This window comes from Platichthys flesus, chromosome 1 (genome assembly GCF_949316205.1).
Source record: "Platichthys flesus chromosome 1, fPlaFle2.1, whole genome shotgun sequence".
NCBI lineage: Eukaryota > Metazoa > Chordata > Actinopteri > Pleuronectiformes > Pleuronectidae > Platichthys > Platichthys flesus.
Genome location: NC_084945.1, coordinates 28,577,938 through 28,722,116, shown reverse-complemented (window position 1 = coordinate 28,722,116; position 144,179 = coordinate 28,577,938). Strand labels below are relative to the sequence as shown.

Sequence of the window (144,179 nt, the reverse complement as noted above, 5' to 3'; positions counted from 1 at the left end):
CTGGTGTTTTGAAGGCAAACACAAAAACAATACACAGCACAGTACAAAGCAGGCCTGCTACCGCACGCTGTCATATTTACAAGAGTCTCCTGCACCTCCGACTGAGAGGAACAGGGGAACAGCCACCACAAAGCTAGGTGGGCAAAATGTGATGTGCTGCAGCTGAAGTGTAAAGCAGAGCCATTTATCATCGTTGCTGCTTCTTCGTACTCGGTTTCCCACAGACAACACTTGAGCATTTGTAAGTTGACCCTGACTCTTTTGATTTTGAAGGGACTGCTTGTAGCTCCACAGTTTGTTCACTTCCTTTCTATTATCCCCACTTGGCCTTCAGCCACTTTGCACCGCTGTGGGCTGAATGTAGAGATCAGGTTGACATACTGTATTATAATACACTGTTATGCATATAAAAACCTTGGCGTGTGTGGGTGTGAGCTTATTTAATGAAGTCTTTCACAAGGATTTCATTTCCAGTCAATTTCTTTAAATAAATGTTCTCATGCTCATGTTTTTTTCATGTCTATACACCCATCATACCAAGTACTTTATTTGTACTTGGTATGATTGTTAATGTTCAACTCTGCTCATGTATACTTTGACAGCCTAGGTTTGTCATAAAGAAACTCGGTGGAGTAGATTTTAATTTACTTTTTATCCAACAACAAATCCAATAACAAGAAAAGGGAAGCGCACTCTCTGGAAAAAAAATCTGTATTTGTATAAAATTTTCTTGAAATATGGTTGCATCTTCATTAAAGATACAATAATGGACCAATCCAATCAAACTGAAGCAATAACTCACAAACTACTACTCCATATTGAGTCACTAATACCAGACTGAAGTTGTGCATTAGAGCTACTTTGAATAATACAAAACACATTTTTGTTCACACAAAGAAACTGGTGCTCTGACCCATGTCTTGCAACAAAAGATAAGCGGATGGCGAATTATAATCTGGATCTTTACCGCCTCAGATCCTGGACAAGCAAGCGTCTTTGAGGGGAGCATTTATTGTGATTAAGTCTATCGGTGTATTTTACAGGATAATTACATGGTGTCTGCAGCTGAACATCAGGAGCTGTGGTGATGCAGCATATATATATCAAAATAAATCTAAGATGGACCTCAACCAAACAGAGATGGTGTGAAATGAAGTCAAAAGAGACTTCACACCAGACACTATTAGAATGTGTGCTTTCTGAAAAGTTGTTAAAATTTCTCTTCAACATTGTGAAGCAATGATCAACAACTCCCAAAACAGTTATTGGAGGTTTTCCTGCCAAAGGAGTTTCAATATTAACAAAGGCTAGTAATAAAGACAGAAATTGTTTGTGTGTTATTAGCTTAAGCACATCATATTTGTCTTCTCATCTGAGTTACATAAAGATCAAAGCTATGAATTATATACAGAATAGTCACCAGGGGATTTAAATGGGTTTTCTTGCCACAACATATTTTTAAATGTTGTAGAGACATAGAGAGGTATGCGTTGGAAACATATATGAACACATATGGAAATTCATTGTTTAATACCACAGGAGATTTTCCCAATCATCTGGATTAAGAATATCAAAGACTTTTAAACTCCAGCCCTGACAGATGATGAGCTGTGACTGTGTTAGAACAGTGTCTGTGGATTTGTCTTGGTTTCTATTTTGTTTTATTACATGTCATTTACATCCAAGGGTACAATTAGTGACTCTATAAGAAACAAGTCCAACCTTCAATTCAATTCAATTGTATTTGTATAGTGTGTAATCATAACTCCAGTAATTCATAGAGTAGTATACTTCTGAGAAAAAGAGCAGAGTGGTCATTAGAATATAAATCTTTACTGTTCAATGAAGCTAGTTTTAAATTGAGAAAAAACAATTGTGCAAGATTGGAGGAGCTGCACGGGTACAATAAAGTCACATTCTTTATGTGTCTCTGTAGTTATCTGAGAAGAAAGCCTCACCTGTCTTCATTGTAGCAGGGAAACTACAAGAGGACACATGTCTGATCAGGAAGACAGTGAAGGTGAAAGCACAGAAACTCAGTTGGATCTCCTCATTCCTTCAGAGCCGTCTTTCCTTGTGAGATACTACAGATGTATTTGTATCACGCCCACTCTACTCCTCTCTCTTCTTTTATAGTTTAATATGAGGTGAGAGAATGAATGAGGCTTGGCTTAAGTTTGAAAATGACATGTATTCAACTGCACTTATCGCATTGCTGTAGGCAAGTGTTTAAGAGTCTGGGGACCTGAGGTCAACACTCCACCAAAGCTCCTTTTCTTCGTTAAGAGGCCCCTGCAGGGCTGGAGCTCACTTTAATTGGATGTGTTCTTCTTTTCCTCCAGGTTTGGAAATGATTGTCCATTAGTATAACTGTAAATCTTGCTCCGCTGCTGAGGGAGTTCAGAGAGCTCAGAGAGCCCCAGACAGGGGACGCAGGATTTCACTGCTGATGTGATCTCTGGCCTGTGGTGTTGCCCCAGAGTCCATTTAGGAGCAAGCGGCTAACAGTAGCTTAGGATGGCTGGCAGCCAGCGGCCTCAGCCTGAAGCCTGAATGACATGACTGCTTTCCATAAGCAATGTATCAGCTGATTACACATTATTTAATAATACCTACACACTGATTCTTATGAACACATGCCGGCTGGGAGTAAATGGAATACATAAAACCCATTATAGATATATAAATATCATATATTATAGTTAAGAAAAAAATATTAATATTTGTACTTGCTACTTTTGGTCCTGTTCAGATTTACTGACTTATTACAAACTCATTGTTGGTTTGGGTCTGCATGTGAGATTTTGCACATAATAATGTGGATCTAATTGATTTAATGGCTCCATACATATAATTGCTGTCCATGTCATTGTGTAGCAGGCTTGATGAACTACTGGTTAATTTACACCAGGTAGTTCACATACTATTCATCAGCTATACATTACACTGTGAACACTGCCCCGTCCACTGGTTCACGTAATCACTCAATATGTGTTGGCTCTGATTGGACAAAACAAAGGTGTTGTTATTTGAATGCAAATAATAGGCAACAGTCAAAATGCAGTTGCAGTTACTTACAATTGCAAAACACAGTATCAATACATCCATCCCTGTCCAAGAGCATAATGCTTGATGGCAGCCAGTTACTTTTGCAGGGAGGAAGCACCAGAATTTTTAAGCCACTTTCCTTCACTGCTCTTGCATATTCTTCTTTCTCGTGTACACCACAGTCAGGGTGAACACGTGTCTAAAGGCTACTTTTGCATAATAGCTAGCGTGGGAGTCTGAGAAGACTGCATGCAGTCCTGGAACAACCATGATTGATGACTTCTGCTGTACATTGTACAGAGTAGCCACTTCAGACAACTTGGATTGTATGTTCTTGTTCTGAAGTGTGGTAGCTTTGCCTGTGTCTGTATTGAGCTCACATTCATTTCTAAAAACACCATGCCGAAATGCTTCATAGCGTGAGCCCATTGCACATTGTAGTTGAGAATGCAGAAACACAGTCAGTTGAAAAAAACTGTCTTGATTCACATCTGAAGGACTAATTTACTTCACATCACTTTTGAAATTAATAGAAAATTTAAAACTTAGACAAAAATGTTTTCTTAAATGAACAACACAGTGTGGTTTGTAGACTCAAAACTTACCAATCAAACAATACACCACCAAGGTTCTAAAATGCTGCAGAAACAAATAACGTATGTGAATCAATCCTACAAACAACAACAACAAAAATAACGTGGCTTTTGATGACATGACTGTGCTGATCATTTTCCCATAAATGTTCTGACTGGCATTTTAGGTTGAGCAGAGCCGAATGACCAGCTGCTCTGGACAACAAAGAGATGGACGATGTGACAGTTTCCCAAAGTGAAGCCAGAGCATAACAATTGTTCCCTGGTGGCTGGCTGCATGTTAGCCGATGGGACATGGAACAAACTAAAATTAGGTGGTCATGCTTCAGCTTGTTTTTAATTAGTTATTTGATGCGATAAAAGTATAGGCTGAGACATCGTGGTTGACACCTGAAACTGTAATGTGATTGGTCATGTGGGGATCTCTATATCGTGGCTCCACTCAACAATCATTCTGCAGATGTCACCATCACAACATAACAGCACTTGAAATGTTGGCTTCATTTCCATGGGACAAGATGTGTCATCTGTTTTTACATACAGTAGTTGGAACAAGAGGAGGACAGGATTCTGTCTGGCTGTCAGAAAGAGATGATGGAGGACTTAATTTTGTTTGGATCAGTTTTCAGATTTAAATATTTGATTGGCATGTTGTGTCAAAAACTGATCTGACCATGCATCCATCTGCTAAAACTGTGTAGCTTCGAAAACTCCTGTTATAACAGAATCAACCTTGGTGGAACCACAGGCTTTCTGAAACGAAAGAAATAGTATGGCCTTGTAAACACTTTAGTCCTACGCATGTTCATGTAGAGTGCAACTTAGTTTCTGCAACACAAGTTTAAGTTCCTTTAAATGTGGTCGTAACTCAAAAGACAACATAATACTTAACACAAGTGCAATAAAAGACCCCAGTCGTCCCATTGGCTACCCAACACAGAAATTAGAATCAACAGAAGGTCCTGGATCTTTTCTACAGCAGGTAGACACAAAGGGATGATTTCTGAACATGTAAATGACAAGCTATTTTTATTAGACTGAGACTTGCAATTCTCAATTGGCCTATTGAGCTTCGATAAATAATTGATTGTGTGGTTTGTTTAGAAAAGCTTGTAAATGATGGTGATTGTTTCAGAAGAATCAAATTAAGGGAGAATGGCGCTCAAGTGCAACCAAAGAAGCCGGAGGTGGATCTTTACACACATCTTAATGATCACAGACAAACTAAAAACTGAGCGACCTTCAACTGTTTGGTGTGGCTCGTATTTAAATTTTTTGAAACTCTGCACGTTGCCAGAAAATGTTAGTTCTGTTGATGGTTACTGATAGCAGCTCCTACGACTTTCATTTATACAATTTACAATGTAATGGAAAAGTATTGCGAGGAAATCATTGCTGCCGTACTTAAAAAGTCAAGTGATAATATTGCTTTTGGCAGTGTAGTTAGCCACACTGCCAAAACACTCCAGGTCATTGTCAATGGAGGTTGGCATATTTCAAAGGTAATCACGGCCAATTTATTATCATCTTTCTCATCAGTTTTATGTTGATCCTCTGAGGCACGAATCTGGAAGTATAAGGAACCAACAGAACAGTGTGATTGTTGGCAGAGTATTCAGCACAGTGTATTCTGTTCTAATTCATGTGAAGATCACCTTGCCTCCAGCTGAAGACAACCTATGTGTCTCAACCTGTGGTAAGAAGCAGACAGCAAGAGAAATTGGAGAACAGATAGACGATGAGATCATGGCAATATATAACTGGAAAACGTCCAACCTCTGATTCTGCTGATAGTTTTGAGATCTATTAGTTTCTCTATATCACCGGCAGTTATAGCTGGACATATACAAGACTGGACACCCAACATACAACAGCCATTTTCCTCAATACATAACTTTAAGCTAAATCACACATATACCAACTTGAAGAAGAAGCAGGACCATTAGTCTAAGTTAAGTCCATCAATTCTATGGTAAACACTTAACTGCCACTTGCCACATATTGTTCATCATTAACCTAAAAGCGCTGTTATATAGTCTTTTTTTTGTTTATGCCTGTGGAGAGCTGTGGAATGACTAACCTATTGTATGAGGAACTGGCCTTCCAAGCCAGATCACGACCGTAGAGGGCTGGGACTATCTGCGGTCACCACATACTCTACATCACTCTCACAGAACAGGCCGATCATTGCAGTTTGTCGATATCTTAATAAAATGTCGGAGTCCCAAATAAACTGCATGGGGGAAGGAATGAGTTTCAGAATTTTGACGATCCCCGACCATTTCAGATGAAGCATTCTGGTCTACATTCCTGCGGTGCTGAGCTTTTTGTTTCCTTGTGCAACAAGGTCAGAGCTTATACACCAAATATCAACACCAAACATATTCCTAATTTACATAATAATCCATTTCACACGAGTGGGCTGACTAAACTACTGTAAACCCGTTATGCTGCACAGTGTTTATCAGGAAGTCTTGTGCAGCCGAGCGTGCTTTCCTTCAGGTTTAAGCATGTAAGCCACACAAAGAAAAGTAAAGTCGGTGAGTCAGTGGACCGCACACTGAATATCTGCTATACTGTGATGCAGTTGTGTCACTGGGCAACATCAGAAAAACTTCAAGAAAACCTGCGTTCCTGTTCCTAAACATCAATGTACTTGATCTGTGATTTGAGCAGAAAAGGCAAAAACATTTGGAGAGAGACGGACGTCGGCAACAAGGACGATAAATTCCAGCATGACTGGATGAGCCTGATAGAATATCAGCTAAGCTTTGACATGACTGAAACCTCATCAGCTGGATCATAAAATAAATCTTTCTCCTGCAACATTGCCTACTACATCACAGCACTGTTCCTTGGTCCTGATTCCAGTTGTAAATACCACACATATATACAATTATCTTATAGATTTAGATCAGAGACGAAATTAATCTTTCATCCACACCTTGTATGACTTTATATCCTAACTGTCAATATTAGCTGACACAGACTGAAACAATCTATATCACATTTCGATATGTGATATGTTATTTCTTCAAGAAGCTTAATTTACACAATGCTCTGAACATACAGGGTGAATTTGGATAAAACTGGGAAACCTAAGACTAAACAGTCTGTTTATTTACTGGTCTAACAAAGTCTAGTCAACAGGACTTTCATTACAGGTTACACAAAATTATCTAACACACACACACTTTAGTGCACCCGAGAAAACTAATGCAATGGTTAGTATAATTTCTAATAACATTTTCTGTGTTTAACCCTTGGCTATGACATGGAGAATTAGTTTCATCCTCCATCCTCCATCCAAGTATCTGACAAACTTGTTTATACACACCGTCTCAGTTCTTACACGCAACGGGGCTGCAGCCAGCTTCTATAATACTAACAACACACAAATGCACACAATTAATGCACACAAATCCATGAAGGCCAACCTGCATACACCTCATTAAAGCCATTGATTTGGCATCAGAATGAATTATGACCTGGCTGCGTAGAGGCCTCCATTTACCTCCATCAGTTTATTGACAAAAAACATTTATAGAGAAGTAGTGACAGCACCTTGACACTGAGTTCACCCTTATTCTATGGCTGTCTATTGGCTTTTGAATGAGGAAATATCTCCATCAGACAAAAATAAGATAATTACAATCCACTACAGGGAATCGTATGCTCTTCTCACTTAAATGGATTACTGTCAAATGTAAGCGACATCATACTGTCTATCGACAAATGCAAATGCCCTCACCCAGAGCCTACAGAGACTTGCTGCAAAACCATTTTAGTAATAAACACTGTAAAATGTTTGATTTGTCAACGTGTGTTTTGAGGCGTCACTTCAAAGCAACGCTTCAATAATAATAATAATAATCCTGCTATTTGGGCTGAGGCTGTGCCTGTGAGGAGCAAAACACAATCCAATAGAAATATAACTGCAAGCACTATGTGTTTCTTATACTGCACTCACACAATCATCTCTTTCACCTAGGAGGACACACACACACACACACACACAAGTTTGAGAAGCTATCATTAGTAGGACTTTGCATTGATTTCCATTAATTGAAGCCAAACCATAACCCTTATCTGTAAACTTAGCCTTAACCAATTCATGCCTTACCATTACCTAACCACAACCCCTGACCTTAACAAGAATGTCAGACAAGATGTTCTACCTCAGTAACAAGCATGAGTACACACTCAGACCCATACACAGTCCTGCTTATTTAGTGGTCCTTCCTTCTATTGTGCCAAGATCTGTTTAGACTGGCAAGCATCAATATCCACATTTGTATGTGTGTGTGTGTGCACGTGCATGTGCATGTGCTTGTATGCTTTCGGTTAAGGACATGCTGAATAATCAAGGGTAAAGTGACAGCAGACGTGGTATTTCCTGCAACCACATGCAAGAGGGAAGCCTTCACTTGAACCGTGTGGATGAGTTGATTAGAATTTGGTGGGCAAATGTCTAGTGAACCTCCAAAACACTTTCTTGCCTCTTGAACATGGTTGGCTTGAGGGAATGTCTTCGATTTGGCACAAATGGTCACTTGGACTTCAAGATCACAGTGTTTTCACAAACCATGTTTTTTGTCTTTTGAATGTAGAAAGAGAAAAAAGTCTTTATTTAATGTGAAATATGGTCATTTACAAGAATAATAGTCGTAACATAATTTAGTAATAAAGTACAAGACGAGAATGAAAAAAAGTTTCACTTTCTTACACAATCTTTTCAAAGTCCAGACACATTATGGTGCTGATGAGCTTAAAGTATGTTGTTATTTGTGAACCCTTAACATGACATTTAGCCTAAAATGACGACTCCATTATCGTAATACTACGACTTCCTTCTTTTAAATGTACGACTTCAGTCTCATAATATTGCAGCTTTGTTCCTGCAATGATTCAACTTCATTCCCAAAATGTTCTCTTATACTCCATCATAAAGAACAAATTGAATCATTGGTACAAACACGATGGATAATGAATCATGGTAACGGCTGTTAATCCTCAGAGAGATCACTGTAACTGGAGACCCATTATATCCACATATGATCCATCGTTCATGCAAAAATCCTCATTCATGTACTTGAGAGGAATATGAGACGAATGTTAGTGGTAGAATAATTTCAATGTGAGATGTAGGAATGTGAATGTATGACAGCAGCTTGGTAGCAGCTGTAGTTCTGCAGCTTTCTGATCTGACATGTGCAAAGTGACATTGGGATTTCCATCCATTTTATGGCATTTCTTTCTCCTAATTTGTATTCATGTCTCTCTCTCTTTCTCTCACAGGTTTCTTCTGTGTTGCCCATGAGCTGCTGTCAAACCTGTAGTCCTGCCGCTGGGTTTATTTTCAGAATGCAGAGAAATATCTTTGTCAGTTTCTCTCTCTCACACACACACACACACTCATCAGGATGCAAGATAGCATGTCATACCACACACTCCCAATGGGCAGCACCTTCTTTTAATATTCATCCATTGATACAAAGGGTGGACATGCTGTGTGATGGTAGGGTGTCCGGTGTGCTGTGTGTTGAATGAAACATATGAATCTGCAATTGGTGATCATCTCTTATCTGCACGCTGGTTGTCAGTCATCCTTCCTGGATGCTGTAGCTCCAGCAAGCCCTGTCCTGCATGCCTTCCCCCGATATGTATTTTTGGACCGAAGATACATATACTGGTAGTGAGAGTATGAAAGCAGTTTAACATTGACTTAATCATACATATCTTCAGCAGCTATCTGGCAATTTAGGGGTTTTAACAAGCCCACATCCCAGTCATATTTCTCACACCCACCACAGCGGCTTCCACTGAAGTCCCAGAGGTCTGACTTGCGGTAACTTTAACCACTGGCCACTTATTTTCTGTTAGATTTTTTCAATGAAAGCATTTTTTCTAAATGTTGTCATTCTATAAGGAGCACCCAACTGGCTTGCTTTACCAGTCACTGGGAGTATTGCTCGGTCTGTAAAAATGTGTGTATAATAGTTACTGTACCTCTGAATGGAGGAAAAATTACTGATGGCGTCATGATGACCAAGGTTATTTAAACAACAAATGTGTAATAGAAAGGATGTTTAACATGTGGAGCATGAAATATGTGGGTAATAGCAGACAGAGAGGCTCACAAAAGAAGTTGCATTGCAGGAAATGATGGATGCAGTTTTTTTAAACGTGACCCAGACCTGAGAGAAAATGTCTGCTCCTGCATTCATTATAATCCTAAAAATCCTAAATCCTAAAATCTGTCTCTAGACTTTAGCCGGTGTTGTAAACCCACTGGAATACCGCTTAAAGGGTCTGAGACAGTTTTAATGGTTATGAATTAACTGAAGAACTGAAGTGTAAAAAATCATTTTAGTTCAGGTGCATGTCCTAGTAAAGATGTATATCTGCCAGTGTAAAATAATATCGCATTTGAGTAACATCAGGGAATTTCTTGTAACTAGTGAACTTGTTTTAAAGTGTTTCAAGTTGGTATTACTGTAGGTCTTTCTGTTTTTCAGTGCTGTGTTGAAGGCAGAAGAAACCCCCACTTTCACAAGTAGGTGAAATAATGCAAAGTGAATGTAAATTCTGAGCCTGAGAGCTCTTTCCAAGTCAGACCTATCCGAAGTTCGTTTTTGTTTATCTCGTTTTATATCACGCTCTCCCTCTTCCCCTTCATTACCTCCTCTGACAACACGGCTGATTTTCTTCCACCCGGTAAAATGCCCACAGTAATCCCTCATTTATGCTACCGGGGAAAACAGAAGTGGTATCGTCTTTTTTCTTTCTTTCAAATCTTCCATGTGAGATTTCTATTTATTAATGGGGTTGTTATGCAATAGCCCACTACATTATAAAATCAACATTTACTTCATAATAATAAGTTAATGCAAAATAACATCTTACATATATCATCTGGTCTGAGCTGACTGCAGTCAAGTCGAGGTCATTGTGAGGATGCTTGTTTGGATCACTACTCCTATACATTATTTAGAACTTAAGCAGGAATATGCAGCTCACCATCTGTGCTATGACCTCAGGTTCCCTACGTGTGTGTGTGTGTGTGTGTGTGTGTGTGTGTACAACAGTGTGATGAAGGTGAGGATGAGATTTTATTTAACAACGTCCGTGGTGAGTGTTAAAACTGCAGTAGAACTTGTCTCAACCTGCCTAGAGGAGCTGCTATTTCGACCTCAACAGCTTCACAGAGTAGTGTAGTGTCTGAAAATGGTAAAAATGCCAAAATGCTGTCTCCATGTTATTTTCCACTGTAGCAAACAAAATAAAGAGACAGGTAAATGCAGCGTGTAAAAGCAAAACAAAACAGGCATGAAAATGGTTTAAGGCTCAGATCAATGTTTAGCAGCTCAGTTGTTTTCATTCAACCCTTGTGGTACATAAATAGCTGAATTCACAAGTACACTCACACAGTGATGGCTGTGCACTATCATGCAAGGTGCCGGCCTGACCGTGGGGAATGAATAGAGGTTGGAGTCTTGCCCAAGGATTTAACAACAGCATGTGGATGGGAGGATGTGAGGGATCAAACTGGGTTAAAAGCAGTTCCATCAGAGGTAAGAAAGAAACAGTGTTTTTCTATGATTTGGATAAATTGAACCCAATTTAGCAGTGACAGTCCAACTCAAGATTTGTTTGTATTTACGCTCAGTTAGTATGATGCAGGTAGAGTTTTCTACAGCAGACTAAAAATATTCCACACCCCAGATCTACAGGCGTTCAACACAGTGTGTGTGTGTGTGGGGGGGGGGGGGGTGTGGTGTGTGTGTGTGTGTTACGCATTAATACAGGGTCAGTGCAGTGGTATCATGTTGAGATCTGCTGTTTGGAGAGCACAGACATGCTCCTTTATCTCTGTCGACAGCTTCGTGCCTGCACTGATTCCGCTTAAAAACTCCTAATCACTTCTGAGACATTCTTGGCCAGTTGCATAAAGGCCCTGCAGCAGCTTGACACTCACACCTGAAACTACAACAGCTACTTAAGTGTTGGAAGTTAAGATTTCTCAGAGCTTAATTAACAATTTCCCCCCTGAAAGAAATATTCCTCACTCATTGAATGTCTGACTATTGAGTATCAGAGTCGCAGCCTGTAGGCTTACTAGGTGCATGAGCTCCGATTCACAAAGGTCGGATCCAAACAGACACTGAGACACAAATAAAGTTTGATGTCATTGATTGAGGGAAATATGGCACCCTCCAAAAAAAATGAAATGAGTCCTGAAAACACACACACACACACACACACACACACACACACACACACACACACACACAGTAGGTCAAACTCATTTACTGTGCATTTACCTAGTTTATGACACAGACAGTATGGAACAAACATACCTAAAAATATAAGCTGCATTTACATGTTGCGAAAAGGTATTTGTTTGTGCCTTTTTTTTTCCTGTGCTGAGTTCTACAACTTAAAGGGGACATATTATGAAAATTCCACTTTTGTAGTGATTCTACACATTAATTTTGGTATCTGGTATCTGACGGCGCCTTCTCCCCGGGGAGAGGGTGGAGCACGTCAGCGTTAGCTAGCATTAGCTCACTGCTGCTACCCGTCAGACATCTAAGTGGCGGAGACTCCCGGGACACTTCTAAACATTAACTCAACAGTGTGGAAGGATGCTACTGCTGCGCCAGCTCCAGCTCCCACTGCTCCCACTGCGGGGCTGCGCTGGGGAGCTGGGGCTCTGGGGCTCTCGCAGCCAGGCTCTAGCCCACCTTACTCTGGTTCAAAACGATATGGTTGCAAGATTGTATCTTCGTCTCCAGTAGCCATATTTCTAAAGAGGTAATGTTGCTAAAAATGTGGGCGCTTGTATCTTGTGAAGGAGGGAGGAGGGGGGGGCGGGGCACTCAAAACAGGTCAATCTGAGGAGGGCTCTTTTAGACAAAAAAAAAAGGGTGCTGTTTTAAATGATCCTTGTGGTATTTTGACCAAAATATGTTACAGACATTTCATTAAGACCCCAAGGAACCATATCAACTGTGGTAAAATGGGCAAACGATGGGTCCTTTAATCTACTTGTCAGCTTTTGTCCATATAGCAATGTGCTGACAACATGTGTGCTATATATATCTGTCAGAGGTCTTTTATTTTCCTGCAAAGGTGGTAAATCCAGTTTCTCCCAAACAAAATGTGGGTAAACAAGAATTCCTTTGGGTGTATGCCACACTACACCCCACTTATCAGTGCTTTGATCTAAATTAGGCTCTTGGGATCCAAACCAAACACGGCCTGGACGACGTGGCTGCATTGTGTGACTTTAATGTAGGATTTTAGGCAGCTGCTGTGTTAAAGTTGAAGCTGCTGCGGTGGCGTGCAGGTAGAGGTGGAGGTCTGTCTGGGTTTTCTTTGTGTGATCAGTCGACAAAAATAACAGACTTGCACACAAAGCGTGAGCAGCTGTGTGCGGAGGTGCCAGGGCTGGTCCTGGAATCTATTTACACCCAGTTATCCACGCAGGCCAGTCATGGCTATTTTATTTCATCAATTAAGAATATTTTGTTGTGGGGTTAAGTTGGGTCTTGCCACTTCTGTTGCAGGGATGCAAGTTCAGGCAGGAAAGCAACAGCTCTAAACAATTTCACAGCTAATTAAGGGGTCACAGATATTAATGAAAAAAGATTTCTAGATTCCATCTGTGCAACCTCATCTACAAATATGGATCTATGATTCTCCAGAGCAGAGGACAGGCCTGACTGGAGGGGAAAGACATTTCCCTCATTCAAAAGAAGCAAGAGAACTGATGATTTCCTCAAGTTAACTGTGGCCTTTTGGCCACCGGCCCAATCATGCACAGTGGCAGCTCTCTGATAGTTCTTCCCCTTGACTGTATGTGCAGATGTGTGTGTGGAAACTCCAGCCTGTACTGGAAAGTAGAAGTTTATTTCTGTGCCCAGTGTTACGTTCCTCACATTGCAAAAGGGCTGATTTCCCGACATGACACGGGAGAGGCCAAAGGTTCAGGATGTCTATGGATTTTAGAAAGTTCAGCGGTCTCTTAAAAGTCTTGACTTGCTTGAAAGCATTAAAGTTGTTGCCAGATTATATATATGTAAATAGTTTATTTTCTATATGTAGCAATAAGAAAGAAAAAAGTTATTTCCTTCACTAATAACTAAACAATGTCTAAATGTGGTCTCAAAGTGTAATGTTGCATGCCTATGCAAATGCATGCATACATTATGTGAGTATTTTCTTTTGGGGGAAATTCTTGGACATTGTCACTTGATTACTGTTTATGTAAAAAGATGATTTTGAAGATGAAGTATTTTTACAGATTGCACCATTGTAATCTTCAGATCTCATAACTACAGAGTTCTCATTCCATTCAAACAAGAAGCAGAACCACCTCCTATGCAGCCAGCACTTAGGGGATTCACCACGGCTTCTCACTCATGCCATAGTTTGTGCTGAAGTTTGGGCAGAATTAGTTTACTGATATTTTCAGGTAGCCTTCCTTCCTTCTTGCAGGAACACAGCTGCGTCTAACTGCAGGCCCAGGTTGTCTTCAGACACTATTTCAGGTTTAGTAACTCCATTCCTGCCAAGCACACTCACGATGCATCTCTAACAGCCTAATATCAGGCCTTAATTAGTGGCAAATGCATTCAAATGAATTCAACTGCAGCTTTGCTCGTGCCAAAACGGAAAAGATTCCGAAAACACAAAATGTTGTGGCCTCCACAATAATGCTGTTAAGTCTATTACCATCAGTGTTTATAGAAACACATGTCAAAGCTTTCATACACTGGATTAAACTGGATCATGTAGTTCTGTCAATCTGTATCCAGAGCACCCACACATACACGCACACACACACACACACACACTCACACACACACACACACACAAACACACACACAAACATTATCAATTTAAATCTACACTACTATGGCCACAAAGGACTGTAAGATCATGTGTGAATGTTTCTTTATGTCCCTCAGTTGTCTTCATGACAGATCAGCCAGATGATGTGTGAAGGGAAGCCTGCATTTAGGTTGAGGTAATTTCATAGATTAAACACTTATGTATAAATGTGAGGTAGTTAGACCGTTAGTGGAATAAGCAACAAAAGTACTTTGATTAAGTTTAGGGGAAGGATATCTTGTCTGAACTCTGATATGTGCATTGTCTATATATTTGAAACTTGCCTGATAAGTGAATTTACCTGATTTCTTCATTATAATCATTGAAATTAGTCTAGTCACACTTATGTTTCCTTCATAACTGTCAGTTATAAACCTTATTTTTGATATGCAGTTGATACATTGCTCACAGTGATGGCAGGTCAGCTTTGTTTTTTAAGTAGTGAAATGTTGCAGACCTTATTAAGACTGAGTCTGTAGAGCAGCTGAACTCAGACCAGTTGCAGCAGATCAGACACATCAGAGCAGGTGCAGATTCTTGATGCAAACCTATTATAAGGAAAGGAATCTCTCAGCCGCTGACACGCACACACACACACACACACACACACACAAATACACACACAGATACACAGTGTAACAGTCACACTCAGACACATTCAAAACAGTTCTTGCAGCAGTTTGTACATTTGCAAGTCAGCTGTAGATGAAAGGGAATGCCACTACACAGCCACTTGGTAATCTCCACTCCAGCTTCACACCCTGGGAGGCAACTCTCTCTCAGCTGGTTAATTTTCAAGATTTTCCACACCTCCATTATTCTCTGTTTTCATCATCAAAAGCCTCTGACAACTGATACTGACAACCCTGTTACTTTGAGGCATCTGGTTTCTCATGCCTTGGTTCAATTTGACTGTGCAAATCTAAAAATATAAATCGGCCAATATCACCACTGGATTAAATGTGAAGAAAGAAAGGGATGGGGTGAATTGAGGGGACTATTGACCACAATATTTATAAAATTCTGGCTACACCGATCTGCACAGAAAACACAGGTGAAAAACAGATTCCGTGTATACGTTAGGGAGAGAAACGGTCCACTGACCTGTTGGAAGTAGACTGGGGAGGAAAGTGCACTGGTTTCCTCTGGAGGGGAATGTCAACCGAGCCACCGCTGAACAGAGCGCAGCGGAGGAGAACTTGCAGCCCGCTGCTCTACGCTAACTGACCGCTGATCTGCTGACACCTGGAGCCCGTGCACATCTCAACATGTGTTTTCCTCGGGATTCCTCCAATCTTTGCTGAAGATAACAACCTCTCACGCGCAAGTGGTGTTTGAGATCCATGCGCCTGTAAATGTAGTCTCTGCCCGGGAATAACAAGCAGTGTTCTGGCAGCATCTTGAGGTAAAGCGCAATCATAGCAGCACTGCCACGCTATCATCATGGAGACTTTATTTGTTGTCATTCGTGGGTTTATTTTTGCATTTCAGTGTCTGGCTGCACGCACGATGAGAGGACGGTGAGAGCGCGCACTGACCGGGAGTCCACTTACCTTTGCCCCTGAGGTCTTGGCAGGACCTGAATCAGTCCAGATCGGACCGGGACCGGCTCCTGTGACGTGCCCGTAAAGTGCGCTCCCCCGCGGGCAGCACGCGTTACCCGCACAGACTGCATTTACCCACGGAGCTTTCCCAGCACACCTGTAGCTCGCAGCCACAGAACCATGCCACGAAGTAGCCTCTCTGGATGCAACACAACATCAACACACATACACACACACACACATGCTGTCTCCCCTGAAAAGGTGTTAAAAGAGTCATCAGCAACCCACCGACCTGTATCGTATAATCCCTGTCTAATCCTGGAGCCCTGGAGACGTGCAGCTCGGAGCGGTGCAGAGATGTAGCGGAGCGCTGCTCATGCAGCAGCCGGTGTCAGAGCGCGGAGAGGCGGCGTGTCCAGAGCGCACGGTGCTGCGCTGCCTCTATTTACTCCAGCCGGAGGAAAGGCACGCCCACTGCGCGTGTGACAGTTTTGGAGGGGGTATTCCTTATTCCGAGATTCTTTGGAAACTTGCATATTTGCGAGGGTGTGGGCAGGATTGCACAAATACTGGTGCTGGATAAAACATTGATGAATGACAAGACAATCACAGAATAACAAACACAGGATATGTCAGGAAATGATGAATATGATAATGATTTAAAAAATAAATGAATAGAAAGATAAATATGTGCATAACACCTCTTTATCTACACCATTGTATTCATGAATCATTCGGTCAGCTGTAGCTTTTCCTAATATCCATATAATAGATTTGTCCACACTGTCAAGAAAAAAAGATAATACACTTATGACAGGTACATCTATTTGTTATTTTTTTGTCGGCCCGTCAACTTCAATAATCTTCTGGAATATACACAAAATCTATTCTAAAACCCATGAAGTGTAACTGTGCTTCAGGATTGCTAATACAATGCCCTTATCAGCAAGACATGGTCGTTTGTCTGTAACTTCGCCTTCTAATTTCAACTTTTACTTCATAATATTAGTTCATGACAATGGTGTTATCCACATCTCACCTTTCATCCAATCATACAAATTCCTTACAGGCAAGTCTCTCTCAACTCAGTAGTCGTCTCATCAATGCCCCCAGCACTTATTTCAGGATGGGACCAGGCCCCCATCTAAATTAATAGGAAGCCACTTAATGGTCACAGAAAAATCGGGCCATGTGCAAGGTTTAATGACACCAACCAGCTCAATCCAGAGGAGCGTGAAGTTTACAGCTCATCCTATGAGGGGCCGTGAGGGACATTATTCAGAATATCCTCTCACACACACATCTGAAAGATGAACGAGTCGTTCAACTCCCGACGTGCTTCGTTCATCTGCCCACAGAGTCTTCGGCCAACGTGTCGGCCACACAGAGCGAGCTCATTTCGCCGGTGACCGCGATGCGGGCGGCGGACGGGAAAATCGCTCCTCGGAAAAGCAAGCCGAGCTCCGGGGCTGCGGGGCTCCAGAGCCCCACGGTCACCTACATGCACATCTGCGAGACGGAGGTGTTCAGCTGTTCCTGCTGCGGCCCGGCGCCTCCATACCGCTGCACGTCCGCCCGGACATGAACGGGGATCTACGGAGCTGCTGATCCGCACGCTGCCAGCACATCCAGCTGGCCCGCCGCATCCGCGGACACAGAGCTTAAACTGCTGCTGATACACTGACTATAACAACGCCGCATTCCTACACTTATAAAATGTAATTCAATGTGGAATAATCCAAGTATTCAGAATACGTTAGGCACACACCTTTTTAAAAAGTGCATGCCTTGTGTTTATACTTACAATGACTTTGATTAAATTACTTAAATGCACACCGATTTGTTATTCTTGTTTCTGTAATGAGCAGTTAAATAAAAATGTGGGAAAGAATATTGTACAGTATCTAATATTGTGTTGGTCATATTTAAATCATTCATTACGTTTTTTTTGGGGGGAAAGAGAGGATAAAATAAAAGAATCGCATATTAAATCTTAATCGCAATATTTGGGGGGGGAAATCGCAATTAGATTATTTCCCCATATCGTTCAGCCCTATTCAAAAGTCATAATGACTGGTTTTGTTATTTTCACTTTACATTTACACTTACAGTTTAGTGCAGTGTAATTATTTCCTGTGATAATTAAATGCCAGTGTGACTATAAATGACAATTTAAAACCATACAAACTGTCATGTTTTACTGTATATAATAGAGGAGGTTTTCTTAAAAAAAATATGATCTGCCACACAAAAGCTGTCAGTCATGGCTGCTTTTTAACAGCGGTCCCGCGATAGGGAATGAGGTATCTGTTTCCTCTTCTGAGCCTATGGAGGTCACGTGGAAAATGATCCAAAGACTCGTACCCGGCAGATGAACGAATCGTTCACCTCACGACCGTGTCTTCAGATCAGTGACTCGTTCTTCTGCCAACAGAGTCTTCGGATCAGTGATTCGTTCATCTGCCGGATACGAGTCTTTGGATCATTTTCCACGTGACCTGCAGCAGCCTATGCAACAGTCCCGATGCGCGGCCACGAGAAAATGAACGAATCACTCTTTGAGAGGACTCGTTACTCCCGAGTCCTTGTAACGATTCGTTCAAAACGAACGAATCGTTCACGAACGACACAACACTACCGCGTAGCAGTGTTTGGGTTGCGGTGAGGAAGGACACACGGTCCGAAGCGGAGTGACCCGGCTCTGCCCGGTCCTGATGCGGCTACGAGCGCTGGGGCGGGTCCCCTGCTGCTCCTCCGGTACCGGAGCGACGGGGACCCGCTGCTGGGACCCGCTTCCCGGCCGGCCCCCTCTGGGAGCCGGTCGACCCCCATGCGGTGCTGGCCGGTCGCGTCGCTCCGGTGCCGGAGGACCAGCGGGGGCCCCAGCACTCGTAGCTTTATCAGGACCGGGCGGAGCAGGGTCACTCCGCCTCGAACAGGCTCTCACCGTGTGTCCCTCCTCTCCACACCCGAAACACTGCTCCGCGGCGCCCACAAGCATTTCAGTTGACCACGCCGCGGTGCCGGCCGGTCCTTCCGGGGAGGCCGGTAAGCTCCACAGGCTTCACCGTCAACATCTCCGCGGAGCAGGCACGTGCAAAGACATTTTGGGGGGCAGCGGCTCAAACCCCCCAAAAAGGGCACCCATCGCCCAAAATTATTTATGAAATCAAAAATAATAATAATAATAAATAAAAAAAAATATATATTATATTTTCAACTGATATATTTATTTTTGTTAACAAACTAACTCAAATTATCAAATTGAATGAATAACAGGCAAAAACAGACAAAACAAGGCCATACTGAATAACCAAATAATATGTTAGGGTTAGAGTTCGTGATTTGCTTTGGGGGCTTGTGAGTGCCGCATGTCGGGCTGACATTCTCACAAGAACTCAAATAAATGCCCCGTCAGATATCAGAACACATTTAGGGGGAATTGATGACAGAGAGAATCATTTTATTCTTAAATATTGATGAATGAAGAAAAAAATGGGCTCCAGCAGAGGGGCACTTTTCTCATCCAGGGCAATAGGGCCAGTGCTTGAGCATCATTAGGGGTGTATCTGTGCATGTGCCTGCCGCGGAGCATGTCAGGGTGACATTATCACAAGAACTCAAATAAATGCCCATCAGTTTGGATGATTTGAAATGGACATTTATTATCACACTAGCATTTAATTATCACTGCAAACAATTACGCTTCACTGAACTGTAAGTAAAGTACAAGAAAGTTATAATATCAAAACCTGTAATTATTACTTGTGAAGGAATATCATTCACAGTTATATTCCACAATACTATGCAAGAGCATTTCAGTTGTGTATATGAGCACATTTCACTATTGTGTATGAGAGCTTTTTAGTAGTGTGTGTGAGAGGATATTCTGAATAATGTCCCTCACGGCCCCTCATATCATCCAGCCTCTCCTTGATGAATAACTTACTACAATGCTCAGTTAAAAAGATTAAAAAAATGCAGCTTTAGAACTACTCAATGTGGAGAATGGGGCTTCAGTCATGTGGTTGGGCAGCAGGGCTCTTTTGGCTCAGCAACATGGGCAAACTGACCAAGTACAGAAAAGAACCCTTGCTGAAATCCTCCCTTGAGGCATCTGGTTTCTCATGCCTTAGACAGAGGGAAGCCCACCTACTTATCACAAGAACTCAAATAAATGCCCATCAGTTTGGATGATTTGAAATGGACATTTATTATCACACTAGCATTTAATTATCACTGCAAACAATTACGCTTCACTGAACTGTAAGTAAAGTACAAGAAAGTTATAATATCAAAACCTGTAATTATTACTTGTGAAGGAATATCATTCACAGTTATATTCCACAATACTATGCAAGAGCATTTCAGTTGTGTATATGAGCACATTTCACTATTGTGTATGAGAGCTTTTCAGTAGTGTGTGTGAGAGGATATTCTGAATAATGTCCCTCACGGCCCCTCATATCATCCAGCCTCTCCTTGATGAATAACTTACTACAATGCTCAGTTAAAAAGATTAAAAAAATGCAGCTTTAGAACTACTCAATGTGGAGAATGGGGCTTCAGTCATGTGGTTGGGCAGCAGGGCTCTTTTGGCTCAGCAACATGGGCAAACTGACCAAGTACAGAAAAGAACCCTTGCTGAAATCCTCCCTTGAGGCATCTGGTTTCTCATGCCTTAGACAGAGGGAAGCCCACCTACTGTCTCTAAACTTCTCCTTCCTCATCCTGGCCCTCCAGCAGCACCTGCATGCAGGTCCCAGTGCGCCTGTACTCGCTGCTGGAGGGCCTGGTTTGCATCGCCCTTGGCATGTTGAGGAAGACTGCATCTCTTTTCCACTCCCCTAAGCTCAAAACTAAAATCAACTCACAGTAATTGAGGTCTCCCAAATGGAACGGACAAGGGGGGGGGATCCATTGTTTAGAGCAGTGATTATCAAACTGCGCCCCTCTGCAGTGGCTTCCTGAACAGTGTTGTGTGTGTCGCGGACAGCACAGGCGCTACTGGCGACAAATCTGTCTGGTGATATTGGAGACTTTCTGGCACGATGATGTGCGGTGATGATGATATGCGCCCTAGGATGATGTGCGCCGCACGATGATGTGTGGTGATGATGTGCGGCGCAGGATGATGTCTGCGGCAAGATGATGTGCGCAGCACCATGATGTGCCGTGATGATGTGCGCCACAGGATGATGTGTGCAGGATGATGTGCGCTGCAGGATGATGTGCGCTGCAGGATGATGTGCGCCGCAGGATGATGTGCGCAGCAGGATGATGTCCGCCGCACGATGATGTGCGGTGATGATGATGTGCAGCGCAAGATGATGTGCGCCAGGATGATATCTGCCGCATGATGATGTGCGCCGCAAGATGATGTGCAGTGATGATGATACACTCCTGATCAAAATCTTAAGACCAGTTAAAAAATTGCATGAATTTGCATTTTGCACTGTTGAATCTTAGGAAGGTTCTAAGTAGAATTTAAAAATACAAAAAGAATAAATGGGAACAAGAGCCCAAAATTTGTGAGCAGGCAATTTATTGAAAAAAAAAAAAAATCCTCCTAAAACAGAAATTAAAGTGTCAAAAACTGACTCAGTAATGAGTAGCTCCACCATTATTGTTGATCACTTCAAAAATTCGTTTTGGCATGCTTGATGCAAGTGTTTACAAAAGGCTAGTGCGAATGTTGCGCCAAGTGGTGAAGATGGCTTCACGAAGGGCATCCACTGTCTGGAACTGAAGTCCATTTTTGTAAACTTCCCTTGCCATCCATCCCAAAATGTTCTCAATTGGATTAAGATCAGGGGAACACGCAGGATGGTCCAAAAGAGTGATGTTATTCTCCTGGAAAAAAGTCTTGGTCAGACGGGCATTGTGAATTGGAGCGTTGTCCTGCTGAAAAACCCAGTCATTACCACACAGACGAGGGCCCTCAGTCATGAGGGATGCCCGCTGCAACATCTCCACATAGCCAGCTGCTGTTTGACGCCCCTGCACAACCTGAAGCTCCATTGTTCCATTGAAGGAAAAAGCACCCCAGATCATGATGGCACCCCCTCCACTGTGCCGCTTAGAAAACATCTCAGGTGGCATCTCCTTGTCATGCCAGTAACGTTGGAAGCCATCAGGACCATCAAGGTTACATTTTTTCTCGTCAGAGAATACAACTTTCTTCCACCTTTGAATGTCCCATGTTTGGTGCTCCCTTGCAAAGTCTAAACAGGCAATTTTGTGGCGTTGAAGGAGACGTGGGCTTAGAAGACGTTTCTTGTTTTAGATGCCCTTCCTTCGCAGATGGCGTCTGATGGTTATTGGGCTGCAGTCAGCAACAGTAATGGCCTTAATTTGGGACGAGGATCGTCCTGTGTCTTGACGGACAGCCATTTGGATCCTCCGGCTCAGCGCCGGTGAGATTTTTTTGGGTCAACCACTTGATTTTTTTGTTCCATAACCCTGAGGATCTTTTAAGAAATGCAAAATGACTGTCTTACTGCGTCCAACCTCAGCAGCGATGGCACGTTGTGAGAGGCCTTGTTTATGCAGTTCAACAAGCCTACCACGTTCAAAGACGGTGAGCTTTTTTGCCTCTACATCAAGAGATCTTCACAGTGTGATTAATTGACAGGAAATGACATGGAATCCGAATTTTTGCACAGATTTTGGCTTTTAAAGGCTGTGGTCTTAAACTTTTGATCAGCTGATGAACAGCCTGTTTGAGTTAAATTGTTGTTTTCAATAAATTGCATGCTCACAACTTTTGATCTCTTGTTCCCATTTCTTCTTTTTGCATTTTGAAGCTCTACTTAGAACCTTCCTAAGATCCAACAGTGCAAAATGCAAATTCATGCAATTTTTTAACTGGTCTTAAGATTTTGATCAGGAGTGTATGTGCTGCAGGATGATGTACGCTGCAGGATCATGTGCGCTGCACGATGATGTGCGCTGCAGGATGATGTGCGCCACATGACGATGTGCAGCGCAGGATGATATGCGTTGATTATGTGCGCTGCAGGATGATGTGCGCCATAGGATGATGTGCGCCGCAGGATGAGGTGCGCCACAAGATGAAGTGCGCAGCAGGATGATGTGCGCGGTGATGATGTGCGGCACATGATGTGAGGTGATGATGATGTGCGCCGCAAGATGATGTGCGCCACAAGATGATGAGCGCTGCACAATGATGTGCGCAGCAGGATGATGTGCGCAGCACGATGATGTTCTGTGATGATGATATGCGCTGCAGGATGATGTGCGCTGCACCATGATGTGCGGTGATGATGTGCGTGGCAGGATGATATCTGCCGCATGATGATGTGCGCTGCACGATGATGTGCGGTGATGATGATATGCGCTGCAGGATGATGTGCGTTGCAGGATGATGTGCACCGCAGGATGATGTGCACCGCAGGATGATGTGCACCGCAGGATGATGTGCACTGCACCATGATGTGCACTGCAGGATGATGTGCGGTGATGATGTGCCCAGCAGGATGATGTGCGCTGAAGGATGATGTGCGCTGCACGATGATGTGCGCTGCAGGATGATGTGCGCACCATGATGATGTGCGCAGGATGATGTGCGTTGATGATGTGCACCGCAGGATGATGTGCGCCACAGGATGAGGTGCGCCACAGGATGAGGTGCGCCACAGGATGATGTGCGTAGCAGGATGATCATGTGCGGTGATGATGTGCGTCGCACAATGATGTGCGGTGATGATGATGTGCGCTGCAAGATGATGTGTGCTGCCCAATGATGTGCTCCGCAGGATGATGTGCACAGCAGGATGATGTCTGCCGCAAGATTATGTGCCCCGCACGATGTGCGCTGCAGGATGATGTGCGCCCAGGACATCATCTGCGGCGCACATCATCCTGCTGCGCACTTCATCCTGCGGCGCACATCATCCTGCGGCGCACTTCATCCTGCGGCGCACATCATCCTGCGGCGCATGTCATCATCACCGCACATCATCGTGCGGCGCACATCATCCTGTGGCGCACATCATCTTGCAGTGCACATCATCCTGGGGCACACATCGGAACACATTGTCCTGCAGCGCACATTGTCCTGCGTATGTGGGTCTAGATACAGCATTAAAGTCATGAAGTTATTTTGAGAAGTGATGGCCTTTTTCAATGACTAGATAAAAATAAATTAAAAAAAACCAGAAGAATAAAGAAGCGTATTGCATTCACTCTTATTTTTATTTTTTGGTGCATTTGTACTTTATACTGTGTTGTGCAGAATTGTGTGCATTGACTTTTTTTCCGGGGGCGGGGGGGTCTTCCCCGGGGCGCAATTCCATGTAGAACCGCCACTGGCTGAATAATAACGTTTTATTTATGGTGGCCAACATTTACTTCAATTGTATTGAATTTGGCAGCAGCACTGTTTACCCCTGACACTCCTTAAGCGTTGTGTGGTTTCAATCAGTTAACCCAACCCTCCATTGGCACAGTGGTGAGTAAATAATGCTTGAATTTTAATTTTTCTGTGAATTATCCCTTTAACATTTCTTTTGAGGACTGTAGAGGAACACCAGAGGCACAAACAAAGGTGTCCAAGTCAGACTTCTGAAAATGAATCCAAGAGCGCTATTTGTGCCACATTGGGCACACGCATTGAACTTAGTTGTGGCTGATGCTGTTCGAATGTCTGTCTAGTCAACAGAATGCTTTGGCATTTACTAAAAGCTCAACACCCCTAGTTCTCAACGTCCTCATGGTAAGTGGCCATCCTAGTAAGTGGAATGCAAATATGTTAAGATGAAGGGATTGATATATTGTCCCAGCCCAGCCCTGGGTTAAATAGTTAAAATAGTGTATATTGTGCACCCATGTGGACTGACCAGAGACATCTCTATTTAGTCTTAAAGGCATACGACCTGTATCAGTGTTTGTGAAGCCCTATTTGTGCATATATACATCCATCAACACAGCATTCCTCTTCACTGACCCCAGCTGCACAGAATGGTAATAAGGTGTTCCCCTCAGCTCCAATCACTCAGTACAAGTATGTACTTCATGCTCCACAGAGCAGCCATCAAAACTGGGGTCCAATCTTCACATATCTGATGGTAAATGGTTTTGTATTTATATAGCACTTTTCTAGTCCTGATGACCACTCAAAGCGCTTTACAGGACAGTTTTACATTCACCCATTCACACACACATTCATAAAGTGCATCTATTCGCAGCACGCGGTTATTCTATGGGGGGCCATTTAGGGTTCCGCATCTTGCCAAAGAACACTTCGGCATGGAGATGGGTCAGACTGGGGATCGAACCGCCGACATTCATGTTAGAGGACGACCACTCTACCCCTCAGCCACAGCCGCCCATGAGCCACTGTAGGGGTTGTCTATTCAAACGTTAATGTGTTTGGTGATGACCAACTAGCTGCAGCAGAGATATATTTCAAGAATAACCCTTCGAACAGTACCACTGACGTTTTCTGTTCATGTCTCTCAGTATACCATGTCTTCACAAGCTAACAGAGAGCCACAATGATCAGGGATACACCGTGCCAGCGCATCCTCTCCAGAAAAGGCAGTATCAACTCCACTGAGGGGATTATAACAGGGGCTTATTGGGCCACAAGTGTATAATTGCATCTATCCTCAGAGGTTTTTTTTACCCTGGAGGCAAGTAGAGCAACGTCTGCCCTGATCAAACAATTAGTTCCAACACTAGGGGATGCACCATCCAGTCCCTTCTCTGTTGAGAAGGTAATTTGTGGAACATTGGTGGTGTGACGGTTTGCAGAGATGCCGGACACTTAAAATAAAGGTACTCAACTATACTACTGAAAAAAGGGCCCGTAGCAGGAGTTCAACTGAGTAACTGGGTCTTCGTGTCTCTCGCTGCTGGTATTCCAAAGGAATCTGACCAAAGCACCCCTCCCACTCTACCATACTTGGACTCCTCCACTTGGAACACACGGCTGGAAATATGTCTACCCAAACAGTGCGAGCGAAAGATATCAGCATATGCGGTATACTATGTCACATATTTGGCCAAACAGATGGAGATGGGGTACCCTAGATAATAAATTAAAGACATTCACATCACTGAAAGGTATATCTTAATATTGTGCAGAGTTGCTGCACATGTGTGTGTCATAATTGTCTCTTACTTAGGGCATGGGGTTCCCCTTGATAGGTGGCTCTAAAAGACAGGAAGTGAACACTGCACCACAGCAACATAGAGACACCTTTAACAGGGAGAGAGAGTAAGTGAGTTCCCCTCTGCATGTTCTTGTCGTAAACTGGCGTTGTGTTGTCTGTCCAGACCAGGACATGGTAGCATGTCAAACCCAGGTAAGAGTGCTTTAGAGCCAAGAAAGCTGCTAGTTCAGGTTGGTTGATGTGAATTTGACATTGTGCCAATAAACAGACTCTTCTCAACACCTGAGCATTACCTAACCTCCACTCTCTCAGGGAGGTACCTGTGGACACCACTCTGTCAAGAGACACAATCTTTGTAGCAGAGCCCTGATGAGGAAAACCAGGTTACCTCCATGGTAGAAGAACAAACCTGCAGGAAGGTATTATCAGCTTCATGGGCATAGAGAGAGGAGAGAAAGTGAGCCTTGGGAAACTGCGCCTCTCTACCATAGAAACTATATGGTATATAGCAGTTATGGTAAAAGGTGTCAGTTTATGTAAGTTTGCTGGTGTGATGTACATATGACTATTAACAGCACTTTTCCTGGTGTTTTTGTTGCTGTATCTGCATTATTTTTTTTTTGCATCATGTATGAAAAAATGTCACTAACGCACTTAACCCGTAAACATAGGCACCAGAATGAAAACCAAGACATCCACACACACTTTAGGCAGGCAGTATATCCCCTTCCTTAAAGCCTAAAGCTACGGCTGTCAGGCAACAAGTATGTGTAACTTGACTTGACTGTATTCCATTTTGACTGTTGAAAGGACGTCAGGTTTATACATATTCTTGTTGCACCTGTCGCAGTGCCCATTTTTGTTGGTGTGAGTATTCTGCTACTTCTAATTGATTCTGGTAATGCAACTGAATACAAAAGATGGTAATTGTATATTTGTAATTGTTAGTCTATTGTGTGCACAGGCTACTGGGTGCCTTACAATAGAAAGTGAAAATGGACAGAGGACCCAGAGTCTGCACTCAGGCCCTGAATTACGTTGATCTGCTACTTCCACTTGTTGTAAAACTCTGTATTCTTCTCTTGTGTGTGACATTCCATCCATTTAAAAGTAATTTACTGGTGTGGTGTGGTGTGAGCAATATTGATAGAAAATCTAATTACTGAGAATAACAGAAGTAAACCTCTAAACCCCTGTCCCAATTTAGACTCTTCATTCTTGATACCAATATCACAGGGGCTGCAGTTAGCTTTTCTCTGATTGGTCCCTGCCAATATCGTCAATCATTCAAACGTCTCGATAGCTCAAAAGTGACTGTAAATTAACTATTCTATTATTACATAACTTAATGTGAACCCCACTGTGCATGTTCTCAAGGTACTGTACTTGGTCAGTTGTTATTTTAAAGACACCTTCAAGTCTTCAAATTGGGCCCCTCTTGTTTATTTCCTCCCAAGGATTTTGCCAATCTGATCTCCTGTAAAAGGTTTTCTTTGCTCACTTGACAGTGGTATTTATTTTTTCTTACTCTTTTTACTCTAACATGCCTCCCCTCGCACTGGAGAAATGGAAAACAACTAAGTTACCCCTTTGAAATGTATTTGGCAGCTCCAGCTTTTTTTGTCATTTCACAATACATGGCCTTCCACCGGGTATCAAATGTTTGTTTTTGATGCGCCTAGAGGACATGATTACAGTCAATCAAAGCTAATGAGTATGCATCTGTATAAGGTAAGTGAATATATATATAAAAACAGTTTTCCGAAAGTTAGGTCTCACTGCAGATTTCCCAAATGAAAGTGTGCTCCTGGAGCCTGTGCCTCCATGCCACAGACTCTGTTCATGAAGCGTTAGAAAGGCCTCACATGCCAAACTGATTTGCATGAAATTGGACTTCCTTTGCTCCTGGCACTTTTCCTCTGTCATCACACAACAGTGAAATCCCAGCCGCAATCGACGGGTTGGTCACTATAAAATGCAGTACAGATATGTTCAGACAGTCATATTGTTTGTATTTACACTGTAATCCAGCACATTGAACTAAAGTGCTGACTGTGAACTTTCCACACTCCCTGGATTCAAGAGTTATTTTAAAGTATTAGATATGCAGTTATACAGCCTACCTGGTACACTACAGCCTTGGCCATGTAATTGCTGCAGCTCCATTAGCTAGCTAGTTTCTGTGTTTCTACACAAAGGACTCAAACACATAAAGAAGAAATAACTGGAACACACATCAGAGGATGTAAATCATGTGTTTCCTGAACTCAAGCAGTCAATTTACCACAAAGAGGTATAAGCACCTGGTTAATAACTATAATTACAATAGTGGTGTTGTGATAGCAGCTCATTATGTTTTCTAGCGTTAGCAATATGAGAATAAAGAATCACATGTTACACATTCCAACCCACACAATATAACATTTCAAACTATTACTGCTGGATATAGTAATACGACAGGGTATCTGTCACAGAATATTTAAGACTGACAAAGCCATCAACACTGTGCTGGTTCGAATCCACGGAGTGACGACACAAAAAAATACCTGGACGGACAACACTGTGATCTGTTCCCCACTGTCTAAGTGCCTACCCCACCCCACTGTCTAAGTGCTCCTGAGCAAGGCACCTTACTCCCCCAACACCTGCTTCCCAGGCGCTGTGCATGGCTTCCCACTGCTCTGTGTGTCCTCCTGTGTTCACCAGATGGGACAAAAGCAGAGAGCAAGTTTCCCCCCATTTGCATGTCGTGTGTGTGGGACCAATACATGCATCTTCTGTATCTTCTTCTATCTTCTTATTTGCAAGTCAATTTAACAAAACCCGTCTTCGGAGAAAGGCTTGCTAGCCTTCGCTATTTCGAATGCCACCGAAAAACTTGCCTTGGTACTTGACTCTAGAATCGCAGTTTTTCGGTGAGAAAAATGTTGCTGAGTCAGTAAAATAGCCGCCAACATCTGAGATGTAGCCACTCGTTCTTGCATTGACTGCTTGCTAGCTTAGTTAGCATGCTTTGTAGCAAAGTGACGGCTGATGTTGTACTCCTTGAAAACTGCAACAGTTTCTCGGCATATCAGTTATACAGCCTTCGATTGGATTTCAGTGACAAGGTATTTTGTTGTTCACTCCGTGTTAAACACTCGGCACTCATTGTCCACTTTTCGTTTCCTTGAGCCGCTCATTTTACAGAAGGGCTAACAGGGCAAAGTGAAAAAGTGTGAGAGAAGGGAGATCATGTGCCATTTCCAGGGTCATGATTGAAAGAGATTCAAAGAGAGATCTCCCTCGGTTTGTGCATGCTGCCATTGAATGAGTGAGTGAGAGTAAAGCCTTGAAAGCTCAGTGTAGCATTAAAGTGAATTTTAGCTGCTATGTGAGGGGGAAACAGAGGAAACTGTTGTAAGTGTGACTGTGTGACTGTAACTGGCTGTGAGAACTTTTCGTGTTGCTTCTCATAATATTTAGCTCCGAACCTTAGGTTTCCGTGACAGGATGGAAAGGGAGATTTGTCTGGCAGACAAGTTGTGGATGTGGTGCGTTTGGGTTTATTTGTGTTACAGTTTGCTGCTTTTATTACTAAACTACAGATTCCCTCTCTGTGAAGGGTCACATTTAAAACATTAAATAATATATTTAATGTTTTAAAAATTCTGTATTTTAAAGTGTTATTTTTCCGCCACAGTTTGTCAGATTTATTGAATGTAGTTGCAGCTGCTGTATGTGATGGTTGGTTTTTAACGATAGAATTGACCTAGTATAAAAGGGAGTTCTGAAAGATAAATAAATAACTGCAACTTTTATAATACAGCTTAATATAATATTTAGGAAATTTGTTTTCTTGATGTGATGAACGTCATTTCACCTAATGATAATCACTTAAAAAAAGAACCCTGCTTCTTAGATTATTAGTTGTTTGCTCTTTGCTGTCTTCACTGACAGGAGGAGGCAGTAAGCATTTTGATAATAGCATGTCGCTCCCAGCAGAGCTCAGAAAGCAGCTTAGAAACTAAACACAACTGGTGCAGGAGAGAAACCCACAGAATAGCTGCTGCTGTGAACTCACACTGACTCTCACATTCTGCTTCCACCCACTCTTGCAGAGGGTTCCACAAATCAGCTTCCTTCAACAAACCCTTCACTCCACGCTGCCATCCACTCATTCTAATGTATCGTGCACAAACACAAACGCACACTCGCCCAGACAGGACCAGAAGTCCCCATGGAGAAGAAATATATACAATGCATTGGAAGTCAACATAATGTAAGCTGTACAAACTTGGGGGAGAACAAAAGTGGTTCTAAAGTGCAAAAACTACAGTCAAATGTATCACAATAAGCATTCAAAGCAACATACTGTATGTGAATTCAGTAGCAGGAGGCATAAGTAGGAATCTACTGTCTGCTGCATAGATGCTGCAGGTGAAACCGTTCTGATGTCACATTGTAAATGAGCCAGTTCATATAGTGAACCAAACCTCTGGAAAATAATGAAAGGTAATGATAAAGGCTGACTGTAGAAACGCAGTGGAACAATAAGGTCACACACACACACTTTCATGCATCCTTTATTAGCATTAAAACATCCATTGTGCTGCCTTCCAGCAACAACCATCACATGTATAACAATCAGTTTCATGGTATATTTAAGGCTTATTTCATCTTTTTTTAAATGTTACACCCCATTACAAATCTGACTCTACCAGCATCATGTCTTATTTGCATATTGTGAATCCAGTGTTAAAAATCAATAAGACTAGACTGCCCTGTGTAAGGGCTAATATGTATAGAGAAGATATTGAATTATACCAATACAGAGCATTATGATACGAACTGGCTTCAGACACAGTGTAAATCTATCAACATTAAGTTTGGAACGCCTTTGTAAAAATGTCAGTATCAAAAGAATGATCAGGGTGTTTATTTCCTTTAAAAGGGGAGCTAGAAGAGATAGAGACGAAGAAAGGCTCATTATCCAGAACACCGGCCCAACATTAGTTAGATTCAGAAAACGTTACTATCCGACTGACAAACCACTTCACAGCAATACACAGATCAGTCAACGATCATCACAGGTTGCTATGCAAATATCCTTCAAACACAAACTTACCTCTGAAGACATTTCAGCTTATTCGTCAATCTGGTAGTGTTTCAAGTATTTTTTTGGTGCGATTTAAACTTCATCCATTAGTGTTATACTTCTATTTCCCCCCCATTTGTTTTGGTAAAAGAACAAATTATTCAAAGACAAGTTGTAATATCTACAACTGTCAAATGTGATCAACATTTTTGTTCTTATCCCAGCTTCAACTCCTGCCTGTCACAAGGCTCAGAAGACCACAATGTTTGTAAAAGAGGGGCATTCGGAGATCCCATTACAGGCGGGAACACATGGGTGACCGAAGGGGACGGTGATGGTCAGGCTGAATTTGGTTTTAGTACCATGCTGTCATGACAGTACCCCCCACACACAGTGTCCCGCTGTCATATGAGCGACTGATTGATTCCTCTGATAAATAGCAGCAGTTATCAGTCCCACGAGTGTGTCTAGGTGAAATGTGTACGAAACGTAAGGCTTTACTTGTAATAAATTAGAAATACACATCCAAATCCAGCAGCATGTGCACCTTGGATACGTTCACAGAGCAGGGTTCATAGTTCTGTGTCTTTAGTCCGGAGGTAAACCCAGCACTATGCTGCCTAGATTCAGTTTACAGTATAGAGTCAAGTGTGTTCCTGTTGCAAACAGTTGTCAAGTCTCATTAGCACAGGATGTGCAGTTAACAGACATGCAGCCCTGATACATGCTGCTCTCTCTTCTATTGAGGTAAACTTCTACAATACCAAACATCTAGGATGGTCATTGCTGCGTTGCTTACTTACAGTTTCACACACTTTCATTTGATGCCAATATCTCAATGTCAAATGGCCCAAAGATTTGATGTTGTGTTTAAATTCCTACAACATGGTTAAATAAAATCTCTACCAGAATTGGCCACGTGTGTGTGTGTGTTCCAGTGCAAGGCATGTTGTAAAATGTTTCTCAATGAAGTTTGGTGCAATCTTTCTCCTGTATGCCAGGTGTTGCATGCACCAGGGACCACAAAGATCACAGCTATAAAAGGCCAGATGCGCAGGGATGAACTCTGGTTAACATGTTCTATACACACATGTCTGGAAAAAAAAAATAATAGAAGTTAAGAAAAACATGGAATGCCAATAACAAATTTATATAAACATCTTCAAAAGACAGAAGAAAAAAATAATTACCTGAAAATGTCAGCACCTTAACAGTGCAACTGTTTAATCAACCCTGAATGGCAAATTAAAAATACATAAAAAGTACAAAACTTCTATTTGTAGTTCTTGGTGCAAAATTGATACTTCTTCACCTGGTATAAAAGAATAAAAAAAACAAAATCAAGCTTGAACATTGCAAAGAAATAGTCAAAAGGAAAGCAAGGGATCGTGGGAAAAGCAGTGAGAGAGAAAAAGGAAATGTGACAAAGTGACGCTCACATTGAGAGACACTAAAGACCGGGGGGGAGCTGGAGTGGAAAATGAATCCAGATTCAGCAGTGAGTGCAAATAGTGTCTAGGCCCGGGCTCATTGGTAGACTGGGTCCACATGAACGAGCATTACATTTAAAGCCAAAGCTGTATTACTTGCTGGGACTGGTCTTAAGCTCAGCTGCACCTCAACAATCTAAAAGGGTCTCCTCTTCCAGTGTACAACATGTTACCAGCATGAAACAGCTGCAGGGACAGAGGAGCACAGTGTGATGAAGTTGCTCCAGTCCTGTGTCCTTTGCCAACAATGGGAGCTCGGCGATGATAAAGATTAGGCTTCTTTATTGTGTTGAGATGAACCCCAGCCTGATTGCTGAGCTCCCCTCAGGACGTGGGAAGCTCGAAGGAGATGAACTGCTTGAGTCTCTCCAGGTACTGGGCATACAGTTCAATGTCGTTGTGGCCGGCTCCCTCCACCCACAAGGGTTCGACAGCACGGGGGCAGCGCTCGTACATGGCCAGACCATGAGAGAAGTCGATTACCTCATCCTCCGTACCGTGGATCACCAGCACTGGGGATGCCACCTTGGACACTTTGTCAATACTGCAGAGAGAGAACAGACAGAGACATATCAAGGGCTAGTATGAAAGGGACAGGAAACAGGAAATTAATGGGTCAAACCATGAAAACATTTACGGTTCTGTAAGTTTGGATCAGAGTGCCGACCACAGCTACTCTTTACGGTTATAAATGGAAGATTTGGACTCACTAGGCTGGAAACTAGGGGGATTCTCTCCATATATAAAATAACTAATCTGGGGAGCTTGAAGTCTGTTGGACTTGGGGTTTCAAACTTGAACTGAACAGAATGTCAGAGTACACTCAGTGTCCTGTTTTCACATTATTCAATGGTATAATCATGCAAGATAGTCTCTCTCCCCAGAAAAAGAAAGAAAGCAAAGGCATGGGATCATGGATGTGAGCTTTCAGAAGGTGGAAACACTTGTTCATCCATCTTGGTGACAACCATCCCTCTGTGCAGATTACAGTATGTGTCTTGTTTATAAATTTAACCCTGACGAAAACAATTGTGAATCCTTAAGCTAATCATTTTCCACATCATAGATCATCACATCCCCTCTGTATGTTCCATTATGCAACTTATGACTTGCAGACACTGACCCTGATCCTAAACACAGTCTTCCCCAGTATAGATGCCATTGACTGGCCCTCACAGAAGCAAAACTAAAGAAGAGTCAGTCAGGAAGGATAAGTATAGATCATCTGTCTGTGGCCAACACATGCAAAACCATTTAGTTTTTTAAGGTTGTCTTACTTTTTTCTCCTTTGCACCTATTGTCACTTTGATTTTCACCAAAGCTAGGGCTGCTCAATTAATCGAAATTTAATCGTGATTACGATTATGGGGTCAAACTACTATAAACGAGTTGAAACGATTATTTGGCCTTTTTTTCGAAAGAGACGTGCATGTGCAATTCAGTCCTTCCCCAAAAGCATTCAGCGACCCAGCTGACTGGCTCTCACTCTCAAGCAACAGTAAAGTTATGGGGGCGAGTTGTGTGTGTGATGATTGGCTATGAAAAAAAACAGCGTGAGTGGAAAAGCAGGGAGGGCAGCAGCACACCATGTAGCGGCCGAGCCGCACACAGCTTTTGTCAAGCGCGCTCCCGCCTGGCTGTTCAGACCGGTCAGACCGGACCAGCATTTCTCCGCGCCGGTCAGTCGGTCATAGAGTGTTAGGGTTTGCCATCATTAAGGGTTTGAATAACCGGGCACCGGTATCCTGGTTTCACAGAGGAATAAGACACGCAGCCGTCATCGGTGTTTACCGGAACCAGAAGTGCTTAAAAATAAAGCATAGACTTCAGAATAAGGGCACATATTAATAATCGTTTAAATAATCGTGATTTTGATATTGTCCAAAATAATTGTGATTATGATTTTTTCCATAATCGAGCAGCCCTAACCAAAGCATGTGAAATTGATTCACACTTGTAAAGTAAATGGTGTCTTCATCTTCAGACGTACTAAAACAAAAAAACACAACATGCCTCCATACGGCTCGTGTGATGTGATCCAAGTGCCGCAAGCCCAGACATTCATATTAGACTCAAAATTATGTTTTAAGCCTAAAGTCCAGCGGAAGTAGCAAAGCTAGGAGACGTAGTCACACATGGGATGTCAGAGGTTCCGTGAATGCACCTTGTAGGAAGATATGAGCACGGTGTAAACGATACAATTACGTCAGATATGAATGTTGGGGCTTAGGACCATTGATGAAGCTGTGGTGGCTAGCTGTGGCCTCAGGGTCTTAGGCTCCTCAAGGGGCGGTAACCCTCGGACACCGTGGTGGACACCGGTGGTCAGGGAAGCCGTCCGATTGAAGAAGGAGGCCTTCCGGGATATGATATCCTGGAGGACTCCGGACTCGGTTGCAGGGTACCGACAGGCCCGAAGGGCTGCAGCTGCTGCCGTGTCGGAGGCTAAGCAGTGGGTGTGGGAGAAGTTCGGAGAGGCCATGGAGAAGGACTTTCGGTCGGCACCAGAGTGTTTCTGGAAGACTATCCAGCACCTCAGGAGGGGGAAACGGGGAACCATCCAAGCTGTGTACAGTAAGGATGGGACTCTGTTGACCTCAACTGAGGAGGTCGTCGGACGTTGGAAGGAACACTTTGAGGAACTCCTGAATCCGAATAACACGCCCTCTATGTTGGAGGCAGAGCTCGAGGTTGATGGTGTTTTGTCGTCAATTTCCCTGGTGGAGGTCACTGAGGTAGTCAAACATCTCCGCAGTGCCAAAGCCCCAGGGATTGATGAGATCCAGCCAGAAATGCTAAAGGCTCTGGGTGTTGAGGGGCTGTCATGGTTGACACGCCTATTCAACATCGCGTGGGAGTCGGGTACAGTGCCAAAGGAGTGGCAAACCGGGGTGGTGGTTCCCCTGTTCAAAAAGGGGGACCAGAGAGTGTGTACCAATTACCGGGGTATCACACTTCTCAGCCTCCCTGGTAAAGTCTACGCCAAGGTGCTGGAAAGGAGGGTTCGGCCGATCGTCGAACCTCAGATTGAAGAGGAACAATGCTGTTTTCGCCCCAGACGTGGAACTACGGACCAGCTCTTCACTCTCGCAAGGATCCTGGAGGGGGCCTGGGAGTATGCCCATCCGGTCCACTTGTGTTTTGTGGATCTGGAGAAGGCGTATGACCGGGTCCCCCGGGAGAAACTGTGGGAGGTGCTGCGGGAGTATGGGGTAAGGGGGTCTCTCCTCAGGGCCATCCAATCTCTGTACTCCCAAAGCGAGAGCTGTGTTCGGGTCCTCGGCAGCCAGTCAGTTTTGTTCTCAGTGGGTGCTGGCGGCCGAGTGTGAAGCGGCTGGGATGAGGATCAGCACCGCTAAATCTGAGGCCATGACTCTTAGCAGGAAACCGATGGACTGCTTACTCCGGGTAGGAAATGAGTCCTTAGCCCAAGTGAAGGAGTTCAAGTACCTCGGGGTCTTGTTCGCGAGTGAGGGTACTATGGAACGTGAGATTGGCCGGAGAATCGGAGCAGCGGGGGCGGTATTGCGTTCGCTTTACCGCACCGTTGTAACGAAAAGAGAGCTGAGCCGCAAGGCAAAGCTCTAGATCTACCGGTCGATCTTCGTTCCTATCCTCCCTATCCTCCAGCCCTATGGTCATGAGGGCTGGGTGATGACCGAAAGGACGAGATCGCGGGTACAAGCGGCCGAGATGAGTTTTCTCAGAAGGGTGGCTGGCGTCTCCCTTAGGGATAGGGTGAGAAGCTCAGTCATCCGTGAGGAACTCGGATTAGAGCCGCTGCTCCTTTACTTAGAAAGGAGTCAGCTGAGGTGGTTCGGGCATCTGGTAAGGATGCCCACTGGGCGCCTCCCTTGGGAGGTTTTTCAGGCACGTCCAGTGGGGAGGAGACCTCGGGGAAGACCCAGGACTAGGTGGAGAGATTATATCTCAACACTGGCCTGGGAACGCCTCGGGATCCCCCCGTCAGAGCTGGTCAATGTGGCCCGGGAAAGGGAAGTCTGGGGCCCCCTGCTTGAGCTGCTCCCGCCGCGACCCGACCCCGGATAAGCGGATGACGATGATGATGATGATGAGGACACTAGTTGACACTACATGAGCAATATGGGGACATGTTATGTTTTTTCTGTTCTTCTACTACGTCTGAAGAAGCACTCACCATTGGCTTCAATTGAATTGGATTGTGCTTCAACAATGTTTACCCCGAGACTCCAAAAGGTTCATTTTTGGGTGAACTATCTCTTTGACGTGTACTGTGCAGGTCAGTGGGGTAGTGAGGACAACCAGCTGGGTGATATGGCACAGAACATAGCGGAAACCTGACAGTTTGTTAATGCAGGCATTGGGTAAAGTATTATCCAAATTAATCGTCACTGGCAAAATTAGGTCAGTTAGAAGTTATAATAGTTGGTTGGGATACATTTTCGGCTTTGTCCTAGCCCTATGGCTTTTAGTTGGCAAGATAAATGTTGCTGTGGTGTGCGCGGCTCACCTGGGGAAGGCATCGAAACAGTACGTCTTGCGTGTTTCAGGGAAGGCCACCCGTAGTCCTGACATGAGTGGAGAATGTAGGATGACAGCGGCACATTCATAGCGAGCAGCCAGGTCAATGGTGGGCACTGTACCAATGCTCTGACCGTACAGGATGATGTTCTCAGCTGCTATACCATACCTGTACAACAACACACAGCAAAGCAAGATTTATGAATAAAATCATTTTAAATAGAAAATAAAAAAATGAATTGAACATCAGGAAATATTTTGAGGAATTTATGTTTCAATGTGTGCGCAGACATGATGTTTAAGTCAAAGTAAGCCACTGCGGCAATGACTACTTTAAACCATTAAGTGTCTCTGCTCTTCCACCTCCCTCTCCCGAACTGCCCCGATAAAAAAGGACAGCATTAATGTCAGCAGGCTTCTCATAAAGAATTCCCTGACTTTGCAGGAGATTTTTTTGCCATATAAGCTCTGACATTCAGTAGCAGAAAAAAAAAGCATTTAAGACTAAAGCATAGGAATAAGGTGGATCATAGGCTTAGAGATGATCATAAGTCACATTTCCAAAAACAATGTACATGACATGTCAGTCAGTAATTCTGACTTAATTCCAACAGGATCATTAATATAAAGCCCCCTTTTACCATTTGGTTCACTGAAATAATGTGAAGTGTTGCTATTGTTTCCTTCTGATTTTTGATAGATATCACAGATTCATATTCATTTAAGATCTGTTACAGGAAAACTTTAATGTTGGCGTTGTCAAATAGTTGGCAGGTCCAAGAAATTCACTATCAACTTGTATCTAATGCTGTTACACCATGATAAAGCAGGGAGAAGGCCAAGTTTGAAAGTCTCAGATTAATGCAAAATCATTAGTGATTTATTAAAATACTATGGGAACATGTTTTATATCTCCAACTTTATTCAAGAGTGTGGTTTTTAAGTTGAGAGCAGGATTAACTGATTTCACAGATGCTCTCACTCAAAAGCCTGCTCCTGTTTAGTTTTGCTATGAAAATGTGAGGAAGTGAGAGTGTATAACAAGAAAGTTGGTTCTTGGACTTTGAGAAAGTGTTTAGTCAAGATTCACTATGTTTGATATTTAGGAGCTTCAATCACATTGAATGTTCTTCATCAGACAACACTGTTTTCCAATACAAACCTTTGGAGGTATTTAAAAAAGGAAGAAAACTTTTAAAGTTTGGACAACTGTTATTGGACACTTCATATCATTACATGTTTAGTGCAAATGTGTATTCATACATTGCTGAGTGAAGCCACTATACGCTGTATTGTAAAAGGGAGATCATTAGATTCCAACCGATGCAACCTGTGCAAGCTTGTGGTAAAACGTCTTAACAGTCCACAGATGCCTGGACCACATGACATAACCATAACCCCATCCCATCTGAATATTTGTAGCTCAGTGAGCTACATCTGGATTCTTTTGGAAGGATTTGGAAAAATATTGTAGAAGATGGATTCAGGTATGGACTGTTTGATGCACAATAGTGAACTCTGACCTCAACAGTGGCATAGCTTTCCCAGCCTCTCTTATGAAACACTATGAGGTCAAAGACAATGCTTATAGAAAACAGACCCGTCTAGAGTTTGCCAGGGAGGAAAAGAGAATGAGGACAGGCATGCTCCCTTGGCAGAACCCACAACCTAGGAAGCTTTAAGCAAACCGTCCCATTTCCTGACAGTGCTGGAAATGCAGAGAGAGGCTGAGCACAAAAGCTCAGCAACCCCCTGCAACAACACGTATACAGAAGGACTAGGCCCTTGCTTAACAGACAGCCATGACAAGGATTTGGACAAAAGGTGTTAGATTGCATGTGTCCTGTGAAGTGATGCCATCATAACAGCTCTTCAGATAACCGCTTGAGTTTGACTAATCTGCTGGCCTAGACAAATCATGCCTCTGATAAGCAGCAACCCAACTGAACCGTCATCCTGATAGGAGATATGACTCCACACGTAAACAAAGTGCCTACAGGCTGCCAGCTTACTCACCAAACACAAGAACGCCTCTGACAGGACACTTCACTATGGTGAAGATGATTATAGCTCTAACAATCATGATTTCAAAAAATCTGACCCCAAAAAGACCCCCCAAATGGAGTTTAAACCCTTGTGATCCAGACACCATTACAATACCAAATGTGTTGTTCACATCTGAGAATATAATCTAAACAGACACAATTTCAAGCAATCAGTTGTTTGAAATATTCCTCAAACTTTAATACACACCTGTGCCATTTGTTTAAATTATAATTATAAAAGATTTTGTAGTCTGCTCCTTTCTAATCACTCACACATAGAATTGATCTTTAAAAAAAGTTTCAGCACAACATACAGTTATACAGATAAAGGTTTATAAAAAAAAAAACTGTAGCACACATATGGGCTAATCCAGAACTTCCCCTTTGTGAGATGAAGAAGATGATAGAAAGTCCCAGTAAATGAGGCAAACTAAATTAACGACACACTATGAAAGCTTAAAGTCAATGAATAAACAGTGGACAATTAGACAACCTACACGCACCTGCTGGGTGAGTGAAGTTAGATAAAGACACCTAAAAAATCAGAAGTCCATCAAAGTCGCCCTGTTCATACATGATGTACATGGTGATTCTAAGACCCCATTCAGACCTTGTAATAACATCCATCCTGAGAGATCTGATCACAAGTGGGCAGCTGTAAGTACAGGTCCGAACAAACCCAAGCGAACAGAGGCAATGCCAGTTTAACCCTACAGACCACAGAGATGTTTGTCTCATCTGCATTATTTATTCTAAGGTCAATTAGATTATATTGATTACAAACCAAGGCTTGTGTAAAACAAATAGAAGCATAGTTGATTACCAATTCTTCATAATTGACCCTTGATTGAGGAAGGAAGGCCAAATGTGCCTGTGTTATGTTTTAGAACAGCTGTAACCTTAAATAAGACGCGGAAATCGAGCCAGTTAAATACTCCAAAATAAAAACATGTTTGATTAAAAAGAATGATCTTCATTTTCTCTGGTATAATTAATGAGCGAATCAACTGATGCTACTCAAAGTTCAAGGAGTGGCTACAATTGTAATGAACTATGTTTATTCTGTGAATAGAGGGCTACTTCAAAAGAAACCGAGATATAGAGGGAGAGAGAAAGAAAAGGAGAAATTTTCCACATCCATTTTATACAAGACAGTATAAAATGGCTTGTTCAAACATTTTTGAACAAATTCCATGGAAACATCAGGACTGGTGAAAAAAAACTGGACGTCAAACCCAAGGTAGAACAGTCTTCTAATGGAAGAAGCAGTACTTTTCTCGCATCCATTTTTTACTACAAGTCAGTTTATATAAGACATAGTTAGGATTATTAAATAGTTGTATCCACTACAGATAATAAATCACCTTACTGCTTTCAGAGATGGCAAGTGATCTAAGCAATTGATCCCATACATTTTCTGCCAAAACTACACATTTTCCTTCATCCTGAAAATTAATCAAATCAATACAGACTCAAAAAAGAATCTTTTTATAAAAAAGAAAAAAGCAGAACATCCTGTAGCTCAGTCACGCGCCGTTGTTGCTGCAAAAAGACTATTTGTTAATATTGATAGAAAAAAGTAAAACGGTGTTGTAAACAAGACCAGGTACACATCAAACAAAAGCTTTTCAGTGAAAATTATTGTAACTGCCAGTGTCATTTAGATGAAATATGGTTTCATCAAACATTATTGTTTCCAAATCAGAACTGTGATGTGCCGCTTAAATAGGGCTGGGCGATTTTTCGATCGCGATAAAATTTTGATCGATCTCGATTATCTCCTTGTGACATGTATTCGATCTCACGTGGCAAAAGTAAGCGCAACAACAGTGTCGGAGTCTGCCGGCTGCCGTCTGCAGGTAGGACAAGACACGCCCACTTCCCCTCGTGAGATTAGCTGCATTTGCGAGAGAGACAAAAAGAGAGAACGAAGTTGGAAAAAGGAGAAAAAATGAGTGAAACTGAAGTCGGGGACAGCGAAAATAATGCCGAATGTGAAAGCGACATGACTCCATCACCCGACACCGAAGACATTGTCGGAAAAAAGGGTAACGCGACATCAGTTGTGTGGACATGGTTTGGATACGGCAAAAATGACGAGGAGCAGTCGAATCCGGTCTGCAAAATATGCCGGCGGTCGGTACCAGCCAGGACGGGAAACACCACAAACCTTTTCAATCACCTGAGACGGCACCATCCCAGTGATTATACAGAGAGTTTGACTCTGCAGGCTCAAGTTTGCACGACAAACAAAGAGACAGGCAAGACCACTACGTCTCCCGTTAGCATCGCTAACGGGAGCAATTCTGTTCTGTTAGCAAAACAGCAGTCCATCAGGTCGTGTTTTGCCGCCATTTCCCCATATGAAAAACAATTGAAGCGGGGCAAAAATATAACGAGCGCTATTACTTATTGCTTAGCTAAAGATATGATGCCCCTGATCACAGTGGAGAGGGACGGCTTCAGGAAACTGATCAAAGTGTTGGACCCCAGGTACGAGCTCCCTGGCAGAAAGTACTTTTCTCAAACGGCGCTGCCACAGCTTTATGATGAATGCCGTCGTAAGCTGGAAATTCATCTTAAGGATGTAAAATACTTCGCCACTACCACCGATCTTTGGTCTAGCCGTACATCTGAGCCATATATGAGTCTTACAATTACTTTCATTGATGAGGAGTGGGCTCTGCACAGCAAATGTTTACAGACAGTATACTTTCCAGAGGACCATACTGGGGAAATAATCAGCCAGGGGCTGGAGGATGCACTCAAATCCTGGGGCCTTAGGGAAGACCGACAGGTGTGCATCACAACAGACAATGGGGCAAACATTGTCAAGGCTGTTTCCCTCAATGACTGGACCCGGCTGCAGTGCTTTGGTCATCAGCTGCACCTTGCCATTGGTAAGTTCATGATGATATCAAAGGAAAAACTCATGCCAACATTCAATTTTGAGCTCTAATAATAGCTCACAGTGTAATGATTTGTATCCTTATACACTGTTGCCCATAAAGTTGGAATACAATGTTTATTTTTTACCTCTTCTGATGAAATGATTGTGACAATGTGATTTATTCTTGATATCTTCTCAAAATTGGTAACTGGGACTCAGTATGTAATCATTGCACCTGGTCAAAGGTAATTACTGATGTGTATAAATCGGAATAAAAAGAGGAATGTTTCTGAAAACTAAATTATTTCAACTTTATGGGCAACAGTGTACATTCTAAATGGCTCAATGTACAGGCTATCACCTGATAACAATTGATGCTGATAGGTGATAATTCGACTATTATAACTAACATTTTGGATCTAAGATGTATTGGAATTAAGAGTTTATTATTTAATCACTGTACTCAACTTAAATTGAGGAAAAACAGGGACAACACCAGTGTGTAGTCTAAGTGTATTTTCATATCAAGGATGTCATGACAATATTATGATTTATTATCACAAGACACAAACTAATTTTTAAATAATAATTACCTTTTTTCATTTACAGAGAGAAGTGTGAGAGACAAGAGAATTGAGAGAGCCATGGGTGTATGCAAAAAAGTGGTTGGTGCTTTTTCATTCTCCTGGAAAAAGAAAAAAGAACTAGCAGCTGCGCAGAAGGAGTTCGACCTACCTAAGCACCGACTGATAACAGAATCACCTACCAGGTGGGGTTCTCGCCATGCAATGATAGCACGAGTACTGGAGCAGGAGAAGGCCATTTCAAAGGTTTTATCTGCTGATAGAAAAACAAGGCACCTGGCTCCCTCATGGCAAGACATTGAGGTCTTGGAGTCCATCCACAAGGCCCTTAATCCACTTGTTGAGTTCACCGATGCCCTCTCTGGTGAAACACATGTCAGTTGTGTGAAACCTGTCCTGCAGCTCTTCAATAAGGAGGTCTTGAAGCCAGGAGAGGATGACACAGAGCTAACCAAGGCCATCAAAACCACTATCACCACCTATTTGAATGAAAAATATGACAATGCTGCCACTGATGACCTCCTTAACATGGCATCCCTTGTTGATCCTCGGTTCAAGACCCGCTACATCCAAGATGACAAGGTAGAGACTGTGAAATCCAGAGCTGTGGCACAGATCCTAGGTAACTGTCAGAGCACAATGCAATCTACTCTCACATCCAGATTTGGGGGAGGCAGGGCAGATGCTGCAGCTTCAGCTCCACCAGCCAAAATGCAGAAGAAGACACTGGGCAGCTTTTTCAAGAAGTCTTACTCTGTTTCTACCTCTAGTCTAACAGATGAGCAGAATGTTTAGGCTGAACTGAACAGTTACCTGCTAGCTCCAGAAGCAGACAGTGAGACCAACCCCCTGGCATGGTGGAAAACCCACTCCACATCATACCCCAGAGTGAGCTTCCTGGCAAAGCGGTACCTCTGTATTCCTGCCACCAGCTCGCCCTCGGAGCGTGCTTTTAGTACAAGTGTCAATATTGTGTCCTGCCATAGACCAGCTTTAAAGCCAGACGTGGTGGACAGACTTGTCTTTCTTGCAAAAAACCTGTAATGGGGTAAATGATGTTCACTAGTGCACAAGTGCACAATAATAACTATGAATGGTTTACTATGTTTACATGTTGTGCAATTTTGGCTCAGATTTAATCTTTCAGGTAGTATTTGTGCCAGGGCCATGTTAACTCTTTTTGCACTTGAGATGTTCACTGTCCAGCCAAAGCAATTTGATGTGATAGTTGTCAGAGCTGTTAGTTTATACTGTATAAAGTTTCAATAAGTAAAAGTTTATATTATTTTGTAAAGGGAGATGACTAATGTTTGGAATTACAAATGATTTGCATAACCTACCTAACAAGTTAAAATGTTTTTATTTTTGCATTTTTCAATACCTCAAAAAAATAGTATTATATTATAGTGGTTTAGTTTTTTATATTTATTTTGTCTTACAGTTAAGCACTTGAATGTGTCAGAGGGGGTGACCTACATGTTTACTTTTTTTTATGTTAATAAACTTTATTGTATAGTTTCATGAATCTCTTGTTTCTTCAAGCTTCAGGATGCCCCTCACACTGGCAGCATCTGCAAAAACTACATATCGTGATAAGAATCGAGATCGATCAATATGGAAAAACATATCGTGATCACATTTTTTTCCATATCGCCCAGCCCTACGTTTAAATCATTCTAATACATTAAAGTCTAGAGGGAGAATTGTATAAAAAGGCTTTCTTCACAACTGGCATTACAAATCACTTTTGATGAAGGTCATTAAATAGACTTGGTGGATGACATCTTGGTTCTGTCCTAAGTGATGCCTAAGGCATTCAGGTGGATTAACAAAGGTGAAATTATGAAGGTTGAAAACAATACATATTCTGAGATAAGGTGTTCTGTGAAAATAGATTTTAAACAATGCTGTGGGAAAATATGATCATCAATAAATCACAGACAACAGCTCATCATTACTCACAAAAGAGGAGGAAAAGAGGAGTATTCTAAACACAACATAAACCATGCAGAGCTGTACTCTTTTGGATTCTCAGATTCTGAAAAAATTTACTGCAAAGGTCGACAGCAGATTAACCTTTTAGGTGTGATAAAGGGTATTTGTGTTGTTATTACAGGCGACTTGAATATTATGCAATGTCACAGCTTTTCATAGGTTCAGAAAGTGCTTTGTCAGTCATGGAGAATGGTCAGGCTGAACACTGTGGCTTGTTTGCCTTTTTTAAACCAATCACAATCCTTATGGGAAGAACTAAGCCCAGGATGCAGTGATAGTGCTGCTGCAAAATAGTGTTGGAAGTAGGGATGTCCCGATATGAAATTTTGGTACCACGATCATTGTCAGTCAGAGGAAGTATCAGTTTCACGATTATCGATACTATAATAGCAAATAAGGCTGTTACATCAGTTCCCTCTTCGCGCACACAAAACGTGACTTACGAAAGATTTCGCCGCACAGCACACACAAAAATTACGTGACTCACGAGAGGCAGGACACCATAGTTAGATATCGTAGGTTTTGCTATTCTTACGCTTATGAAACCGTGACTTTAAGAAGACGCGGTTATCGCAAAACCGGTTACCCCTGACATCCCTATAAGATACCAACAACAATGGGAGTGCCCATTGTACTCTACAGCACCATTGTTCTAAAATATGTTCACAAAGTACACCATAGAAAGGTCACATTATTCGGACAACCAATTCCAGCCTGTTTCTAAGAGACAGCAATTCATATGATATGTAACAAATTTTACATTTCATTATATTTTTTACAGTGAAACTGCAAAGCTCATGCTAATAAAAGGGCAGTGAACACTAGACCCACAAAAGATGAAATGCAATACTGCGTCCCTGAGCTAGGTATGGTTAAGTAAAATATTATTCAATGGGACTTGAAATGCGGGGGAAATAAATGCAGGGAAGAAAACTTTATGCTTCTATAGATTTAAATAAATCTCAGATTGTGCAGACTGGAATCTTTGCTTAGGCCACTTGGGAAGTCGCACATCATCGGTACAGGGTCACACTCTGTTTTGCCAATACCAGCCACATCAGAGACAGAGCAATGTCTAGCATAGACTAGGGGTGTCACGATACCAAAAATTCAGTAGTCGGTGCCAATACCAGTAAAATAACACGATTCTCAATGCCAATTTCGATACCACGGTAAAAAAACACTTCACGTCATCCTCCAGAGCAGGGGTCTGCAACCTGCGGCTCCGGAGCCATATGCGGCTTTTCAGCCCCTCTGCAGTGGCTCCCTGTGCAGTGTTGCGAACGGCGAATCAGTTTTCATATGATGAACGTGAGTGAAAGTCACGTTCACGTTCATTTTTTAAATCATCGTATCAGGCCGTTATGAAATACCAGGAGCGGGCGATGTGTGCGTGTGTGTGCGATCACAGCTCGTTCACGTAAAGCAGTCGCTCACTGACTGACCGGCTGCTTCTTATCAGTGGAAACCGTGAAAACACAGAGTTTCTCTGGTCTCAGCTGCTCAGAGATTAGCACCGCAGCTCCAGAAGAGGCGCAGCACCGATGCTAACAGCTGGCATCAGCGCTCACGGTTCTTCAAAAAAATGGGCATCGTCTGTGTTTTCTTATTTTAGTATCGACAGTTATCGGTTCTCGTGACATCCCAAGCATAGACAGAATGAAGCCAAGGCTCATAGGCAAGATATTTCCATGCTTCATTTTTATCTCTCAATAAAAGCACAGGAACTTCCCCCTAGGCTACTTTTCAATCACCAACCACAAAGCCCACATTCTCACTGATATGATGAGGCCTGTGTAACCATAATGAAAGAATCTTACTCAAATTGGCTTTTTGGAATAACCAGCTGAGCTTTGATGTCTATAAATCCAAATGGTGATGGGGTCACAGATTATCCTACTTTATTTGCTTTACGACACACTCCCTTGTTTTTTTTATTACATGTTTCCGCTAATTCAAATTGAACTCTCTGTGATGTTCCAAAAACATGACCATAAAGAGAACTGGGGTGAAGAGGAACTCTATGGTCATTACAGGAGTGTAGAGCATCTTTAAAATCTACTCTCTGGATATGCAGTTTAAAAAACGAGGACAATAAACTCAGCAATAACCAAAATGTAAAGACAACTGATCTTAGAGCAAAATAACGTTTTAATTTTAGAAGTCTTTATGCCCTGAAAACTGAGTAACTGGAAAAGTTATGTTTAAAAGCACAGTCTGAATGATTTTTCACAAAATGTAATTAAAAAGATATTGAATCAACATAAATCTCTTCCTCAGGTGCTTAGTTCCCCGAAGAAGAGCCTAATGATTAAAACTGTTATACTGAATGCTTGGCTAGCTCACTCTACAAAGGGCAAGGGGACAATTACATTTTTCATTGAAAACAGGTATGTGGGGAAAGAGGGTATAGTTTTTCTTTCAGTTACTGTAGACTGTCTGTCGAATGGAACATTAATCTAAGGCATGTACGGAATGAGAAATTTATGGCTTTGTGTAATTCTATATGGAGTAATGATCAGCCTTCGGCCTTTATCATTGTTTGATAGCACAGGGACAATAACAATAGGACAATTACAATGTCGGCTCTCTTTCATTAAATATGCATTACATTCACAAGTATTCAATCAGTTATACAACGGAGGCATTGAGATGAACATCAGACCACCTTGTACCAGGTATATCTGAGAGATTAGTTGATATTGGTATGGTCTGTATATTTATAAAGCGCTTTTCTAGTCCTGATGACCACTAAAAGCACTTTACAGTACAGTATTACATGCACCCATTCAAACACATTCATACAGTGCATCACTTTCTTTATGAGAAGGGGCAATTTTAGTATCGTGTACAAGGCACTTCATCATTTAGACTTGGGAAGACTGGGATCAAACCAACGACCTTCTGATAAGGACAACCGCTGTAACCCCTAAGGCACAGCCGCCCTGATTGACATCTACATACTAATTCTACAGTCTGTATCAGTATGGATGTGGACCATTCTTCTAATCAAATTCACACTTGGCGCGTGTATTCTTAGTGGTAACGGGAAATTCTGTGCCAAGTTGGCACTGGGGCGATTTGGACAATATGTTCAATATTCATAAAGATTTAATAATAAGGCCACTAATGATCTATAGCAGTCAGTGTGTGCGTTTTAGCGTGGATAGGGGGTCTGTGGACCTAGTCTGTGGACCCAGTTTTATCTTCTTCAATGTCTTTGGATAAACTACAGCAGCAGTTGGCGACTGGGTCAAATTGCAGGTCAAAAATCACTACTAGTTCATTTAGATTTCTAGACTGATTACAGACATTCTCAGGTGCAGTGGGTGCACATCTCTGTCATGACATCAAAGTTGAAGTGAATCACTTCATGTTTGTTATTTTTGTCTTTAAATTAGAAGCACAATTGTTTCTTGCTGCATTGGTTTATATCAAGCAGAATTACAGAGCTTCCATTTTTAAAGAACGATGAACTTTCTGAGTGTTTTTCCTTACACCAAGGTACACTGGATGTGGAATAGCCGCAGAGCAGCTTGGTTTTCCTTCCCGGGTCCATGTTTACAGATTAGACCTGAGACACCGGATGCGAGGAAGGTCAGCTCAGCTGTGGAAATCGTGTTGCTCCTCTAGTGGATAGAGGTCTTGCAGATTTGTTTCTGCTTTTCAAGCATCTCATCAAAACAAATTGTGTCTCCAAAAAAAGCTTGGGACAGAATCATATCTGGTTCATAATTGGATCTTTTCATACATGTCGGCAGCTCTGTCTCAGTTTGGCTGCGCAAGCCAAACTGATTGCGCACATGTCCGATGACACGGTTTGTTTATTTGTGAGTGTACGTTTCAGCATAATAGGATGAGAATGAGCGGGGTCATTAATGAGCGAATATGCGCAGCTATGAACAAATAATTTACTCATTTAAGAAAAGTATTGATCATTATGTGGTCAGTATTGAAATTGTGGCAGTGATTTCAAACAAATTAACGTTTAAACTGAAGTGAGTCAGAGACATCAGCTGAGTTTGTGTCTGTAGGTGCGTCTGTGTTTTGCGTGTAGATACTAAATCCACCCCTTGGCTCCCAATCATCTCACATCTAATGTGTAATCTAAATTATGTTTAACATCCTGCCTTATCACGCCTCAGAGTTCACATGGTGTGTGTGTCCAAGGGGAGTTAGTCATGATAAGGTTCTCCCACTGCTAAAGCGTATGTGTGATCATCATTTTATTAAGTTATGGTGTTCAGCAACCCTGTCAGCCGCCCTAGAAGAGGCATGGCACTCAGGGCGCGTCCCAGTCACTATGGGTCTGCTTGCAGCCCACAAACTGGGATGCAGTAATTAGCCATGTCTCAATTACAGGGCAGCATCTTTCAGAGGACAACACAGGCTGCGTCCTTTATCAGCCTTGTAGAGAGAAAAATCAATTGCTCTTACATTTTCCCCTCGCTTTTTTTACCATCATTACCTCTATGAAGACCAGTTAGTCACATCAGTGGATGGGATATGTTGGGCCAGGGAGGATCCACTTGGTGGAGCATAACTTCGGAGGGGGAATGTCTGCAACATTAGGAGGAGCCTTTGAATTGTGATAGTCTAACCGCTGTGATCAGTCAATCGGTTTTCAATTGCAGCCTGATAAGGCCCCCGAATTCTGACACTGCCTCTGTTGGTTCTGCACCTTGATTCATGGTTGAGTCTGTGAATGGCAGACTTATCATAAATGTGATGTGTTCCAATTCATTTTACACAAACATACCAGCACCAGCACCCAGTAGACACCAGAGTGTAGAGCACCCATGTCTTCTGCAAGCCTTCGTTACTGTGTCAGTTAACTAATGGTTAACCATGATAAACAGTCAGCACTTTTTAATTTAGAGTGTACGTTTGTTAATATGACCGTGTGTTATCTTACTGCATGAACTGCTGATTCAATAGTGAACTCACTTGTTCCTCAGGACCTGCCAGGCCGCTTCGATGTCTGCGTACAGGTTCTTCTCAGAGGGTTTACCGGTGCTCACGCCGTAGCCTGAGTAATCGTAGGAGAACACGTTGCAGTTGATCCTGGAGCCGAGGCCGATGTAGAAGCTGCACATCTGCCCCAGGTCCACGGCATTACCGTGGGAAAACAGCAGCGTGTAGCGACTGTTCGGGGCGCAGCGTACAAACATGCAGCCGACCCGGTTACCCCGACTGCTCCTGGTGCTGAACACCTCCACTGCGTCGAGCTCTCGCTGGGAGTACTGCCAGTCCGCCCGCTCGGTTAAATGTAAGCTAGCTACCCCGTTAGCATCGGTGTGCACCGAGTACGTGGGCTCCGGCGGGAGGAAAGCTAGCTTGGCCGCGATGCGGCTGGGACAGGGCGGACAGCAGAAGAGCCAGCACAGTTCACCGAGAGAAAACCCATTCATCCTGGGGCCTTGTGGGGGCATTTAGGCGCGGGGGGGTTCCCGGTATAATTGCTTCCACTGAACAAGAAAAGCAGAGTTCTCCTTTGGTTTGAGGTCCTACCTATCATCCATGAACCGCTTGAAGAGAGCCGCGCTGCGTGACAGGTGGCTCTTGTCTCGGCTTTGCAGCTAACACGTTAGCCTGCTAACAGATAGCAAACAGCACAGCTCACACTTCATGTAAATGAGACATATATAAAACTATTGAATTCATACTATTTTACAACACAAGGCAGTGAAGCGACTGATGTCCACAGAGTTATTCTGCCTCTAAAACATAATATATCGTGTTAGCCAAGGTTTGGGTCTGATATATAAAGACAGAGCTAGCATCCATATATCCAGCACTGATGACACCGGGTTTCCGGTTCAACGGATATCCTGCTTGTCGTTGGTCTGCTTCCTTTCGTGTTTTTTTCAATGTAGGATTATTATAGTCATCGTATAGTAATAGATATAATCCCACTACAATACTTACTGCGCAAAAACCCTAATACATTTGAATACATTTAACAAAAACAACATAAACCAAAGTAAAACATATATATTATAATTAAAATTAGAGTAAATCTACGTCATGGCTTCACATTCACCTGAACATGTGACCCAAAAAATGGATATTTGACTTTCCTGGTATATTTCTGGTAAATTAAATCAGCTGCAAATCATAGTTATTTTTTTCACAGTTAAGATAAATCGGCCACATTTTTTACATAAATAATTTTCCATCATAAAACAAAAAGCGGTGCACACTCTTCAGCATGCAGCTCTCCAGTCATCTTCCTCAGCTCTGCTTCTGTCTGGTGTTTGCCCTCTGGCTTGCCCATATCAGGTTGAATCTGACCTGAGACTCCATCCATTCATTTTCTTCAAATTATCCGAGGTAAAATGTCTTTGCTGCAGGCTTAATAGGGTATTGCAGACATCCCTCTCTTTGCTTTCCAGCTTCTCCTGGGATTCTAAGGTCAACCCTGGGGTTTCTGACCATTGCATGTGGACAGAAAACTTCATAGAGAAGGTGCCCAGGATGTACCCGGTTCAGATGCCTGGAATTACAGGTCCTGAGATTGACACATAATAATAAATAACGCCTGTGCAGAGACAATAGAATATTCAGATTTATCCTTTTAGCAAAGGGTTTAAATTTTACAAACTCAAAATTGTTTATCTTGGCAGCATTACCACAAAATCCCCAAAAATCGACATATTTGTAAATGCTAACTCGTTGAACATGGATGTAAGATTTAGAAAACTGCTTCCAAACACCTGAACCTCCCGTTGTATAAACCCATACACCAGTTAACATACAGCAGAGACTGTTCAGATTCAGTAACAGCAGAGGAATGTGTCCTCAGATAGCTGAAGCACTTCAAATCCACCTGAAAGGGAGAAGAAAATCCACTCCACACACTTTTCAGCGCTGCCAATAATAACCATACAGGGACAGGACTCGGCTGTGTTTGTTATAGCCTGGAGGAGGAAAGCTATTATGAGATAGTCTAATGTGTTAAAATCTAACAGACTGCAGTGATGGAGTCTGGGACAGGCTTCCCATACAAATGTTGCAGAAGAAAGTGCCAATAGCTCAACACCTTATGTCTGATATTTGGAGCAGATGAGGTAAAGTTATGTTTTTTTCCAGGCATACGATTTACCTGAGGCTGAAAAAAAGCTCAAACCTAAATTGCTGCTGATGGTCATACTATTCGACATGCAGTGTGAAGTTCTTTGAGTGGGTGATTTGACTAGAAAGTGCAAATAAAAGATGTTTTCCATTTACCATATAGGTGAACTGTTCCTTTTCTCTTGGCCTCATTGTATAACATTAATTGTAGGCAAAAGGGTTCTTTAACATATTGCTTCTTCTTCTCCATCATGATGCATCGTAAAAGTCAGAAGAGATCTTCCACATTGGTGAGAACTGGTGTTAATGAGTAAAAGGTGACTTAATATGAAAGTCACTCTATTTGGTCAATACGAGATATTTTATAGCCTCACTTTATTATAATATTAGTTTGATAGGTTGCAGTCTAAATTGTTTATCACAATACCAGTTCTTTTCTTCTTCAGTTAAAACTGATATTTCTTATTTCAAGTGCAACATTTTTCGATAGGTTATTACATTATATTAAATATATAATAAGTATATATTATTTTCTATTGCACTTTTCAAAACAAGCTTGTAAATTGCTTTGAGAAAAAGCAAGGTAATAGAACAGTGAATTAATCAAATTGATGTTTATATTAAGCTAATAATACCTGAAGACCTGAGGTGGGCAGAGAACATCACCACCACCATTAAGAAGGCCCAGCAGAGGAGGATCTTCCTGCCGCAACTGAAGATATTCAACATGCCGCGGAAAGTGATGGTTGAGTTTTACACAGCCATCATTGAGTCCATCCTCAGAGCATTAATTACCATGTGGTTTGCTGCCTCTACTGCCAAGGACAAGGGCAGACTCCAGCGGATCATTCGGTCAGCTGAGAAGGTCATCGGCTGCAACCTGCCAGCTCTCCTAGACCTGTTCCACTCCAGGACCAGTAGGAGAACAGGCAAACTAATTGCTGATCCTTCCCATCCCGGGGTCACCACCTATTCCAGGGACTCCCATCCGGCAAAAGGTTCCGGGCTATTAAGGCCAAAATCTTGCGCCACCTGAACAGTTTTTTCCCCCTGGCAGTGGGGCTCACAAACAAACCCCCTGCATCATAATTGATATATTATTGGCACTATCCCGAATCCAATAACTGCACCTCAGCACCGCACGTGCCCATAACTTATTGTTCTTACTGTATATATTGTTATTTTATGTTCGATTGCTGTTTTATGTCATATGCACTAACCACACCAAGACAATTCCTGTTTGTGTAAATATACTTGGCAATTGAAAGAATTCTGATTCTGATTCTGATAATGATCAGAGCCAGGCACTTTGAATGCTTGTTTCAGTTTTTACATGCTGCAAGAATATTCGACCAAGCAATCAGCTGTCTTTTCTGTCTCCCATTTTTTTTCTTTTCTTATGGGCAGCTATGATGGAGTACCTCTTAATGTTGTTATATGAGCCAAAATTAGACATACCACTGTCTATGTATGTATTGTAATGATTTATGAAGTTTGGGAGGGCTTGTTAAATTGTACATTTTGTATTAAAATAGTGTGTGTAGGTGATTCTTATAGAGTCCTTATCGGGGCGCTGTACTCAACTTTTGCAGCAATTGACAGACATGGTTGCTGGTCATGCAGATGGCCCCAATGCGTTGGCTGATGTGAGTGAGCATCCCTGGGGGGTTTCTAGTTGGGCAGCGTGGACAAGGATTTTGATTTTTTTTTTAAATAAATAAATATATTTTTCATATGCCCTTTGTGATAAATTATGCATTCTTTCGCCTTAACACATTTACAGTTAAGCTCATAATCCATCAATGTACATGTCTTTGCATAATTTCGTGAGCAATTTTTGCATTAAATCCATAACTTTAAATGTAATGTAGATATTAAATTCACATGGTTTTTGTGTGATCAGTCACTCTAGCTGCTAAATAAATGGAACACATTGCCCTTGGTTATTCAATGAGATGCACAGGACAACATTGATTTTGAACAAAACCTTTTGAAATCAGTAAGTCAGCAGTGTGATGTGTGCTTGGTTCAGTGGGCTATGAACATGTGTTCAAGTAGTCAGACACTTAGAAAAAGGAAAGAATGACGATGGCCAGGCTGATTCTCTTATATACTACGCCAAATCGTAAAATTAACAAAAAGCAAGCCCTATTCCTAAACGGTGGACAGATCCCATGAAATTCATATTACAGTTCATATTACAAAACAACTATACTTTCAGATTGGAATGAATGTTAACATATGGCTGCAATGGATACAGGTGAAATATGCTGAAAACCAACTCTAATGAATGCTGTAATTCTGATAAACTATGAATGAAGAGCTAGAATGAAATCATTTGGATAGAAATAAATGGTTTTTATCTCTAACATGCAGTTAACTATATTTGATATTCAAAAAGCTTGTGCGTTTCAAGTAGAAATAAAAATATCTAGATAAGCAAATAAGAAACTATCAGATGGGCTAAAGCTTAAAATAAAGAGACATTCTGGAGCCTCACACATGAACAATCAATATATAACACATATATATATATTAATTCTGGAGGTACATTCCCAGCAGTCCTGAGTGAGCATGTCCCAGCTCAAAGATTCCTCACAGTCCAGCTGGATGAACACATGTACCCCTCGGCTGTGGAATAATCTACCACTTTCAGTTCGGCAGGCAGTCACCATCTGTTCGTTTAAAAGTAGGCTCAAAACCTTCCTTTTTGATAAAGCTTATAGTTAGAGCTAATTAGTGCGCCAGAACGTTACTTGTTCTATTTTATGACACATGACACACGGAGCTTCTCTTTCCAGCTTCTCCTTCCTCTTCTCCATCCCTATCCCCCTTCCCCGGAATCCCTTTGCTTTATCACCCGCAGATCCAGGGCCTCTGTGGCCGCACCCTGGATTACGGTTTGTGGATCGCGCACCGGGGGTCGCGGTGTTGGATCCAGTGTGGCGGATTCTGAGTCATGTGGGCTGATCGTGGTGCTGGTGGCGGACCCTGTGTCGCGTTGGCATTGGGCACGGGCGGTGGACCAGGACCGCAGTGGTGGCTTGTGATGGGTCCTCCTGGTGGGCGGCGGTGGACGGTGACTGAGGACTGAAGTGGCGTCTGGTCTGGATGGTGGATCGTGGTCTAGATGGTTGCTGAGCATGGACTGTGCTTCATCAATGCTGCTAGAGACTTTGATTATTGATGATGTTCTCCTGCACGTGGCATCTATTGCACTTCTGTCCGTCCTGGGAGAGGGATCCCTCACATGTGGCTCTCTCTGAGGTTTCTACATATTTTTACCCTGTTAAAAGGGTTTTTTGTAGTTTTTCCTTACTCTTGCTGAGGGTTAAGGACAGAGGATGTCACACCCTGTTAAAGCCCTATGAGATGAATTGTAATTTGTGAATATGGGCTATACAAATAAAATTTGATTGATTGATTGATGTACGAAGGCCAGGTTCATGTAATACAAATATGTAAATGTAACTCTTGACTGTGAATCCACAAAAGCCATCAAAGTAAATTTTCCTTCAAATCTTTCATTTCAAATCAAATGTATTTTTATATATGTACATATGTCTGTCCCAACACAATGCCTCCTAATCACATTGTAGAAATTGACAGAAATCCAGAACAAATCATTCATCCTTTCACCAACAAGAAAATGCTCTATTGGATGGCTGTAGTAGCTCAGGAGGTAGAGCAGGTCGACTGTGCTGGAAGTGTCTGAGTGATATATGACAGAGAAAGTGCTGCACATTCGTTTACAGATCTTTAGGAGTAGCCTAGTACTGCCTATTTGAATCAAAAATGTCACTCAATAGAAAAAAAAGAAATGGTGTCTTGAGACAGCTGATGAGCCTAAAAAGACAAGTCTGACTTTCTAAGAAGCCCTCTCAGTAGCAGAAGGAACAGGTGTAGGTTTTCTATGGCGCATTGTTCAACTGGTGACCCTCCCGTCCAATCCCTTCACCTGACTTATATCTTTCTTCTTTTAAGTTTTGTTAATTACTGTTTGTTTTTCAGTGAAATTTGTTTTGCTGTTTACCTGCATCATAATGCAATGGAAACCCTGCTGTCTCTCAGCTCCACAGCCAGACAATCCCCTGTGTGAGGCTAAATGTGAGAGTAAATCAGCTTTTACTGCGATAACCACAGCCTCCTGTATTAGCATAATAAGATAAAAGCCAAGTTAGCCTGATGCTGCCATCAAAGCAGCTTTTCATAAATTGCAGCTCAGCACTCAGCAGCTTTTGTTAACAATGGAGGATCACAACAATCAGACTACCTCATTGTGTGTGTGTGTGTGTGTGTGTGTGTGTGTGTGTGTGGGTGGGTGTGTGCGTGTGTGTGTGTGTGTGTGTGCATGTCCTTTTCTGCACTAGACGTGTTCACCAATCATTAGTGGGGTATGATCGGAAGGCTTATCAAAAGACAGAGCAAGACAACCAGTGTCTCATCTCTATTGTAACAGGTAACCTGGTGTTTTCTTTAGCCTTTGTGATGTGAAGAGTTAATAAAGCCTCTTGAATCTTGAGGATGGTTTATTTATTCATCTGACTATAAGAAGATAACATGCAGAAGGCCTAAAAAGAAAAGAAAAAAACTCTTATGGCAAAAACTACAATGTTGTGTGAACCACACTAACCGCTCACAGTAACCATATGAGGATGACTATATACCTTACCACTGTTTTGTTCTATTAAGTTATGTTAAGTATTTGTTATTTATTCCGCTAATCATGGCTCCTTTTTACTGTGAATACATATGCTAGACAGAAAGACACGAGGCAATCTGGCAGAGAGTGAACGCAACTGAACCGGTGTAAATACATAGAGGGACTAATGAGGGATTGGGATGCAGGTGAGTATGGAAGCTTGTGGGAGTGACTGGATTTGAAAAGACAGAAGATCATAGACTGGATCAAAACACAGCATGGCAGACTAGGTTCTGCAGTTATGTTATGTTGCATGTTTTTGCACATTTTCTTTTCCTTCTTACTGAAGTTGACTTGAACTTGAACCTGAGACTGAGTGTGCTTTTTTTTCTTCTTAGATCTGGTTCTGGAAAGTAGGGGGAGTGTTTTAAGATCTGATTTCCAATCAGGGACTCGTAACAAAGACAAAGCTGGATGTGGGGAAGTATGGATGTAAACTTGAGAGACAGTTAAACAGGCATTGTACAGGACTCAATTGCTGATCTCCAATTCCAGACCTCACTCACTGGGTTTGGTGAGTGACCTCCTTTGTGATAAAAGGAGCCAGTTGAGGCAGTTGAGCCACGATCAGGACACCTACTGGACTGCTTCCTAGAAATGCAGGCAGGAGACGCCAGGACAGCCCCTGAAAACATCATAGAAGGATTATTTATCTCATCTCATCTGAAATGAGCACAAAGACTAAGGAATATAAAGAACAAAAAAAAAAGAATAATGGCGTGTTTTTCGTGGAATGTGAAGTAAATTATTTATTCTCACGACTCACGCGGCAGGATCATTTGTCTCCTCACGCCACTTGCCCGAGCAATTTGACTAAATACAACCCACAAATATTTGCCTATTCCCCTCCGGACTGTATGAGAGGAAAAGTACTGGCTGAAGTGAGAACAGCTGCTAAGTTATCCCTGCTGTGGAGAAGCCATTGTGTGTGGGTCCTAAAGCGCACACACAACTGTCTTCTCCAGGAGCTACATCTGGATGTATCCTGCACTACCTGAGGCTGAGCAGTGACCGGCCTGATAGCCTGCTAGTTTGGATCAGTGCCAGGAGTGCAGGGAGTTTCATTCTCAAAAGCTGATTGACTTTGGAGACATTGATTGGTTCCAGACTAGCGAAACATGCATCTATTTGCGGGTTTTCATCAGAAGCAACAGCATTGACTTTGTTTGTGAGTGTGGGTTTGCATCGCATTTGGTGTGAACGTAGCATTACTCTAACTTTAGGGTTTAAAGATCTTGCTCCAGACATCGTAAGCAGCTTAAATACATTTTCGTACAAACGACATCAACAAACAAACCGAGAGCATTCATTAAAAAAAATCTAAAAGGTGTTGTTGAGAGGAGGCTCTGTTGATAGACATTATATGTCATATGTCATATTGGCATGAAAACGTAATGCTAATGTTAACGTTCAAGATGAATGCTGTCATGCCGCCACTTTATGTGTAAATATGACAATAAGATGAGCATCATTACCTTTAACCAGCATAATAAACTGAGTAGACTATTAGGCATTAACTGTAACTGCTAATTGAGTAATTACACTGGGAGCCGGTTCGCTCCGTCACAACATGTGCAGCCCTGGTTAGAGAGAGAGGAGGGGGCTGGTGATGACTGAAGGTTCAGAATAAACCCTACAAAATATTGTTTCGTCACAAGTATTTCAGATTGAGCTCTTGCCATTGGTATAGTTTGGATGAGTTAACACAGTCAATTTGAGTTAGTACTTTCTGTGGAGGTGATGGGGCTGGGAGAGCAGCTTCCCCTGCACCACAGAGGATAATTCAGAACAAGTGAGAGCTGGTAGCTGATTGGTCCTCACGCTTAAAGGGCAGCGACTGAGCTGCCTCACGGAACACTGAGATGCACAGGGACACTCAGAGACTCAGACAGTCTCAGGACACTCAGGGCCGATGAACACAGGAGAAACACTAGTGCTGAGCTAGTCCCTTTAGGTGGAAGTTTATTTATGTTGGTCCTTGTATGTGTTTTGAGTTAATAAAACATGCTAAAACCTGAATGGTTTGTCTCTGGCTGCTGTGGTGAGAGCCTCGTCGCCTGGTCAACTTCCACACTGTCCTTTTGAATTGTACTACCCGGGGAGGGGTGCACTTAGAAAGTTATAACTGATCTCGGAAAGCTTTTTTTCACACAGAAAAAAACTCTCTCACACACACATACAAAGAAAGAACTAAATAAAATAAATAACAAAGCCGGACTCTAATTTTAGTGGAAATAGAAAACAGTATAATACATTTTTTAGGGGGACAAATACATTTGCAAATAGTTAGCACTTGATAAGACACATTGTATATCTCACGCCTAGACTACTGTAACTCCCTCCTGGCAGGTCTACCTGCTACTGCCATCCGACCTTTGCAGCTCATTCAGAATGCAGCAGCTCGACTGGTTTTTAACCAACCTAAATTCACTCACACTACCCAGTTCCTCCGCTCCCTTCACTGGTTACCAGTGGCTGCTTGCATCCGGTTCAAAACATTAGAACTTGCCTACCGTGGTGTGAACGGATCAGGTCCAGTCTACATCCAGGACATGGTCAAACGTTCACTCCGCTCTGCTTCGGCCAATCGGCTTGTGCTCCCACACTGCAAGCTAAACACTCATCAATATCATGACTGTTTGCTGTCCTGGCTCCTAAATGGTGGAATGAGCTCCCCATCGACATCCGGACATCAGAAAGTTTACACATCTTCCGCCGAAAACTGGAAAAAAACATACCTCTTCCGACTATACCTTGTATAAAAAAAATAAAAATACAAAAAAAAAATTTAAACTAACAATTTAGCAGTACTTAAATGGCACTTACACATAGCACTTTGTAGTTTTGCTTTATTTTGAAGAAATTATACTTTCTTCATTCTTGTCGTCCTGGGTCTGTACCCTCGGGGTTGATTCACTTATTGTAAGTTGCTTTGGATAAAAGCGTCAGCTAAATAAAATGTAATGTAATATAATGGTATATCAGTATCACGCTGACATGTGTTGTCTGAATAGCTTCCATCAGCATCAGAAACCTGAAGAAAACAATCCCCCATATTGTATGGTTTTTCTGTAGCAGTACATTTGGCTATGTTTTTTAAACATGGTTCAGAGTCAGCATGTGCAGGTGCCATAGGTACTGCATTGATCTTAAGGCAGAACAACAAATCTAGCTTTAGTCTTTACAAATGCTTTCTTGTGGCATTGTGTAATCCCTTGAAATTCCATTGAAAATTAGGGGTGAATAGACCGACAACTACTTGGCACCAACAAACAAAAGATATTTCCAGGCTCTCGGCTGAACTGATTAAACTGAACTGCTTCTATAAATAATCTCAGCGCTGTAAGCAGAGCACTGTTAAACAACCTACAATAACACAACTCAGCAAATACCAATATGATGACCATGGAATGTTATTGAGCTTTTGCTTATGACAAGTTGAATAACACGTTCCAGAGTTCAGAAAAGCACAGCAACCATCAGCAACATGGTGGAAACCCAGAGTCACACACGCACATACTGCAGCAGTGATGAGGAAGTGGATGAAGTACCGACACACATGGCTGGTCTGCTCTGCCTCATCTAGTGTCTGAGGTGGTGTGTTATCTGTCATCCATGCAAACCATCAACAGAGAGTCACATTATAATGAGACATACGAGAGTCCCGGATTTTTAAAGCAGAATTCACAACGAAGGTAGCCAGGTGAGTTCTTGTTGCTTTCCTCTCAGAAGCCTTCGGCCCTCAGACCTTCTTGTTTTGGTCAATTTGCAAAAGAGAGGGAGGGAAATAGAGGCAACTGATGCGGTCTTGTGAATTCTCCAGTCTACAAGCTGACAGCACTACATCTTCCTGCTTTTTTATGCAACCTTCTTTATAATATATTATAATATATAATATATTATACTATATTATACTATATTTTTTTTTAGACATTTTACATAAGTTGTTGACACAAATTATATATGTGTTTTGTTTGGAGCGCATGGAGGAAAAACTTACCCGAACCAAAAATGAACAAAAAAAAATCCCCTGTTTTCACAGATGGAAAAAAAGCAAATTTGCCTCTGAGGACTTCCATATGTTTCTGTCTTTATGAAAACTTACAATCTGTTTGATAAATTTCAATCAGGTTTTTTAACCCTTCAGCAAAAAAACTGTTCTTTTACCAGCTTTGATGCAATTGACCACATAGATTTGATGTCTTGTCTCTAAAGTCAGTCAGCCAATGCGATCCCTCTTTTTTCTTGGGCAAGACACTGAACCCCAAATGGCCTATACCTAAATTTGACAATGAATACAGACCATTTACCATTTATCAAATAAAAATGTATTATTATTTTTGGTCACCAGGGTTTTGAGGTGAGATTAGGTGAAGTCAGCTGCCTTTCGGTGTTCCTTGTTGATATTGATATTATTTGTTAACTTTATCTGCCGTGGTTCCAGGGTACCTGTACTCTGTGCTGGGCTGTGGCACCATTTCGTTCTGCCAAACTCTCCTGATGCCTTGTGAACACAGAGCACTGACCGAAAACAGTGGGAATATGAATACAAGACTGAGCTGCATAGGCGGAAAATAAAAAAAGTTGTGTTGCATGTGTAACTGCAGGTAAACAGGCAGCAGTGTTGATGGGCACAGTGGGTTGTTTTTCTCTGTGTGGTTTGAATGCTGCTGTCAGTGTGTTTGGAGGAGATTCTCAGCTGCATGATTTAAGATAGACCTGTCAGTGAGGAGACATATTGACTGCAGACGAGCATGCAGCTACGCTCTGCCAACCACAGTGCACACACACACATGCACACACTCCACAACATCTCAGTGGCTTATGCAAATCAAACACTATCGCACAGAACCACACACACCCTCCGACATGCACGGCACAGCAGAGTGTCTCGGTGATGGTTTCAGGCCCTGAGGTGAAGCTCTGTAAAGACACCAGATGCCATTCGGAGGCTATTTACAACACTCGAGTTGGGATTTTGTTAAAATAAGCACCATCTTCTGCACTTATCATCTAATGACAATCAGTCAGGAGACATGGAGTGGAGCCAAACGAAGGCAGCATGTAGATGAAGAACGAAGACATCGTGAGAATGAAATGTTCCAACCTCACTACCCCTCCAGTCCATCACAAATGCTGCAGAGCTTAGCAAATGTCTGAGGGGAATTTAAGAGGCTAATCGGAGTGCATGTCATGTCAGGAAGGAATGTGGGAAACTATTTCTCTTCAAATCACCTACCAGTTTGTTCATGAGTCGAAGCTGAAGAAAGGTATTAAAGTGCCAAGCAGGAGAGATGCCAAGAGCTGCCACTTTGTGTTTATGAGAAGAAAAAAAACAGATCTGAGCTTTGGCATTCCACTGATACTTGACAGGCTTTAGAAAAGTTTTCACGGCATATGTGCAGCTGATATAGGCTGAGTGGGATAGTGAAATGCGATAGCACATGTAGAGGATATATATGTAGTGTATGGGTCCTATATGTTATGTTTTCACAAAATTACAGAGTCAGGATGTTACAGGAACAGTCCTCTATGAGAAAAGCACAGCTGTCAGGGGCAATTTTGGGTTCAGTTTCTAGCCCAAGGACATGTCGGCATGGGGTAGACTGGGATCGAACCACCGACTGGTTAGAGACAACCCATACTCTACCATGCAACAGCGGTCCTGACTTACTGTGTTTGATCCTGATAGTTGAGGATATGAACACATTTCCTCATCACTTAGTGTAGGGTGACCAGATTTGAGTTTGTAAAAAAGAGGACACTTCGTCGCGGGGGGGGGGGGGGGGGTTGGCGTGGGGAGGTGTAGTGTATAGCATGCCGCACCATGACCATGTGAATGCATACAAATGTCACAAATGAAATGACAAAAATGACACAAATGACTATATGAACATCTATTTATTGAACTTTAACAAAATTGCAAAGTGCAAATGTAAAACAAATCTTTTTTGTGGCATTTAAATGTGTCAATAATGATAACAAATAAAACATTCCAAATATTAAATTACTTATATGGCCACATATTAAAATAAGAAAATTAAGACACTTTTCAGTCCTCCTCATGTGGTTGGCCATATTTCTCTGAAGACTGAATCTTACCCAGGAGTTGGCTCTCTCCTCTTGCTGCAGTTTTGTGTTTTGCAGAGTGTACGTGAGCTTCCAAATCGCTGCCACCTTTATTTGCCACTGACACGTAAGTGCCTGCTCTGCATGTCATGCACTCAGCTTCCGTAGCATCAAGGCCGAGGCGAAAGCATGGGTATTTTTTTTTTAGTTCGTCCGTGAACTGACATTTACGTTTAGGCATGGCTGCAGTGGAAGCGGCAAGGTGCTCAACGTTGCCAGATTCGAAATGGCAAAGTAACGTTCCAAAGGCTCAAAATAGTATAGTAGCATTTTTTAGGTCGCGAAAAGAGGACATGTCCGGGAAAAAGAGGACGTCTGGTCACCCTAACTTAGTGCATATTAATGGACATTTATGCAACAAAATAACAAAAACACCAATACGTTCATAACTCAAATACAAATCTAAATCTTCCGCAAACAACTGACTCTTGCAGTGAGGTCATTTCCAACCAGGCTGCAGCTGTGTCCAGGACTCCATGGCACCATTGTGGTGGATTTGGTTATAGGAGCAGTAGACGGTGACAGTAAAAGTGATCACATGTGTAACAGGCTCGACAAACCAAGAGGGCCAGTGGAGCATGGCTGAGAGAAAGACAGAAAACAACCAGCACTAGTACCACCTGACTTTGAACACGATTATTTTCTTTTTTTATATATATACCTGCGGTTAAGTCTGTTTGTATCAATGTACAACATGTAGATTTATGACGGCAGACAACTCCTCTTCCATCCTAGGTGGTGAAGCTGCAGCAGCACTCGGACCACAGCGTCTGTCCAGGATCTGTTCACAGGTCTGACAATCCTAAGAGAGGAATGGAAAATATGCCTGTGGTGAACACTACAATTACCATAGTGCTACCAAGAGATTAGCCCTCATTATGTTGTTATTCCCAGGCCTCAATGTGAAGTGTTGCCACTAAAAGCTACTGTATAGATGCAATGCCTTATTGATGGACAGTTTAAAAAATAACAGATATGATATTCAGACATTTGTCTCCAGACCGGCTGAAAAACACAGACACCTAAGGCTGTAATGGAGTGTGGTTCGAATTGACAGATTTGTTGCGTAACTGATTACTCCTTTTAATTAGCTTAGCAGGAGGCAGCACCTCATAGGCACCATACATATACCCATTCACTGTATCTGTCTCCTTGAAGCATGTGCAGACATGTCACTAATCACTTGAGTTCACATGTTTACAGCGCGTGTATCCTGCTGACGGAACAAGTCACTTTGACTCTGTCACAATTGAACAGCAGTTATTGAGGATAGTGTGTGACAGACAGATACCTCCTTAACAAAACCAACAGGAAGATGTTGTCAAGCTGTTTTCACATTCTTCCTAAATTACAGTTCAACTTTTCATTTGGGATGCACAGAATGTTTCTCCTCCAGCTAGTGTTTGGTCCCAACGAATTTACCTCCCATCGGTGAAGAAAGGATGGGATTGTGCTTTAGACCTGTAGATTCCTCCTCTAAGACCATTTGTCATTGGTAAAAATTATGAAGTCATCTGGAGGTATCCACATTCATTCATCATTAATAGTGGCAGTAATGTAAGAATGAAATGTGATAATATAGAAGACAGGAAATCTTTTTCCTTTGTCTTGAAGTGAGAGAGGAGGTTGAGTTCAGGTCTGGACTCATTGCAATATGTTTTTTTCCTATGAGCACTGATGATGCAGAGTGACATCACTGAGCCCAATCCAATCAATTGCCTGTCAGTGCACGTGACTCAGTGTTTAGACCTCAGAGATCACAAAGTTGACGTAACTGCAAAGATTGTTTACAGCCTGACAAACTTATATACAGGATCAGCATTAATGAGTAATTTCACATTCAGAAATAGAGCCGCAGCTCTGTTCGGCTTTTTGGAGCTTCATAATGACTTGCAGCTCACTGTTGTGTCTGAGTTGTCAGTGAAAAGGCTGTGCATGCGGCCAAAAAGCAGACAGGCACAATCAGAGAGCAGCTGGCAAACTCGATGGAGCATTTAGCTAGTGAACAGCCAGATATTTCCCACAGGAGGTGGAGACCAAACACAGAACTAAAAGATATGGAGCATTGGACTTTCGTAAACCTTATTTCAAATGAATAATAATATTGCTTCATAAGTCCTTGATGTGTAATTAAGCAAGTGTTTGTTCTCCATAGTTCAACATATCAACTTGAAAAGTGATTGTGTGTCAGTGTTATGTTCACATCTGGATTCTGTGTGAAAATACTTACCGGTAAGTTGAAATATGCAGTTGTACTAAGAGACTTTGATATATGCGATTGGCTCAGTTTACATAACGGAACATTAGTCATTACAAGCAAGTTAATATTGTCACAGGTAGAAGAACTCAAGTAAATTATATCCAATATTATTATTATCATCATCTAATGTTATTGCCTGTGAGCCAGTGGCGGTTTGGGGCACGAACGAACCGGGCAGCCGCCCGGGGCGGCACCTTCTCATGTCACGTGGGGGGCGGCACGAGCACACAAAAAAAAGTCACCTGGCCCGAGAAGCGGTTTTATATTGTCTATCACATCACTGTGTGTGGAATTGGCAAATTCCACACATAAATGCCCAAAGAAATAAAACATAAAAGTGAATGCAGAACGCTTCTGTATTCTTCTGTTGATCCTTTTTTTTTTTTTTATCTTGCCATTGAAGTAGGCCATCACATATTCTAAATGTTAGAATATCAAATTTAATCAAAACGCTGTTATGTGGGGGGGGGAGGGGGGGGGGGGGGACTGCTAGCTCTTCGTCCAGCCCGCCTCCTTTATCCGGTCTTGGGACCGGTAAAATGATCAGGCAAAATGATCCAAAAGAGATACTCTGGCGTGTCTTGCGACTCTATGAGGTGCAAAGATGATGTACGCAGCACGATGATGTGCGCTGCCGATGTGCGCCCCAGGATGATGTGCGCTGCAGGATGATGTGCGCCGCATGATGATGTGCTCCGCAGGATGATGTCTGCCACAGGATGATGTCTTCCGCAAGATGATGTGCGGCGCAGGATGATGTGCGCTGCAGGATGATATGCGCTGCAGGATGATATGCGCTATAGGATGATGTCTGCCACGATGAAATGCGCCGCATGATGATGTGCGGTGATGATGTGCGCAGCAGGATGATATGCGCCACAGGATAATGTGCGCCGGATGATGTGCGCCGTAGGATGATGTGCACTGCAGGATGAGGGGCGCCAGGATGATGTGCGCCGCAATGAGGTGCACCGCAGGATCATGTGCGCATGAGATGATGTGCCCCACATGATGATGTGCTCTGCAGGATGATGTGCGCACGATGAGGTGAGCTGCAGGATGATGTGCGCTGCATGATGAGGTCTGCTGCATGATGAGGTGCGCTGCAGGATGATGTCTGCCGCATGATGATGTGAGCCGCAGGATGATGTGCGCTGCAGGATGATATGCTGGAGGATGATATGCGCTGCAGGATGATGTTCGCCGCAGGATGATGTGCGGTGATGATGATGTGCAGCGCAAGATGATGTGTGCGGGCAGGATGATGTGTGGCAGGATGAAGTGCGCTGCAGGATGATGTGCGCCACACAATGATGTGAGCTGTAGGATGATGTGTGCTGCAGGCTGATGTGCGCTGCAGGATGATGTGCGCTGCAGGATGAGGTCTGTGGCAAGATGATGTTCAGTGATGATGTGCGCAGCAGGATGATGTGCCTGCAGTGCGCCGATGTGCCCCCAGGACAATGCGCACTTCATCCTGCTATGCACATCGTCCTGCAGCGCACATCGTCGTGCGCCCACATCGTCGTGCTCGCACACCCTGGGCACTTCATCCGGGGCGCACATCATCCTGGGGCGCACATTGGCGCACATCGTTCTTTGGCGCACGTCATCCTGGGGCCACATCGGCGCACATCATCTTGTAGCTCACGCCTTCCTGCGGCGCATATCATCATCACTGCACATCATCATGTGGCGCACTTCATCGTGCCGCGCACATCGTCCTGCGGCGCACTTCGTCCTGCAGCGCACTTCGTCCTGCAGCGTGCATAAAACGAGGGTTGGACCTAGAGCTAGGAGTTCCACCCCACACAACAGCCTTTTGATTAAATTTGATATTCTAACATTTAACAATACAGGACAAAATTGATTCATGTATGTGGGTCTAGATACAGCATTAAAGTCATGAAGTTATTTTGAGAAGTGATGTCCTATTGAAATGGCAAGATAAAAAAACAAAACAATCAATCATTATACTGTGTTGTGCAGAATTGTGTACATAGATTTTCTTTTTCGGGGGAGGGCAATTCCAGAATCGCCCCTGCTGTGAGAATCATCCTGTGGCGCACATCGTCCTGTGGCGCACTTCATCCTGCCGCTTACATCGTCCTGTGGCGCACTTCATCCTGCCGCTTACATCGTCCTGAGGCGCACTTCGTCCTGCGGTGCACATCATCCTGCTTATTTACATTTCAAATACGCACAATACTCTGCACTTAACTCCTTTTTTTGCACTTCTGGTTAGACGGTAAACTGCATTTCGTTGTATAAGTAGTTGTACTGTGCAATGACAATAAAGTTGAATCTAATCAAATTTTATTAACTACTAAAAAACCCAAAACACAATGTTCTATGGGACAACCTGATTTAAGCTTTATACCTTAAAATAAAAGATTTGCTCTAAATGTAGTGTATGAACAATGGAAAGAGTAAGACGTTAAAAAAGCCACGTAACCAATAAGAATTTATTGTCACAATCACAATTTGTTACACAAAAATAATGGGTCACATTTACACCATTTGTACAGGTCTAGAACTCAATGTACAATGAACAGACTAACTAAATACCAATAGTTAAATATGTAGTCACATTGCACACAATATCATTAAAACCTACACAAAAGAACATGTACTGTGTGAAAGTAACACGAGTCGACATAAAAATCACATTATTTACAAAAAGAAAACATCAATTTGAGATCTTTAGCAAAATGATTCGACGTCTGTTCGCGCTTCTCCATCCGTCTGTCAGGGACATTATACAATATATCATGTAAAAGCTCCCCTGCTAGAAAGTATTATTCAGTTTCTTAATAGTTGAAAAGATTATAAAGTAATTAAGTCAAGTAGCGAGAGCTGAAGAACACCAAATACACAAGTAAATACTGCGATTTGCTTGGACGGTATGGCGGTTTTTCCCTTATAAAGCAGGCTGGTGAGATTAGCAGTTAGCTTCATGAAGTGCACTTTAAGCATTTGCTTAATAACTGTCTGCAATGAGTTTATTTTATTCATTTTTTGTTTCATGTATACATAGAATCCTTCGGTGTTCGCATCTGGACATCATTACATATAGTTTACATCATAAGGTTGACGGAGAGAGTGAGGTTAGCAGAAGGTGGAGTGCAGCAGCATCTTCTCACCTGCTGCTGTTTGGCAGAGTCAGTGATGGTGCGTGAGAGGCGGCACCAGGCAGATGGAGGTGAAAATGTCTTCAGCTCTCTGACATTTTACTTCTCGTCATTGACATCCCTATTGTCCACTGATGCTCTCTACAGTCACTGCAGGTTTTACCAGGGGGTAACTGGTCTCCTACTAGTGTATGGGTCCTATTGTAGTATGAGGTAAATGACACCCTGTCTGGGCTGACACTGGACGTGTAAACAGCTTAAAACAGGCGGTAATGCTCTCAATCCCAGTTGAGCAACAACTCTCAAACATTTGAGAAACTTCACTGAAAAGCACAGATCTAAATTCCTGCTTAGATAAGTAATGATGAATCAACATGGTGTAACTTAAGCCTATTTACACTTCATTGACATGTGGATGCTGTTACCTGTCAGCTGCACGAGTGAAATATTAAACCAAAAATAATTATCAGGCCAGATTTATTGCAGATATTTCATTTGACCAGAAACCATTGCAACAATTTTCTGCTTCACATTGAAAGTCAATATAATGCAGCAGCTCGGGCGCAACATTACTTTATTAAATAGTCACCCTGTGTATTTCTACATGACAGAGCATCAAAAACTTTACATATTCTGTTGAGTTTTTTCCTCAGATATCATTATTCCATCTGGAAAATATGTTGTCTGCACAGTCATATATAGTGGTCACCTGCGTGGAGCCGACATAAACATATGAGAGAAATGATGTCTGGGGGACAACATTTCTCTCAGATGTTTATGTCGGCGAAACCTCTCACGGATCTAAAGGACCACTCCACCAGTGTCTGACACATCCAGCTGTAACCTGTTGACTGTCCTCCTCTGGTTGTGGTGCTGACTGCCGAGAGCTACAGAGTTCAACTGCTTGTTAGAAAGGCTAATGACAATGTCCATCCTTGTGACGACAGACGAACAGCTGATAGACTGATGCTCACTCGTGTTCCTTCCATCTGACCGCAGTGCTCCTCCTAACAACGATGAGGTATGTCTATTTTCCCAGATACATACTGTAGGCCTCAGGGAGGGGCAAACGCTGTGGGCTGTGTGTGTGAAATGACAAGTGCACCCAGACATTCACTGTGTTGCACATCAGCTGTGTGTGTATGACCCAGTTAGACACACTGCGGGTCAAATGTTTTACAACACCTCCATTTTTTTAAATTAAAGCATAGAACAAAAACAATGTTTTTTTTTTTTTTTTACTGGATAGATCATGGGAATGTTTTTTAATTAAATATAATCTCCTGCAGATGAACACACTCATGATGTTTTTTCTGCAATGGAGATGAAACATTGTTCAGAAAGCTACACAGTTTCACCACTAACGTTTTAGTTTTAGTTTCATCCTCTGTCCCCTTCAGCTCCATGGCCTGGAGACGGTGCTGCTCTTCATCATGTGAAGCATCTGTCTGCTTCTGTTCTTATCAATAATAATAATAATTCAATATTTAATGTCATTATGATGTTGTAGGATAAAGCTAAGTCCATCTTCATTTGTTTTCCTTTTCTTTTTCTATCCATTCTGATAGAAATATGCAGACCTACCTCCTAGATCAGCGTTGTCTTTTCTATGTACCAGAGGCTGCAGTTACAGACTTCACACACACTGGTTTGTAAGTCACCAACATCTGTACAAACTGTTTGTATCAAATTTAAAGCCTTGGTTTTTTCCCCACTGCTGCAGGAAAATGTCTATTTTCTATGAAATCCACACTGTTGGGTGACCTAAACTTTCTTTTTAATTAATCTTGGCCCGTTTGTTGCAGACCTTTGTTCAACTGAAGCTTCTTCACTGGACTTGAATTGATGAAATTTCATAAAAACTGAAAAAATGGGAGCGTTGCTGAACCTTTGACCGATGGTGGTAGAAAAAACGAGACAGAACATGAGCGATGAATGCAAACTTAGTCTAGTTCTGAGAGGGGGAGTGATAGAAAGAGAGAGAGAAACAGAGAGAAGGGGGACTGGTTACTCAGAGAAGGGTGGGAACATGCCGAGGTCAGCAAAGTCCTCAATGTTGTAGTTGGCTGTTCCCTGAGTGGGATCTCCAGCCATCGGTAACATGTCCTGCAGAGACATAGAGAGGAGGGGTCAGAGGTCAGGGGTTTGCTCAGGACATGCAGGTCTTATCAGACATCTGTGCACACTGGTCAGGAGCCAGCAGTCGGACATGCTGTGAGGACACATTGCATCACAGTCCAAGAGCAGCAGAGTGTGTATCGGAGTTGTGTGTTACCTGGAAGACTTCTGTCTGGCTGGGGTTGGGGTGTGTGTGCTGTTCCCCCGGCTGCTGGGAGTGATGCTGGTTCTGCCACTGGGACCAGACCTCGCTCGGACGACCCTGGAACTGGGCTCCACTCTGACTGCTTTCCCCCGACACATCTGAGGACACACACACGCACGGTTATAATACCATCTCATCATTTACTACAGGCAACCTCTTCAATCTGAATACAAACATTTTGCATTACTTTTGTGTAGAGTACGAGACAGGTCGACCATCTTTACCTTCCCATCCATATAACTGTGGATATAACATGACCACTACTCCCTCATCGACAGCTCATTAATATATATATATATTTTTTTTAAACTAAAACTGTCACTTCTCTATTTAATTAAAGATGTTTAGTTAATCTAGTCTGTTTTGCTGTATCCTCCTCTCGATATTTACAGGACCATTGCCAGCTGAATATTGGGGCAAGCTTCTCTTTCACTTGCCTGTTTTTAAAAACAACAAAAGAGGTAAAATAATTAAAATCATCTCAATTAGCGACAAACAATTAGCTGATTATAACTAAATTAATCAAACACATTTTTGACTGATTGAAGTCATTTAGAAAGCATCTAATATTGTTATTCAAGACGTAATGTTATCATTGAAAAAAGAAAAGACATGACACATACACAACCTCACTAATTGTAGTGTATTTGTAACAGCAATTAACATTAATTAGACTCATTACTGGATAATTAACATCCTGGATTTGAATGTTTCTTCAGGTTTCCATGGTGCTATTTTGACACATTGATGTCTGCTGCTGGTGTTAGTCATAATATCTCATTAAAATGTACACAACAGCAACAAACCATCGCCAATTCATAAAGAGAGGATTGACAGAGGTTGAGCATCTGGTAGTCTGATGATTTTTTAGCTCTATTAAACTGTCTCTGTTCACATCTTCCAAGATAAACAGATGAAACACAGGTGGGAAATCTAGAAGTTTCTCTCCCATGTTAACAGATGCACTGGCAGTTGTTTCCATTCTGACACGACCATTAGATAAATCCCTCTCTGAGAATGATGACACTTCTTTTATGCGGTGCCAGCTGTAGAACGCCCACAGGCTTCCTTTGCTCTTCATCGCATATGAAACGTTCTAACACTTGTTACTGTTGCTATCGTGCCCTTCATAATACCCATGGTGCACATCAAGTGGATGGAGAAGTCTTCACCTTTGGCCCAAAGTTGAAAATATCAGATGTTTTATGTGCTCTTAGCCCTGATATCCGTCCATGGTTGAGTTTAAACAAACTCAGTAGAGCGCACAGCTCTGCCAAATCCACTTCAAAAGTTGTCTAACACTCAAAACAGGTCAATCTGAGGAGGGCTGTTTTAGACAGGGTAAAAATGTGCTGTTTTAAATGATCCTTGTAGTATTTTGACCAAAATATGTTACAGACATTTCATTAAGACTCCAAGGATCCATATCAATGGGCATAATATGTGCCCTTTAAGATGTGTCCAAATTAGGGCTGGATGATATATCGGAAATGTATCATCATCGCGATATCAACAAGCAAAAGTCACAAAAGACTGCTTTAATTTAGATAAATCCTCGTGCCACGCATTCACAATCTGCATAAATATATTTGGCCAATCAGATGAGTCCTGCTGCCGTAGACAATATATTAAAGGTATTCAGATAATTAATGTGTTATTCCGTCAATTAATCACCCGACTAAATTCTACTGTGGAAACTTCTAGTAATCACATTTGTCCCAATTCAAATTCATCCCTTTGAACGGTTGATTATATAAAAGAACTTTGTAGTTATATATGTTAGTCCGAGAACCTGAGGGAAAAGTAACACACTGACTCCGCTCTACTCTCTCTTTTGTCGACTCTAAGCACATTGCATACCTGCCAATCTAGGTGCATATCATTATCTTGATAATGTGCCTTAAAATAACAGTGAAATACTGCAGCACTGAGTGACTTTTCTGATGTCCAGGTGGCAAAATACAAGGATTCTAAGAAAAAATTGTTTGTGTGTGACAGATGTTCTCCCCATCTACGGTAGCATCACCCTACAAGAGTGTCAGTAATTCAACAAGCCTTCTTCCCTTCATTCTCCAGTGAGAACTTCATTCATATAACATCAATTATTTAAGCTGATCAGCTCTATAGTTCTGAACCAGGGCCTTCAGCAAATTAAGTTATTTGGGGAGAAATACAGGTTGCCAAGTCAAGTGGCTATACCTGTTATGTTAGCGTGCCAGATCCATATTTAATCAAATATGCAAAGCCTCTGTCGCCGTTTTAAAGTATGTGACAGATTTGAGTCAGTACCGACAGATACCCAATAATAAAGGTTTCAGGACTGGATCAGGGGCCACAGTAGAACATTTATCGGTTGCTTTTTTATTAGGTGCATGTTAAAACAGGGCACCTATCCAACATTTGATAAATTACTTGTTTATGTGAAAATGTATAATTAAAGCCGGTTTTAAATGTGTTAAATAAAGCATATTAACAATAACTCTTTCTCTCAACATTAAAACTACCTGCTAATGGCAGCAGTGTCAGCTTCATGCGTTTGTTCTTAAAGCTGTCTTCTGCTCATACAGCAGCTACACACACTAATATACACTGTGTCGGCCTCTCCTTGCAATGTTTCACAGTAAAAAACGAAATACTCATCTCCACGCAGATACATGTAATAGGCTGAGCTTGGGATAAAGAGAGGAGATCCAGACGAAAAAGTCATTCACCAACACAGAGGAGGATTGGTTGTGTATACATGAAGTGGAAAGCAGAGGGGATAAGGAAAAACAACAGCTTATTAAACGTGAGTGAAGGCTGAAAACATATGAAACAACAGAGTTAACGAACAGCGCTGGCTGCAACTGACTTCATCCTTCATAATGGCCTGACAGGCAGAGGAAAACGTGTGAGTAAAAATATGATACATAAGACCGCAGCCACGCCGATCATGATCCACCATCAAGATCGGATGCCACTATAGTCCACAGTCATTGTCTACTGCCGCCATCAGGATCCACTGGTCAATCACCATTATCAGATGCCAACACATAAAAGGATCCGCTATTATTATCACGATCAGCCAGCACGATACAGAATCCGCCATACAGGATCCAAATAAGGCAAAGGGACTCCGGAGAAGAAGTCAAGTCAGTAACATGTATTGATGAGATATTAATTACTTACATGTGATAAGGAGGGAGAAGAGGAAAGCGAAGCTGGGAAAAGAAGCTCCGTGTGTCATGTATCCCCTGACATTCTAGACCTATAGCAGCATAACTAAGAGCAGGTCTAAGACAAGCCTGGACCGGCTCTAACTAAAGGCTTTAGAGCTGCGCTGTGGCACACAAGGATAGAGCCCTGTGTTTTCATTGCTTACAAATTACAAACGTTTCCGATGCTCAGAGTTAATACATTTCTTCTCATTCCCCCCTGTACACGGCAAGGCAAAAAAGCACAGCAACGCTAAAAAACATTTGACTCTTTTAGGAGTCGTACAATTCTCAGAAATCGGGGCAGATATTGGCTTAAAATTGTACACTGTATGCTTAGTGAGAGAAAGACAGATAAATCATTTGGCTAATGTGCGTTTCCATTAAAAGGCCATCAACATGCTTTATTCCTACAGCTAAGTGGACAACAAACACAGAGACTCCTAAGCAGCTGGTTAATGAGCCGTTACTGACTAAACACACACTAGTTCAAAAGTGAGTGTTCAACAGTCCAGCTTTCAGTCAGGCCAGTGGTCTTGGAAATTAAATATTTTAGTCAGTCGGTCAGTGGTTGATCACTGTGGTCCAGAGGAAAATGCCTCTGCTAGCATGCCACCTTAATTTCTAGAGATTAAAATAGAAACAATTCTCTGGTTACTTCTCTGGATCTACTTGTGAAGTTCATGGGGAAGTGATTTGACTTTATATTGGCAAGAAAACCCTCACTGACTGGTCTTTACTACTACAGCTCCCCACACCTTACACCAAATACACATAAAACTAGTTAGTTTATGACAAAACAAAGGTAACACATCTGAGAAGCTGACCTGTCGATGGGAAGCACTTTGACTACTTCACTCTTCAGTGGTTTCCAACTGGCTCAGGCTTCCACAACAAGATTAAATATTGTCTTTAAACAGCTTCATCTCACTACCCTTATTCTTTTGCTGCAATAAGGGTAGTGATTCATTGCATTTGCGATTAAATTGCTGTTGTGCAATAGTGCTTAAAAAGAGTTACCATAGAATGGTGTGCCTTTAGGCACTCAATAAATTTGGTTATCAAAATAAAATGTAAAACATTAATATTTAAAATATTAATATTAAATCATAACTTTAATTGGTTAAAGTTCTTGCGGGGCACCACTCTTCATAGAAGGGAAAATATAGCCAATTTATTGATTAAGATCAGTCTCATTTAGATCTAGTTCAATTAGAAATCTCAATATTTTACCATTAAAGATTATATAATGAAAAATGAAGGTTATGGAGTTCCTAACAGTGTCACGGTTGGCAAGATTCACTTATGCAATATTAATGACAGAACATTTGTGAAAGAAGAACATTTATTATTAACATAATAAAGTATAAAAACACAAGTTACTAAACAATCAAACTAACTAACTAGGAGGTGTGAGTGTGTGTGTGAATGTAAATTAGCATGCTTTAAAGAATGCTCCCTAAGATAAGAGCCCCCCCCCCCCCCCTTCTTCTGAGGTTGCCTCACGGCATAGGGGGAAGGTTTAACTAGGTGAGATGCTATGCGTGTCTGTGTGGATGTTAATCAGATAATGATAATCAGGGACAAAGCCTGTGGCGAGCCTAACTATTAACCTTCCTTTAACTTATGCCTACAACGTCAGAGCATATATCAAACTTATAAACACACACCGATCAAATAAACAGTCTTGCTTAGCGTAGTATAATTATTAAGCCCAGATTATGTTACCAGTCCGAGGGAAAGAGGAAAAGAAGTTGCTGTTTAGTTTGCAGTTCTGTGACGTCTCCTGGCTTTGTGGTCGTAGAGTTCTGCATTCACGATTCTGTCGAGCCGTGTGCTCAGATGCTGTTTGAAGTTTTCCTGCAGGACATCGCGTCGCTACGAGGAGTTTGGTAGAGCTTGAAGGGCGAGGAGATTTCCTTGAAGAGTGTGGGCAGGGGAGCTGCACCTCTGACCTCCGGTTGTGGGTTGGATAGAGAAGGAAGCTGGATCAGCCAGGCCCCCCCCCCTTGGCGATGTAGGAGAAGAGAGGCTGGACCTGCTGGCCTTCGAAGGATTGTAGAAAGAGGAAGATCTTGGGGAGACCTCTCCTTATATTGACCCGGTGACCTCACAGGTCTTGGACCAGAGTGACCAATAGGAGTTGACCCTGGTGGCTCTTTACACCTTTGTGTGATATTGCCCTGACCCCAGGACATGCAGCATCCTGTTACATCCTCTGGGAGACTGAGTTCCTTGACTTTCAAAGATCAATGGAACCTGTTGCATCTTGGGGGATTGAGTCCACTCCAGCACATGCGGCATGTTTGTTACAAGTTTGACTGAAAGGAGGCCTGTGGTTTGCACAAAAACCATGTCCCACATTGCGATATGATAAACGCGATTTTTTAATCGCAACGTGCACGATTAAACGTGCGAAAGAGAGTAGGGCACTGGTCTGCTGTCCTCATCCGCAGCAATAAAGCCGTGGGACCACAAAACTCCTCTGATCAAGAAGATAGCGAAGCAAGCCTGCATCACCTACAGGGTTCTAAAGTCTTTGGCCGACGTGGGACTCACAGAGCGAGCTCATCCCGCCGGTGACTTGGTGCGGGCGGCGGACCTGAAAATCGCTACCCGGAAAAGCATGTCGTGTTCCTGGGCGGCGGGCTCCAGAGCCCCCCGGTCACCTACATGCACATCTGCGTGACGGAGATGTTCAGCATGGGGGTGTTCCTGCTAAGGCCCGGCGCCTCCATACCGCTGCACGACCACCCGGACATGAACGGGAATCTACGGAGCTGCTGATCCGCAAGCTGCCCTTCCAGCGCATCCAGCTGGCCGCCGCATCCGCGGACACAGAGCTTAAACTGCTGCTGCTCCACTGACTATAAAAACGGCGTATTCCAACACTTATAAAATGCAATTCAATGTGGAAGTAATTCAAGTATTCAGAATACGTTACTCAGATTAGTTAATGTAACGGAATACGTTACAGATTACATTTTTGGGCCATGTATTCTGTAACGGAATACTTTTTGAAAGTGTCCTTCCCAACACTGGAAATGTTACTGACTTGGGAGCAGTAAGACACCTATAATTTACTAAATGTTTTTCTCAAGATGGTAAATTTTGCACACAGGTTATAAAAAGTGCAAAAGTGTTTATACTTAAAATGACTTACGATTTTAATACTTAAATGCACACTGATTTGTTGTTCTTCTTTCTTTAATGAGCAGTTAACAAAAAATGTGGGAAAGAATATTGTACAGTTAATGTATCTAATATTGTGTTGGTTATATTTAAATCATTCATTGTGTTTTTTTTGGGGAAAAAAGAGGATAAAATGAAAAAAATCGCATATTAAATCGCAATATTTGGGGAAAAAAAATCGCAATTAGATTATTTTCCCAAATCGTTCAGCCCTACTCACAATGTATGTTTTATGGTTTTAATTGCTTAATTGTTTAGATGTTGCCAGATGTTTGCTCATCTTTATCCACAATTGAAAGTAGAAAAACACCAGACCTTATTGATTATCATTATTTCAGTGTGATCTTAGGTGATTATTATTTTTACCACATTGTTATAATGTAAAATGTATTCTGATAAGTTTAGGTCCAGGTCACTTCCCACACATACATAATTGACTGGCATACAAGGAAACAAAACACCATTCATCTCAGAGCAACATTGTTTAAAACACCACACATTTCATTACATTTGAATTACGCTTCTGTCCAAAGCAACTTGCAATAAGAGAGACAGCCTACAGGCTATGAGTGAGCACTGTTACTTTGACATCACAGTGGGTGTGGAGCAGTGCTTACTGACACCTTCCAGCAATGAGGGTTTGGGTGTCAATCTGCCAGTTGTAGCCTTGAGTGAGTTTAATCTCTCGACCCATGTTTTCATGGGATTAATCCAGGAAAATCAGGTCCAAAGACCTGCAGGTTAACTGGAGACTTCATCAAAAGTGATGATGAAAGAACCAACACAACAGCTCTTGCAGGTAGACTGCTACACTAACAACAGCAGTGAATCCCTTTTCACCAGGGCCGGGTGATATGACTAGGATTAGATATTTCCTCTAGGATTTTTTAAACTTCCAAGTTCTGTACATGTCCAAGTAACTTCTGATTAGTGTTGGTGTTCATTGTTAAGGTGTAAAGCCTGAAACATGCTTCTGCGACTGCGTCTGCGTCTTTTCACACCGCTGTGGCGCAAGACTCGTTTTCATTCATGCTTCCCCAACCGTTGCGCGTCTTACAAAGCAATTCCGCGCCAGAACACTAGGCGGGTTAATGCTTTTTGTCGAAGACGACCTTAGAGACGCCTTCTTTCTTCTTCGTCGATTGTTTATTTACATAGCCACTGCGGCTCCTCGTAGCCTTTTTCTGGCGGACAAATCCGCCAGTCAGTGACAGGTTATACAAGTGATCATACTATCGGATATCTTCTGCCAAGTGCTCTTCTATTTGGTCCATATTCGTTCTTCTAAATCTTCCGTGATTTCTGCCGGTATTATGGGACATGAAACCGGAAATGCAGCTCCAAAAGGGATGTAGAGCAGACCAATCACAGCCTTGCGGGCTGAGTGAGCTTGCAGAGCTTTGCCGTAAATTTTAGAAAAGGGGGTCGACACCCGTCAGCACGTAAGGAGGGATACATAAGCACGTAAGGGACCCGGAAGGGCTCTTGCGCTTACGGGCCCGTGAAAACGCAGAAGCATGTTTCAGGCTTAAAGTGAAGACAGCTCAGTGGGAGAGTGTGGAGGGAGGAAAGTATTAACCAAATTAACTGATATGAGCAAGATTAAGAGGTTATAAATGTCGGTTTTGATATGTTTCCGGTTAATTGCCCCGCAAAAATTAAGTTGCAGCTGAGAACAGTTTTCAGACACACAGCAATCTTGCACCTTGTGGATATAAACTCAGTTAACTGAAACCAAACAGCATTGATTCCCTGACTTTTCAGCAAATTAGTCCATCCAGCTCTACAGCCATGTCCATGCGGGGAGGCTGTGCTGAGAGGTAGAGTGGTCGTCCTCCAACCTAAAGGTCGGCAGTTCGATCCCCAGTCTGACCCATCTGCATGCCAAAGTGTCCTTGGGCAAGATGCTGAACCCTGAATGGCCCCCCATAAAATAACAAAGTGCTGCGAATAGATGCACTGTATGAATGTGTGTGTGAATGGGTGAATGTAAAACTGTACTGTAAAGCGCTTTGAGTGGTCATGAAGACTAGAAAAGCGCTATATAAATACAAAACCATTACGATTATGTTGCTGTGTTAGCCTATTTCCATGAAATTTTGCCAAAATGTCCTTGGATATCTTCCTACGAGGGGCATTCATGGATATGGCGCTAGCTTATCCACTTCCTGTGGACTTTTAGGCTTAAAACAAGGTGTAAATGACCTTGTTTCAAGTAGAATATGAATGTCAAGGATTGTGGACAATGATACCACAGGAACAGGATGGAGGTATGTTAGGTTGTTCTGATGTATTATTATGTCTGTAGAGGGAGTCCCCATTGACTTCAATTGTATTGGATGCTACAACACTGTTTACCCCTGAGACTCCAGAAGTGTTTTTAGACTTAACACTTCATCCACCCCTCCATTGGCATAGTGGTGAGTACATAATGAGTGACTATTCATTTTTCAGTGAACCATCCCTTTAAAGGTGCTCCAAAAAATGCCTTAATATTTGGTCTGAGAGAGGCCACTGCATCACTGGTGACTTATCAGTACTACTATAGTCGCATTGTTTTAACGTCATTGCCAAGCCCCACCCTACAAGATCTTTTAACAGTGAGGTAGGTATGTGTCAATATCAATGTTGTTCCTCAATCCCTATATACATATTGGGTTTCTATATACATACACACACAGAACAACAAACCAGTGTCCGGAACTCCACAGCAACACAGGTTGTACAACACAACAGATCACACAGCAATAAATGAGGATAAAAGATGAAGACAAGAGCTCACCAAATGCTGTGCTGCGGTTTGTCAGTCCTGAGTAAGCGTTGCCACTAGGAGAGGAAGTGGCTGGTGATGACAGAGGACTGTAGGAGGCCGGGTCGGTCTGGTAGCTGTGGCCAGAACCAATGCCAAATGGACTGGACTGGGCTTTACTGGACTGGAGAGCACAGATAACGAATATTAGAGCTGTAACTAAACATGTCAGTGTATGAAAGTTATTTAACCAAGTTTCCTGAAAACAAAGAATGAGTACTTATTTAAACCTTTCTTTTGCATGTGCAGAATATATGTTTGAACCTTCCTACATCTCTTCACTTTTTATACCATTATCTTAATTAAGTTAAAGCTGCATTTAGTTTGTAATTGTTATTTAGTATAAATATTAGCCTGCAATAACTTTACAGAACACACGCGCCCATATCTTGGTTACATTAGTTTGGCAACTGTCAAGATTGCTAACTTTACTTTAGATGCTTTCACTTCAGCAACAGATAATTTTTGTGCAAGTATTTCTGTATGTGTGTGTGTAAGTGTGTGCGTGTATGTGTGTATTACCTGTCCCGAGAAGGGGGGTCTGTTGCCGGACCATGCAACCTGGCCTGGATTGAGCTGCCTAGATATCTGAGCCAGATTCTGATTGGATGAACCTGATGGCTGGATATCATTCACACCAGGGACGTGGATCACAGATGAACTGTGGGCACAAAAAAATATTACACACATAGAGAGATCCCCCCAAAAATATTGTGAATTATGAATCGTTAGGCTACACTTTTCTCCAGAGAGACATGCTGCTATCATATTTCACTGGCATGTACCTGAAGCTTTTGCCAGAGTGTCCTTGCTGGAAAGGCGAGCCCTGGGAGTAGAGCTGCTGTCCTCCAGCTGTGGAGGAGGGAACCATCATTTTCTTATCTCCCGCTGTACACACACATACACACACAGCCGCATCAGCATGATAAAAATAACAAGGAAGAGATCACTCGGCATTTAAAGAAGTGCAATGCAAAAAGCAAACATCAGGGCGTGTGTATGAGGCTGATGTTTGATTATTTCTATGTGTGTTTGTCGTACAGCCAGAGATGCCGGTGTACATCTCAGCAAAGCGTGGGTCTCTCTCCTGGGAGAACAGAGCCTCCGTCTTGTCGATGTTCTTGCCTGCCTCATGGACTCCACTGCTGACGCTGGCCACAGGAGCCTGAGGGAGAGAGGGAGTGCATGTCGGGGGGAGGTAGGGGAAGAGCGGGCGAAGGTGTGGGAGATGTTTGGGATTATTTGTTTTTGGTTATAATAAAATGCCAGACAAACACAAGTTGCACATACACAAGTGAAACCAATTCCATCCACTTTTCAATGCTAATTAGAAGCATTTTAGCCAAGAGGATAATCAATGAGATTGTTTTCTGGTCTGCACTGCTTCGCCAACCCCTAATGAAGCTCTAATTAAAGGAAAATTCCAGTTTTGACAACAAGTCTTACTGTTAAACACCTGATTATAGCTGTGTTAACAAAATATATTGCTTAAATCACATTTAAGAGGAAAGATGTTATTTATTATTTATTTCTTTACATGGACTGCTACTATAGATTAATAGATGGTGGAGGACAAATTCAATTAAAAACAAAAGGCTTCTTATGAATAAAATGCACACAAAATGTAGATTATATATATTGATTCAATCCACTCTTTAACTGATATTCATTACGATTTGAAGGTAAATTGCAGTTCTTAAGTGGATTGTTACCTGGGACAGATCGTAGGCAGTTAGTCCATCTCTCTGGTGAACTTCCAGCTCTGCCTGCTGCTGCTGCTGTAGCTGCCTGCAAAAATAAGTATAAGGAAATGACAGTTCTTTTCTGGCCGACTATGACTATGCCAAAGTCCTCCACTGTCCAACAATACAACAACACCAACCAGGGAAGTTGCTGCAATTTCGGTCACTATCTTCCTTCAGAAGTGTTTATGCAGAATGCTATGATGTCACAGTGAAGTTAACCTTTTATCTTTTAGATATGGAGTTTTATTTTATCATTTCATTATTTTATTGTATTAGACATTTGTGTGACATGTTGTATTCCCTATTTTACAACATTTTCCACACAGGATTGTAAAATCCTTGCTCATCCATACTGGTAACCATGGTTAAACATCATCTTGCATTATATATCACTTGTCCAGATGCTGACTTGTGACTTCTAATGATCAACATGCTTTAGCCTCAGAATATTCCGTTTGTTTTCAGTCACACGTATCTTATATGTTATCTGGAGACATTCCCAGACCAGATGGGATATGTAATCCCTCCAGCAATTATGGGTCTGTTTTGTACAACTGGGAGGCTCCTGTCCTCCCAGTTGTACAGATGGACATGGATCAACTCCACAGGGAGGCATGCAGGAGGCATCAACATCTTATCTGGATGTCTGAGCTTTTCTTCCTGTCATCTTCACATCAATTGAACTGGGTTTCACTCAATGTTGTCCAACCATGTCTTGAGGCAAAAGGGCTTACACCTATTCTGATCAGCGACACTCTAAATTGCAGCGAACACCTTGGATTTACAAAGAAGAGCGAGATGTGCTAAAAAACAAGATTTATTCTGTTATAAAATGCAATACATGCTGATGAGTGATCTCCAATATCTGGTTAAACAGTGACTGCCCCAAAGGGACATTATAAGAAGCAGAGTGAGCGTGCCCATAAAATGGCAGTGCAACTGTATATCTGAGTGAGACAAACAGTTTGAGCAGTAGGAGAGCAAATTTGCACTTGATCAGGTACTATTTGAAAGAGAGTTTAAGGGAACAAAATTTGACCGTGAAATGAATAAATAATTGTCTCGAAATAAAGGAGATGCTCTTGATTAAAGATAGGAAAGGAACTTTAATTTCCATGTACAGTGGATGTTCTTGTCTGATTGCCTGTTTTAAAAGGGCTCAGACTCCCTGTGGAGAAAACTAATTTCTGCAGATTGTATGATCTCATTATTTCAGCAATTATTGATGCGGGCTAAAAGGCAGATCAAATGGCAGATCCCCATCGCCGCCATGCTCCTGTCGTGCTTTTTCACAGAAGCCAAGTGCAACACTTGCATTACTACAAACATTGTACTGATCCAGCTGTCAATCTCATGCTCCATATGTTGGTGCTCCTTAGAATACAAATCCTTGTATATACAATATACAAACCATGAAAACGGAGTAGGTAAAAGAAAATAAGCACAGATTAGCTTTTTTAAATGCAACAGACTGGAAGGAAATGAGATGGATACACTAATTGTGTGATCGTTTTGGATTATGAAGTCCAGATGAATCAGTGAATATCGCTAACTGCTGATTCACAATTTGATATTTATAAATTTATAACACAGTTTCTTTAGTTGAAAATGAAAACAAAAGAAAGAAAGAAAAAAGAAAGAGATAACTGCCTTTACACCTGTTAAATTGCATCACAATGAAGACTTGATCACCTCTAGAGTGGGTTTTGCAGATCGGATTACCATCTCTTCTCAATATGAGCATTTACACCTGTATTGTCATCGGACTCCAATCTGATCACCTAACACACATTGAGATAGTTTTTTATTGAGGAGATCATGACATGAACAAACGTGCTTTTGTAATTGATAGTAACGTTATACTATTTGACAACACCAGCTGTACCGTCCTTCTCTCTAACACGCCCACACAATCACCCTACATTATACTGCAATCCAACAAAACAACTTAATTCACTGAATCATTGTTATTGCAGAATTAAGACACATCTCTTAAAATGTATGTAAGTAAAATAAATAAATAAACAAACTATAGATTAGGGTTGAGGCGAATACTCTGATAAAACGAGTATCCAGTACAGATAATGTAATTTTACGAATACCAATCCGAGTTCAATGTGTCAATATCCGTACTCGTGATGAATGAAAATCCTCATTGGATAGCTGTGTCCACATCATGCCTTGATAGGCCAGCCACACAGAACTTCTCCCCTACACAGAGCCAATAAAAAGTTCACTGCTGCTGAGTCAGCAACGCCACACATTACAATCATGTCTTGTCCCAGCCACTTTGTCCACAGGGATATCTATGATCATATATTCTCACCATCCACTGGCTGAGCCGTGATGGACAAACCCGGCTAGAACGGACATGGAGCAAGTGCTCCTCTCTCTCACTCATACACACAAATAAACCACATAATTATAATGTGTTTTACTTTGTGTAAAACTAAGAAATAAAGCTCCAGCCAAAAAACTATGACAGGTAGTAAAAAAAAACTGATCAGTAACACACAAACATCACAATGTGAGTATGTTTATGAAAATATGCATTTTACTTAATACTTCTTAATACTGCAAGTGCATGTGAAGTTTACTCACTGAAGTTTATAAAAAACTTGTTCTGAATAGTTCTCTTACTCTTGTTATCAAAAACAATTCTATTCTAAGGCTGTTCTGTAAATAGTTTTCTAATAAACAATAAATACGGCAACTTCTGATCAACCCAAATCCATGTCAGGCTTAATAAAAAATTTCCGGTTTAAGGCAGAGTACTGGTATGGATAATTTAGTTGTTTGAACATATACCAACAATGGTGTACATGCTCATCCCTACTACAGATTACTGATCAGCAGGTTTTTGGCCTTGATAAAACCACGTGTACAAATTTAGGCAAAAATGAATTTGAGGGCACAAACTTTTTATTCCAGAGCACAAACCCCTGCCCCACTTTGTACATGTAGAAATGCTGGCTTTAACAAACTATCTATTTGCGTTGATGATTCATGTGCAGTCACCTGAATACTATTTTTGATTTTGTGTATCAGCAAAAAGAGTTGATTAGTAGTCAAATCCCCAAATCGTATGAAATAAGGCAGATCTTACTTATTTTTGGTTAGATGCCATTTTTCCATTTCAACACAACACCTAATATAGTAATTCAGCATCACCTGACTTGTAGAAAATATTCAGAAAATATGGTTAAAAAAAAGTGCATTTAGATTCTACCTTGAGAAAGCTTAGGTTTATTAATCAAAAAATGCAGTGTTAACTATGATGGCTGAGATGTAGCTCTGTGTGAACATGCTTGTCTTATATTGATTTTCACTTCTTCGCACAGATACAGTACATTGATGTGATCTGACAAAAGGGCTTAGGGCCATGCTGCCACAGCAGGATACTACAAGTTCAAGTCACTCACTCTCCACTGCCTCCTCACATTTAGCTTATCCAGCCAAAATAAGCTGTAAATCAGGCTCTGCAGAGATTTACTTTACGATTTGCCTGAGAAGACCAGATGGAAGATCTGAAAAATTTGGGGGCAATTTAGGACAATGCACAGCTGATGCGAATAAACAATGCACAACATAATTTGCCAATTATATTCCAATTTCTCTGCCACGTTCAGGGATCTACTTTGTTCTTGTGATCACATAAATTTCATAAACAGACAAGGTTCTTTCATATCTTGTAGATAATTTACAATGCACATCATATTAGGCAATAATTAAATGATAACATTATTCCTTGAACAAATTTATACCGCATCACTTATATCATCACCAACATCTCCCTATTTATTACACAAAATTGTCATTGAGTGCTGTATCCACTGAGCTCTTTGGATTAAATCAGCCCTTCTCTTTTCACTTTTGATCGTCTCACTGGCCTATGTCAAACAGCAACACAACTCTGAGCAGCAAAGAATGAATCAGCGACTTGCACTTGGATCGTGAACACTTTCCCAGAAAACGTGCCCTGTGAAGCTCCTGCCCCACAGCTGAGCAGTCTGCATATAACCAGAGGACACTCAAACCACCGAAATGAGTGTTGCGCAAACATGCACCACCGGAGCACACACAGATGTTCACTGTGTACACTGAGCTGTTCAAAAGACAGCTCATCTATGTGCATGTTCAACAGCGTAAAGATTTTTGCCTAATCTGCTACCGCTAACACATAACATATGCAGACATGCAAAGTATTAATCATGCCATGAGGACCTTGAGAAAGCAATCTGCTTCTCAACTCCGTAGTTTTCCGATAAATTTGATTCTTATTTTTTTTGCTCAATAGCAGAATCATAAATCTAACACATATACTGTTAGAAGTGTGCCTGCCATCGCAGCCTCAGGGGTCTGTTGGAAGAAATTCATGGCGGTGATCACACACGCATGCACGCACACACGCTATTAGCTTTATGTTTACACTGGTAATTGGTTGAGCTCACGGCAGACCTTCACTGATGATGACAGCCAAGAGCACATACAGGAGGGACAGGACACGAATAGCTGCACATGGTGTCAAACATAGTGGTGCTATCTTCCTGTGAAGCACAAACGTTATTTGCTCCACTGTACTGTTTCAGATCTTATTGAAAGGTCATGCACCCTGGTGCAAGGAGAGGCACATTCTGTGCAATTTCGCAGCCCGCAGGTCAGGTACTCAGTGCACTTTGGTTCCACCATATTTCCGTTATTTTACTAAATAAAAATCACATATACGCACAAACAGGCGGCATCTTCTTGTCCATTTATTTTCAGTTTTTTCAGTCAGTTAACATATGATCATGCAGACACATTTTTTCTTCTGGACTGGCAATAATGACAGCTAGACAGGACAAATGAATGATTCCTAGCAGCTTCACAATCCACAACAGTTAGTGGGTAGTCCATACTGATGGCCTTTCCTTCACCTTCTCACTGAGTGTCTTTAAAGCCGCCTGAAGGCAGCGGCTATCTGTTCCATCTGTCTCTCACAGGAGTAATCTTGTCTCTGTCAGACCAACATGACATACAGCACATCTGCTGGTTACATCTTATGCAACCAGCAACCAGGCTTCTGCAAAAGAGACATACAACCCGTACCAGTGCGTGCAATAAACTTGCTTTAATAAATTATTTTAAAGTTTCTACTACAAATCAACATGCAACACCATAGATGTAAAACTTTTAATATTGTCTAATACTGGTAATTTTCTAGAACAGCTACAGCAGTTTCTCATCTGCAGTTTCAGCATCTTGACTATTTTTCAAGTGCGGTTCTCACTAAAGATTTATATTTACATAAGTTATATTGTCATCATGTTATCATTAGACATCTTTCACTATTGACATTTTTTAATAATTTTTTACATGTGTATTTCACAAAGGATAAACAAGAGTCAGTTGAGATTACATAGAGTGAGACTCTGCACCTTTCACTTCATCAACAACAAAGACGGTGGTTGAATATCATCTGCCCTGAGTGTTCTTGGGACAGACATGTTTCTCTGAGTGGAATCTTAAAACAACCTCTGTCTAGAATTACACGTGATGTTATGAACAAATGCTACTACTCACGACAACTGGTGCTGGTCTCTAAATAGAAGCCTCTGTGCTTTGCTGTCTCATGCTATCATTAGAAATAGAGATGAAATGTTTTCTTTCTTTAAAGTTGGCATTTCTGTCAACTTTTATTCTCTTTAATCTGGACTGTGGTGAAAAATATCTCATAATTTCCAAGAAAATCAATGAATACCTTTCTTAACTGAACGGAAATATGCTGGTGAAAACTTTTCTAGGTCAGCTTTTCCTGGTTTGAACTTCAGTTCACTGAAGGGAAAACCTTAATGTAGTAGAATATGTTGCTTCTTAAGGCAAAAGCGAGAACGCTCTGTTCTTGTGGCTGCCACAAGACATGCTGTGTGTGTGTGGGTGTGTGTGTGTGTGTGTGTGTGTGTGTGTGTGTGTGTGTGTGTGTGTGTGTGTGTGTGTGTGTGTGTGTGTGTGTGTGTGTGTGTGTGTGTGTGTGTGTGTGTGTGACCTACTTGACGTTGGTGTTGGTGCAGATGATGTACTCTATCTCATCAGAGTATGGGTTCTGGAAGGTGAAACTGCTTGTTCGGATCAACATCCACTCTCTGTTCTTCATTCGGAAACGATACATCACTGACAGAACTTGTCCCTTCAACTTCACCACCTGCAGAGGAAGGAAATCCCTGGTCATTATTGTGTCTGCTGTGTCTTAATTATCTGGCTGGGTCCAGATGTGAAAACAGAAGCAGAGACTGAAACTACTGTCACAACATAGTTTTATGCATTTTTCATCAAACTACATTTTCTTCAACATCTTCCAGTCGGGTCATCTGGGAGTTGAGACTTTAACCAGGAGAGTGAAACATTCACTTCGACATATAAAACTGCAGCTATGCAGCTCTAATCAAACAGAAACTCATCCCACCCCACGAGATTAGGCATTACTGTATAATTGAAAATGTTGAACATTTTCTTTGTATTTATCTACATGTCACAGTATCCACATTTTCTTTTTTAATCAGACCTGCTTCAACTATTGATTAGTGTTGGTGTTCATTGGTAAACGACAAAATGAGGCCAGCAGGAGTGGGGGGGAGGGAGGGGCAAGGCAACCTGTGTGTCGATCCTAATTCCAATTAGCAGTGGTGACAATGTTGCAGTGGCAGCGGACAGCCTACAGTGAATCAGTGGGCCATCTCAAGACTATAGGTTTCAGATCAGATTTTTGATCGATTTTAATGAGGAGCACCCAGCAACATGATGGCAAAGAAAGAAAAGGGTACCAGTTGTTTACGTCGGCCCAATCTGACTGTAGAGACTCAGTGAACTCTTACTGAGTGTGGATTTTGTGAAAGAAAGACTTGTGGAATATATTTGAGTGTGTGCATGTGCGTGAGCTGGCTGAGAGCCAGAGGTTTTCCCAGTTCATGCAGAAGGAACATTCCAGGTGGTGTTGACATTTTGCTCGATCAAGCTGCTGAGAATGACAGAGTTTGTGTTTAACTGTATGGATCCATCTCTATCCATCACCAGTGTCTACTCATCGTAGATCAAGAACGTGCTTCAAACTTTGTTGTTTAGGGGTCTGCACGCTTTACTCGTCTAAAGTATGCCTTTCCTCAGTCTTTCTGTAACTTGGTTTTGAAAAGTGCCATTAAAAGTAAACTTACAGGTTATTTTTACAGCAAATAAATGAGCATAGCTTTGTCAACTTTTTTCTTTTCCCATTTCTCAGATTTGGACAGTCCATGTCTTACCTGTTGGAAACTTTCTCTCAGATGACTCTGATCCTCAGGATGACAGAACTCCAGAATATCTTTTCCCAACAGGTCCTACAGGACAGAATAACACTCATATAATAATAATCAAATAAATACTCAAACCAAATTACATATTGCATCCTATGTACAGTGTATTGTCCCTACATTTGTCCCATGCTTGTTTTCTTTAATACAACAGATTGACAGGTTTGTTACATTTGGTAAATTTACCATTGAATCAAGACACAACCGGAGCCACAAACTTATCTTTCTGAAAGAGGAAGCTGGAATGTTTTCACACTAGATGTCACATGTGATAAATTAAACACAAAATACTGAGTTCCAAATCTAATGTTGTTTTTTTTTGTCAGATTCTGAAATAAAATGAATCATTCATCAACCTGTTAAATGAGGTGAGAAAGTGATTAAGAGCCGACTGCAAATCGTTATTTCAAAAGGTGAGAGCAAATTGCAGATGTTATGATCTTAGTGAGACAGTAAATGAAATGCCAGATATTCCATCTTATAAATAAGAATAAAGAAAAAAATCTTCTTTTTGTTGATAATAACGAAACTAGGACTGAATTTGATGAAGATTTTTTTCTTGTTGAGTACTGGGTGATGCATTCATTGTGAGCAGCCACAGGACTGTGTTTACCACAAATGACCAGTGAGGGCTGTCGCCTTCTTCCCAATGTGAACACAGTTGTTCATGTGCTTGGCTGATAATTACAAATTACAGGAGAAAGAAGAACTGGGCAATAAACCTATACCAATAATTACAGCAATACATTTTCATCAATAGAAATTTAATAAGAATCCCATGATTATTGATAGCACATAATTGCTCTACCTCGAATTTATAAAATATTTTTCTGTTTATCAAGTGTTTGTAATACTCTGCTAATAAATAATCATTTGAATTTCTTTATAAACATTTTGGCCATATCATCCCGCCCTAAGATGAAGTGTGAGCTGCAGTGTGTGGCTAAAATGATCAAGACAACAAACATGGATAATGCATTGGGTTTGCATCAGCAGCAAATACAAACAGGAGCAGATCAGAAATCATAGGAGCTTCTTTACATCATTATGAAAAATCCTGAGTATAACGTGTAACAAACACTAATATATGCCTATTTAAAAAGAGAACCCGGTTAATTGAAGTAAATTTTGAACGAAAACCTCATAAAAGATCAATGTTGGTAGTTCACTTTGCATATTAATAAGCTGCTAGGACAAAGTGAATTTTCCTTTCATGATACTTAAGGGCTGGAAACCCCTCCATCTCCATTATAAATGTGTTCTTTGTTCACCTGAGGCTGATAACCAATGACGTTGATACAGCGCGGGTCAACGAAAGTGATGACGCCATCTGAGTTGTGACGTGACAGGAACTCTGTGGGCACCGACAGGCCATTCATATCCATGGAGACTGGAGAACTGGTCACCTGAAGGAGGCACATACATATTTAAGATGAAACATTTTATTATAGAGAAAATTGAATAGCATACCTCAATGTTTGACACAAAAAAAAACACACTCAGTCCATGACTCTATGACAAAATAGCCTGAAACTATTACCTGGGTTTATTTGTAACAACTCAATAAAACTTACTGTGGCCGACAACAAAAGATGAATGTATATCAATAGTGAAAAACACAACATCTGTGGTCAATAATCCTTCTTAATAGTTTTTTTTTTTTTTTTTTCAAAGACTGTGAGGAACAAATGAATAGATCAAAAGAAACAGAGGAAAATGTATTTACAGGCCCTCCTTCACTACTACACTGGAAGACTTTTGAACTTGGAAAAGCAACAGCAATCAAAAAGCACAAATCAACTCAATTTGAAATCTCATTTTTGACATGTCTTCAGATTAGGTGGAAAATAATATCACCATAGCATCATAGGACAAAACTATTGAAGGGTAAGACTATAATAAGACACTATTGTGTGTCTGTGTGTGTATTTTGTCATTTTGTTTTGCTTGCTAGATAAGATTGTAGGTGTTTTGTTGTTGGTTGTATATATTGAGAAACCTCATGAAAATGTAAAGCTTTATTACATGTCTTTACTTCAACACTAATAGTTACCATTACCAGTTGTCATTAAAACTCAAAAGATGTTTAGTTTGTCCAGTTTGAGCAACCATAAAAAACATGGCGTCCTCCTTAGAGAGGAAACGCTCCCGATGTAAATACAAAGTCTTTAAATATAAAAGGCTCTTTCTTGGGTAAGGAAAACAACAATTTGCACAGTTTATATGAAACACTAGTGAAAACCTCACTAGGATTCTTTTATATTCAATTTCTGCCAATAGATCCCTTTCACGTAACTCTTACACACTGGACCTTTAAAGGCTGCTTGTTGGCTGATCTTGTTGTTGATGACCTAATGTATCACAAGATAACATTATTTCTCTCTTTTTATTAGTTTGATCATCTCTCACAGTAAATACTGTGTAAAGATTGTTGAAGAGCACTGCCTTATTACATTACATTACATGTCATGTCATGTCATTTGGCTGACGCTTTTGTCCAAAGCGACTTACAATTAGTACACTCATTTAGGGGTTCAGTATCTTGCCAAGGACACTTCGGCATGCAGATGAGAGAGAGTGGGGTTTGAACCGGCAACCTTCTTGTTGGAGAGCCACCACTCTAACCACTAGGCCACACCACCCCCCGCCTTATCATGTCAAGATAAAAAAAAAGCATGTTTGTGCATGAAGAACACAACCTGAACATGATTGGATCCTTCAGACCACATGTGATGGCGGTCTGGCTCCCATTCTGATAAGATCTTAGCGAGGTGTGAATGCCATGAACAGTCTGGACACATTCTTAAGAACAAAGTTCACACATCATTTAGGAAAGTCACATAACTCTTCCTGCTCCCGTAAACTGACTGTCAACAAGGTACAATCAAGCTCTTCATCAGTGGAGGGAAAGTAAGAACAGGCCGCACAGCAGCAGGGAAAGTAAGAACAGGCCGCACAGCAGCATCACTTCAGACCCTCTCGAGGGAATGCTACAACTTAAAAAACAAGGGACGAGTGACTGAGAAGGGAAACCAAGCTTCTTCGTTGGCTCTGACTGTCTCTTTAAACAATGAAGCCTCTTTTGTTTTTTCTCATCAAACAGTTCCTGGAACCAGAGAAAATAACTCTGAGTCAAGAAAACATGGAGCTAAACGTTTGTTTTGCACATTCCATCGCATCGATGACGAACCATGAAGATTAGACTAATTAGACCATTGACAGATTCAAAACACAATGACGGCATTGAAATGCATCTACACAAATAGAAAGTATTGCAATCCAGTGTTGCATGACTCAGATGTTTTGAATGGAATGAATAAAAAGGTGACACGTGGGTTTAAGAGAGACTGAAAACTCCAGATCGTCTGTTCTGCAGTCAAGAATCTGCTGAGGGTTAGATGGTTATTTTTTTCTGCTTTAGGATGGAACCAAAGTGAAATAATCAGCAAATAAAGTTAAATTTCTCTAGACTAGTTTTGTTTCTCACAGCTTATTCTCCCACCAGCTGTCTTCATCACTTCTCTCTCTCCCTTTCTCTTTCACTCATACTCACAGCTCCTTCATGCAGACAGTCTCTCTTTTTTTCAAACTAGTCTTTAAACATGACTAAACATGTCCAACTCTTATCCTAACACTGATATCAATGACAACATGTGTTTCCTCATGTTTGTAAATGCATCTGTACACAGTTCACCAGATTCAGGTCTGTTTGTGACGGTGAGACTTGCAAAACCAAGAACGTTTGAAGTGGAACTAATTTTATTCCCTGTTTCCCACTCTTTCTATAAATTTCTGCCTTTTTTATACAGTTGACAATAACGACATGATTGGGGATGAGGAAAGGGAGAGATGGGAAGTGACAAGCAACAAAGGCACCAAAGTCAGAGGATGTTCGTGTGTGTTTGTGATGGTAATAAGAACAAGGAGGAAATATGAGACAATATGTTCAACCCATCTGCTCCTCTGCATAGATCAAACACACTTCCAAACACACACACATTCACAAAGAAACAGACCCATAAACAGACACACCGACAAGAAAAGTTTTATCTGGATTAGGTCAACAAAAACAACTTCACAGACCTGCAGTCTTCCAATGGCCACTAGGCAGTACTTCCCGGTCTGACCTGCCTCTGTATCTTCTTCTGGTATAGTCATACCTGAGGAAAAGAGATCGGCAGAGAAAGAAAGAGAAATGTTGAAGAGAACCATTAAACAAACATTCTTCACAAAGCATGAACACCTATTTCTCCATTTGCTACTTGAACTTTTCAGCAGTGAGCGGTAATCTATTGGCCGACACAGCCACTGCCCCTTACAATGATTTATAAATCATATTTTGAACATCAAGCCTCCACACTCTAAGAATGTTTTCTGCCCAAACACCAGACTTCTGCAACATGTTTCAGAAAATTCCACCTCACAATCTTTCTCTCACTTTAAAGAGAGCTGCTTTTACTTTACTATAAGCTTTGGCGTGGATTCAAATAGTTACATGTGTATCCTTTCTATTCAGGCCAAAGAACAAAAACACATTCATATATATATATATATATATATATATATATGTGAAGAACCAGAAAGGAGTGTTTTTATTACACCATCATATCACCCCATTAACAACACTTACCACCTCAAAGGTGCATGTGGATCCATGGAAACCCCTAAGGAACCACTTCATTTCCTGAGTTTCACTTCAGCGTCTTCATTTCTTGTGATAAACTAAATATTCTGCCATCATTTTTTTCCCTCGATTCTCACAATCCTAAAAAGACCTTTGAAAACCCATATTCTAAACCTTGTCTGGATCTGAAAGATACCAAAAAAAATTCCTGACCAGTCATCTATCGCAGTTTACCAGACAGCAGAGAGAGAGATGAGACTTTGTCATGCAAAAGCATGACCCTGTCCTCACTTGTTGACACATTCCTCTCCTCTAACACAGTTTTCAGTCTGCAGACATTTTACTTCTGCTCAATGTGCAAGGCATCTGTGTCTGCACCACATCTCTATTGTCAATCTGGGTCTTATAAGTGTTACGTGCGTGTGTCTCGCATGATGACTCTCTGCCAGCAGCATTTTGTACAAAACATTCCAGAGAAGTATTTTTAGTGCAAGGAAGCAAAGCATGTGCCAGTGATTTCAAATCACATATGGTGAGTGTGTTGTGTGTTTGTGTTATCGCTTACAATGTTCCAGCATGACCTCAAGGTTTTGAGAGGTGATTTAGATGCGTTTTACTTGAAGTTGTTCAGCTTCAAAGCCCACCAACACACCTGGTCTGAGAATGCACATACTAATGTCTGCAAACGCTGCACTCTCTGTGTTTTTGTATACTGCGAGTTCATCTGAGGTCTTATACTGAAACTGGTACAGCCACTAAGATGACTGAAAGTTAATAGGAATAACTACCTACTTCTAAAATACTTCTATTCTTCTAAAACACATTCATCCAAATTTAATAACATTTTAGATGATTTTTTTCTGGTCAATAACTCCCAAGTAATGACCAATTAGCAGTCCCAGAAAATGGGGGCTAGAGTGATGTGACTACAAGGTCTGACTGGGTGTGGATGTTGATTTTGGCAACTAAAAGAAAACGGTCAAAATATGTCGCAACACATGTGTAAAAGGTGTAGTGGAAACATGGGTATAAATATCTATAAATATTTGAAAGCAGTTCACAGATACACTAAATAGTTTCAACTTAAAATACGGTTCAGTAACTTTCTGAAACAGCTAGTCACTCTAGCTTTTAGACAACATGTCTCAAAGAGGAGAAACACAAGCGTTTAGTAGACTATTGTCAGCCATTGATCACACACATTTATTTCTGGGGGGAATGTGGAACTGAGGGAAAATAAACGACAGTGTATGTGGGAGTTCATGTCAATGAAGGAACGAATTCGTTTTTCAAATATTTGCAGCTCTGTGGCAAAAAGGAATAAGATACACATAATAATTTGTAGTGGAATCGATTCAGTTCTGACCTCTTTATGCAACTTGTTGACAAACAGAAAATAAAACTAAGAATATCACCAAACCTGTCCTTTAAATGCAAGTCTTGAATTGAATTAGTTGAATGGTAAAAATAGTTCAGGGTCTGAAAGAAATGTAATTAGACTGTGAAGCAGTAGTGAAAATACACATTGGTCCAAGGTTTTAGTTGGCAAAGGGCCCATTATCTGGGTTTTTGTCTGCAGGTCAGTAGAACGAATGGATGCAGGTGAGCTTTAGGGTTTTTTTTTATGCAAAGTAACAGATGTGTATTTTGGCTGACCATAGCCAAAGCTGTTGAAGACTTGTGGTTGACTCCAGGTCGGGATCCAGAGCCCATAACTGCTTTAGGTGAGACCAGGACACCCTCACTTTGATATAAAGTTTGGGTGAAGCAAGGATAGAGACGAGTGCATGGAGCTTGGATGTGTACAAACCTGCAGGGGGCCAGGCTTTGATGTAGCCAGTGCAATGCACCACAGAGTACTGAGCTTCTCCTTCTTTAGACGGTCCAAGGCCATTCCTGTCCATTAAACACAGACACACAGACACACACACAAACACGGGAGCATGTTCAATATTCAGACACAGCTGTGAAAGACCTTAACTAACAATACTCTACTTCTTAGAGACATTTAGACAATGTCGACATTGAGCAGATTGATTAATTTTGTAAAAACATATTTTACTCTGTCCTGACTAATGGAGGGTTCTTCTCCCCGTAAAGTGGAACTTTTCCTAAACAAGCTCCAAACTGTGTAAATCTGACAATACTGCTTAGATGTGTATGGGGTAAACATAGGTTTTCCGTTTAATGACCCAAGCCAGGCCAGTCAAGAAGACATTTAAGTCTTCTTTACCTCTAACGATCACTGTGAAAGTTCATTTTAAAAGCAAAATACACAACAGAGCTGTTGTAGGAAACCTGAATTTATCTTCAAATTACATTTTTTAATTATGATTTCATCAGAATAACTGCTAGCTAAAGGACCAGTCTCGGATTGTGTGACATCTAGTGGTGAAGATGCATATTACAACCAATTGAATGTACCCCTCACCTCACCCATTCTAGGAATGTTGGAAAACCTTCGTTGGACCTTAGGTAACATCAAAATGTTACTTTCTTGAGTATTTGTTTTGATTTTCCCACTGGGCGCTATTGTAAAGACATGGCAGTGCAAGATGGTGTCCTCTGTGGGGAAGTAAAACATCTCCACATTGTTACGTGCCTAAACGCTGTCTTGGCTCATTAACATGCACTATTGAGACACTCTAACTTGGACTCTCCAGCTCCCAGCTCCAGTTGACAGGCGTTAATGTCTAATGACGGGTGATGATGACCTCTTTGTTTTCAGCCTCCAGCTCATTTGTTAAAAGTTTGGCAAATCTTTATTATGAAAAGTCCATTTGCTTTGGCTCCTTGCAGAATCTGCTCACATTGTTCAAGACCTGCATTAAAACTAAATGACTGATACAGAGAAAACATCTAATTCTGATTGTTACTGGAAACGATTCACTGAGGGAGCACCTTCAGTTGGAATTCTAAACTGATGCTTGGACTGTGTCATGACTTAATGACAGAAGCTTGTGGTAAATGTGCCAGATCATGGAGCTGCAGCAGAGGATGGTGGTGTTGAGTAGACAAAAGTCTGATGTTTTTTGAGTGTCTTTACTCTTCTTTGTATTTTTCTCTGCATATTCAAATAACCGGTTATATTTGTTAACACCCACATTGTGCATCTCCCATAATGGCTTCATTTAAATATGACAGGACTATTATGGAAAGAGCTGTAACGCATGCATCATATTTGACATCTGGTATTTGAGAGGAAGCTTTGCCACTAAATAACAATATCAACTGATGAATTCGTTATGGCTATTTTATACAGTTAAGAAAGCAGCAACAGAGCATTTAAATTGTGACTCATATTTAATTCATATTTCCTCTCACATGCTTTATGGAAAACATTTTGCAGGATATTCCTTGGGTAATGAAAGCAGTTGGCCTGCAAGAAAGTAAAAAGAAAATTTAAAGCCTGATGGTCTGATGATTATTGTAGTTTAGCAAAGTTGGTTTCTTTTTCCTTTCCTCTTTCTAAGTTGATCTGCCATGAGAACAATCATCCTCACAAATCCAAAGTGGCTTAATGAGTTTTGTGGTTTATTACATTGATTTATTTGTCTTGGCCCATACCAGTACTATAATTAAATCTCCCAAGGTGGATTAAACCTTTCACTGCTGAAACCTTTACATAAATGTGACAACAGTTTCAACTTGAGCTCTGTTTGACATGTTACAGGTTCATTTTCAAAAACTTATATTTATGCACATAATGCTGCATTTATATGCAAAAATATGAGTCTAGCAAATAGCAAAATGCAATATTATGATAGAAATGGCTTCATTAACCATTACCAGTTGTATGTTTAGCGATATTAGAAAACAATTTTCAATTGCTCTTATTTAGACAACAGCTTTTAAATTTAGCTTGAGGTTGCTCGAGGCATGTGATGACTGAAAATTAAGACAATAAAGATCGATATTTCATTAAAAAATATATATATTTTAATAAACGTTGCTGCATAATAGGGTACTATTGATACAAAATAAAAGAAAAATCAAGTACTTGTCCATTTACAACCAAAGACGCGTAAAGTGCTAATATAAAACAAATTATTTAAATTCAAGTTTCCCTTTTTCCTGTGAACCAAGAACAGGCCAAGTGCTGATACTAAAAATAAATTGAAAATCTGGTATCCATTTTTCCTGTTAACAAAAGGATAGAGAAAGAATCAGCAATAAAACCATCAACAAACAAAACTACAGTCTTCTTTGGACTGCATAATCGTATTTAAAAAAAAGACGTTTTCAGGCAATAGGATAACATTACGCTTTTAAACTCGTTAAAAAAGTTTAAACCATATTTTTGTAATTGATTCTAGAATCCTGCGAACAGGTATATACGTTTATATAGCAAGCTAGCAAACAGGCTATCTTACCGAGGCGAGTCTGCAGCGTGTACGTTACGATGTCAAACTTGCCTCCTCCTCAAATGCGCGTGTCTGCCGAGCGGACCAGCATACAGCAGGTCCGCCGTATAGATATTGCACATAGTTTTTAATGTTAAGGGTGAAATTCTCCCGAACTATTGACTTCCTGGTTAGCGATGCTGCTGCAACTGACACCGCCATTGGTCTATGTTTTGTCGCTTTTGCATATGCACGACTTTCAGAGATAGGAAGGAAGCGAGATGGCTCACTCCTCAGCTATTTCCATCAGCACCTCCGGTAAAACAACGTTTAGTTCAGCTGCACGGCACGAAAAAAACACTCGCTCTGACGTTACCAACGAATCATCGACGAGTACAATCGTCGACATTGTCGAAATATCTTTGCACCCCTAATCACAACCATTGATTAAAGAAGCACTTCCTGTACCTGTATCTCTTTCTCATGTTCGACAGACGGTTTAGGGAGATGTGATCCAGAGGAGCACTGCCGCACCTGCATACAAACACAAAAAAGCATACATCATGTACTGACACTATTGTCACAGCAAAAAAAACTAATCACCAAATTTATGTTGTGGGGAGGTCCATTTAAATGCACCTTAGATACATTGTACAAAATGTTTCATTTTTTAAATAATTAGTTTATTTAATGATTTATTTACTGGTTTAAAAACATGTCAGATTATAGTCATCTCGTTAGCAACTGTAGTCCGGAAAACATTTTATCATAAAAACAGTGAAATGCTCAAAATGATCCCAATGATTAGTGATTAGTGAGTTTAATTGGTAAAATAAACAGATGAGATTGCACTTTGACAACAGCTGATTAGAAGAAAATTTAATAAAGGTAAAATCTGAAATATATTTATTATATATTTTGGGTGGTAGGAATATTGTCCCCTATGGTTTCAACTTTATGATGTCCTTGAGCAAAGCTGCATTTTCCAAGATGTCTGAAAAAGGTTGGTAAGTTTGATAATAAATAGCTGGAATAGTTTAACACAATGTGGTCTGGATAGGTAATTTAAAGAAGAGCACAGAGACACACATCTGCCTCTTTGTCTTCTCCTAAATACACATCCAGAAAACTCACCAGCTGTCACACAGATGAATATAGACACCAACTTAATACATCTGATCACAACAACACAAACACTTATGAACTTGCTGTGAACATTTTTTAAAATTAGGGTTCGACTGAGAGGTCTGCTACACAGCTTGCCTGATACATAAGTGAGTGAGAACCCTTAGCAAATGTTTTCCATGAGAACAGAAGCTTGCTGTAAGTGTAAAGAACCCCAATTCAAAGGTTACAGATTAAAAGGCAGTTTTTTCCTCCAATTGAGTTTCCTTTAGCGGGTGTTTTTCTGTGGAAAAGGCCTGTCTGGTGGCTACACATTGCATAAGCCTGCCTGGATCTAATCATGGCTCCCCTGAAACATCAGCCTGCTGATCCTGCTGTGTTTATGTACGTGTCACAGATTTGAGTGCATTTCACTTCTTGCTTGAAGTCTCTTTCAGACTGTCCCAGCAGCATGTTTGAATTATTCAGGGCTTGGAATAGCAACAGAACAGAGGAACATGCCAGTCCAACAAAATCTTAACAACACTGCATCGCGCGGCTTTTCATCCGAGTATTAGGCCTTTGTTACTGATCCAGACAAAGCAAGGCTGCAGCAGCCTCTGATGACTCTACGCTCTCTGGCACCAACACAAACAGAGCGTGTCAGAAAGAAATTGGAAATGGTAGGTTGTTTTGTTAAACCAAACATAAGATCTTGCAAGCCTACTGAAATAGTCGAAGCTGCTTTGATGTAGATGGTACCCAATGAGAAACGAGGGCTGTGGGGCAAACAGTGATATTTTGTCATAGATCACAAACAACAATATTTAGTTAGAAACTGGTTTTGTAAAGGGTCTGACGCTTTGGTACAACAGATGTCAATGATTATTATAATAATAATGGCAAGCCTGTTTAGTGTAATTAATGAGTGTAGGGAGACATTGTTCATCTAACCAAAAACCTCTGAGGAGCACAAATATGTTGTTGTGTCAGAACAGAAAGGCATTTGGCCTGAGGTTCATGTGGTGTGAAATGGGTTATGGGTCCATGAGCATTTAAATTTAAAAAGCAGGTATGAATCATATATCACACGTTATATGCATAGTGACTGCACAGCTGTCCAGGTTCAAAGCCGTTGTTGCAGAACAACAATTGTAATAACCACATCTGAAATCTATAAATTTCCGTACTTGTCATCAATCTTTACTACAAAATCGCTCAGAAACCAAACCTTGCTCCTTCCTTCACCCGTCTGCTACCAACACAACAGAATCTTATTCTGCGGGAAACATTGTACTATGGAAAGCCCTCATTTCTTTGTGAGGGCTTGCTGATACCTTATCAATTCAAGATAATGGCACTATAAAAACTGTGTCAGATGCCAGGAACTAAGTTAAACTCTCATGGGACAAAGTGATGACATTTCAGCTGTGGTGGCATCCCTGGTATGAAGTATCATTAGAGAGGCTAGAGCAAAGGTCATGATATCGTTCTCTATTATACATAAGGAAGATCTTGCGTCGCCCAGTTTAGTAATTTGATGATTGCCATAGTGACATCTATTAATCTCACCTGAGCAGCAGGTCTTCACTTTGACCCTCCTGCAGGAAATCAACCTACTTATGTTATCTGCTGGCTCAGTCAAGTGACAGTTATACAGCACTTGTATTTGGAGACATCTGAAATGTACTGTTGCTTTTTCAGTTGATATCATTCACTATATCTGCTAAAAAAGAGATGGGCTTTGTCGTTAAAATATTTTAGTCTAATAACTGAAAGTTTGAAATATCACTGTCATAAACAATAATTCAGGTTAATTTCTCAGAAAAGCGTCCACTGAATATCTTGATGACAGGCCAAAAGAAAAAATATGTCTGTTGCCTGGTTGAAGTGCTCTCAGCAAGCTACTCTCTGTGCTTAGCTCAAAGTCACAGGTAGTCGACTCAACTGTTTCAAGTGCAAATAGCTACGTCTTAGGCAAACGTGCTGTATGGGTCTCTACTCTCTATAGATGCACCTGCTGTTGTGTCTCATGTATGAGCAGCAGCAAGATCACAAAGAGCCAAGGGGCTGATTAAAGATGAATACACACAAGATGGGATGGTGATTGATGAATTCACTCTCAGCCAGTCACATCACTGGTCTTGCAGCTACGAAACACCTTTGTCTATCCCAGGGAAGCATAACAGCAGCTCTGAATGATGCGTCTCCAACTAGAAGCTCTAGATTTGTTAACATATATGTCCAGCTGCATGCTGCAGGTATTTACTGAATTGAAGGAGAAGGTTTTGATACACTACGCAGCAGTTGTAGACAACACACACTGTCACATACACTAATTTCAATGTGGCAGTCCTACTTAAACTGTTTCTGCTGGTTGGATAGAGATTAATTACATTTCTTTACAGTTAAAGCATTATTTCTTTTGATAGTCCAAATCACTACAAAGACAATCCGAACCAGAAACAAATATCATTCAAAGACACCCGACGGATAGAGCAATTACAGTCCTATTTTAAACAAATCAGCTCAGTTTCCTTCCAACACTAGAGGTATGACATTGTAGGACCTGTAGCATTCATGTGTCTAATGACAAATATAAATTTGTGATTTAGTGTCTACACCGACCTGGTATTTCAGTGTTTCGGCTATACGTTTATTCAACATTTAAATAAATATAATTATTGGATCAGATGTTCCCATCATAAAATATTCCTGATAATATTGTAATATTGATTTTGATCCCACTGCTCAACCCTGCTTTTCTCCTCTTTGAATATCTTCCATCTAGTTTCCTCCTCTGCCTGTGACTCACCGTGCATAAATCTGTCTACTATGATTAATAGCCTGAGCAGCCCAATCAATCACATATGAAGCAGTGTTGTAAGAGCTTCTGTAGGGCTAATTAGAAACAGCTCAGCAGGACCACTCACTGTTCCGGAGATGGCAGTAGCTGAGAGAAACAAACCTGCCACTGCTGTCTTTATGAATGTCTAATGGCTGTCACTTTGAAAGCAACATATTCCTGATTGCCTGTCAGATAATATTCACCCCTGCTGTTTGATATTGTGTACCATTTTTGCTTGCTCGCATGGCAATTGATTCCCATTTACAGTTACAAAGTAGAGGTGACCTTTTACGAGAGGCTCCATTCGTTCTCAGCAAGCTTAATTTTATCTCCTAATTCATTTTACGGACTCATTATGATCGTAATCTATTACGATCATAATGAGTCATAATTAACTCTCCTGAAAAATGACATCTCTAGAGCATACTCATCATTTCTTTAAGCTTTTCAGAGAAACATGGATTTTAATACTTGCAAACAGAAATTAGATCAGTTCAATAAAAAGTCAGTCTGAAATTAAAACTAGTTTAACACTGTTACAATTAAATGTGTAACAGTACTAATGCCAGACCTGAAAATGTCAGGATGTCTTGTGGAAAAGGCACATTTTAAATCTCAGCGACATCTTGAAGACAGCAAGTCATCTTGCAGATATGAAAACACACATAATCATAGTCATTCTCTCACACAGACACACACCTCATGCGGCAGATGAAGGAGCGTCGGGATCCCATGCACATCCTCATGGAGGATTGCTGTCCCTCCTTCTTCACTGTTCCTGTCTTCAGGTCCAGAATCCGTCCTGTTAACACACAAACAGCAGCTCAAATTAGAGTAGTTGCATTGCAAGTACACAGTTAACATCACCATATAGAGCAGTGAAGATTCACCTACAACAAACAGTCTCTTACTTCTTATATCCTAGATACTTGTTTACATTGAGATTGGACAAAGTTGTGCTTTATGTGCTCAGCTGTAATCAGGTACAAAAGAGTGAAATGATGAGAAAATACTATCTGGTCCATTGAGAGACAAAACTGAAGCTGGGCAGCGTAACCAGAGGTCAAGTTTACGAAATATTTTACATCACTGACAGATACTTTTTTAAATGACGGAAAAATTGGAAGACCATCCATAATTTTGACAGATTAGAACATTGAGGACAACAGCCACAATCTGTTTGACCGCTGTGGGTTACAGAGCGGAGCAGAAGAGCACAGGAGAAAAATTGGTTTGCATGGTGTTTACATGAATAGTGACCGCAATGTTGGTGTCTCTTTTCATTGTTTATTTCGATACTTTTATAATTTTTTATTACTAGGAAATGATATTGTGATCTAGTTGTTTTCGATATTTCAAACCTATCAAATAGACTGTGCCTCAATGTATATATCAAAATCAAATAGACAGGTGATAACAGATTATGAAAAACAATAACATAATAGGAATAACAACCTCATCCGTCAGAAGTAAATAGAGCATTTCTTATGATCTTCTGTCAGAGCTGGACAGGTTGTCTGATCATCACGTGTGAAACTACCAATGATATGATGAGGTCTCCTCAGCAGGAAGAATAAAGTCAAATTGTCTTTTAGCTCCCAAAATAAAAGGTCACAGAGATGTCTGACCTCCATTATCCCCAGGATTGGTTGAAGCATACACAGGATATTGATTTGGACAAGTTGGCAAAAATCACCTAAGTACAACTTTTCCTGTGGTCCTGTAAAGTGACGTGCTGCAAGTGATGCTGTCGCTAAACTGTCAAAATCTCCTCAGGGTTCATGCAAGGACAACGTATCCGAAAGGCCATATTATATTTTTGTTACGTCTTGCAACCCACAAGGCTTCCTGACTCCTTGTTTGGGAACCACTGGTCCACACAATTCAAAGTATTTTTAACTATTATTCAATACATACATAAAAATGTATATTAAACACTGGTAAAAGTCTCAAGATCACTTATCAGCATGGGCATATACATGTGCTGGTGAACAAGGTCATCATTCTTCAATATTTCTATCAGGAAAGCGATTACAAAGTCACAGTCTTGTGACCATATCCATAGTGGATGTGAGTTATTTACTTGACCAGCAGTTGTGAACTTGCTGAGGACAACAGCAGGTTCTTGTCACTGCAAAGCACAGCCAAATTCAAAGAGTCACACATGGAGAACCCCATTCCAAAAATCCTAATTCATTTTTACATTTTACTTGTGCATCAGAACCGCTTTTCACTGTACACAAATACTTAAAAAATAATTTAAATTTCCAGGGAGCATAAAGTCAGGGTGAAGTGCTCCTTCGCATATCAGAATTATTGTGCAAGCCTATTGGGCACCGTTTATTCGACATCAACATCAGACTGCCATTTGTGTGATTTAAGTGCACAGTCATTTCCTCTACCAATTCTATTTACTGACATTGACGCAGAGATGAAAATAAAATTCTGGTGAAGGTCCAAACTGACAGCTGATCTCTAGAGTTGCCAGAGGAGGGAGTAGAAACCTAATGTCTCAGCAACACAGTTCAGACTTTTCAATGTCCTGATAAAGATTACATTTTAAGAACCATCACTACTTATAATAGAATAGAGGGGCTGACAGTGAAGCCTAAATATTAATAGAAAATAATTCTTTATCAATTCCTAACCATGATTTCTTGTGAAGTCTGTCAAACTCTAAATCTGCTTCCGATTTCAGGGTTTGTGTAGGATTGAGTAGACCCCACAGCTAGGTTGTTACTACCATCTCCAGTCCTTTAGAGATAGAGAAGGAATTCAGAGTATCTCGCAAATATGCAGTGGACTTGAACTTCCCACTCAAACAAACAGTGAAGATGACGCAGATAGGAGAAAGAAGAATGACGTCCACGGAAAACACATAACAGATTGGATTAACTCATACACACAGGAAACAAGTAAACCCACTCTATGCTTGATTAATTTAACAGTCTACTCAGCCTCTACAAAATACAAAGCAGTTATTGTATATTGTCTCCAAAGCCCCAACAATTTGTGGAAAACTACTAACTAAAACTTTTCTGAACAATGTTGCAATTGCATTTTAATTTCATGGTCTTTTTTAATGGTCTTCTTATGATTAAACAAGTGTGTATTAAAGATTATCAAATGATTTAAACATAAATGGAAGAAACATAATCGGCTCATTTTGAGGAGGTACACTTAAAAAAAAAAAATTCAAGAGAAAATTCTAGTTTACAGAGCATATTTGAGGCACTATTCCATATACTGGATATTTATTACACAGTCACAAAACTAAAGCTTTACACATGTGATTATTAATAACCCATGATAATATAAAATCCTCAGTGCGTGAAGACAATAATATTATTATTATAGTCAGTCAAGTCGAGCGGTGTGATTTGCAAAACACGACCATGCATATATCGTTAGGCTGCTTTAAAATGTATTTTATATTCGGTCTACTGATTATATTAAAATGCAACTTCTATTGTGATTTTCAGGTCTAATAATTACTGGTTGGTTTAGGTTCTGGCTATGCAGACGAGTCAAGGAATGGAGGTAAAATAACTACCACTGTCAAACCTAGGTAGTCAGTGTTAGGTGTCGGGCAAGAGGTTGTCATTTGAAGTTAGGGAAAAGCAAGTACTTTTGGTTTATTGTGAAATGGATGATGAACGCAATGCCAAAACCATTTATTTATTTTTGGGATGACAGTTATTCTATGTAAGAAGAGCTCCATGCTCCAAACACCCTCACAGAAAAACAACAGAATATCATTATATCAATATCAAGGAGCTGCTCAGATGCCATCAATGACATCAGTCACTTATGGATGAAACTGTGTGATGTTGCTCCAGCCGTGACAGGTGAGCCTAGTGGAATAGCTTCCCTGATGTGCAGCAAAGTACAAAAATCTAGAGAAGAGGTTGTGAAAATGAATTGTACTACATGTCAGGCAGCTCTAAATGCTAGAGACGCCCAGCTGGGTGAGGTTATGCGTCATGGTGAAAACTATTAATGTCAGTCAATCTAGAGTTTCACTGAGAATGTCAGAGGATCCTGTTGGAAGCTGATGCACGACAGTTGCTGGCAGACATCACAATAAAATCTTGCAAAAAAAAGGTAGGCTGAAGTAGTACAACAATGCAGTCATTGGTTTTTGAGACTCAAATTACTGCTCATTTCCCAACTCTGCAGGAAATGACCTCCAGTTTACCAAACACCAAAATTTACGTGAAATGAGAAAATCTGTTACTGTACTCACATCACTGATTTCAGTGGTTTGCTGCCGTTATCCATAACGTGAGTCTTCTCCATGCTGAAATTTGAATCTCCGATTTGAAACCAAACCTCAACTGAGAGCAATACTTGCATCACTATTACCATTAGGGGAATATTCACTGGTGACTCAAATGTCATATTTACTGCAGATTTGACGGTTGCATTGGGTAACATTAATCATTATTTACAAACAGCTCCACAGACTATGGCACACACCAACAGGAACACATTTGTTTGGCCTTTTCTGCTCATATGAAATGCTCCAGACTTTTAAATGATATTTACAAGGTCTGGGACAAAGCATGTCATAATAAGTAATTGTGAGAGGTGATGAATTCATGGCAGAGGAAATACACCAGACAGGTGCTGAGAGGGCAAGACTGAGGACAACAGCAGACTGTCACATTACCATAATCACTGATGCATTGAGCACTGGAGTGGCTGGTTACTAGCCATAGGAATAAACAGATCTCCACAATATTAATGACCTCAAGAAGATTCCAAAACAGTAAATCACTTCTTATTTATTCAGTGAATTACAGACAGCGACAACTGGTTTGTGGGGAGACAATCACTTGTTCCACTTTAGCTGAGGAATGTTTTTTAGTCCCTTCACATCTGCAGGCTGGAAAAACATGGTTCAACGGTTCAAACAGTCAAGAGCAGTAAAAGGAAAAGAGCCTCCAAACCAGATACATTGGTTCAACTGAATGAAACTTAACCCTGACAACTGCTGGCACTTCAAAGGCTTCATCGAGCGCTTGTGTGTGGGTGCATGTTCACATGTGTATCTTTAACCGTCACACCACTACATGGAGATGACTCTGTTTTTCTGTTTATATAGGCCTCGTGGGTGTTCAGTGAGATGAGGAGGGCCTCTGGGGTCAGATGGACAAACTGACTGACACTTGAGTTGGAAAATGTCTTAACAATTGGCTTAGGAGTGAGGCATCTTAGTGTTTCGTGTCATGACACTGTCAACAAGTTGAGTTTATGGATGAAGAAGCTGTAAAATACAAGGTGTGTGAGACTGACAATTCTACATTAATGCTACATGAGTCTTGGCAGATTTCTAAATTAAACAGCCTTGGATCAGCATGAGGGCCAAAGAAACTTGATCAGGACACAACTAGCAATAAGTGACAATTGTGTTATTTATTATAATTTTGACACTGGAATTATAGCATGTGTTGTTGTATTTGTTTGTGTATATGCAGTTGGGGAGGCTCTAGACGCCATGTGATGACTCTCAGCCAACCCTAACAAAGACAAGCAAATGAAACTGTGCAGCCTCCACAGTGCCATGGAACACTGAGAGGATTAACAAGACTGTGTTGCCCTCTAGTGAGCACTCTGAGCATTTTTAAAAACACATTTTAACATTTAAATGTCAGTGCCATATTACACAGTAACCGTATGCATCAAGAATTCTTATGAAAGATAGAAGATATGGAGATTTGGAAAAAAAGACTATATTTTTGCCTAAACCTGGTAAAGATTTCATGTCGCTGGATAGAAATAAAGTGAATTCATCCTGCAATTGAGAAGAGACCGAAGGAAAAAAGTCAAATTTTAAGTAGAGGCTTTGGTATTTTTGAGTTTAAAGATGTGAGCACTTTGACATGTGACATTTTGTAAACCACAAGCTGACTGTTAGTGAAGTGGCAGTACTTCCTCTACCTGTCATGGAGTTCTCTGTGGTGCTCAGTTGTTCCCTCAGCTTGTCAACATCGTCGGGGTGGACCTGCTCATACAGAGTGCTGCCAAACCATTCGGATACGGGGTGGTTCAGCACCGGCACCACTGAGTCAGACACATAGATGACTCGGCCCGTCTCTGCTGCGACAACAAACAGGAATCCGTCCGCCGCCTCCAGGATCAGATGTTTTAGTTCCTACGGGGAGTGGAGAGGTTCATCAGCACAAAGTCTTCACCCGCCACACACAAACCATCACAAACAAATGACATCAGCTATGTTTACTGATTCTGCATCGTTTAAACACCACGTCTTGTTGTATGTATACCACGAAGAATTAAGGCAGTTCTGAAAGTTACATTTTAGCCACCAGGGCTAAGTGTGGATGAGAACCCTGGCAGCAGAGTTCTGAACATATTGAAGTCTGTTTAGGATGTTGGCAGTTAATGGTTGTGAAAAGCTTTCTGGGGTGGTTTGCTGGTTGCCAATGAGGGGGGAGTAGTACTGTGTATTCGTGAGAGAGAGAACATGCTTGTATGGTTTCTCTAGGTTTCCAGCAGGACAGTGAGGCCAGATATTTTTTGGAGCGGCTCCAGTTGACGGCCCTATGCCTTCATGGTGCGAAGTTCAGCTGTGAACCAGGACACAGGGCAGGTGTAGGAGACAATTCTGACTTTGAGGGGGCCATCGTCCATGAGGCCAGGTGTGTCGATAGTAGATTTAACCGGGCTGGTGAACTCACTGTCTCTGTGTTCCTAAAGTGATGGTATGCTTTACATGCTGTTTGGGCAGGTGGATAGGAACCGTGAAAAGGACGGCGTGATGGTCAGAGACCGCCAGGTCAAGGTACTGCAGCTGGGAGATAATTCTGCAAGTAGAGCATACCAAGTCCAGTGTGTGACTTTTGGCAAGGGTGGGACCTTGAACATGTTGTGTGAGGTCGAAGCAGTCCAGTAGTGACAGGAATTCAGTGACCAGTGTGCAGCTGGTGGAGTCGACATTAATATTTAAGTCACCGAGCAGGAGTGTAGATGGAGACATGGAGCAGACGAAATGAATAGGTAGATCAGGACAACCTGGAGCTGTGCGGGTTGAGACAGGGTGAAGGCGACACATTCAAATTCTGGTGGTATTGGGTACTGGAAGCTCTTTAACCAGGAAGCCGGCTCTCTGTATTATGGCCTGCAAACAAACCAGGCCTATAAAGCAGGGCTTTTGAATAGATTTACCCATTTTAACATAGTCAACACTTTATGAGGGGACTGAAGGAGCGTGTTAATGCTGCCCTTTCAGTGATTTTTTGTAGATCCAATTAAAAACAATATGTTAATTGTTACATGTTCATTTGGATATGTAAATGTTTTCTGTTCAATGCCAAAAAAAACTTAGCCAATGAACATGTTTTACATTATATTTTTAAGTTTTAAGCTGATAAAGCTCTCTGTTTCTGGGAGTACAGTACCTGTTCAGTTAGAAAGGAGGGCTTATAGGCCCCATCAGTGGATGTGTTTCCAGTGCCCCTCATGGATTTCATGTGGGAGACAGCCATACGCAGGATGGTAAGCTTGTCAGGTTTCCGGGCTAAGGCGCTGCAGGTAGGGACCATGTCCGACAACTCTGTGATGTACTGAGTCATTTTGTTGCGTCTGCGTCGCTCAATCTCACTGTGGTTCTCTCTGAAACAGAGAGGAGTAGTTATACACTTGTAGAGGGTTCAGAGAGGTAACCAGCAGCCTACCTTGTTTTAACTAATGAACTATGATGCAACTTAACATTATTTCTGTAAAAACCTCTCCAGTATTTTGACCAGGATTGAGGTTTTGTTAAGGTACCTAACCTGCAACATGTGATCTGTCTGAATAATTTTTTACATTACATCTCTTTCTATACAAGTGACAGCACACTGTTTGGAATCAGTAAAAACTGTCGGGATCAATGCTATGGAAAAAAACAAGGTATGATATAACTAAATAAAATTGCATGCCAATCGCCCTTTTTTTATTTCACAGCATTTCAGAATTTGAGTTTTCCTCTCAGGAAAAGATTACGTGCAAACAACAGTGCAGGTCAGCTAGTAGTAACGTTTCTCGCTGACTAAAGGGACTTTTCTTTCACACAGCAGGAGGGACACACGTGATGCCAAAAAGAGACTCTTGGACACATTGTGCTCTGGATTTCTGACGACACTCTAAAGCTACCGCATGCTGAAAAAAAAAAGCCACTGATAATCCATGAACTGACCTTCCCACTTTTTATGATATCAAATTTGAATCCCAAAAATAAATAAATTAAAATCCCACAAAATGTGTTTCTTGTTGAATATTGCTATTATGAAGGCGGAGGGAGGGGTCCAAATCACACTCCTGTATGTAAGCACATCCATCAGGCAGGATGCCACAGGTTTACCTGCAGGTTTCGAAGCAAGCACAGAAGATTCTTATGTTGTGCCTAATTCTCACGACACACAATTCCAAAACAGCTTAAGCTGATAAGTTTAGCTGATTCAAACAATCCTGGTATGAAAAGTGGCCTCATTGTAAAACACTGCCATTTGATTGGTTAGATATTAATCCATTTCAGTGATGTCATTCATTTTCAAATAACTTTGAAGCAAAGTTTAAAACCGATCCTCTTTTAGTGGTCTGATAAGAACTTTCATATCGATTGTAAACTAACTAGCAAATACATCTTTCCAGTGAATTCATATATATATATATATATATATATTATGACTTTTTTTCTGACAGTAATTCACTTTGTATGGATCAGAGCAAGTGTGACGTTTGAAGTTTGTGGTAAAGCCTGTTGATCCCTAAGCCAACGGAAAATCCTCTTGGGCCCCAGTTGGTTCGGCCTACCTGGCATATCTCTCCCTATCCCCACCAGGAATCTGATCATCATCATACCTGCAGAAGAGAGAGAGCAAACAACATGTAACACACTGTGAATACATACAGATGAAAAGCATCATATAACTGCTTCAGAATCATTATTCTTCACCTACAATTGTGTTCACATATTAATGCCTGACAGGCAATAGTTTCTGTATGATAATAAAAACATGAGCAAAACAAGCTGTCGTGACATGTGTGTCAAATGCAGTAATATCTTTTTCTGTACTACTCTGAGGCAGGTCAGGCTACAAAACGATGCTTCTCTCACATTCTGGGATAGTGGACATTAATTCCCCATCTTGTCTGCAAACATCTCAGAGGACTTCACTCAACGTAACTTTACAACAGTAAAGTGAGTAAAGCAGCAATGTAGGGGGTGTCATTTGAGCACACTCAGGTTTTAAACAGACACTCAGTTTTCACCCTTTTTCACACTGAAAATGGAACTACGCATTATAGAAATTTGTTGAGTTTACATAAGTTATATATCTTGGTTAAAGAGTCAAATAAACCCAAAACTGTATTTATTCAAACTCAAATCACAAACAAAGCCACAAATCATGTTGCTGAAATTGGACTGGATACACCCAAATACTAAAACAGTCTGTTGTGGGAGGTGGAAATGTGACTGGGATGACATTAGCTTCTCCTTAGTCACCTCAATGTCCAAGATACTGATGTTACATCCCACAAAATGCTAAATCCTCCCTAAAATATTGTGGATTGGATTGACTCCCTCTGTCTGTGTGCAGCTGTACATTAGTACATAGAGAGAAGCAGGGAGACAGCAGCAAATGTTCACTTCTATGGGAATAACATATGCACATAGTGCATATACAGTGGTCATTCTTGCTGTGCTGCTAACTGCCGTTCCTCAAGTGTTCAGCAGAGAGCAGCTCCTTCTCCCATTGTTACCACTCAACTTAGAAACAAATCCACTGCTCTTTCCTCAGCTCACAACTAAAGTACTTACTGTACACCCTACATACTTACACAATATGACAACCAAGAAAAGGAAAAACAAGCTGAGACAAATTAAATGTGGAGGACAGTTGTGTTCTCACCTTGAAAATTTGCTAGGTCCCTCTCCATCTTCATCATCAAAGTCCATTCTGAGAAACAAGGAAACACAGTTACTACTTATATTACACTGAACGACAACAGTGCTCCCTCTGGTTTAAAATCTCTGCAAGACATAGAGTTTATATAACATATAGGTGGATTCACAGTGACCTGAGACAATAGAAAACATCAGTTTGAAGCAATGAAGTTCTCCCCCAATTGGTTCTGCTGCTGCAAAGCGACAAAGTTGTGTCCGATGCCAAATTAACTAAAAGAACAACAAATAGACCCCAGGCACATAGATGATCGATACTGTAAAAGCCAAAATCGGTACATGTTAGAAAGGCAAGTGTAAAGCACTCCTCCACCATATTTTACAGCCTCAATCTAAAACCACCATTTACAGATAATTTCTACTTTAAGACCATTTTATAAGATGTCCCTCTAATAGTTATATAACACGCAGCTCCAGAACCCAAAACTTCACCTACATAATTTAAACACTATAAAAAGATATATAAGCTATAGTGCATTTGCATGTACATTAGTGCTTAACCCAGTTTAAGAAACCTTTGTCACATATACTAGATGAAGAGTGCAAAAGAAAAAATAAAGATATTTTAGAAGTTTATTTGTTAAGTTTACAGTCTGTGCATGGCGACAAGAGGGAAAGACCAGATGAGACAAGAGTCAGAGGAATAAGTGGGGCCAGTTTGAGAGGGGTTTAATTTCTCTACAATCAAGAACATTTTAAAGATTTATAACAAATGAAACTTGAGCTTTTCATTCATTCAACTCATTATTTTAATTCAAAAGACCACAAGACTAACTCATGTTTATAAGTTATTATTTTGGGAAATTAAACAAGACATTGTCTATATTAACTTAATGTGAATCAACAGAACTCACATTTATGAGTATTGTGTTTTATGTTAGCAGGTCTGAGAACACGAATCTGACAAAAACACTGTTACTCCATTAAACAGTTTTAAATTACTGAATAAAAGAACCCCAGGTTGTTAATTATTAACATGGATCTGTTATCTAACATTACCAAAGATGTGCCTACCAAAGCTCCCAGAAGCTCATTTGCAAGAGTTAGAAATGACAACCTGGTGATTTTGGAACATTCTCAACAGGCAGGTTTGATATTACATCAAACACAACCAAGGGAAGTTTTAGTCACAACATGATGAAACAAATACTCTGAGGCTTTTCTGAAGGATATGATGTATAACGATCTGAAAACTGGTTGTTTTCTCTCAAGTTCAATATCAAAATGAATAATCCTCTACCAAAATGAAGATAAAATGCATGACTGACATGAATTCCTCTCCAACACTGTAAAAGGGTTGTAAGAATACCTGTATATAACTTCTACAGTTGAAAATGTCCCTAGATAATGTGACAAAAAGCAAGGAACAACTCTTATCCAGCCCCTGGGGACTGGATAAGAGTTGCCCCTAGTGTTGTTTTCATGTTTGAACCTTTGTTGTGGTAAATACATGTGTAGTGGCTTTCACAGCAGGTCAGCAGTTAGAATACTCACCCTCCTGATCTCCTCTTGCCCCCGCGACCTGGCACAGCACCTCCCACCCTAACCTGGCCTGCACCAACTGCTCCGGGCATCCCTACTGTCCCTGGCAACTCACTGCCCATCTCTGCAGGATACAACAAAAACAGTGAACCGACAGAGGGTTAGTACAAGAACAAACATAATAGAAAAATACATGTCATTATTAAAACTCATTACGGTACCTGCATCCACAAAAAAAAAATTCAAAAGATACACAACCTCAATTTGAGGGTTTTTTCTTGTAGGAAAAACACATTTAATATTATCCTGGTATCTTAAATATGTGAGTAAATATCACACCACACTGACTACTCGATAATGCGTAGATAACTATAAGTCCTCCAAGGTGCAAACTCAACTGGCTTTTTAAGGGAATCACTCTGATTGGTGTATTCCATGTTGGTGCCACAACACATCCATGATTAATTAAGTTCAGCCCACCGATGTGCGTGGCCAAGCAAACTTTTTTCCATGAGTTGCTCAAGAGCTGTAGTTGGTGCTCTTACATCATCAAATATAACCTTAAATGGTAATGGTTAAAAGATGAAAATCAGGCCCTCAGAACATAAGGGATAACATTGTGGTTCAAAAAGTCTTACTTTAGTCTCCAGATCTATATTCCACAGCAGAATTGAGAACTGACTGGGACACTTGTCTGCAGAGACCTGCACAGTGAGGCCTGCAGCTCTGCCTGGATACCAATCACTATCTGATGATGTTTTGGACAAACACATCCTTTTTCTTGCACAGACCCTTTAAGAGGCTTTTAATCAGTAATGACAGAGGTAAACAATGTGCCGGCTGGCCAATTAAAAGCACCTGTGTTGCGTGTCATTGAGTTTGAGAGGAATTACACTGCAAGCCAGAGTAGACTCTATCATCCTCTCATACTTCCCCCTTTCACTGCATTATTTCCCCCTCGTTCATCCAGAAATCCATTCTATTTGCTTTAACTGTTTTCCTCTTTACCTCCCGCTCTATTCACTCACTCACTCATTCAGTCAGATGCAATGGATTGGCCAAACAAACCCTCTGGTATGCACCAGTGAACCAAGTAACATAGTTAATATTTTATAGTGTGCATTCCCCCTCTGCTTTGCTCCCAGAGCAACACACAAACTGGAGCCCAGGGCCTTCCAAGAGGCAGTTTTCCATCATTCATTCATGAAGTGGGTATGAGTAACTCACGGATGTAAACTGGCATAATCTGATAAAGAGAGATCTCCATCTTCACCAGTGTGGTCACTCAGCTTGGTGGGTGAACTGACCAAATGTGCACTCTAATAAATCAACTGAAACAATACCTTACCTAATTTGATTGTCTCACTTATCTACATTATTGGTGTATTGGGACTTGTCGCACCTTCTATTAAAATCTGTTCATTTGCATAGCATCTATCTAAACAATGTTAAAAGTTATTGACATATTAATGGAAATGAAAATAAATAATAACAAGTAAGGTAAATGTAGGGTCATTCAACCAAATTTGAATATATAAATTGCAATAACTTGCATCCTGAATGTGTTTACTGGGACCGCTTGACTGATATCAAATCTTACTTCCCTGCTTAGTACACAATCATTACTGTCCACAACCACACTCACAGAAGAGTACAAATATGTTTAATGGATTATGAAGCTGTTCATAGGCCATCAGCTGAGCAGGCATTCTTTTATTTGATGCCCAGGATATCTGTGACCACATACTGACAATACCACCTCTGAAAGTGGTCTGAGTGATCCAATCTTGAGACATTGATTTAACAAAACATGGCTTCTTTATTCCAGCGAACTCTATATTTCCATAAATGTCAGTCATTAAGAAGAATTTATCTTTACAGCTATGAGAGTTGATATGGGGGTAACACTTAATTAACAAATAATCCCATGACGGAGTTAATGTCAAACACTGCATATACGAAAGTTGAGAAAAACTAGTCTGGTTCAAGTGAAGACTTCCAAAAAGAGTCAATAATTACATTAAAACATTTTACTGACTGGACATCTTCTCAGGACTCCTTGTGCTTTATCATTTGCAGATCCAGGATCACTGCTGCGGTTTAACAGGGTGAGACATCCACGGTAATTGACTGTCAGCAAGAGTAAGGAAAAACTACAAAAAAAAAAACATTCTGTTAACATCCCCCGCTTATGTAAATATAAAGTATTTCAATATGGCCCATTTTAGGCTAAACAAAACTTTAGATGAAACACACCCATGAGAACATCACTAGGAATATTTTGAAAAAATAATTCTGTCAATAGATCCCTTTCACCTAAATCGTATACACTGGACCTTTATGTTAAATATTATGTTACTGGGTGTGTATGGTAATATCTTTGCCTGTTAACCATGTTATAAAAGTATGTATATGTACATAGTTCAAGAATCAGAATTTGTGATGTGATTCAGTCTAGTTGGTAACGGCTGGGTAGGAACTAGGCACTGTATTTTGGGACCCAAACCTAATGATGATGCTAAAGTTGAAGCATGGAGCACCAGAGCCAACATTCCTCCAGCTGCCTATAACCAATTTCAAGTTTTCTTTTATGTGACATGTAGTTGTTCACAAGTCTGGTTTTAACTCTGCAATATATACATTATTCAAACAGCCAAGAGCTAAAAAGCCCTGAGGTCAAATGCATTAATACGCCTGTTGGCAGAGCACGTGAATGTTGCGTACCTTCTCCTTTTCAATCACCCCTCTCCCTCAAACAAGGTTATTCTCTCTCTTTCTTTCTCTTCTTCCTTACACCATCATGTTCCATCACCACCAGCTCTACCGTACAGCGATCATTCAAAACGGACAATTAATACTCCAAAACGAATTCACACACAAACACACAAGCACTAGTTTCTTCACGATTCCTAAATAATTAACCAACCAACCATAACTAAATGCAAAATAACAGAACTGGCTGCAAATTAATGACATCTCAGCTCTGTATTTACCTGTTTTAACAATTACTGAGCTGTTGATATTAACCTCCCTTCCTATTTTTCTGTCTATTTAGTATTTTATTAATTTTTTTGCTGCCGACTACACAGCCCAGGTACAATAATTTCAAATCATTCCAAGCAAATTATATTTTAGATTGGTATTGATGTACATTGGTCAATTAAATAAAATATTTGGTACAGAAATACCAAAACATTTGAGCTTAGTAGAAAACAGTAGAAAAAGACCATCACAATTTCCCATAGCATACGTCTAAGAGGGCTTAGTCTAAACTCGGTTCTCAGTTTATTGTGATATAAAAGAGACAAGTCCAACAAAATCCCAGGAAGAATCAGATTATGTTTTGTATTTCTGGATGGAATTAATTATTCAAAGCATGATTTTCTGTTGACTGAAAAATATTTTTCTTTTTCACAATATTTAAATCAGGAAGAATCTGATCAAACAATAAGCAAGAAAAATATTCCAACCATGTATTTTCTGCTTGCTTTTAGCACTTTTAGTTTTCTGTACAATCTGCAGTTTTCTCTGTATGTTCATGAACCTGAATTATCTTTATCCACTCTAAACACGCAACTCTCATTAAATCACTTCACTCGTTATGTTTCACGTGCTCTTACACCAATTGGATCTGGGTGACAGCCAGCTGGAGATAATCCTGCAGTGACATAGCGTTCCCACTACCCACTGGTATCTGGTCTGAGGTCAACCCACCTGACCGTACTGCCATTCCAGGGGAACATTAAGTCTGATCACAGATCAGCGAGCTAACTTTTTCCTCCTTTTGCTAGAGCAGCAACAGCAGCAGCATCAGGCATGACTTAATTCTAACTAGGTGTCATCACCGGTTAAAGGAGTTGCACGTAGCTCCCCTGCACGCTTCCTCTAAAGATCTGAGAGAGATATATTCCACTACAACAAGAATTACATGCCCAGGATAACAATTAAGGCAACGAGTTTGTCCTTGGCCTAGAAGGGTTTGGTGCTGCTTCTAAAATATATTAGACTGTCATCTGCAAAGACTGACAAACCCCCTTATCTTTAAACAAGAGAGAAAGGAAGTGTTGTTTCGTCTTCTCAGAGGTCCCTTCTGCTATCTCTTCATTGTTCATTCGAACAACACCTCATCTCAACAATCTGTATGCAGCCAAGGTGCTAATAACCAGCGAATTCTTTATTTATATTCCCTTTGAATTTACATTGGCAATGAAGCGGCACAGCGCGTGAGGTAGAGTATGGTTGACCTGTTTTCATACAGAGGTCTTGGGAACTCAGGGACTCTATCCTCTGCACAGGCTTAATTACTTTGCCTCTTTCCCAATTTGGACTGATCCTTTTGTTGTTATTCTCGTTGGCTAAACACTAACTAATACTATTGATGATAATGGGGGAAAAATAAGTTAAAGGCATGCTCACAGACCATGACATATGAGGAACATTTTGTATAATTGCTGATTTTAAATGTTATTTGTTTATTGTATTGACTTGGTAGTTCTTATTTAAATGGTTAACTATATTTTCATTATACATAGTGATTATGAAGCTCATTAATCAAACTAATGATAGAACGATGGTTACAAAATATGTGATGGACATGTTTTACTGTAGTTACGCTGTCTAATCTGGAGATAAGAGAAATAAAAAAGTGCATAAATCTCATCACCATAAAGCCAAATCACCACCAGCCACCACACCACGCCAGACTCTATTCAAACCTTTAGCAATTTACACTCTTTGTTCACCAGGGAACCCACACAGCAGATAAGAGCCCTACATATGAATAGGTTCATAATAAATAGTAATGCAAGTAAATCGGCATTAACCGTGAAGGACTATGGGCTAAATATTTAAATTCAGTCCAAACTAAGAATAACTGCCACACACAATTGAACTGGTCCCCTCGGGTGAAGGACTCAGGCTCCAGCAGGAGCATGGAGTCGGAAAGTTTGGATGATTTAAACACTCGTTGTTTGAGTGACAGTTGCTGGAAAGCCGAATTGGAAAAGGACTTTGACGGAATAGTAAGATGTTTGTTATGTTATATCCAGAAAGCACGTCTAGCCAGTGGAACGAGACAAATCACAGTGGTGGCTTTTTTCCAATGTGCTTTGGCGATCGGCTCTGTCCCTGAGAGCCACGCAGGACGAAGTCATCCAGTGTTGAATCGTTTCTATCAAATGAGGAATCAACAGGCGATGAAGATGTTCGGACAGTCTTCTTCCCTGCAGGACAACAGACGTGTCCGGGGTAACACGTCACATATGGAGGGCGATGCGGAGAAGCAATAATATGCTAAATAACCTTTTATATCAGAGAGTGGGGGAAGCAACGCGTTAGCCTAGCTTCGCACAGAACAACAGGGGCACACACAACCCAGCAAAGGAGCACAGGCGCATGTAGAAAAAAAAAAGCAGGTCGTTTGGACACTGGGCCCCGAGAGCCGTGGAGAACAGCAGTGTTGTCAGCGGTTCAGTGGGGGAAGGGGGATGGATGCTTGAGCCAGGCTTCGGCGGCCTGTCGCCGCTTTAGCCCTCGACAGCAGCGGTCTAAACAAAACCCTTCTTCCTTACTAACCCCTCGATTCTAGTCAAATGTTCTGCCTCTTCGGCACCGACACATCGGGCAGCGACTTACCGGACGGGTTGACCGCGGCGGGAGTTGCCATGTTGCCTCTCCGGAGGAAGAAAATATCAGAACGGCAGCGATGGAGATGACGCACAATACTGGTGGAGAGCCCCCGTGTGAGAGCGTCTAAAGTCCGCGGGATTGGCACGCGAGGCTCGGTCCTACCGCCTCACATCCGCTAACGCACTGTGAAAAAACGAGCAGGATTCAAAAACACAGCGAAATCCCGTTTCTGTGTGGAAAACACACACATGCACACACGCATAACAATGTATGTTTATGGAGATTTTTCCCTGGACCAGACTTAATAAAATGCAAGATGTCTGAATGGTAACACCGCGAGATTTTAGGGCTGCTTGAATAAATTAATGTTACACAGTGCGACTGGTGCGGTTATGGATGTAATGAAGGCTTGTGGTGCTTTGAGAGTAATGACCCACTGGGCTAAAAGTTGACCTGCCTGGTTGTTAGTGTGAAGATGCACCTTTTTGAATACTTTTTATTAAAAACGGAGGACCAGCTGGTTCCCCCCCATGATGAACCACTGGAGCTGTGTAGGACAGGGCTAGGGTTGCCAACAGTCCCTTGAAAAACGGAATGGTCCAGTATTTAGAAACAAAAGCACCCGTCCCGTATTGAACTGAAAAGGGACGCACTTTGTCCCGTATTACTGTGAGATAAAAAAAATGGTCAAAGTCTATTTTAACTTTCGTCGCATCTAAGAATCGAGACATTTCCAGACCTCTAGTGTGATACGTGGTGAAACTGAACCCTTTCAGAACCCTGAAAAAAAATAAACAATACTTGCTCTGCCAGAGTGTCTCTTTTGGCTCATTTTACTGGTCTCAAGCCCGGATAAAGGAGGAGGGTTGGAAGTAGAGGTAGCAATGCCGCTCCACTTAAAAAAATTGTTTAAATCAAATTAATAAAAAAAGTTTGCGCGCACATCCTGCAGCACATCTCCTGCAGCGCATATTCTGCTGCGCACATCATCCTGCGGCTCACATCATCGTGGAGCGCACCTCATCCTGCGCGCACATCATCCTGCAATGCACATCGTCCTGCAGCGCAACTCATCGTGTGGCGCACATCATCGTGCGGCAGACATCATCCTGCGGAGCACATCATCTTGTGGCGCACATCATCCTGCAGCGCACCTTATCTTGCAGCGCACATCATCCTGCAGCGCACCTTATCTTGCAGCGCACATCATCCTGCCGCGCACATCATCCTGCGGTGAACCTCATCTTAAGGCTAAAAAATCATCCTGCAGCGCACATCGTCCTGCAGCGCACCTCATCGTGCACGCACATCATCCTGTGGCTCACATCATCACTGCACATCATGGTGCTGTGCACATCATCATGCGACAGACATCATCCTCCTGCAGCGAACTTCATCCTGTGGCGCACATCATCCTGCGGTGCACATCATCCTGCAGCGCACATTTCCTGCAGCGCACATCCTGCAGTGCACATAAATAAAAAATATATTTACAAAAAAAAAAAAGGAGGGTTGGATCTAGAGCTAGAAGTTCCACCCCACATCACAGCCTTTTGATTAAATTTGATATTCTAACATTTAACAATACAGGACAAAATCGATTTATGTATATGGGTCTAGATACATCATTAAAGTCATGAAGTTATTACTCTCTTCTCCTTATACAAGTAATAAGGAGAAGATAGTAGAAGACAACAAAGCAGCATGGGTGACAGTGACACAGACACTGCTTTAGACAGAATATAAAATATAAAAAATAAAATATAAAGTTGTATACAATACAACTTTATATTATCAAGCACACATTAGACTTAAAATACAGTATTAAACTTTGTTTTAATTAACAAAATACATACAAATTCATCTCATGTGTTAATAAGTTGTGCGATTTTGGTCCACCCCAATGTTCACTTCATGACAAAAGGCCTTGGTGTGGACCCAAACCAAGGCCCAGTGTTCATATCAGACTATAGCCCACCTGTTGTATAAGATTTAGATAGGTTACACTTTATAATGACTGTACATAACAGTATGAGTTATTAAACGTGGTAGTCCAGTTATTTGTAAATTGTCTATTAACCATCAATATAGGAATTAAACCCTCACCAACTCTCCAATAGTGAGTCACTGTAAATAACAGATCTATATGAACATCGTACAACTTAATAAAACCCGAAGTTATAGATGTCCTCCCTGATGAATATAACTGAATATATCATAATCTATTTATTGCTAGAAATACAGAACATAATGATGCATTTAAAATGTGTTAATTCCACTCAGATCTATTATCCACAAGAAAAAAAGAGGGGGGGGGCTGCTTCAGATCCTATGGTAATCAGGATGATTCTGACAAAATGTATTATATAATGTTAAAAATAAGGTAGGGAACATAAATATCTGATATTAATGACAATTGAAATTAAAAATACTGCTTGTAGGGGCCAAAATGCATATTTGGTCTGTTTGTTTATTGTTTATTTTGAAAGGTTAGTCACACTGTTTTGGATCATGTCACTTCCGTTTGATTGACACATGGGTGTGGCTTAATCTATATACCTGGGCAGTCAGATCAGCGGAGGGGGGGGGGGTTAGTGGCGCATCTGATTATATTTTCTGTTTACCGTCGTTGTCGTCGTCGTCTTCATCGTCAAACAACCATGTTTTCATTCATCAATTGTCATTCGGTCTGCAGCAATAAAATGCTCAAACTATATTCATCACCGGACTTGGATTCATTGTACGACGCGTAACAGCCTGGAGCCCACTTAAGCCTCTTAGCGGCCTTTTATAGGAAAACGGACGCTATACTGCTTGTATTTAGACATTAACGTAATACAAAATTACTTATTTTTATAAAAATATCAGATTTTTATCCAAATTTAAACTGACTGCAAATTCTTTTATCTGATGGTGAAGGCAAAAATTATTATAAACATGTTTTTATTTGAAAATGGCAGCACCTATGAGGAACTGAACAACAAGAAAAGCTGTTTTTGTGCCTTAAACTGCACAAATTATGCAGTTATACCTGGGGCCTCGAAGATAAATGTCCCCAAGACTAATTCCCTACCTCACATAGTTAAAGAAAGTGAAAATAAATCCTGTATATGCTCTCTTAATCAAATATGTTCCAAAATGACTGGGTTCTTCTTTAGACCATATCCTATCCTTCCACCAAGTTTTGGAGGATAACCTCTTCATTAACCCAAGAGTATATGCTGCCTGTTAGCTTAGAGAGCAGAAGTAAGTGTTCCAATTCCAGTTATGTGCTTGTTTCATGAGGGCTCTGGATGGTTTAACACCGGAGCTGCAGGAATAAACAGTAGTTTTAGTGTAAGACAGTTCACACAGTATTCGTCAAAGGCTATTTAATGAATATTGCTATTTAGTTTGGAAATATACAGCTGAGACAAGCAAATCTGATCACTGCATAAAAGATGGAATTGTTATGCTTGTAATTTTTCAAAAAATAAACTCATATAGGCTGATCAATAAAAACGATTAAATCCTACACTGATGCAGTTTCTCTTGAGTGAAGCACTGCCTGTTTATATTGCAGTTAGCTCCAGTGTAAGTTTCTGCTTCACTGTAACAGAGATCTTCTAACAATAGATGTCTTTATCCAAAAGCTACTTGTCACTGAGGGACAACTCTAAAGCATCTTCAGGAGAGAGTAGGATTTTTATGCAGTCTCCTAACTTGCAGGCGAACTGCAGTGTTAGTATTTTTTTACACTAGCCTTTGCTGTCAGCTGATGTAAGTGGGCAGGCACGTAATTTCTCTCTGTAGAGCTAACTCTGTGTTTAGACTCTGTAAAAGGTGCCAGGTGGTTGAAATAAGACAAATTATTAATTTCTAACCAGTAATGCATTGAGACACTCAAAATTGTCCCATTTTACGATTAATTGTGTGATGTTAAGGGAGGGATAACTCTCTGCTGCTAATCTCCCTCCACTTTTTACAGGAATGAACGGTTATAAATCTGTCCCCAGACCGGTAATACCTGCAAGCATCTATATTTTCTGAATAGTGAAAATGTTGAAATAAGCTATTATGACATTGTGGATATGTTTTTTCTACCACAGTGCTGCAGTTGGTTGTAAAACAGAAGACTTGTCTCCTGGATCCCTTGAAAGGAGTTAATTATTATTATTACTTTCCATTTGAATAAATTATTCAAATAATTTTAAATAAGTATGTGAGCCAATTTGGTAATGACATCCACAGAAGTGGTAACACTAATAGTGTGCATTTTTAAGGGTCATGTACTCATTCAATGTAGGCACGCTAGAAGAAAACACGACCATGTAGAACAAGGAAGTAACATTTTAAAGAAGCTATTCCCAACCTTGCTCATATCTGTTATTAAAGTTAATATGGGAGAACAGTCACTCATTATATTACAACCCATTATCAGTATTGTGTAGTATAAGATGCATGTTGTAGTCTTACTAATTAACAAAAGTTGTTGTGATGAGTCTGAGATATAAAAGAGGGAGGTCAATTACACCCATGGAACAGGGATTTATTCATGTCATACCTTGGTACATTCTACCAAGATCCTCTAAAATGGCCTTGACAAAGTGATTGGTGACGTTTACAATAGGTGATGAATTAATAGATCCTCCTGATATTACCAGCCATCTATTGATGTTTGGAGTGCTCATATATATCAGTATCTCAAGTGTCTACAACATATATTCAGTCAGTCACCCTTTTAGAGTAGACAATATTCACTACACTGTTGGTCACACTGCAAATGGGCAAGAGAAGGGAGTAGTCAGAGGCGATAAGGAGAACAAGTTGGCATATTAACATTATTAATAATTGTAATATTAATTGGATTGTCACCAACCTCCCTGGTTGTTGCTGTAGGAAGAAAATGGACCTCAGATTGAACAGTAGAGTTCATGGTGGAAAAGGAAAACCCCAAGGATCACAGTACAACTGTGTCCAATGAAAGTAGCCTCCATAGAAGTAAACCCAGAAGCGGGAACTTTTAAAAAGAGAAACCTACCAATCTTCCCTTGGGCAAATGAAAAAAAGACATGGTGAGTCACACCGGCTGTGTGTTCACCGAAGAAATAATGACTAGCCTCACTGTGAGGAGGAGAACATGGAAAACATGGAGGATATGCAGATATGTTATCTGGATGCTTTGCTGCATTTTGCACAAGGAGCCTTAAGATCTGTGGCTGGTACAAGGAAATGAGATTACCTAGACTTTCTGTTGTAACAAACTGCAAGGTGTCAAAGAGCTCTGTCTCAGTTGTAAGCCATAGCGGCTACAACTGGATAATGACATAAATCATACCACGTAAAAAAGAGCCAAGAATAGATGAGAAAGAAAACACTGGTCTATTCTCAATTAACCTACTATCAGACTTAATCTCTGACTGAACACCTAAGGAACAAGCTGAAACATGTAGTTTCATCTTGTCATCTGTCGGTTTCAGCATAAGTGAGAAAAACAAAGTTTTTGTAATTGCAGGTATCAGGATAACCTTTTGTGCAGCAGTGTGTTTTAATCTAGTTAAGCGAAAATGTTAATGTTAAATAAAGAGTTATTTGCTAGACTCCCTATATCTCCACCAATTTGAAATGTTCAGCTTCACCTCATTACTGGTGCTAATCACTCATTTGGGCAAAATTTGATCTGATCTGTTCCATTCCTGGTTCTCTCTTTTTTCTGTGTTCTCTTTTTTCATTGACAGTGACAATATGCAACTGAAGTTTGCCGAAGAGCATGTCAGGATTTATGAAGCTGTTGGACCCAGAAGCAGATTATTAACAGAAAGTGTCATTGGTGAATGTCTTAAAAGGAAAATAACTGCAATCGCAGGAGCAACAAACACAAAAGTAAAAACTGAAAAAAACAAAGGGGAAAACACTGGAGGCTTACACAGGTGATGCAGAGGATGGGAGCTCAGGAGACCAGGCATAAAAAAGGCACAGGGGATCACGAAAAACATGACAGGACATAACGACGATGATCCAACCAAGACAAAGGGGAGCATAGATACTTATACACACATAGGGAAGGCAGGGGCATTTGGACACAGGTGGAACACATGAGGACTGGTGCAGACAATCACAGACAGGAAGTGAAGCAAGAAAACACACTAGGAACATAAACTACAAAATAAAACAGGAAACAGAACACAGGTTGGGAAAAATAAGCCCAAGAATATACATGAAACACAAGGTAATAATAATTAAACAGAAAACACTCTTAATAAAGAGGCGGAAAAACACAAAACCATGACAGAGCAGCTTGATGCTCCACAAGAGTGCTGGGAAAAGGTCTATGGATTAATGAAACTAATGTTGGATTGTTTAGGAGGAACTTGCAGCTCCATATGGTACAAACAGGGCACTTTACCGATATGAAAGAATCAGAGGGAGCATCAAGATTCTGAGCATGGACAAATTGCAGATGTCAAGGGGAAAAATGAATTCCCAAGTATATCATTGTCTGTTGCAGGATAATATCAGAGCAACTCTCTGTGCCTGAACGACGTTGGTGAAGCAGCAGGCCAATGACTGCTAAAATCATAATAATCTAGTATAGAAGGACTTCAAACAAAGTAAATAAATTAACAAACAAAGCTCCTAACAGATCTTAACATTGTGACTATTGAAAAAGTTGAACATTCACATGGGGCCTTTTACAGCCAAGCTATCTGCATCCACCCCATTTCTTCGGGTTATCCAGGGTATTAATGACCTCCCTCTCCTCAGCAATGTTTTCCAGATCCTACAGGGGCAATCTGAAGTGTTCCCAGATGAGATAAATTCAAGCAAGTTCTCCTCCCAATTAAACTTGACCCAGAAAACGTCTCAAGGATGGCATTATATTCAGGCGCCCAAAACACCTCAACTGTCCCATTTGAATGTCCAGCAGCTATGTTCCAAGCTCTGTTTGGATGTCCATGCTCTTTTCAGCCACTTGTATCTTCAGTCTTATTGTGTCAGTCACCACCCAGATATCATAAGCGTATGTCGACTTAATTAAAAGTTATGCCTCATGGATAATTTCCCATTCACAAGAAGATACTTCACATGGCCTCACACATGGAGGTCCCGACTCCTGATTGTCACAGTCTCCGACTTTGTTGGTAATTTAGAGGTCAATAATCCAGAGTAACCACAACAGACTATTTGACAACAGAGACAATGTCAGGGTTTACTTTTGAATGTATATCTGTGCTTTGATAGGTCTCCCATTCAAGGAAGTAAGCGTTGTCCTTGTCTTTCAATGGAATGTTACAAAGCCAACAACCCACTACTTCATTTCCTAATTATTTGTGATCTCCAAAGCCCGCCTATGGGACTTAGCAACAATTCCTTAACAAGTCATTCCTGCTGAAAAAAGGTGACAGATACTATACATTATTCAAAGCAAAATAATTTTCCATTACTTCAACAAGGACATTTATCTGGATGTAATGGGAATTTAGCAGATTATCACACAGTTGGTGCCTTTTTGAGTATTTCCACCATCCAACATAAAATACAATGTGTGCTCATGGTAATGAAGGTAGATGTGACAGAGTACAACAGTGTGAATCACTGATGTGTTTTTAATTGGTTTGGAGGAAAGTGAAGCTCTATGGCATAGATACATCAGTCTCGGGATAAACACAAAGACATTCGCATCAATTCATTGTTAGTCGTGGTATTTTTTATAGGATTTGTTGACAAGAAGGAAACTATAGAATATGTTATGGGCCGAAATTTTTTTATATAAATGTGTTGCCAAACACTCTGCTGCATCTCTCTAGTGCACAAACAGGCAGCGGCACCAACAGGGAGTGAGAGTGTAGCAGGAGCAAGGAAATGTGCAGCAGTCTGCTAAGCTCAGTTTTCAAGGCTCAGTGTGCTAAGAGGGGTTGCAGCAGCCAGCAGTGACTCTTTACCCCGGCTCTCCACCCATCTGCCACCTTCCTCCAATCTGCCTTCCTTCTATCCGCATTCCCATTAAATTGCCAGCCACCCTCCCTCCTTTTCGGAGTGGTTCCTCTGTGCCGATCAGGAGCTTTCCTACCTACCTTCAACAAACCGTTCAGGATGTGAGAAAAGCAGGTAAGAAGCCCTCACACTCTTTTCTCTGGCGGGATCTATCTCTTCCTCTTTAGCCTACTACACAGGCAATAGTTACTTAATTGTCGGAGTGTTTGTGGGAGGATTTTCTGGAAGATATCTTGGTTTGTTGAGTGTGTTGAATGTTCAGATACATTTTGAGGTTATTCTTATTGAGTCGAATCAGTAGCAGAGATCTTGTCTCTTGTTTCTTGATTTTAATTGTGCCTGAGACACTGTTAAATCTCACAGTGGACAGGTAAATGTCCCCAGACACAGAGGTGCTTGTTTCATAGTTGTATCCTCAGGTTATAACTTGATGACAAAGCTCCACAAGGACCTTCTAATTTTAAATTAGAGTGAGTAGTTGGTGGAATAGATCTTTAGCATTCATTTAAATCTGCAGCTAATGGTGATTTCATCATCTATTTGTTGATTTACAGATTAGTCTATATAGTGTCTGAAAATAATAAATAATGCCCATCAGAACTTCCCTAAGCACATGTTTAATTTACTTGCCCCTCAAACAAATCCCAACAGAGAAAAGCACTAAAGTCTCACAGAGAAGCAGGAATTTGCCTTTGCATGACTTGATCAATTAGTTTTAGAAATGACTTCCATTTAAATATCTGTCAACTGACTAAGTGATTAAGTGACTATGAAAATACAAAACAACTAACAATCTGACTTTTTACTGAAAATCAATTAGTTGAATTAGTGGAAATTCAAACTGTTGATAATTGTAAGAAAATAACTCTTTAAACAACTGTTACCATGGTGAATGTAAGAACTTAAATTCATCAGTTTTATCATTGCAATGTCTGCACTTAAATTATCCTCTTCAGCATATTTTAAATATATTTTTACACTTCCAAAATGATCTGATTCAATCAGATCTCTTTTAAAGGAAACATGTCGTCTTCAGCAATGGCTTTGTATAAATATGATCACATGACAGGCGCCCATAGATCTAGCCCAAGCATTTGGATGGCGTACCGGTGGAGTATTTGGTGGTGGAATTTGAATGTGTAATAAATGTGAGTTCATGGATTTTGGAAAAAGTAGAAGTGGAAATGCTCTCTTTGGGTTCAGTGTGTAAGATGTATTAGCAGAAATAGAACATAAAATGATCCTATGGATGTTTTCACTAGTGTAATCATCTATCAAACACATCAGGTAATTCAGAAGATTTGAAATACACAAATAAACAAATACGTTTGTGGCATCCTTCAATACACAGCATATGCACACATTGAAAATTGTTGAACTTATTTGGCAAAACCCCTGTCATAAACAAATAACCCACCGTGACTACTGTCCTTACCTTTAAAACGGGAAAACAAAAGAAATGAAGTGGACACAATGTTGCTGGCTTCTAGTCCAAAGTGTAATGAAGAAGCCACGAACAACACGCCCCCCTCTGCTGTCCAAGGAAAACCAGTTCGATCACAACCTAATCTCTATGTCAAAGCAATAGATTGCAGATGTCATTGATGATTCAACCTTTGTAAATAAACTTTTGAAATTGATAGGCATTTTCCCATTTCATTTTCACAAAATAAAGGAAATTTAAGTTTCTTTCTCACAAATTTCAACATTCAATGCACAGTGTTCGATTACAGATCCATTACATTAGCAGTAAGTGGTTACGAGAAGAGGATAGGGAGATAACTTCTAAAGTTGTGTACCTTAGAGTTATCAAGTGTTTTGGCCTTGTAATCAATGACACAGACTGAACTTGCGGGCACGCTATGGCTAGGTCCTCTCAATCTAGGCCGCCATAGCCACATACCCTTTTTAGAACTGAAGACTACCATAAGTTCTCATTCATGTTTGGAAGGGGAGGTTGAGACGAGTGGTATTCAGCTGCAACATGTAACTTCACCATTACATATCACAAAATTCTACACACTGAACCTTTAAAGGAGACATATTATGCTCATATTCAAGTTCATTGTTTGATTTGGGTTAAGATTCCGATGCTCCAATATTTGAAGAACACATCTTTCAACATATTGTCTATTGCTGCAGCTCCTCTTATCATTGGGGAGCAGGTTACTCTGTCCTTTGGGGTCCAGCAGGGTTCAGTTCTAGGGCCCCTGTTGTTCTCTCTATATTTTCCCCTCTTGGGTGAGTTAATGAATATTAACATAAATTTCCATTCAAGCCTTGTGAGACTTTGAGGCCGTTACTCAGCTACCTGAGACTGAGATCTCCTGACAGCTTAACACTAATAAGTAAGACATTTTTTTTTAATCAGATAAGTTCGTACCACTGATAAAGCAAAGTTAGGATTTCCTTTCTCAGCCTCCCACTCAAACCTGTGTAATTTAAAGGTTATATTCGATCTGTCCATGTCATTCAACAACTACATTAAGCAGATCATATCTTGTTTTTTTAAACAATCATCTATTTTGGCAAATGTTTAACCCCACAAGTTAAAATGACTATGTAAGAATTAAGACTTGGTTGAGGGGTCATGGTTTAGGTTTATGTTAACTTTAGGCACACATAGCCAGACCAATCTCCCTAGCACTCTGTTGGTGCTGGAGAAGTATCTGGCTGCATCCATTATCATTTTGCTATTGGGGTCTCTGGCAGTTTAAAATAAAATATTGGCCCTATTCTAAATTAAGCACTCTTTGATTAAGACATGTGGTCTAAGAAGTGTTGTGACAGTTCACACTTAAGTTCAGGGTTCCAAAAATACATGGGTTCATTTGTTCCATTTTTTATTGGGATGATTAAGGTCACAAACCTAAAATCATGTATTTAATTATTAATCAATGGTGTCAGATCATGTCTGCGTGTCGCTTCGGTCACTTTAACATGAGTCCTGACTGTGAACGTTACTTCTCATTTTGTACTGAGCGCGCACAAATCATTTTTCAGTGTTTAGTAGTTAAAGTGAAATCAGGTCAGCAGGAGAGTAGAGGAGGACACAGGAAAACCCAGCATGGTTCAAACCAACTGCAGCTTCTGTTTGATCATTGTTATCACATTGTTATAAAGACTTTTGTATTATACCTACATTCATACGATTGATTAGTTTGTAGTTGGGCGGGCGACAGTAACATGACTGTGGAGTTACCTGGGAGAGCACCTCCACCTGTATGAGAGGATCCATCAGTGCAGGTGAGAGCTGTTGGCTGATTGATCCTCAGGTTTAAAAGGCAGCCTCAGATGGACATGCGCAGAGCCACTTGGACAGACAGAGACAATGGGCTGCAAAGCCAGACACCAGCAGAGACTGCTGGACACTATATGTTGAGTTTTGTCTTTATGTTTGCTTGTGTGTTTCTGGCGGTGTGGGAGAGCCCCGTGGCATGGTCATTTGCCACAGACAACATTATCACTTATTTGGGTAAATAACCATGCTGTAAATCTTACCTCACTGGTTGTCTGAACCAATCACAGACACTTGGAGTGGTTCATAGAAGCCAATTTTCTCCCTGATTGTCTCATTTGCTGTTCTAGGTCGTAAAGTGAGCAAAATTTAAATAAGATGTGTTTGTTGGTTCATTAGTCTGGACCGTAGTCACATTACAGACCTGTTATTTTCTAACTGTGGGATTTCTCTATAATTTCGTAAGTCCCTAACCTGACTGTGTAAGAGTCAACTAACTAAGAATCAGAATCAGCTTTATTGGCCATGGTTGTGTACACATACAAGGAATCTGACTCAGATTTTTTCAACGTACACACAGAAAAAGACAAATAACCAAAAAGCAACAACAACAAAGCAGAACAGTTTAACTTTATACATTTAAAATGTCAATATAATTATATATACAAACATATACATTTATGAACCCCTCCAGACATTAAATCTCCAGCTACGTACCCCCCCGTTTTTTTTGTAACCGCCTCCATGTTTTTAACTGAATCCAACTGTCCGACTCATCAGTTTCGGGGGAATTACCTGCATAGTTGTGCAGCCAGCTTACTGGTGCATTGTAATGTCGCGTTTGACACTGTCTGTCACACCCAGGTGATTTGCACAAAAAAATAAATCATGCAACGACGGAAATACCTCTGTTTTGTTGTTGTTCATGCAGTCTTCCCAGAACTTCGACTTCTTTATCATAGCCTAAATTTTTTCTTGTACATTGAATACGGTTGCGGAGAGCCCCTGTAATCCGAGATTAAGTTCATTCAGATGAATGAAAAAACATCACCCAGGTAAGCTAGTTGTATAAGAAACTCATCATTATGCAAATATCCAGACAGGTGACATTTTCAGCTCATCTTTAAACTAAAAGAAATGTGTCAATACTTTGCCCCTTGACTACCGTCGCACGTCTGTGTGCAGTAAGAGCGTCGTATGGTCGCTGCTCATTTCTCTGCATAAGGCAGTAAATATGTGCGAGTTCAGTAATTTGACTGTAGTGTCCAAAACGTCACCAAGCAGATGGTGTCTCTCTGGACGGGGGATTAACTCTTTCAACCACTTGTCCATGTTCGTGCAGCAATCGGAACGAGATCCCGCTTCCCTACACAGGGAATCAGCAAGTGAAATTCTGACGAGGGTTGTGCCTATGTTTTGACTAACGGTCACTAACCTACCTGTTTTGGCAGTGTAATTATTTCGCTATTTTGCCCGGTAGAACATTTAATTGCCTTATCAATCATATTGTGAAGAAAATGAGAATGACGATCAGTGTTCTGTATCGATCTAGACCAGGGGTCGGCAACCTTTACTATCAAAAGAGCCATTTTGCCCCCTCTTCCCCCAAATAAAATTTGTCTGGAGCCGCAAAACAAATTTGATAACAAAGCTAATAAAGTTTTATATACGCTTCAAAGTTATACTATACCAGGGGTCAACAACCTTTACTAACAAAAGCGCCATTTTGCCCCCTCTTCCCCCAAAAAAAATTTGTCTGGAGCCGCAAAACATGTTCGATAACAAAGCTAATAAAGTTTTATATACGCTTCAAAGTTACACTAAACTAAACTATAGTTTGTTGCATTTATGAAATTATAGAATGACAATAAAGAAAACTGTTGACATTTCATTGCTATTTTTACCAGTTCCAACAAAGGAAAACACCAAACGCTTATGAAGAGGAAAAGAAAATACACAGGCAAGTATCGGCCTACTTTGAAGTAAATTAAACACAGAACTATGTAGGGCTATTTGAGTCCTCCCCATATTTGAAATGTATGAAATAAGAAGTACCCTATTTTGAAATAAATAAAAACAACATACATGCAATCGTATATATTTTTGTTGGGGAATGTGAAAACAGCTTCTGCTCTGATCAAGAAGCTGCGGCGCTGATTTCTGAGCAGCTGAGACCAGAGAAACTGGATGTCCTTAAAGTTGCTAGATGTCGCTAAATGACATCATCGCCTACTTTGCATAATGTAATTGTCACTATAGGAGGTACAGAAAGTGATAAAAAACACCCTAAATATGTTTATAACTTAAAATAAGCTTTCTTCTACAGAAGCGTATTACATTCACTTCACAAACAAATTATTATTATTAGCTGCAGGATGAAGTGCGCCGCAGGATGATGTGTGCTGCAGAAGGATGATGTGCGCAGCAAGATCATGTGCGCCGCACTGTTAAGTGGGGCGGCATTGCTAGCTCTACGTCGAACCCTCCTCATTTATCCGGGCTTGGGACCAGCAAAATGAGCCAAAAGAGACACTCTGGCAGAGCAAGTTTTCTTCCTTTTTTTCAGGGTCCTGAATGGGTTCAGTTTCACCATGTTCCACACTAGAGGTCTGGAAACGTCTCTATTCTTAGATGCATCACGATGTGGACTCTGCATCGATGAAGAGACTGAACTCAATGACTCATGGGTGCGTGCTTTCATTTGCCAGCACCTCGGCACACAAAACACACTGAGGACGTTGCTCTGTCGTGCCTGTGACGGTGAAACCAAACTCTTGTCATATTTGCAAAGTTGGGGCTTCTTCGCAACTGGCGCATCGGTTGCCTGACTTTTACAATCAGAAACTTGTCTATGGTTGTGTTTGTTTGCTGATACAGTGTGTGTGATGTTAATAAAGTTGTAATTGCAACAACGTGGTCTTGTGAGTGTGTTTGTATGTGTGGCTGGGAGCGACTTGCACACGAATAATGAATAAGGCTGTGTCTCTGAGTGAGTGAGCGGGGCGGGGGGCGGAGCCCCGGGACCGGTGCGCTATCTGGGACTCGCCCGCTCATGTAGTCATAATTTCGGACAATTTTTTTTATCTCACAGTAATACGGGACAAAGAGCGCCCCTTTTCAGCTCAATAGCTACTAGCGACAAATCTAGCGACTTTTTCTGGTGATATTGGAGACTTTCTGGTGATTTGGAGACGGACGTGAAAGCATATCGTTCTGCAGTTACTGTCCTCAACGAGCAGCGGGTGCTGACGGTAGCGCCTCCGCCGTCCCAACGCACTCACAGGCGGTCAGTCTCCCATCAGCCTTACGCAGGAGTCCTGCAGACAGAGCAGAGAGGAGACCCACACTCCGCGTCCTCCAGCATGCGCAAAGCCACCGCTGATCCTGCCTTGTCGTACAGAGAGGGATGTAAGTGTCAATGTATCTTCACTGTCACTGGAAAACAGGAGTCATGAGTCATTGAAATCAGTCTCTTCATCGATGCAGAGTCCACATCTCTCGTTTGGAACGTGGTGAAACTGAATGCAGAGTATCTCTTTTGGATAATTTTTCCGGTCCAAAGCCCTGATAAAGGAGGACGGTTGGAACTAGTAGTTCCACCGTATATAACAGCCTTTTGATTAAATTTGATATTCTAAAATTAAACAATACAGGACAAAATCGATTCATGTATGTGGGTCTAGATCAGGGGTAGGTAACCTTAACTATCGAAAGAGCCATTTTGCCCCCTCTTCCCTCAAATCAAATCTGTCTAGAGCCGCAAACAATATTTTATAACATATCATTATGTGTCACTGAGTTGCGTTCAGTTCATCGTTCTAATAAACTCGAACGTGTTCAATGAACGCGTTCTTTTGAATGCGTTCATGCACAACACTGTTCACAGGTGACTGACCTACGCAAGCCTGTAGCCGCCACCCCCCCACAAGAGAGAAGGTTTTTGTGTGTGTGTGTGTGTGTGGCCGTGGAGCTTCCCGGTCTCCCTGGCACTACGCTGCCGGTGCGAACAGCCCAAGTATTTAACATGGGCGAGGAAAGGAGGCAGACCGCTTTTCGCGCCGCTCCGGGTGCTGCCGGTGCGTCCCGGAGTTAGAGGATGATGGTGTGACGTTACTATATTGTTTTACATTGCATGTGTCACGTCATGATAAATCAGTCTCTTGTGACGCCCTGTTGGCATATACGCCCTAGGCAACCGCCTATGTCGCCTGTACCAGGAGCCGCCCCTGGCCTGATACGATGATGATTTAAAAAATGAACGTGAAAGTGAAGTTCACCCACGTTCATCATATGGAAACTGATTCGTTAAGCTCACCGTTCTCGAAAAATATGCGAAACATGCACAACACTGTACAGGGAGCCACTGCAGAGGGGCCGCAGGTTGCCGACCCCTGATCTAGACGCTGTCTGTCATTCACTTTCAGAAAGAAACTTGCTATGCTGGTGTTTTTTAACAGACTGCATCCAAAACTGATCATATTCCTCTCAATATAGCTTATAATTGACAGTGTAGATTTGTGATTGGTCTACTTACAACACATTAACGTTCAATGAGGGAACCCTTAATCTGCCTTCTCCCACTGTAAGAAGACATTTCTAAATGTATAGTTATCCTCAGTATTTAAAACAATTAATGGTACCTTTCTCCTTCAATTATCTATTGAGACTTCTAACAGTGATGGAAGTGGACAACGGTAATGGAAACAGGGGAGCAATGCAACTCATGTCTCTCGTCTGCTCTGACGCGTTACACTCCTGTGCTGGCTGATTTACTTTTGAATCGAACGTTATGAACGACCTCATCTTTCTGCCATCCAGTGTGACTGAGTGTTTGTCCTTCTGCAGAGTGTGTCACTGCTCATCGCAGGTGAGCTCAACTGGCAGCAGCTGAGACATTGTAATAATTTTCAGCAGTTATAAAAAAATATAAAATATGGATTTTGTGTGGAAACAAATTAAAATTGTTGTGAGGGATAACTGCACACATCCTCAGCACCTGAAAACTATCAATAATGGAACTATTCACCTGAGTTATCTTATTTTTTTTGACTGACCTGGAGGTTTGATTCCATTATCATCTGGCTGCTGCTTCCTTGACCCATAATACTCTTTTGGTGATGACACCTTACCCTGATCTCGATTATTAACATGTGTTTGTATCATCAGAATTATTTTATTATGTTTTCAGCCCTGTCTCTTAGTTGAATTTAGATGGGGATTACATTTTTGCATGGATCCAGACAAAGGGGAAAACTTAGCAGATCCAGACTTTTTCATTACTTCCTGAACAGTGAACACTGAGTTTTTTTGTCTACATTTTGTTTTGTAATCCCAAAAGAGTAATTGTGGCAGAGTCTCTCTTAAAACTCCTCAAAGAGTGAAAACACATTGAGTTGGAAAATTGTTGTGTTTTCAATTCATTCACAGCAGGTCCCCAAGGTGCTCGTGGACATATTTACAAGAATATAAAACAAAATTATTTTAAATCAAAAACAACAGGAAAAGTTGTCTTACTCTCCCATGAGCTCTGATGTTACCTCCTGTTACCAGACTCAGACTTACCCTCGCAAGGGCTTGAAGCTGACCTTTTATACATTCAGCCCCTCTCACCGGGCTTGATTCCTAATTCAAACAATATTATGGGCAAAACCAGTGCATGGAAACAAAAATAACAGTTAATGATGACTTCTTTACATGTCAGAAAATATATACTCTTCAAACAAATCAAATGACTTTTGTGAAACAAGAGGTATCAACTATAAAGAGTACAACTCCAACTAATTATGATTGAAAAAACACAGCAGGAAACTATTTAAACTTACCCGGAAGTGATGCCCCTGATTAATCCCTCGAACTTCTACACTGACGGCGAGATGAACGAGCAGCACCTCAGACCGCTGGTAAGTCAGCGTGTATGTGTGTTTGCATGTGTATGTAACCAAAATGCGGAGCTGACGAGTCTCCACCCCCTGTCACCCCGCAGCTAAACAGATAAAATTATGGTTAAATAGCGTTGAACTAGACACTGAAACAGGAAGATTGAAGATGTTAGTCGGCGTATGTGTTGGTGTGTGTACGTGGACCGCTGGCGGTCAGTGACGGAGCAGCTCCATCACATTATCCCCCTCCTACCGGAGATTGGTGCTGTGCGGCACTCTGGAAAAGCAGTCTGCCACCACATTGGTGTTGCCTGACCAATGTCTGATGGTAAATCTGAAGAGCTGGAGGGATGGTACCATCTAGTAAGCTGACTGTTTTGCTCCTTCATGGAGTTGATCCAGGTGAGAGCTCGGTGGTCTGTTTCAAAATCAAACTCGCGTCCAAGCAGGTATTATAGTATGGTAGACTTCCAGTGCCCATTTAATGGCCAGGCCTTCCTTTTCCACCTTAGAATATCTGGTCTCACGTGGCTGTAGCTTGCGGCTCAGGTATAGGATTGGAAGCTCCTCTCCAGGGTCTCCTTGGATCAGGACTGCTCCCAGGCCAACTGCAGATGGATCCACCTGTACCAGAAATCTTCTGTTAAAGTTTGGACTCATGAGGACTGGTGAAGAACAGAGAGAGGCTTTCGAACTGCTGATGGCTGTTTCAAAGTCATGCGACCATAACACCGGGTTAATTTGCTCTTTACTGGTCAAAACTGTGAGTCGGGCTGCAATGGTTAGAAACTGGGACACAAACCGCCTGTACCAGCCAACCAATCCGAGGAAGGAGCGTACTTCAATTTAGGTACGAGGCCTTTTGCATTTATTCCAGGACCAGCGACAGGTGATAGATATGCTCCTCCCAGGTGTTGCTGAAGATGACCACATCATCAAGGTAAGCTGAGCAGCAATAATCACAACCCTGGACGACTCTGTCAATTAGTCTTGGGAAGGTGGCTGGTGCCCCATGTAGTCCAAACGGCACCATTGTAAACTGGAAAAATCCTGTTGGTGCTCTGTTGGTGTTGAGTTTCTCGTCATGAACACAAGGGCAATCAGGTAGGTGTCTTCAATGTCTCTTTTTTTTGCTCAACACACATTGTGAACTCTGCCACTGCTGATAAAGAGGAGAGAGTCAATAATTGAACTGGAACACCTGTTAACAATCAGACCCTCTCCCTGGCACCGATCCCAGAACCCCATCCACACTCCCTCCCTCCTGCAGCCGAAGCCGACCACGCCCTACTAACACAGCTGTGTAGGGACGACTTTACTTTTCTAGTGGCACCTGCCATTATCCCTTGCACGGGTCAAGAGTGATGATGTATTTGGCAGCCACGATCTTCTCAACCAAATCATAAATTCTCGGCATGGGGTAGGCGTCAAACTCTGAGATGGAGTTGAGCTTCCGGAAGTCAATGCCAATGTAGCGTGAGGGAAAGCAGGGATATTGATAGTTGCCACAGCGCCACCTGGGGAGTTTCACCTGCAGGAATATTAATATATACTTAGTTCGACAGCACAGGTGCTTGAAATCCCTGGGGCAAGAGACGTGTTTAAACTAATAGAGAATTACTCTAAAAAATTATACATATAACCAAAAATCACAATAAGCACACCAAACACACAAAACACTTAAATTAAAATACAGTAACTGGACAGGGATGGGACTTACCGCGGCGACGAGAACCAAACAAAAGGGGGAGGGATTAATAAAACTAACACAGCAAACCAAACGAACCAGGACTTGAAGAACTCCCACCAACAGGAATTGGGTTGCCACCTCCGGCCCACAGCACCTGACTGCAATAAAAAGAAGATTAAAATAGGTCAAGGTTCGAAAACAAATTAAACAAACAACAAACAAAGCAACAAAATAAAACACATACAAACCACAAACACAATATAAACAAGGTTAAATGTAACTTTAAAATACGGGCATCCCCCAGACACGTTCCCTCCAAATGCGTTGAAGGTATAGCATGGAGTAAGTGGAGACAAATATATTTCCAAACACTGAGCAGGTCCTTAGGCTGAGGCAGGTAGTTTTTATACCACTCCTTGCCTTGTCTCTGTCACTCCAGTAGTGTTGTGTCGTTCGTGAACGATTCGTTCGTTTTGAACGAATCGTTACAAGGACTCTGGAGTAACGAGTCCTCTCAAAGAGTGATTCGTTCATTTTCTCGTGGCCGCGCATCGGGACTGTTGTATAGGCTGCTGCAGGTCACGTGGAAAATGATCCAAAGACTCGTATCCGGCAGATGAACGAATCACTGATCCGAAGACTCTGTTGGCAGAAGAACGAGTCACTGATCTGAAGACACGGTCGTGAGGTGAACGATTCGTTCATCTGCCGGGTACGAGTCTTTGGATCATTTTCCACGTGACCTCCATAGGCTCAGAAGAGGAAACAGATACCTCATTCCCCAGCGGGACCGCTGTTAAAAAGCAGCCATGACTGACAGCTTTTGTGTTGCAGATCATATTTTTTTTAAGAAAACCTCCTCTATTATATACAGTAAAACATGACAGTTTGTATGGTTTTAAATTGTCATTTATAGTCACACTGGCATTTAATTATCACGGGAAATAATTACACTGCACTAAACTGTAAGTGTAAATGTAAAGTGTAAATAACAAAACCAGTCATTATGACTTTTGAATAGGGCTGAACGATATGGGGAAATAATCTAATTGCGATTCCCCCCCCCCCCAAATATTGCGATTAAGATTTAATATGCGATTCTTTTATTTTATCCTCTCTTTCCCCCCCAAAAAAACGTAATGAATGATTTAAATATGACCAACACAATATTAGATACTGTACAATATTCTTTCCCACATTTTTATTTAACTGCTCATTACAGAAACCAGAATAACAAATCGGTGTGCATTTAAGTAATTTAATCAAAGTCATTTTAAGTATAAACACAAGGCATGCACTTTTTAAAAAGTGTGTTCAAATTTACCATCTTGAGAATTATTTTTTTTTTAATATAGGTGTCTTACTGCTCTCAAGTCAGTAACATTTCCAGTGTTGGGAAGGATACTTTCAAAACGTATTCTGTTACAGAATGCAGAATACATGCCAAAAAATGTAATCTGTAACGTATTCCGTTACATTAACTAATCTGAGTAACGTATTCTGAATACTTGGATTATTCCACATTGAATTACATTCTATAAGTGTAGGAATGCGGCGTTGTTATAGTCAGTGGATCAGCAGCAGTTTAAGCTCTGTGTCCGCGGATGCGGCGGGCCAGCTGGATGTGCTGGCAGCGTGCGGATCAGCAGCTCCGCAGATCCCCGTTCATGTCCGGGTGGACGTGCAGCGGTATGGAGGCGCCGGCCCGCAGCAGGAACGAACACCTCCGTCTCGCAGATGTGCATGTAGGTGACCGGGGGGCTCTGGAGCCCCTCCGCCCCGGAGCTCGGCTTGCTTTTCCGAGGAGCGATTTTCCCGTCCGCCGCCCGCACCGTGGTCACCGGCGAAATGAGCTCGCTCTGTGTGGCCGACACGTTGGCCGAAGACTCTGTGGGCAGATGAACGAAACACGTCGGGAGTTGAACGATTCGTTCATCTGCCGGGTACGAGTCTTTGGATTTACATAATGTGATAGCTGGGGTAAGGTAACCACGAGGACACCAGACAATGTTACTCATCACGCTGACTTCACCCCATGGTGAAGTAATTCCGTGCCGGCACTCAATCTCTCTGGGAGGGAATATTTGCTCAGAGCTGTTGTGCAATCCGCCAAGCTACGTTCCTCTTTAGCCAAAACCCAGCTGAGAGACGCAGAGCCGGAGGGAGGGCGAGCCGATCAGGGCTGCCTCCTTAAATAGGGCGTGGTAGAGTGCCCTGCAGCGGCAGGAAGGGCGCACGCATCTGGCTACACATATGCGGAGTGATCCATCCTTCTTAAATACTATAACAACTGGACTGCACCACTGTGACTGGAAAGACTCAATCACTCCGACTTTAAGTATCTCCGACATTGCTGGTACAGTTTTTGCCCAAACTGTTGTAGGACACGATATGGATGCTGGCGAATTGGTCGTCCATTCTTTAAGCGAATGAAATGCTCGACAAGGCGGAGAAAATTCTTTGAAGACCTAGAGGAGCTGTGCAGCATACTCTTCTGAAATATTCGCAAGTGAAGGCCTGGTAGTTTCAGTTAGGACTTACGGACTCATCTCCTCTTCCTTCTCTATTGCCACCTTTTACCAATAAAACCCTCCCTGGATCCTGGACTGGACGCTCCTTCCACTCCTTCAGTAGGAACACATGATACTTCTGTTTCGCCTTTTTTTTTCTGTGTGGTGAACCTCGTAGGTGACAGGTCCCACCTTCCGGCTGATGGTGTAGGGGCCTTGCCACTTTGCCAAGAGATTTTTTGTTTGAGGAAGGAAGAGGTAGCAGAATCTTTTCTCCAGGCTGGACCTCCCGGTGTCAAGTCTGTTGGTCACACCAGGTCTTTTGGCTCTTTTGAGCCTCACGCAGATTAACTTCAGCCTCCTCTTTGTATCTAGATCTCTCATTTCCAGCACATGCACCACCCCACCACTGCAAGAGCCCTTCCCCTTACGTGCTTATGTATCCCTTCTTGCGTGCTTACGTGCGTCGCCCAATTTTTCTAACTATACGGCAAAGCTCCACGAGCCTCACTCAGCCCCCAAGGGATGTGATTGGTCTGCAAACTACATCCTTTCCGGAGTCGAATTTCTGGTTTCATGCCCCCATAATACTGGCAGAAACAACGGAAGATTTAGAAGAACGAATATGGACACATCTGGAAACCCCTGTCTGCTTTCAAAATCTTTGTCTAGTAGAGACCTTGCTGATGCAGTATAACTACCTTGTGTCTTGTTGCTATGCTCAGTCTTGCCATGGTGCTTGACATGTGACATCAAACTGTCTTTCACAACCTCACATTGGAAGCAGAGTTTGGCTCTTCCTCACCCAGTTTGAAGCCTCCTACACAGCTGTTTCTGTTTCAGTTAATGACAATGTTTCAACCTACATGTGAAATTGATGATCATTAGCACTTGTTTGGTATAATTCGTTGATCATACACCTGACTATAATCCTACAAAATCCCTGACTTTGTGCAAGTCTACCTATAAGAATTGATGCTGGTTTGAAAGCAAAGGGTAGTAACACCAAATATTGATTTGATTTAGATTTTTCTTTTGTTCGCTCACTTTCTATTTTGTAAATTGAGCATTCTTAGTTTACAGTATTTTTTCACACCTGCCAAAAACTTTCGCACAATACTGTATATATAGATAATCAATCAAATTATTGTTATACTGACATTCTGTGACTGTTCTTCCTTTTTGTGTGGTTCACCAGAGCTTTGTGTACATTATATAGCCCAAACCTGAATGCTCTGCTATACCAAATTGTGAGAAAACGGAAAATCCAGAAAAAGTATTTTCTATATTTTAAATACAAAATACATGTATTGTATTTTGTTACATTTTCTGACTCCAGTGTTTTGTATTTTATTTTGATACATTTATTTGAGGGGTAATTTGTATTTTGTATCAAAATACATTTTGATGTATTTTTGCCCATCCCTGGTAACATCACAGAGCTAGCAATAGAGATAAAACTACAAAAGCTTCACAGAGCAACAATGAGCCTGCAGAGCAGCAGAGCTCCAGGGATAGATGGCCTTCCTGCTGATTTATTTATGTACTTTTGGTTATAGGACAGGATCTGCTTGAGGTAATTACCCTGCTGCCGAAGAAGGTAGATCTACAAGACCTGAAGAACTGGAGGCCGGTCTATCTGCTGTGCACGGATTACAAAATCCTGTCTAAAGCTCTGATCCTCAGACTGAGGGAGGTTATGATGTCCGTCATCCACCCTGTCCAGGCTAACTGTGTGCCCGGCAGGCTCATAAGTGACAATGTCACATTGATTTGAGATGTTTTGGACCTCTCCAGTTCATTGGTGGTAGAGACTGGTCTTATTTCATGAAAAAGCTTTTGCCCCAGTTGAACATCAGTAGTAATGGCAGACTCTGGCTGCTTTTTGGTTCAACCCAGGCTTTATAGCCATGATCCAGGTTTTCTATACCGATGTTGCGAGTTATGGGAAACTAAATGGTGGGCTGAGGGCTGCTTTTAACATCCATAGAGGTGTGAGGCAGGGCTGCTCTCTGGTATGTTGTAATCTCTGGCCATCAAGCCTGTGATCCATAAGCTAAGAATGGTTTAAGAAGGTGTGTGCTTCCCCCAGTGCAGTGTATCTTTTAAATGATCAGTTCATGCAGATGATCTTATCGTGCTCGAAAATACATGAAGACATTGATATTCTATATGGTGATGTAAATAACATTGGTTTTATGTCTTCTGCAAAGGTGAACTGGAGTGAGGCTCTAATTGTTGGCTAGAAGCTGGGGGATCACCTCAGGCTGTATTGAGGTCTGGTCTGGAAAATGGGGGGACTCAAATACCTTGGAGTGTTCTTGGGACAATTGGGACAACGTCCTAGAAATCCTCAACCTTCTCTCCTGGCAGAGGTTCAACTGGTTTAAATAGATTTATTTCGGGGCAGGATGCACTGGATCCCTTCCTTTTCATTCCTATGGAGGAGGGGTCGCAGGGCGTGGTCCATCTAGCCAGCAGGGGCGCTGCCTTACGCCTCCAGTTCCCTATAGGTTGCTGACTGGGCCAAGGTGTACTCTGTGGAGACTTTATCACAGTACATCCTACAACATTTTTACAGTCTGGGTCTGGATTTTAGTCTGTATATAATAAATTATAACAAGGTAATTACATCATCTCTTCCTGGTTTTTACAAACGGGTTTTACAGTCTGGAACCTTTTAAAAAAAGAGAGAAGGCAGCAGAGGGTCTCCCTGCACTGTTTTAGATCATCCCGCTAGGCAGAAGTCACTCTGTCAAGAGTGCTGCGAGCTGCAGGGGGTTCCACACTGGGCCAGGTGGTGGAGCTGGCCGGGCCTCAGCTGGAGACATCTTTTGCAATTGGTTCACATAAGCTAGTCTTTGATGAAAGTCTGTGAATGTGATCTCTGGGCTTTAACTTGAGCGGTATCTGTTTTTCTTACTTAATAAATAATAGTTTTAATCCTATCTGAACCAGGTCTTCAGGTTGTTATTCCTTCTGTACATCCCAATCACGTGAACATGATTTCTCAAGAATGTCTTTCTTTAAAATTGGTATAAATAATCACTTAAACTCAAGCTCATCTGATCATAATTTGGAGGTCAAAGGTCAAAGCAAGTTTCTGCTTAGACTCACAAATTAACAGATATTGGATGGTCCAAGTTTAAAGGTAAAAGATCAACCTTACTGTCCAGTAGCTTGCGAAGTAATCCTGCTATCTAATAGACAGACAAACAAACTCAAATGAAAACATAACCTATTTAGAGGAGGTAACAACATTGTGACTGACCAGGATCATAATGCAAGATCACTGGCCTTGTAAAACCTGGTATTAACATCTGTCCTGAGAGGTCCAATCACAAGTGGGTTCAAACCTGGCATTAGATCCGTCCTGAATGTGTCTCCTTTGACCACTTGTGATCGGATCTAAATTCCCCACTCTACATACAAATTATCACGTACGTCATTTGTGTTAGTTAAGACTAAACAATGTTGTTTATAGCCAGCGTTTGTTCGATGTAGTATGTGTCTGTGTGTGTGTGTGTGTCTGTGGACATGAGCGAGCGAAAGAAGGAATATAGAGACAGATCAGGAGAGTCTGAATTAATCTTGTGGAGATTTGAAGAAAGATTTGATCAATTAAAGGAAAGAGTTGATATCGTGCCGGTGGTAACAAAAATCAACGAGAAGAGAAAATATATGTTTGATTCGTAGTGAAACTGCAGCAGCTCAGAGGACGTCAGCTGAGAATGCAGTCCTTCATATTCTAAAAGAATGTGGACACATGCGGCCCGGACCCCCTCTAAATGTGTTCCGGCGTGATTGGATTTTATTCCGATCTGAATGCGTTCCCATCTGTACTTAGAGTTGCTGAACCACATGTTGATACCAGGTGTGTACATGGCCACTGAAAAAATTAAGCTGTTGATGTGAATGTAGGCTCCGGCAATTTTAGCATCATGTTATGACTTAAATCCCCTGTTCTCTCACATCTCTCTGACTTCTGTGTGACTTAACAATTCCTTCTTCTTCTTCTCTCTGTGCATCTCTAGTTGGGGCTTCAGGATGACAGCAGGATGTGTGGGTGTGTCTGAGGACAGCAGCAGACAACATCCGTCATGGAGGTGGAAGGCACAGTGGAGCCAGCCTTCGTGGATGTAGACCAGGGCCTGACTCTGGCCTGCATTGTCTTCCTCTGCCTACTGCTTATGGCCATGAT

The 144,179-nt window shown here is 41.3% G+C and overlaps 3 protein-coding genes across 4 annotated transcripts in view; 1 reads left to right on the top strand and 2 right to left on the bottom strand.

The window, feature by feature from the left end:
- Positions 1-30,772: 30,772 nt before the first annotated feature.
- Positions 30,773-50,619, bottom strand: abhd17c (abhydrolase domain containing 17C, depalmitoylase). Its single transcript, XM_062390765.1, has 3 exons — positions 49,755-50,619; positions 37,283-37,462; positions 30,773-33,334 (listed from the first exon to the last, which is right to left on the bottom strand). Exons 1-3 carry the CDS (start codon positions 50,237-50,239, stop codon positions 33,115-33,117), a joined length of 885 nt encoding a protein of 294 aa, XP_062246749.1. The 5' UTR covers positions 50,240-50,619; the 3' UTR covers positions 30,773-33,114.
- A 16,804-nt stretch (positions 50,620-67,423) lies between these two features.
- On the bottom strand, positions 67,424-119,077 carry arnt2 (aryl-hydrocarbon receptor nuclear translocator 2). Of its 2 annotated transcripts, none has more exons than XM_062390753.1 (19): positions 118,694-119,077; positions 113,072-113,183; positions 111,525-111,572; positions 109,029-109,230; positions 107,551-107,764; positions 102,307-102,409; positions 98,124-98,189; positions 95,123-95,208; positions 92,772-92,848; positions 89,960-90,094; positions 88,641-88,715; positions 87,396-87,547; positions 81,334-81,409; positions 80,663-80,786; positions 80,407-80,509; positions 80,144-80,282; positions 79,595-79,745; positions 70,379-70,524; positions 67,424-70,209 (listed from the first exon to the last, which is right to left on the bottom strand). In XM_062390753.1, the coding sequence occupies exons 1-19, from the start codon at positions 118,722-118,724 to the stop codon at positions 70,111-70,113; spliced, it is 2,139 nt and encodes a 712-aa protein (XP_062246737.1). In that variant the 5' UTR covers positions 118,725-119,077; the 3' UTR covers positions 67,424-70,110. The 2 variants fall into 2 exon arrangements, with proteins under 2 accessions (XP_062246737.1, XP_062246729.1); XM_062390745.1 differs by having other exon boundaries at positions 109,029-109,242; positions 118,694-119,076.
- A 25,001-nt stretch (positions 119,078-144,078) lies between these two features.
- Positions 144,079-144,179, top strand: part of LOC133951684 (cortexin domain-containing 1 protein-like) — a 183-nt gene continuing 82 nt past the window's right edge. The window contains exon 1 of the mRNA XM_062385785.1: positions 144,079-144,179. This exon is cut by the window's right edge and continues 82 nt beyond it. Coding sequence (XP_062241769.1) covers positions 144,079-144,179 — 101 coding nt within the window.

Bases quoted from the DNA above. Each gene is read 5' to 3' on its own strand.
- arnt2 (XM_062390745.1), bottom strand. From the start codon at position 118,724: ATGGCAACTCCCGCCGCGGTCAACCCGTCCG. The intron at 113,184-118,693 runs GTAAGTCGCTGC...TGTATCCTGCAG, and splicing joins CGCCGCGGTCAACCCGTCCG to AGATGGGCAGTGAGTTGCCA. The intron at 70,210-70,378 runs GTAACACACAAC...ATGTCTCTGCAG, and splicing joins GCCAGACAGAAGTCTTCCAG to GACATGTTACCGATGGCTGG.
- abhd17c (XM_062390765.1), bottom strand. From the start codon at position 50,239: ATGCCCCCACAAGGCCCCAGGATGAATGGGTTTTCTCTCGGTGAACTG. The intron at 37,463-49,754 runs GTGAGTTCACTA...GTTGTTGTACAG, and splicing joins TGGCAGGTCCTGAGGAACAA to GTATGGTATAGCAGCTGAGA. The intron at 33,335-37,282 runs GTGAGCCGCGCA...CTCTCTCTGCAG, and splicing joins TGTTTCGATGCCTTCCCCAG to TATTGACAAAGTGTCCAAGG.